General features: G+C 36.0%; 2 protein-coding genes and 1 pseudogene across 2 annotated transcripts; 1 reads left to right on the plus strand and 2 right to left on the minus strand.

Moving 5' to 3' along the window:
• Positions 1-29,664: 29,664 nt before the first annotated feature.
• Positions 29,665-47,782, minus strand: AADAC (arylacetamide deacetylase). The gene is given in 6 exon segments (XM_060638994.3): positions 29,665-29,954; positions 29,957-30,260; positions 37,501-37,672; positions 38,750-38,819; positions 41,105-41,327; positions 47,526-47,782. Coding segments are annotated over 6 exon segments (1,209 nt in total). The 5' UTR covers positions 47,676-47,782.
• Positions 47,783-68,320: 20,538 nt separating this feature from the next.
• AADACL2 (arylacetamide deacetylase like 2) lies at positions 68,321-108,456 on the minus strand. The gene is made up of 5 exons (XM_078452627.1): positions 108,319-108,456; positions 97,940-98,162; positions 84,583-84,652; positions 82,588-82,759; positions 68,321-69,023 (listed from the first exon to the last, which is right to left on the minus strand). Exons 1-5 carry the CDS (start codon positions 108,454-108,456, stop codon positions 68,421-68,423), a joined length of 1,206 nt encoding a protein of 401 aa, XP_078308753.1. The 3' UTR covers positions 68,321-68,420.
• LOC132684099 (dynamin-3 pseudogene) lies at positions 78,003-80,145 on the plus strand (annotated as a pseudogene).
• Positions 108,457-121,896: the final 13,440 nt, after the last annotated feature.

A 121,896-nucleotide genomic window follows, 5' to 3' on the forward strand; every position in this document is an offset into this window, starting at 1 on the left:
GATAAGAAAACAAGCTCCATCTGTATGCTGTTTACAAGAGACCCACTTGAGACCTAAAGACACCTTCATTGAAAATAAGGGGATGGAGAAACATCTATCATGCTAATGGTCAACAAAAGAAAGCCAAATAGCCATACTTATATCAGACAAGCTATACTTTAAAATAAGGACTGTATCAAGAGATGCAGAAGGGCATTATATTGTAATCAAGGGGTCTATCCACAAGAAGACCAAACAATTGTAAACATTTATGCACCAAATGTGAAAGAACCCATATATATGAATCAGCTAATCACAAACATATAGAAACTCATCTATAGTAATACCATAATAGTAGGAGACTTCAACACCCCACTCACAGAAATGGACAGATCATCTAATCAAAAAATCAACAAGGAAACAATGGCTTTGAATGACACACTGGACCAGATGCACTAAACAGATATATTCAGAACATTTCATCCTAAAATAGCAGAATATACATTCTTCTCCAGTGCACATGAAACATTCTCCAGAAGAGACCACACCTGGCACACAAATCAGGCCTAAGCAAGTACAAAAAGATCGAGATCATAGCATGCATATTTTAAGACCACAATGCTATGAAACTCAAAATCAACCACAAGAAAAAATTTGGAAAGGTCACAAATACTTGCAGACTGAAGAACATCCTACTAAAGAATGAATGGGCTAACCAAGCAGTTAAAGAGGAAATTAAAAAGCATATGGAAGTCAATGAAAATGATAACACCATAACCCAAAACCTCTGGGACACAGCAAAGGTGGTCAAAGAGGAAAGTATATAGCAGTCCAGGCTTTCCTCAAGAAGGAAGAAAGATCTTAGATACACAACCTAACCTTGTACCTTAAGGAGCTGGAAAAAGAACAGCAAATAAAACCCAAAACCAGCAGAAGACAGGAAATAATAAATACTGGAGCAGAAATTAATGCTATCAAAACCAAAAAAAAACAGTAGAAGAGATCAATGAAACCAGACACTGGTTCTTTGAAAGAATTAACAAAATTGATAAACCACTAGCCAGTTTGATCAAGAAGAAAAAGGAAAGGACCCAAATAAATAAAATCAAGAATGAAAGAGGAGAGATCACAACCAAGACAGCAGAAATAAAAACAATAGTAAGAGAACAGTATGAGCAATTATATGCCAATAAAGTGGGCAATCTGGAAGAAATGGACAAATTCCTAGAAACATATACACTACCAAAACTGAAACAGGAAGAAATAGAAAATTTGAACAGACCCATAACCAGTGAAGAAATCAAATTAGTAATCAAAAATCTGCCAAAAAACAAGAGTCCAGGGCCAGATGGCATTCCAGGGGAATTCTACCAAACATTTAAGGATGAGGTAACAACTATTCTCTTGAAGCTTTTCCAAAACATAGAAATGGAAGGAAAACTTCCAAACTCTTTCTATGAGGCCAGCATTGCTTTGATTCCAAAACCAGACAGAGACCCCTCTAAAATGGAGAACTATAGACCAACTGCCCTGAAGAACATGGATGCAAAATCCCTCAACAAGATATTAGCCAACTGGCTCCAACAATACATTAAAAAAATTATTCACCACGACCAAGTGGGATTTATACCTGGGATGCAGGGCTGGTTCAATGCCTGCAAAACAATTAACATAATTCATCACATCAATAAAAGAAAGGACAAGAACCATATGATCCTCTCAATAGATGCAGAGAAAGCATTTGACAAAATACAACAAACTTTCTTGATAAAAACCCTTAAGAAAGTAGGGATAGAAGGATCATACCTCGAGATAATAAAAGGCATATATGCACCACCCAACGCTAATGTCATCCTCAATGGGGAAAAACTGAGAGCTTTCCCCCAAAGGTCAGGAACAAGACAGGGATGTCCACTCTTGCCATTGTTATTCAACATAGGATTGGAAGTCCTAGCCTCTGCAATCAGACAACACAAAGAAATAAAAGGCATCCAAATAGTCCAGGAGGAGGTCAAACTTTCACTCTTCTCAGATGACATGATACTCTATATGGAAAACCCAAAAGATTCCACCAAAAAACTACTAGAACTGATTCATGTATCCAGCAAAGTTGCAGGATATAAAATCAATGCACAGAAATCGGTTGCATTCCTATTCACCAACAATGTAGCAAAAGAAAGAGAAATCAAGGACTCGATCCCATTTACAATTGCACCAACCATAAAATACCTAGGAATAAATCTAACCAAAGAGGTGAAAAATCTATACACTGAAAACTATAGAAATCTTATGAAAGAAATTGAAGAAGACAAAAAAAAAATGGGAAAAGATTCCATGCCCCTAGATAGGAAGAAAAAATATTGTTAAAATGTTGATACTACAGGACAATCTACATATTCAACGCAATCCCTATCAAAATCACACTAGCATTCTTCACAGAGGTAGAACAAATAATCCAAAAATTTGTATGGAGCCAGAAAATACCCTGAATAGCCAAAGCAATCTTGAAAAAGGAAACAAAAGCAGGAGGCATCACAATCCCGGACTTCAAGCTGTACTACAAAGCTGTAATCATAAATTAATATATATATGTAATCATCAAGAGAGTATGGTACTGGCACAAGAACAGACACTCAGATCAATGGAACAGAATAGAGAACCCAGTAATGGACCTACAAACATATAGTCAACTAATCTTTGACAAAGCAGGAAAGACTATCCAATGGAATAAAGACAGTCTCATCAGTAAGTGGTGCTGGGAAAGCTGGACAGCGACATGCAGAAGAATGAACCTGGACCACTTTCTTACACCATACACAAAAGTAAACTCAAAATGGATGAAAGACCTAAATGTAAGACAGGAAGCCATCAAAATCCTCAAGGCGAAAGCAGGCAAAAACCTCTTTGATCTTGGCCACAGCAACTTCTTACTCAACACATCTCTGGAAGCAATGGAAACAAAAGCAAAAATGAACAACTGGGACCTCATCAAAATAAAACCTTCTGCACAGCGAAGGAAACAATCAGCAAAACTAAAAGGCAACCAACAGAATGGGAGAAGATATTTGCAAACGACCTATCAGATAAAGGGTTAGTATCCAAAATCTATAAAGAACTGATCAAACTCAACACCCAAAAAGCAAATAATCCAGTGAAGAAACATATTGCCAGTTATAGTTTTTTCCTTATGTGATAAACTTACTGAAACTTCCAAAGCAAAAACCACCACCATGAATATAGATGACAGCCGGTCTTGGGATTTCTGACTTTCTCTTTGGCAAGTACAAATGTACTGGAGTACCAACAAATGCTGTATCGGTCTCTGTGACATTTTCATCTAAGAGTGGTTGTGTATAGTCCAGACTGAATATCATGGAAATTAAGTCTCCATGTCTAATAATACCTAAGTTTTCAAAACACATACACTGTAAAAGCAAAACAAAAATGAATATTTTCATCTTATATTAGACCAAATGTATATAAAGAGAAAATAAAACGTAAGTGAAATGGACAGAAATAGAATATTTGTAATATTTATTTCCAAGTAATACTGTATAGACTTTATTCAATACCTTTTTGCCCTTGAAAATCTCAAGTGTCCTGTATTTTATTAGTAACTGGGTCATTCAAAATCTGTCAATTTACTGGCAGTTATTTTATAATCGTAAATTCTTACCTGGAAAATTTCCAGGTCTTATAACACCTTTTCTTTCCTTTTTGTTTTATAGGCATGCTGTCATATTTTTCTTCTTTGTTGTTCATTTTACCTAATCCAAAATTTTAAAAGTTCTCTTATGCTCACACTAACAGTTATTTAATGCTGTGGTTATCTTTTTTTTAATGCTTTTTATTTATTTATTTTAATCCAGTTTAGTTAACATTCAGTATAGTATTGGTTTCAGGAGTCGAACCCAGTGATTCATCACTTACATATAATATCCAGCCCAACAAGTGCCCTCCTTAGTGCCCATCACCCATTTAACCCATACTCCCAATTACCTCCCCTCAAACAATGCCCAGTCTGTACTCTGTATTTAAGAGTCTTTTATGGTTTGTCTCCCTCTGTTCTTATCTTATTTTTCCTTTCCTTCCCCTATGATCATCTGTTGTGTTTGTTAAATTTCACATGAATGAAATCATATGGTATTTGTCTTTCTCTGACTTATTTTGCTTAGCAAAATATACTCTATCTCTATCCATATCATTGCAAATGCAAGATTTCATTCTTTTTCATCACTGAGTAGTATTCCATTTTGTGTGTGTGTGTGTGTGTGTGTGTGTGTGTGTGTGTGTATACACATACACATACATACACACCACATTTTCTTTATGCATTCATCAGTTGATGGACATTTGGGCCCTTCCATAATTTAGCTATTGTCACTATTGCTGCTATAAACACTAGAGTCCATATGCCCCATCAAATCAGTACTTTTGTATCCTTTGGATAAATGCCTACTAGGGCAATTGCTGGATTGTAGGGTAGCTCTATTTTTAATTTTTTGAGGAACCTCCACACTGGTTTCCATAGTAGCTGCACCAGTTTGCATTCCCACCAACAGTGCAAAAGTCTTCCTCCTTCTCCGCCTTCTTGCCAACATCTGTTGTTTCCTTAGTTGTTAGTTTTAGCCATTATGACAGGGGTGAGGTGGTATCTTGTTGTGGTTTTGATTTGTATTTCCCCGATGATGAGTGATGTTAACTATCTTTTCATGTGTCTGTAAGCCATATGGATGTCATCTTTGGAAAAGTCTTTGTTCATGTCTTCTGTCCATTTCTTCACTGGATTATTTGTTTTTTGGGTGTTGAGTTTGATACATTCTTTATAGGTATTTCATATTAACCCATTGTCTGATATGTTATTTCCAAATATCTTCTTCCATTCTGTAGGTTTGCCTTTTAGTTTTGCTGATTGTTCCTTCACTGTGCAGAAGCTTTTTATCTTGATGAGCTCCAAAAGGTTTATTTTTGTTTTTGTTTAATGCCCTGTTTTCAACTTTAAAGAGCTGTGTCCTAGCACCCAGCCCCCATCCCTCAAATCCCATATTTGATATCACTGGAAAAAACTATCTCCCTGGTATTTCTGATAACTTTTCTAGGAAATTCGTGACATGTCACTTGGAAGTTTACTCAAAAGAAAATAACTTAAAAATACATGGTCAATAGTACATTAAACACATTCCTACAATTATTTCAAAGAGTATGGTATTACAGGATCTTAGAGAATGTCTAATTCCTACACTTTAACAATGAGGAAGCATGCAGAAGCTCTAAGTTGCAGCCAGTAAAGGTCAAAGCTAAAATGCACTCATTTTTCCAGACCAACCACTTATACCATCACTTACTGAATATATGATCTGAAGCAAATTAAAATTACACTCTACTTCAATTTTTTATCTATATAATTGTAATCATAATAATAACAATAAATCCCTATGTGGGCTGTTGTATGATTTAAGTGAGTTAGGACTTCTCATGTACATAGAAGAGTGTCTACTACATGTACGTATTTAATAAATCTTGCCTTATTTAAGTATTCTTTACTACTAAAAATTCTTAAGTAATTTCATGTTAATTGAATATAATCAGGTAGAGTGTCCTTTAAGGCAAGATTTTGGGAAATGGGTCAATTAAACTAATTTTTCATAGTGAAGTGAATTTTAAAAGATATTTGACAGATTGCTTTTTTTTCCTCATTTCTCAGACATTTTCTGTTTTTGAGCAGGTAAGTGTTTTTTGAATAACGAAAGTATCACCTTAGAGATTATTTTTTGCTGTTCGACCATACATGGTCTGTAATTCTCAGAGAAATCCTGAAAAGTATTTATGATTAATATCCCCACTTTATAGGTTAAAAATGTATAATGGAGGGTTAAGGAAAGTTTAGAAGATTGGACATGCTTTCTTTTACCAAACTCAGCCTTCCAAGTTAACATATGACTCCATAGCAATACATTTTATTCATCAAGATTACTTCCTCAAAAACTTTACTTTTCACTTCCATTTCATATGATAAAGTAATCTACCTTACTGGTATCTCAACTTTGAGTTACAAAATTCAGTACTGACAAGAATAAAATTGGTTTTTTTTTGTTTTTGTTTTTTTTTTTTTGAGAACAGCCAAGGACTGTTAATTTTACTAGAATAATCTTGCATGTAAATACATGGGTGCTCTTCTTAGCATCTTTTTAAAAATAAAGAACAATCCATATACAATGTGAAATCTATAAGGTACATACTTGTGTTATAGATGGACAATGGTGAGAATAATTTGTAGCTGGAAAAGGAAAAGACTATGGAGTTGGCACTTTTTTCCCCACATCTTCTTTCATGTTACGTTAAATCAAGGAGTAGGAGCATTGGAGAAAGAGGCAGTTGTAGTGAAGGTAAGCCACTAGAAGTAGTGGATAGGTAGACTTAATATTGTTAAGATTCGTCAATACAACCCAAAGTAATGCAATTCCCATCAAAATTCCAACAACCTTTTCCACAAAAGTGGAAAAGCCAATCTTTCAATTCGTACGGAACTACAAAGGGCTCCAAATAGATAAACAATCTCAAAAAATAAAAAGTAGTTCCATATTTCCCACTGGGGGCCAGTGGAAGTTACTACTGAATCAGAAAATATCTGAAAACAAGCCACTCTAACACTTTATAAAAACTGAAGCAGGAACTCTTTGATATTAGTAAAAAAAAAATCTGAACTGTCTCTTTCTACAAGTTATAAAAAAACAAATTAAAAAAAATGGTGAAGAATCAAGGGTCAAATCTCATACAAAATATACAACATAGACAAGAAAACTAAAATAGAAGAAACAAAAAAATAAACACAACTATCCATTTATACAAAGAAAAGCAATGTGGAAAAAACAAAAATTTAAATATTAAACAGAAAAGAAGGGGGCACCTGGCTGGCTCAGTCAGTTAAGCGTCAGACTCTTGACCTCAGCTCTGATCATGATCTCAAGGTTTGTGAGATCAAGCCCTGTGTAGAGCTCTGTGCTGACAGTGTGGAGCCTGCTTGAGATTCTCTCTCCACCTCTCCCTCAATCTCTTAAGAAAAAAATAAATAAAAAACATTTTTTTTAAAAACGAAGTGATAAATGGTGTTTAAGAGAAAGTGACAAATATTAAAGATAGGCAAAGAAATGACAAATATGAACAATTGCACTCATTTAAAAAAATTAAAACAAGATAACAGAAAAAATATTACACACTATAATCAAAGAAGCTTTCCTAAAAAAAAAGAAAAAACACTTGAAAATACATAATGAGAGCCTGCTCTGTGTACCTGAGAATATTGAACCAGAATAGCTAATAGCAAGATATATTCCTGTAAGTTATTGTACTGTAAAGAACAAAGGGAAAGACATTATATGTTTAGGCAAAAAAGTCATTTGGCTTCTGAGGGAAATAATTAGACCAACAAGAGAACTTAGTGGTCATTCTTTTTGTCAAGAGAAAATATAATATTTCATTATATAATATAATAATAATTAATTTTATTATATAAATGTGAATAAATAATTTAATGTCTGGATTTTTTTCAACTCAGTGTATTGTACTAAGAGTGCATCCTAAAGAATCTAGTAGAGAATGAGCTTCATGCAATCAAAATTAATAAAGAGACAATGTAAATACTGGTTAACATTATTAATGATATTGTTACTGTAAAATCAGTGTTCATTGATGGTTGAAAGGGGGAGGGGTGTAGCAGCAGATAAGGTATTGCTATTGCTGTCTAATAGCATAGATAAAGTGCAACCAGACAGTGAAAAGAAAGAGCAAAAAGACAAAATTTACTATTTTTAGTTATCAAAAGTAGTGGTGGTGGTGTTCATATTGTTATTCAAAGACCACCACCTTTGTAAGGTGAGTAAAAACAAGATGGGGGATAGGGGATATGTGGGTGGTTCAGTTAGTTAAGCATGCAGTGTTGATTTTGGCTCCAGTCATGATCTCACGTTTTCTGAGTTCGATCCCCACATGGGACTCTGTGTTCACAACGCAGAGCCTGGTTGGGATTTTGTCTCTCCCTCTCTCTCTGCCCTTCTTCCATTCACACTATATATCTCTAAATAAATAAATAAATAAATAAACATAAAAAAAAAGAAATTGTGGGATGTTTTTATTCCCTCATTTACATGTATCCCCAAGTGTCTAGATTCTTGGATTGTCAGTGTGGAAAAAAAAAGACAAGCGATATAGAAGAGATCAAGTAAAAACCCTGTGGTCTTCTCTCTGACCTCAGCCGTAGCAATTTCTTACTTGACACATCCCCAAAGGCAAGGGAATTAAAAGCAAAAATGAACTACTGGGACCTTATAAAGATAAAATCTTCTGCACAGCAAAGGAAACAACCAACAAAACTAAAAGGCAACCAACGGATTGGGAAAAGATATTTGCAAATGACATATTGGACAAAGGGCTAGTATCCAAAATCTATAAAGAGCTCACCAAACTCCACACCCAAAAAACAAATAACCCAGTGAAGAAATGGGCAGAAAACATGAATAGACACTTCTCTAAAGAAGACATCCATATGGCCAACAGGCACATGAAAAGATGCTCAATGTCACTCCTCATCAGGGAAGTACAAATCAAAACCACACTCAGATAGCACCTCATGCCAGTCAGGGTGGCCAAAATGAACAAATCAGGAGACTATAGATGCTGGCAAGGATGTGGAGAAATGGGAACCCTCTTGCACTGTTGGTGAGAATGCAAACTGGTGCAGCCACTCTGGAAAACAGTGTGGAGGTTCCTCAAAAAATTAAAAATAGACCTATCCTATGACCCAGCAATAGCACTGCTAGGAATTTACCCAAGGGATACAGGAGTACTGACACATAGGGGCACTTGCACCCCAATGTTTATAGCAGCACTCTCAACAATAGCCAAATTGTGGAAAGAGCCTAAATGTCCATCAACTGATGAATGGATAAAGAAATTGTGGTTTATATACACAATGGAGTACTACGTGGCAATGAGAAAGAATGAAATATGGCCCTTTGTAGCAACGTGGATGGAACTGGAGAGTGTGATGCTAAGTGAAATAAGCCATACAGAGAAAGACAGATACCATATGTGTTCACTCTTATGTAGATCCTGAGAAACTTAACAGAAACCCATGGGGGAGGGGAAGGAAAAAAAAAAGAGGTTAGAGTGGGAGAGAGCCAAAGCATAAGAGACTGTTAAAAACTGAGAACAAGCTGAGGGTTGATGGGGGGTGGGAGGGAGGGGAGGGTGGGTGATAGGTATTGAGGAGGGCACCTTTTGGGATGAGCACTGGGTGTTGTATGCAAACCAAGTTGACAATAAATTTCATATATTGAAAAAAATAATAATAATAAAAAAATAAAAGCAAAAAAAACCCCTGTGGTCTTGAATTTGAGTTGGAATAACAGACTGCAATAATTATCAAGGATATCAAGAATCATTTTTTTCTTTAAAAATGGGTATTTGTAAAAAAATAAATAAAAAAAAATAAAAATGGGTATTTGTATAAAATTCCTAGTTTTTTCCACTGAAGAAACCTAATGCTCAGACTGTGGTATTGAAATATCACCACCATTAAAATAAATCAAATATTAAAGGAAAACCAGGGATCTGGGATGAATGGCTAAACCAAGATCCCTTTCAGAAAATGTGTAAGATGAGCCTGGAAAATACTGACATATCAGGTTGCAAGGAATATCATATCAAGAGCCATATCAAGAGGACTGAAAGGAGCTTCCAGTGGCCCAAAGAGGGAATACTGAACTACTTTAATAAGAAATTAATCAAAATGGGGCACCTGGATGGCTCAGTTGAGTGTCCAACTCTTGATTTTGGCTCAGGTCATAATCACATGACTTGTGGGTCAAGCCACGCATAGGGACTCTCTATCTCCTTCTCTCTGTCCCTCCCCTACTCACTCGCTCTCTCTCAAATAAAATAAACTTTAAAAAATGCTTCAAAAAAAGAGAAATTAATAAATAAAATAGGCTTTAATTCTCAAGTGTGTACTGATATGTTATTTTTTAATTAATCATTTAATTACATTCTGAAGATAACAGGGAATCAATTCATTATCTTGAAAAGAGGAAATGAATACAAGGAAATAACAAACATTTTATCTTGCTTTTCTTATGTGAAGTATGCGGTTGTTGAACTAAAAATGAAGGTAACCATCTTGTATAAAACTTTCAAGGTAATATATAAAAGAAATAATCAAATTAAAATATCACTTTGCAATCTCCATTGAATTAATAAATCTGTATCTTCAGCCTCAATGGTTTTAACCTAACATGTAGTGACAAATATGTGTTTCCTGATGAAATAAAGCCCCATCATATATATTCTTGCTAAACAGATTGAACCTAAGTCTGGTCAAACCTCTGGATTCCAACTGATAATTCCCAGGAAACACACAAGACAGAGGAACATGGTAAACTGCCAAGAAGTGTGCAGTCAGCAAAATCTAGACTGTAGGAAACCGTACAGGCTGAGATTCTTCCACAGATAAATCAGGAATAAAGTGTCCTTGTAGGAGAGGCCAGTGGCCAAAGGAAAAAAAAAACTATGAAGCATACTTGGAGAGTGAAAGAGATTTAAGAAGACTGCCATGTTTCAAGTTGTGAAAGAATAAACTAGAGTTTCTAGGGATTCATACTTGGGTGATAATATTATATAGAAATGCAGTGAAGCTATAACTAAAATTCAGGACAGCGGTTCCACTTGGAAAGAGGGGAGAGTAGTGATTTAATTGTGACACAAGGATGGGCACATGGATAACTTGGCAAAGTTGCATTTCTTAACCAGAGTGGCGGTTGATATGGGTCTTCACAGTATCCTAATTCATTAACTATATACTTGTTTAATGTGGTTTATCATATCTGTTTGATTTTACAGTAAAAAGTATTTTGAAATAAACATAGTCTAACAACATATAAAAAAAATTAACTCCATAACCTAATATAAGACCTAAAACTATTCAACTAGAAGAAAACATGGGGAAATTGGATTTGGCCATGATTTCTTGGATATAACACCATAAGCACAGTCAGTGAAAACAAAATAGACAAAAATTAACCTAAAATTTTTCAGGGAATCAAACTAAAAATTTTCAGGGAAACAAAGGAGTCAATCAACAGAGTGAAGAGTGGGGGGTGCCCTGGAGGTTCAGTCAGTTATGCATCCAACTCTTGGTTTCAGCTCAGATTGTGATGTCATGGTTCATGAATTCGAGCCCTGCGTTGGGCTCTGTGATGACAGTGCAGAACCTGCTTAAGATTCTTTCTCTCTCCTCTCTCTGCCCCTGTCCTGCTTGTACTCACTCACTCTCTCTCTCTAAGTAAATAAATAAACTTAAAAAAAAGCAGAAGGAAAAGGCAACCAGTGGAATGGGAGAAAATATTTTCAAATCATATATCTGATAAGAGGTTAATATCTGGAATATATAGACAACTTCTACCACTAAACAACAAAAACGAACAACATCCTTAAAAACTGGGCAAAAAACTTGAATAAACAGTTCTCCAAATAAGATACACAGATGGCCAAAAAGCACACAAAAACATGTTCAACATCTCTATTCATAAGACAAATGCCAATCAAAACCACAGTGCGATATCACCTTATAGCATTAGTATGGCTATTATTCAGAAAAACAAAACATAACATGTGGGTGTGAGGATATGGAGAAATGGAATACTTGTGCACTGGGTTGCATTAATGTAAATGTAAGATGGTGCAGTCATGTGGAAAACGGCATGAAGATTACTCATAAAATTAAAAGTAGAATTATCATGTGATCCAGCAATCTCACTTCTGAGTGAGATGAAAGAGAATGAAAAGCAGAATCTCAAAGAGATATTTGCACACCCATGTTCACTGCAGCATTATTCCCCATAACCAAAAGGCGGAAGCAACCCAAATGTCCAACAACAGATAAATGGATAATGAAAACATGGCATATACATATATTAGAATACTACGCAGCTTTAAAAAGAAGGAAATCATGTCATGTGCTACAACATGAATGAAACTTGAGGACGTTATGCCGAGCAAGAGTCAGCCAGTCACAAAAGAAGAAATATTGTCAGATTTTACTCATGAAGTATCCAAGACAGTCAACATGACAAACAGAAAGTAAAAAGCTATTGCCGAGGCCTCAGGGCAGGAAAGAGGGGAATTAGTGTTCAGTTGGTAAAGAATTTCAGTGATGCAAGATAAAAAAAGTTCTAGTGATCTGTTGTAAAACAACATGAAGATATTTAACACTACTACTGAACTGTACACTTAAAAATGGTTAACGTGATAAATTTAAAAAATGGGCAGTAATTCTCATGACTAGAACCATAATAAGAGTTGCTTTAATATAGCGTAAAAATAAAATAAACATAGTCTGATAGGATTCTTAAATATCCATATATTGGTCACAGAAATCAAATCTAAAATATAGTATGCAAAAATATTGGCATTCAATATATTACAAAACATATTTCAAGAAACATATGGTCTAGTTGGCAGCTGGTATAGCTACATTGCTCGAGGCAAGAATCATTTTTTGCCTATAGACAGATAAAGAAACGATAGATAGATAGATAGATAGATAGATAGATAGATAGATAGATAAAGAAACTATAGATAAAGAAACTCACCAAATAGTGACAAAAAATTTTTATGCACCTAGATGACAGATCAATTCCATACTCTAGTAAACTAGCCTCAAAATAGGGACAGAAAAAAACATAAAACTCAAAAAGAAACTGAAAAATTCACTGCATTAATGAGAGAATTTTAATACTTCTTTCCTATCATTAAGAGATCAAGTAGATAAAAGTTTTAGGAAAGATGTGGAAGATTTATACAGCACATTAATTAACAAGCTCAAACTCATGGTATAAGTAGACTGTTTCAACCAACAATTAAAGATTAATATTCTTTAGAAATGCATATGAACGTATACACAAATTGATCACATGTTATGCAATAACCCTAATCTCAAGAAGTTTTGTAGGACTGTAACATACTGACCATATTCTCAGGTCTTATCACAATTAGGTTAAAAACTAAAAAAAAAAAAATCTCTAAACAACTAAATATCAAAAAAGACTCAATTGAAATAGAAAATACTAAGAACGAAATAGACATCAACAAGTATAGAAAGCCATTTAAACAACAGGGGAAAATCTGTGCTAAATTCTAAAAATAATCCTAAAATTTATGAGTTATGCATCCATGGCAAATTCTCCATTTTTCGTAGCTCTCACCAATAAATGAAAGAACAGCTGTATAGAAACATAGTCTATGCATATGAATGTATGTACATGTGCATTTGTACACACTCTTTTCTCTTTATTTCAGTGGTGAATTCTACTGAGAAAGGGTCACAAAAACATATCATAGAGCAGTTAAATACCTCTTAAGAAGTGAATCGAAAGCTGCATATGGGCTTCTCTGGTGTTTGTTTGGGGAGGCTAAGAGGTAGCATCTTCCTGGCACAAGGAAAGCCTCAGGCATGTAGAAGATGTTGGTTTGGTGGCCTCATTATATACAGCTAAAGCCACGGAGACAGACAGACCTGGAGACAAAGACAGGCTTCGTAAGACAAATGTGGGAATTCGAGCTCTATCCTGAAGGAACTGGGGAAAAGTTCCATGCTGTAGAGGGTGATCATATGTTCCTCTCACCTAAGGTCATCACCTTCGCAATTACCTTGGTTTACACAATACATTATTTGGACATCCATCTATAAAGGTGTTTAAAGAAAACACAAGTCTGACCTGGTATAGTTAGGCTGAGAAGGGAAAGGTATTGGAAAAAAATACCCAAACACCCACAGAAGATCAGATAACTGTGAATTGTGTGTGATGCAAACACCTGAAGAGAGGACAATAATCTTCCTCCTGTTGCTTCATAAACTTGAAACCAGAAGGCAGAATTTCACAAACTAAATCCCTGGAGTCATGATCTTTAACTTGGAACTGTAACACCATGACTGGATATTTCAGCAAGGAGGAGAAACAATATAAGCTAAAGCCCAATGAGAGAAAAACTCTCTAAAGGCCTGGTCTTTAAGGGAAGCCACTTTAGATTTCTTTCCAAGTCAGCACGAGTGTACATAAACTTTGCTGAAACTGAAAGCCTGATTTATGGCCCACCAAATGCATGTTGTATACCTGGTTTGTAAATGAGCAGCCTGAAAGAAAATCATGTTGTCTTTAAGATAGCCATCAATGCTTCTACTCCCTGCATTCCTTGATGTTAAAACTCATGATTCCTGTCTATATGTTAATCTAAATCTTTTGAACTTCCACAAAATGTACAAATATTCATTCTCTGTAAAAACTGTTCATTCTCTGGAACATTTTCTTCCCTGTGAAGAGCCTGTTTCCCAGGCAGCTATCCTAACTTGGGCACAAATAAAACTTTCTTTTAGATATTCTAAATGGTCTGTCCATTTTGTGTCAATAAGCCCATCATAAAGCAAAGTGGAGGATGGCTCGTGCCAGTAGGAAAATGCCGCATCTACTGAGTTGGAAGGAGGAGGTGTGTGCTCTATACCTTTCTCTAAAATTGGCATAGGCTGCCTTGGGGGTCAGAATAGCACCCAGGGCTGAGGCACAACCTACAAAGTGGGTCAAACTCTTCAGGTGTCTTCAGTTCCACTTTCTGCAGACTCTCCCCTGTCACCTTCAAAGTGGCCACTCCCCAGTGGCCACCTGTTCTTGGATCTTCCCTTTCCTGCAGTGCATGGGTGCTACCTAAATCACCTCTAGTTCTCTCCTTCTAATCCCAACCTCCTTTCCTTTAGAGCAGCTGAACTATTATGAAAATATTAATAACAACAGCAACAACACACTATAATTGAATAAACATACACCTGTATCAGGCAAACCGGCACATTCTGATTAAAGCAAACACAATCATCACTCGGTACATCTCCCAGATTTCCAAATATCCAATTGTTAAACCTCAAAAACATGATACCCTATTTTTGAAATAACCTCACTTCTGATTGTGATTTTATTGTTGTTGCTCTAACTGTATCTCTTAAAGCTCTTCATTTAGCTCATCCAGCCACCTCTATATACCTACAGATACAATTCCCCTGGTAGTTTGAAGAGTAGAGAACTTTATCTTCACCTGGTCCTTCTTTTCACTAAAGACAAATAATGTACCTCAATAAGAAATAAATTGCCAAAAGATACTCTCTGGGTCACCTGTATACGTGTCTAGGTTATTTGAGTCTAGGCTTTGTCTTTGAAATATTTTACATCTATGCATTGCCTCCATTAAGTACACACTCTATGCTCATTGTCTCTGAGATGTTTGCATTATATTAGTCCCTTAGGTTCTCTTTTAAAGAAGTTATAATATCTGCCTGGTTTCCTAACTGAATTAATCAAAATACAGTTTTTAATATGTATTCATTTTTATATCTGCATAAGTCATAATTTTAAGATATTCGAAAAATCATATTTGATGACATAGACCTGGTTAATCACTGTATTTACACATCGGTATGGTGGCTTATAACATTTATAGCTACAATGTTTTCATGGTATTATATATCAAGCTTTGTAATGAATTCTGATGTTTAAAATTTTTTTTGATGTTCATTTATTTTTGAGAGACAGAGAGAGCACTAACAGAGGAGGGGCAGAGAGAGGGAGACACAGAATCCAAAGCAGGCTCCAGTCTCTGAGCTGTCAGCACAGATCCCGATGTGGGCCTCGAACCATGAGATCATGACCTGAGCTGAAGTCAGATACTCAACTAAGCCACCCAAGTGCCCCTGAATTCTGCTGTCTTAAAGAGGTTTATTAAATTCTTAAAATGCCACCTTCACTCTGACCCCACCAGTAGTTTCATATACAGAATATTACCTTTTATATGGATATTGTTACATTATTACCCATGATTGTATAAGCTTGAAAATGATGGACCAATGAATATATTTCCTAGGTTTTGAAACTTAGTAAGAATAGGACATGGCCAATAGCTTTGGTATCTGAACAGATTCTGACATGTGATTATGGGGGAAAAGCCTCTCTCTCTTTCCCTTTCTCTCTCTCTCTCTCTCTCTCTCTCTCTCTCTCTCTCTCTTGATCTGTCTGGTTCCAAAAAGAATAAATCTTGAATAAAATGTGATGTCATCTGCCATCTTATGTCAAAATCAAGTGATGCATTAGTTTGAAAGTTTTATCCCTAACCAAAATGAGCCAAATCAGCATGTCATATGTTCTGAAATTGTATTAGTTTCTGCAAACTCCAGCCGATGAACATGATTAGCCTGCATTTTCTTTCCCAGGCCCTGTGGCATAGGACAGGCAATTTACTATACAAAATACATCATTCATCAATGCACCACCCTCAATGGTGTAAGGAAAAAACAACAACAACGATCACATAAACCTCTATAAACAAAGTGAGGGTAGAAGATTTCACTACACCCTTCTCGGGGTAATACCAGAAATAGATAACGCTAATCCAAAAATGAGCCAGCAGGTTTTGCTTGTTCAGGGGAAATGCAGAGCCCATTATTCAGCCTCATCCCTTGACAAATTATATTGAAATAAGGAAATTTGGAAATTAAATGCATAGTGTTTTTAAGCAAAAAAAAAAAATTAACAAAGCAACAATAGTTTTCCTAGTAGGGATTGCAAACTACCCCCCACTCACACCACCACATTAAATCTAGAGGTAATGCCAATATTATATTGGCATAATTATATATTAAATATTATTAATAAATCATATAAATATTAGCATAAAGGGAAAGGAGCAGAAGGGGGATGGAATGTATAGACAGGTGGAGAGAGGCTTACAAGTACCATATCTGCTGGGTTGTTTGGGTCACTAATGTCTCTTTCTCTACCAATGCCCACTGTTCTAAAGCACTATGCTGAGATGGTGAGAATCTCTTCCGTTACCTCTATAAACTCTACAATCTCCAGCCTTTGTTACAACCGCCAGGAGGTGCTGCCTAGTGCACAAGGGTGTCCAAGTGAATCCTATGCCAACCCCTTTAGAAATGCTTGGAGGGTGATATTTATTGTGAAACGTGCTTCTTTTAATTGGGCGGTTAATAGTAGGAGGCGTCATTGCCTAAATATTGACAAGCTTAGAGAACTCATTACTTTTTTATGTAGCCCACTCCATTTTTCCAAAATAATTTTAAATATTTATTGTTTGAATAGTAATACATTCATATAGTTAAAGTAATACAACCAACATGAAAAAAGTGTATCTGCTGAGGCAACCTGCTCCCATTCCTGTCCTTACCCATCCTTTAGACATTGATAAAATGTCATTTTGCTTGATTTTGTTTTTTGAAGATAAATGATAAATTTTATCATAATACAATTTTGTTTGAGGTCCTCTTAATAGGAGTAGACTTTAGAACCAGAAAACCTCCTTTTCCCAGTTTTAATTGAATTTTTGCTCTTTTTAATTTCTTTCTATACTGAGGAGATTAGGCCTTTGTGGAAGAAAGTGCAAATTTTGTTCCCCATTTATCTTTTATCTTTAATACAATAAATTGGCCATATTGAAGTGTTTCTTTTTATTTTTCTTCATTTAAAAAAAAATTATCATTTGTCAATGTTTACATTGTGTCTTCAAAACTTTGAGAGTTAGAAAGGCCTTCACCAAGATTATAGAATTCACTCATAGTTTCAACCAGTATTTTCATGGTTTCCTTTTTATACTTATATCTTAGTTCCGAGTGGAATATGTGTTAATAAATGGTGAGAGATATAGAATGAGCTTTACTTTTTTCAGCTTCTTATCCTGGTACCATTTATTTTAAAGTTCCTAGTGATTTGAGATAATATAAAAGATCTATACAGGTCTCTAAAAAATAGCGAAAAAAAATGATTCCTACATGATCTACCAAATATATTCGATGAAGATATGCATGGTAAATAGTACAGTGCTCTCAGAAAAGGGGGAGAAAGTGCATTCAATATAAAGGGGCATATTTCCTTACATGCACAACAGATGGCCAAAAATGAGAGTGATAATGGCAGTGAGCACCACGCTCAAGAAGACTAGAAAACTGTCACAGGAGCCTACCGTGAACCCAAATCCTGGATTTTTTCTTATATTTAAAGGTTCACTTGCATCTTATTTATTTATGTATTTATTTACTGCTTATATTTATTATTGTTTATTTATTTATATGATTTATTGCCAAGTTACCTAACATACAGTGTTTACGGTATGCTCTTGGCTTTGGGAGTGGATTCCCATGTTTCATCATTTACATACAACACCCAGTGCTCATCCCAACAAGCGCACTCCTCAATGCCTATCATCCACTTTCCCTGCCCCCCCACTCCCACTCCTTTCCGTCCTTAATTTGTTCTCTGTATTTAAAAATCTCTTATGGTTTGCCTCCCTATTTGTAACTATATATATCTATAGATATAGATATATAGATATAGATATATAGATATAGATACATACACACACACATATATATATATAGTTAGTGATTCTTCACTTACACATAACACCCAGTGCTTATCACACAAACTGCCCTCCTTCATGCCCATTGCCCATTAGCCCATCCCCCAACCACCTCCCCTCCAGCAACCCTGTTTGTTCTCTGTTGTTAAGAGTCTTTTATGCTTTGCCTCCTGCTCTGTTTTTATCTTTATTTTTCCTTCCCTTCCCCTATGTTCATCTGTTTTGTTTCTTAAATTCCACATACAAGTGAAATCATATGGTATTTGCCTTTCTCTGACTTATTTCACTTACCATAATACACTCTATCTCAATCCACATTATTGCAAATGGCAAGATTTCATCCTTTCTGATGACTGAATAATATTCCACTGTGTATATGTATGTATGTGTTTGTGTATATATATGTATACATATTTATTATCACATTTTCACATTTACTCCTGAAACCAATACTTCACTATATGTTAACTAACTTGAACTTGAATAAAAACTTGGAAGAAAAAGAAGTGGAACACACTATTATATGATAAATAAAAGTAAGTTGTAAAAGCACTGAAGATATAAATCATAAGTCAAGAATAATTAAATATATTGCAAGAAATATTAGGAGTAAGCAATCTGTCTGACTTGCTCTGTGGCAAGAACCACGCAGTGTTGTCCATTGCTATTCCTAAGCTTAGAAAATGTGCACATGGAGATCAAAGATTTCTGTGTACACATGGAGGTCAGAGATCTGGCAGTTTCCAATCTCTACCACCAAACAATCTATGCTAATTAAAGTAAAAAGTTAAAAGAAAGGGAGAGAGAGAAGTTTAATTTTGTAGTGGGAGGTTTAGAGAAAATAAACTGGGTCACTTTCCCAATGAAGTAGTAGTCACAATAGAGATAACAGAGAAGCATTCTTCCACAGCCACTAACCAGGCCTCTCATTGTTTTTAAAGGCATTTTTCAGTCAAAAAATCTATACTCTATTTTCATAAGAACCTACTTGCATGTGTACACTATACACTCCAATTCCAAATTCAATGCTTAAATACCATAGTTAACTACAGGGTAGCTCAAACATATGACTTCTGAGTTTTGTATAAAATTTTTAAAAATCTTTACTTATTTGAGAGAGAGAGAGGGAGAGAGAGTTATGCATAAGCAGGTGAGAGGCAGAGAGAGAGGGAGAGAGAATCCCAAGCAGGCTCTTTACTCAGCACAGAGCTTGACATGAGGCTCAGTCTCAACAACCATGAAATCACGATCTCAGCTGAAATCAAGAATCAGATGTTTGGCCAAGTCACCCAGGCACCTGTGCATGACATTTTTAAATCACACCTAAGTAAAAAAAAAAAATAATAAAATAAAACAAAAAATTATTACTCTTTTTTTTTAAAATATTACTGCTACTTTAGAATGTATCATTTTAGAAATATAACCTGAATGCTTCCTTGATCATCTTGTTATCAAGACCTATTTTGAGGTCATTCAGAGATATAATAAAGAAGTCAGCAGAATTTGAAGTCAAAGACATATAGAACTTGAAAAACAAAATAAAACAAAACCTAGAATACTAGAAAACTTGCCTCTCTAGATTAATAAATATTTTCACATAACAAATATTATGCCATTTTTATAAGAGCATTAAGCAACATCATATTCCATGGTCCCTTGACATTATCTGGGAGGGGTTTATAATATGCTATGAGGACTTCCAAGATTAGAAAGTAAAAGGAGGGATGCCTGGGTGGCTCAGTCTGTTAAGCGTCTGACTCTTGATTTCACCTCAGGTCTTGATCTCAGGGTCTTGAGTTCAAGCCCTATATTGGGCTCCACCCTGGCACGGAGCCTACTTAAAATTTAACAAACAAATAAACAAACAGAAAGTAAAAAGATGTTGTCATCATCTTGTAACTCAGGTTCTGTTTCTTCATCAAGACAGTATTATAATTTCAATGCCTGAAATTAAATAAACATTGGGCAAGCCCTACCCAGAACTATTATCTAATTTCTGAGCCACAGTTTCCTCAGTTTGCCCAAAAGCATCCCATGTGACAAAGTCTCAAAGAGTAGTGTTGCAAAAAAGTGCTCAAGATCCAATGCACCCCGTGTAAAAGAGAATATACATGTTGTGGCAAGTCCTGTCAAATCTGCCAGCATTGTTTTATCTTCAGGTAGTCACTGCACAAATAATTATGGAACATCCACTTGGAGAAAAGTGTGTTAATTCTCGCAGATTCTGGAAAATATAGAAGCCCATCCCTTCTAGAAGAGAAGAAAAGCAAAGAGATTCATAAAAAGTGAAATAAACAATAATAACAATAACTATGTTTTGATATATTTTACTAATACATCTTATCTTTCATGAAATCCAAATTATTATATGCAAATCGAATGTATTAAGTGCTATGTAGTGATTGGAATCATTTGGAGTGAATAATGGAAACTTTGTTGCAAAGGTAACTGAGTCAAGCCTTAGACAGGTTCATTGTTTGGTATGCGGAAGAAAGATAAAGGAGCTTTTAAAATAAAAGGCACTTAAGTAGACTTTCTAAGTCTGGTTTTTAAGGTAGTTTCTCAGCTTACTATATCACTTCTTGCTCCTTCAAATTCTATCTTGATTAATATATCTCACTTGATGTATTGTTAACTAACCTCGCTGAATCATATCAGAAATGAAGACATCCTAGGTATCTCATTAAGCTAGTTCTGCTGACTTTAATGTAAGATTATTATTCTTTTCTTGGTCACCGTTCTACTTTTCAGAAAAGCAAACAAAAGAATGTGTATAACCACCTTTCTTCTATTGTCAAGAGAATTCTGTAAGGAAGGTGGGTGGTAAAAATAAATAAATAAATAAAATTTTAAAAATGTGAACTTTCAGCAGTACTTGCCCAGGAGAGAAAAACTAAATGTTGTGTTCTACTACAAATTTTCTGACCTTAATGATCTTTTTTTTTAAAGTTATTTATTTATTTTGAGAGACAACGAGTACGAGTAGGGGAGGAGCAGAGAAAGAGGGAGAGAGAGAGGCCCAAGCAGATTCTGATCTCAGCACAGAGTCCCACATGGGGCTCGAACTCACAGACCGTAAGATCATGACCTGAACTGAAATCAAGAGTCGGACATTTAACCGACTGTGCCAACAAGGTGCCTCATGACCTTAAAACTCTTAAAGAACTGTGAACTTTGGAAAACCTTGACCTGAATCTAACTGAAGATCCTTTCCTGACTAATGATCAATGGGACTTGTTTTGAACTGATTGTGCACTGATATATGAACTCATCTTTACTACATAGAGAACTGGTTCTCAGTTCTTAATCATCACAACCACTGTGTGTGTGTGTGTGTGTGTGTGTGTGTGTGTGTGTGTGTGTTTCTCTTCAAAATATTAGTTTTAAGCAGGTTGTCTTCATGATGAGTTTCACTGCCTGAGCTGGCAGCCCTAGTGAATTCTATATAACTAATCCTATGTTTTATTTACATTATAGCAAGAAGGAAGACAGGAATTCCAAAGCAGTATGAAGAAAGAAGGCTAAAGTCAGTAGACTTCAGCTGAATTCCAGCAGGGTGGACTCTTGGATTCATCACTTTGAGGCCAGTTCAATTCCAGTGTAATCAAGTTTGTCATGTGCCAACAATGAAGAAGCTGGAGTTCTGAGTAAGACGAAGGTACAGAAAGCTAAATAAACCCTCTTCTGTCCAATCGTAGTTTATGTAACCAAAGTATTTATTATTTTAAAAATATAGTAAGTTTATATTATGCTTACAGTTTTTAGATGAAATAATTGAAACATATATTTACTAGCTGTATGATCAAAAGGAAAGTTCTTAGACCACTCCTGAGGCAATCATTTCATTTATAACAATGGCATATCGATGCATACCTAATAGGGTTGTTGATTGAATTCAACTAATGCATCTAAAGAACTAAGCATAACTTGGCATCTAGGAGGTCCTCAATCAACGGTAATGTTATAATTACTATTATCTTTGTACATATTACTGTTATTAACATTACAGGGAGAGAGGAACACAATCAAGTTTCATGCTCTGATGGATCTGACTTAACCCATCCTCCACTTAAGAAAATTGATCCCTTGATGCTGTCTACATTGCTGGATTCAAATATGAAATGCAGCAATTTAATAAATGAGACCTAGGAACTGCTCAGGCAAATTGGGAGGCAACATAGAAAAGGCCAAGATTGTACAGTGCAGAAATAGCAGTAGAATAAAAGCATAATGACCAGTGAAAATTAAAACCTTATTATCCATGGGGTGCCTGGGTGGCTCAGTTGGTTGGGCGTACAACTTTGGCTCAGGTCATGATCTCATGGTTTGTGAGTTCGAGCCCTGCCTCAGGCTCTGCCCTGACAGCTAAGAGCCTGCTTCGGATTCTGTGTCTCCCTCTCTCTCTACTGCTCCCTCACTTGTGCTCTGTCTCTCCCTCTCTCTTAAAAATAAATAAACATTTAAAAAATTAACGAAAATAAAACCTTATTCTCCTCAAATGTTGATAGATTCTTAACCTGTTAAAAATGGAGAAAACGGATAATGCATTCTGATTGGAATTCTATAAATTAAGGAAGGATAGCTTCACAAAGATATGAAAAAGTTTTTGCTGATTTTTCCCCCCACTTCCTACCTGGACTACACCCTCCCTTTTAGATAACGTACACTAGGTAAGATTCAGGTCAGTCAGGCTTCCAAGAGTGAGCTGGTGGGAAAAGTCTTCCTCCTTATCCATGAGCAAATACTGAAAACAGAGAAGCATGCTGTGTGGGGCAAACAGGTTAGAAAAGAATGGTGCTGACCAGGAAGAGGGTATTTTTCCCTTACATGGATCTAGAGAACTAAAACAGGAAATCCAAATGATGACACATCAGAGCACCATTCACAATAAGACGGTACAAATACTGACATAAGAGCTTGCTGGTGAACCAAATTCTTGACTTTTTCTAATACTCAATTTCACTCACATATTCAAACAAATTTCACCCAGACAGGACAGAGGTCTGACTTCCAATCTTACAGCCAGGAATAAGTTTCCAAAATATTTATGGAAATGCTTTTTAAAACTTAAGTAATAACTACATTCTAAGATCTTATTTTCTGTGACCCAACTAAGTGTTAATATTTAACTCTGGTCCAAAAAGCAAATTAAGGCTTTTCTCGCATGGTTAGTTAATGATTGCAATTTGAGGGTTTATGATTCTCACTGAATTCCTCTCAGCTTTTCAGTAAATACTTAACCTTTCCAAGGATTCAGAACTCTGCTCAGGCACGTGAAATGTCATTGTGGATATTGTAAAAGATCTTCGAGAAAACCATTGTGAAAGTGGTTGCATTTACTCCCCTCAATCTTCTCACCCCATCTAGGAAAAATAGCTCACTCCAAGCAATCTGTTTATCAAATGGGCTCTCATTAGCTGTTGATGGACCAAAGTGATTAAATTGAACCAATGCAATTTATTGCTGCAGAAAGATACAAGGCCAACACTGACGTTAATCTTGATGCATGCACATAAACCATTCAAAATAAGGCAACCATTCATGTTGCAATGCAGTACCTCAGCTGGCAGGGCCACTGGTTGCATGATGGGAAACTGGAGAGGATTGGACTTGGAAGTGAACACACTGGTTAGTTCCTTAATGGACTGACCCACATGGCTGTAGGTCAGGGAGCACAAAACAATCTTAGCAAACTTCTATCCCACAGTCAGGATTTTCAGCTATGCCATGCTGCAACACCTACGTGCCAAGATTTTGAATGCTTGCACAAGGCTAAAGAAATAGCTGATTTTTTGTAATTTCCCTCAGTTTGGTGGCAAGTTTTGAGGCTTAGGAAACATTATAAGTGCCATAGGTTTATGATAGGAGTTAGAATCTATGCCTCAATGAAGAGAGCATCAAAACAGGCTAAACTGTGATCCATGCACCCACACATTTATAGGCATCTGTATCATCTCTAACAAGGTCTACATCCTGTCATCCCTTTATGTCATTCAGTCGTGTTCCATTGCGTACATAAATCAAAATTTATCTGTTCACCAGATGATGAATACTTGCATTGTTTCATTTTTGCCCATAACGACTAAAACTGTTTTGAACATAAATATGAGTATTAAGAAGGATATATATTTTCATATTTTTTGAAAATGGAATTTCTGGGTCATATCATAGGTTCTGTTTAGCTTTATAAGAAGTGGACAAACTGTATTTATTAATAATTAACAGTGTTCAATTTTTTTTCATGTGTTCATTGGCCATTTGTGGGAGATGGAGGAGAGAAACATCAAAAGAAAAGACTTCAAAAGGGAAGGGCTGGAGAAGGTGCAAGGCCTTAGGACATGTTTACATAGTTGAACGTGGCTGCAGCTCATAAGGAATGCCTAGAGCCATTAACATTGTCCAGGGCTGGATCCTCCTTCACACCTGACCCTTCCTAGTGTTATAGAACCAATTAACTCGAAATTCAACCTTGAAAAGCTAAACCATTGGATTGATTAACACACTTGCTTAGCTGACTTTATGCACATAGTCTTTAGCAATTATCCTAATAAAAAGAAGCTTCACTCTGGAGTTGGGGCCTCATTCCGACTGGAGTATGAGGACCTTCATTTAATTGCACTTTGTGGACTAATCTTTTGCGACTCCAGCCGTACTCCCAGCAACAGCCATTTATATAATCTTTTTCAATGAAGTAGAGCTGCTCAAATATTCCATGTATTTTTTTTAACTTGTATATTTCGCTTCTTGTTACAGAGTTGTAAAAGTCCTTTAGGTACTGTGGGCTCAGGTTTGTTATCACATATATATTTCTCAGATATTTTCTCTTAGTCTGTGGCTCGTCTTTATATAAGGTCTTTCAAGGAGTAAAAGGTTTGAATTTTGATAAAGTCCAATGTATCTATTTATTTAATATCTGTTGCCTTTTTTCTGCCTCACGTCTTGTCTAAGAAATCTTTGGCTACAAAATGTTCACAAATATTTTTTGTATTTTCTTCTAGAAGTTTTAAACTTTGAGGTTTTTATATTTAGATTCATGATTTATTTAGAGTTAATTCTTCTATTTGGTGTGAATTAAAGGTCATGGTTAAGAATTTGTTATGTGGATGTTCAAGTGTTCAAGCATCATTTAAAATATATAATTCTACTTTTGGAATTCAATTACTTTAGCAACATTGTCTCAAAAATTGACGCTGTATGCATGGGTTGATTTCTGGACTATTTTATCATCTGCTGCTTATTATTTGTTTATTGACTAAGTGTCCATCCCTATTGAAATTCCATACTATCCTGACTACAGTAGCTTTATATTGCCTAGAAATCAGGTAGTGTACATACTCCAAATGTGTTCTCTTAAAACAAAATAGTTTCTTTTTTTTTAACGTTTATTTATTTTTGAGACAGAGAGAGACAGAGCATGAACGGGAGAGGGTCAGAGAGAGGGAGACATTATGAAATTATGAAATAATGAAATTATGAAATAATGGTTCATGGAAAAAGAAATTTAAATATGACCCTACCACTCATTATGGCAATAACTGCAAATTAGTCCCATTATTTTCCATGTATTTAATCTCTTTCAAATCTTCCATATCTGTCTCTCTCCAATGTAGCCTACTTCTTTATATCTATCTTTTACGCCTAAAATTCACTTCAGCTGACTTTAATATGTTGTTAAAGCACCTTTTGTGTTTTAATTTTTAACTGTTATCGTCCAAGTAGTCAAGGATAATGGTGACTATATAAATTCAAATCTTAAGAAACATCCTCCCCCAAGCTACACAGTCCAACAAGAACAAATAAAATTTAACAATCAATCTCAAACTTCAAATTGCCTATAAAGAGAAATTAATCAGCAAATTACAGCAGCATCATTTCTCAAGCTCGTGCCTCAAATCTTTAAAGAGAATGGGAGAAAGATGTCTGGAAAAACTATGAAGAAGAGAGGAAAAAATGAAATGGGTAAGCCTGAGGAAAAATCACACCTCCTACCCCCAAAAGAGAAAGTATTGGTGAACATGGTGTACATGAGTCATAATAGATCATAGAACTTTACTCAAGTGAAGGGACTTAAAATGTGCACAGTGCTCATTGGAAGGGGATGGTAATGGGAAAAGAGCAAAGCCCTATAGAGAGACAAGGGAGGAAAGTGAAAAAGATCAGAGAAAATCTGTAAATATCTTCTAGCTTTTCTTCTAACTGGTTGGTTTTTTTTTGTTTATATGAAATATAATAATTTTCACTTATTGATTTTCTAAACTTCCACCTTTCTGAATTTCTATCTTAATGGCATCTTATAGGCTATCTTAAATTATCCAAGTAAATTGAAATAGTGATCATTTAAGTCCTTTCCAATTGTTTACATTTTAAATTTCATTTTCTTGCCTAATTGAAATGGATGGTATCTATCCGGAAAAATGAAATTCAGTAAAGGTAATAATAGATATTCATGATTTCTGAATAATTTGAATAGGGATTAGCATGGGGCAAAATTTTATATGGCAAATATTTAGCCATATAAATATCTTTCTATTATTATCACATATTGTTTAAAATTAAAAAGTGAAATTTAATTTTTAGATCTCTTTAAGATATTTAGAGACAAGAATATGATTTTTCTCATTGTTGCTAACAAAAACATTGAATAATCTTCTCACCCCTTATATCAACACTTCTTAGTCATGATATATTAGTCTTATGATCTGCTAATGTATTCTCCTTATGTTTTTAGAATTTTTCATTGCACTGCATAAGTGAAATCGATCTGTAGTTTTATCCTTTTCTGTCATTCTAGTTTTGATAAAATTATTTAATAAAATGAATACAGAAATGTTTTTTTTGCACCCTAGCATTCGATTTTTAAAGGGTTGATATATTTTCTCCTTTAGACTCTCTCAGGAACACTGTTGTTGTTGTTGTTGTGTTTGTTTTTTGTGATAGGAAAGGCAGTAGTAGCCTGATCAGTGTCAAAATTCTTTTGAAATTTTTAGTATGCTAATGTATCATTTAAGATAGAAAACATATTTTAGATTCATGTTGATTTTGCTAAAAAAAGGTTTGCCAGGTTTAAAAGTTTATTTTAATTGTTGAACAAACTAATCTACAAACTTCTTTTGTAACTTTTTTCATTTATCCTTTCTTATTTGGTGTATTTTTCTTCTCAACTAGGATGCCAGGTTGATTAGGATCATCAATATTACTGAATGTATGAAACCCAGAAATTTCATTTATTAACGATGCCAATTTATTTACTTATTTATATCTTTTTAAAATTTGGTAATTCTTTCTCCTTAACTTTCTTGGGTTTATGTAATTTCTTCCTAACATCTTGAGATCAAGTTTAAGCCTTTTTTTTCTACCATATTGTGATTGGTGTATGAGACTGAAATTTCCTTTCAATGCAACAGGATTAGCTGTGTCCTCTAGACTGTATGATATTTCATACATAGCTATATATCTATCTTCCCACATACACGTTTAAAAAGTGAGAGTTTTTGTTTTCTGATTCTTTTGCAAGTTTTGTTTTCCTATCTTATTTTTCAGAAGTTAAGAAAACTTTGAAATAGAACTCTAATGTATTTGGAAGTGTTTAAAAATTTTTTTGTAGTACCTGCATGAATCATTTTGGAGGCACACACTACTTGGACTACTGCAGAGGGAGTCTCTAATAGAACTCAAATATTGCTACCCAGTGGCATCCTTTGGGATTTGTATTAAGGTATCTTTTTATTTTCTAATACTTTGGTGTTTTGATATCTGAGGACTTGCTGACAAGGAAAGGACTGTCCCTCTCAGGGTCAGCTTATGCCTAGAGATAAGCATCCAAATGGCCTGTGAGTGTGCCATTCATATGTAAACCAACCAAGAACGCTTACCCACCCAGTCTCCTACAACTATCACCCCTTTAGTCAAATCACCTCAGGACCAGGTACCAGACAAACAGAAATAGTCCCACTACCTCAAAGTCCACTGAAATTGTTCATGCTGCCCAATCCTAACCCTGCTTACTCTGCCTTGCCTATTCCTTCCTGTGGAAGCCACAAGAGTTTTTCACTCACATTTCTCCTTGCTCTCTCTGCCTTCAGACCAACTCTGGGGCTTCCCCATGTGGTCCCCTCATGAAGTATCATACTCATGCCTCTGGCCACCTGTGAGTAACAAACTTTCCAACAAGAGTCATCTCCTGATCTGTTTGCCTCACCATACTATAATAATAATAAAATCTACACTTTAAGACAGGATTATAGATTTAAGAACTGCCTGATGAAAGAAAATTATTTGCCTATCACTGGGCGATGATGCAAATATCTCCCACCACCTCAGGCCACCTGATAGATGTAGGTGTCACTTATAATGTCAGAGATAAATCTCAGGTAGGAATCTGGGTTTGCATGTTCTTAACGTTTTTGCCCCTGAACATTCCTCTACTTTTCACTCAACCCATTCATGATTTGTAAAGATTTGTTATTTATTTCATGCAGCAGGTTGAGGTGTATGTACTTTAAGGTTTTCTTCAGACATCTTGGCTACTACACTATTGAAGACAAAACTGAATATATAAACTTATGTAAGTTTATTTTATAATTTCATAGATTAGAAAAACCCTGTATTTTTAGGATTGAAAAGAGCTCTCCTTTTTGAAATGGTATTATTTAACTGTCTTAGTGCCTACAAGGCAGCATTTCAAGGCCCTAAACCCATGTCAGTTGAAGCTCTGGCATTTCACAAGCCAGATGTGTTGAAGCTTTCTTCTCAATAGTAATACTGTCAGGCAATCAAAAAACTAGAGCTGTGGGGTACCTGGATGGCTCAGTCAGGTTAAGCATCCCACTTTGGCTCAGGTGAAGCTGTGCTGTCTCTCTCTCTCTCTCTGCTTCTCCCTTGCTCATGCTCTCTCTGCCTCTCAAAAATAAAATAAATATTAAAAACAAACAAACAAAAAAAAAAAAAAACTAGAGCTGTGAATTAGAGCTAAAGAAATGAGTAACAGCAGCAAGAAAAGAATATACAGGAAAGTAAATATTTTCTAAGGTACAGAAGTGAATAAACAACACTTAGGACAAGAAATAGAGAACTCCCTGAGTTAAAAAACAAACAACATGATGGCTATGAAGACTTTAGAAAGGTCACAGATGATAAACATCAATCCAAACATAACCTTTGATTCTAAGTTGTTTCCTATTCTGGGGCTTATATATATTTTATGGACCCCTCCTCAGATTTTTACTATGGATTTTCACTTAGCCAACTCATATACTGATTTTCTACTCTATGTGTAATTTTAAGTGCATAATTGGAAAGTGCTCCATGGAATCCATCCTAAATATGGTTATGGGTCACCTGAACTCCAGCATTCTGAAGTCAGGTGACATACATGATTCCATCATCTCTTAAGACATCATATTGACAGGTGATGACATAGGTCAAGGGTAAACTTCGCAATTTGTTGTCATCAGTCAACAAGGGGGATGCCCTCACATCGAGAAATCCTAGATATTTTTTAGCCAACTCAGACGACCATAAGTTGGACTGTTATAAAAGTGCCCTTTCTTAAACTTCTCAGGGAGCAAAGAACTCCAATTAATAAATTTGAACAGATGGCTTGATTCCACTGGTACATGTTGATTGAAGAGCATAGCTTTTGCAAGTGATTTGTCCGTGGTAAAGTATTCACTCCAGAACCTGACCATCAGTGATTTGGGCAGAGGTGGAAAGTGTGAATTTTCCCAATATGATGGTAAATCCATATCAAGAGTCTGAAGAGCAGGATAAATTAAAGACTGGGTCTTGAGTTTGATCTTGACATCCGGGTCATCTATGAGCTGAAAATAATTTAAATAAGTTGCTCAGAAAATAATTTTTATTTAAAAATATTTTTATTTACAAACAGTAGGTGGATATAGGATAAATCCAGAATCTCAAAAAGATAATCAGAAACAACAAAAAATAGATCTCAAAGAACTTTCCAATTTTCAATATTATATTGAAGACTACGTGTCTTAACTTAAATAGTGTGAATATAAACAAAATGATTTGTACAACTTTCCTCATGAGTGGGGAAAGAGATCATCTAATATGTGATTAAAAAGCAAAATATCTACCCTGACAACTAAGAATGGCAATCAGAGGGAACATTTTTTAAGTAAAACAAGTATGTACATATATTATGATATCAATAGGCCTTAACATTTAAAGCAAAGATCATCTAACTAACATTCTAATTTGGCTCTGATACAAAACACATGAATCATAGGCAAAAGTCTAATTCATTTGAATATTTATGTTTTTAAAATATTCAAATTACATTAGTGCATTAACACAAATTTATCTATAAATTAATATGCATATATTTGTGGGGGTATACTAGAGGTTTCTTTTATTAATAGGACACATGATCAAAAATATTTGGAGACCAGTAACATTGAGCACTAAAGTTTAGCAGATGTTTTTGTGTACATTTACTTGGTCCTGCAAGTTGGAATGACCCATTGTGTCTTATAGATTAGCTTCTCAAAGTGTGGTCCCTGGACCATTAGCATCTGCATCAGCTGAGGATTTATTAGAAATTCAAATCCTTGGGTCCTCACCCAGACACACTGACTCAAGTAGGGAGGAACCAGCAATTTATGTTTTAACAAGTCTTTCAGGTGATTCTGATGTATACAAAACCTTGAGATCTGTTAGCATAGGTCACAAGTAGTAATTATTGAAGCCACATGTACTCTTATGCTCCTCAGAGTAAAGTATAATGTTTAAATTTAAGTTTATTTCTAAAAGTTTAATATAGAGTTGAAAAAGGAAAGCATTCTGACATTTTTTCATTTGGTATAAATATAACATTTTACACACACACCAGACTTACATACTAGCAACAGCAAATGGCAGCACTGTTTATTTCATTGCATTTAAAGCAAGTTAGTAATTATAGTTTGTAAAATAAAATATTTATAAGCCATTACCATATTGTGTTATGTAAAAATAATTGTTTTATGTAAAAAAATATGTACTGAAGTTAAATAATCATTTCAGTGTTTTGTCTCAGATAAGTTTACATTCCATTTAGCTCACTATCTAGTATGAAGAACACTGTTTACATTAGCAGATGTGTGGTAATTATTAAATAGGTAGCTAAGAGGTAGCTGATTGAATTAAGAAAAGATACAAAACTATTTTATATTTGACCAATAAATTCAACTTTACAGGTAGGTAGCTAAAATCTTTGAACATGCATATTAAAAGCAAATTGCCTTTGTAGCTAAACATAATACATATAAAATCAAATATATAGCCTTGTAAGACAGAAATTTAAATGTAACTATGTTCAAGGAGTTTATCATATACCCTGAATTGACCACATACCCTCTTCCTCCCCAAAAGGACTGCACTGCCATTTCCTCCTCATCCCCCAGTTTATGGTATTTAGTCCTGTGTATTTCTTTAAAATTATACCATTTGTACACATTTAATCAACGTAGTTTACCTGTTTAAGGATGTTCCATCTCCTAGTGAACCAATAATTGTTACTGTGACTTTTACTAAATGCTTTTTCTGCATCTAGTATGATTCTGCTTCCTTTATTAATGTGGTAAAATTCACTTATTTTTGTAAAATGTACTTTTCCTTGCATTATTAGCAACTTGGTCATGGTAAATCTGTATGTGGTATATGTATATTTTTCTAATACTTTATTCATGATGGTAATATCTTCATTTGCTGAATGTGATTGGCCCACTGTTTTCTTTCCTTATGTCAGATATAACATAAACAATGTGCTTCTCTGAAGATAATTAAAGAATGCACACTCTTTTCCTATTCTCTTGAATATTTTGTATTTATTTGGAGTGGTTTCTTTCTGATGTTTGTGTAAATTTCCAGTGAAGTTTCTTAGCAGTACAATTTTTTAATTATTGATTTAATTTAATGATTATAAAATATCTCAGATTGTCATTTCTTCTTCTGTTTTGAAAGTTATATTTTTCTTGGAATTTGCCTATTGTATTTAAATATTATGAAATATCATTTTTACTTTAAAGTTTTTCCAAATTTCTCTTTTAAAGATTACAATGTTCATTCTGAACTCATTGATGGCTAGTTCTTTTTCATATTTTAGGGACTGCAGAATTGTCCCTTTTTCAATCCTGACATTATTATGCCTGACTTTGTTCTTTTTCATGTGTCTTTCCAGAGATTTAAATTTTTTATTAGTCCTTTCAAAGAATTAACTTTTTGCTTTTTGTTCACATTTACTGTAAACTTGATTTTGAATATAATTTCTGTTATCGTTATTATCATCTTCCTTCTATTTTTTTCTTTGATTTTTTGAGTCAAATGATTATTCTAGCCTTTCTTCTTTTCAAACATATGCTTTTAAAATACAATTCCTATAAATATTGTTCTAAATGTGGGGAAAATATATACAAGATATATATTCTATTAAGTACTGGCCCATAGGTAATTACTTGTATTTTTTAAATTTCCATAAAAAGAAGGATGTTTTCTTGTTGGTCTTTTTCTTATTGATTTCCCACATTTTTGCACTGTGGTTAAGAGTCCGAAAGGTGTGATTTAAATTCGGTGATTTTTTGAGTCTTGCTTTACGGACAAGTACTTGGTCAATTTTTAAAAATGATCACATGTACTTGCTTTCTTCCCTGTTCTTTCCAGGTCCCTTAAGTGTATTAATCATTATTCCAGTCCTCTATACACTTGTTATTTTTGACTGTTTTTCTTAATTACTGAAAGAGTTCTTTTTAAATCTCTCATTGTGGTTCCGAACATTTGTGTTTTTCACTGTAGTTCTGTTAATATTTTCTTCATATATTTAAGACCATGTTACCAAATCCATACAGATTCAGAGTTGGTATATTTTCTCGATGGTTTAACCTTTTCTGTAATGATGTGATCTTCTTAACCTGGCAGCAATGCTTTTAGATGTTATTTCCAGATATACATATTCCAACCATTTACTTTCAAATTTTCTGCTTACTTACATTTTTAATCTGACAATATTGGTCCTACAACCAGATTATTTAGACCGCTAATATTTACTGTAATTATTAAAATAATTGATTTTAATCTACCACTTTATTTTGTGAATCCTCCTTCTTTTCTATTTTTTGACTTCTTTCAGATTGGTCGACCTTTTCATTATTCTGTTTTTTTCCTGTAATAGTTTACAAGTTATACCCCATTTCTATTAATTGATTAACTGATTTTGAGACAGAGTGAACAGGGGAGAGGGGCAGATGGAGAGAGAGAACATTTTTTTTTAATTTTTTAATGTTTATTTATTTTTGAGAGAGAGAGAGACAGAGACAGACAGAGCCCGAATTGGGGAGGGGTAGAGACAGAGGGAGACAGGGAATCTGAAGCAGGCTCCAGGCTCTGAGCTATCAACACAGAGCCCAGCACGGGGCTTGAACCTGTGAACTGTGAGATCATGACCTGAGCTGAAGTCGTACACTCAGCTGACTGAGCCACCCAGGCACCCCTGAGAGAGAGAGAATGTTAAGCAGACTCCATGAGCTTGATGCAGGGCTGGATCCCACAACTCTGGGATCATGATGTGAGTTGAAATTAAGAGTCAGACACTAAGCTGACTGAGCCACCCAGGTTCCTCCCTATTTGTATTCACTAAATGATTATCCTAAGAATTATAAGGTATATTCTTAACCTCTCAAAAACAAATGAAATTATGAAAGACCTATCATTTATTTCTTCTTAGACAATCAAAAGAGCTTGGAAGACTTAAAATCTATCCTCTCCTCCACTCTTGAAATTATGATTTGTTTTTCTCATATTTTAATTTTATATATCTTATTATTTTAAACTTTCCGAGTTTAAGATTTACCTACATCTTAATAAAAAAAGATTTACCTACATCTTGCCACATTATTGCTCCTTGCTTCTTCCTGTATTATAAACTTTTATCTGCATTTTCATTCTGTCTGAAACACTTATTTAAACCACCTTTTAGTGTGTTTTATTAATAGCAGCTCTATTAGTTTTTGCTTATCTGAATATGCCTTTATTTCTCCTTTATTCTTAAGTAATATTTTTGTGCATCAAAGAATTTGGTTAACGGTAATTTTGTGTTGCACTTTGATGATATTCCACTGACTTAGAACTTACATTCTCGCTATTGAGAAGTAAGCTGTCAGTATGATTTGTACTTCTGTGAAGATACCCTTTTTTCTCTAAGATTTTCTTTCTTTCTTTTTTTTTAGGTTTAAAAAATTTTTTTAAGTAATTTTACACCCAACATACTCACAACCCTGAGATCAAGAGTTGCATGCTTTACCGAATGAGCCAGCCAGGAGCCCCTCTATTTCTTTCTGTTGTATCTTGGGTTATTGACTGTCAACACTTTTGCCTTGTTGTCTGTATATCTAAGTATACATTTATCTCTAGCTATTTATTTAATTTTAACCTCTTAAAAAAGTATGTTTAAGGTTCATGGAGCTTCTGTTATCGGTATCTTGACATCTTTCATCAGCTCTGCAAAATGCTCTAATATTGTTGTATTCTTAAATCTTCCTTTCTCTCCCATTCTTTCCCCTCTGTTTCTGGCATAACATTTAAAAGGCTAGTGGATTTTCAGGCTGTATCTGCTATATTTCTTATCTTCTCTACTGTATTTTCTGTCTCTCTGGGCTTCTATGCTTCATTGTGCATAGTCATCCATGAGTCATATGGCCCATCTTTTAGCTTATAAATGATATCTACAGCTTGTGTAAAACCACTTAAACAATTTATAAACTTTTAATTTTGTTGATTTTATTTTTTTAGTTTTGGACTTTTGTTTGTTTTTCAAAATTCTACTTTTAGGCCAAAATTTGCAATCATGGTTGTGAATTAATTGAAGAAACTTGGATAGTTACTTTATATTCTGTGGCTGATAATTGCAGTATCTGAATTTTGTAAAGTGTCTTTCTTTTGTCTGTTGATTCTGCTTGCTTCCCTTCATGGCTTCTTGTTTACTTTGCTTGGATATGTTTTATTCTGTGCTGGCTACTGATTTTGAAAAATTTTTGCAGGAATAATTTGAAGTCTATTACGATACTATATTTCTTCAGGGAGGATTTTTATACACTGTTAAGTATACTTGAATATCAATTGCTCATCAATTTAATTTAAGTTCAAGGACAGATTTCCCACAACCATTCAGGTGATACAAAGCAAGACTCTAAATGCACATGGTTTGTTTTGTATCATACTCCCCCTAACAATGAGACCATACCTCTTTAGAGCCTCACTTAAAATCAGAAGTACTTCATAAGTGTCCCTGTTTTTTTGGAGGGCCCTGGAATTTGACTGCAACTCTGTAGCTCATCTTGGTTGAATAGTTTTCTTTTGATTCACATACGCCATTAGAGCAGAGAGACATTGAGTGCTAGGTTATCTTTGCATGTGTTTTTTTTTTTTTTTTCCATACCCTTTAAAAAACTTTTTGGCCTAGGGGCACCTGGGTGGCTCAGTCAGTTAAGTGCCCAACTCTTGATTTTGGATCAGGTCATGATCTCACAATTTGTGAGTTCAAGCCCCACATAGGGCTCTGTGCTGACAGTGTGGAACCTGTCTGAGATTCTCTCTCTCTCTTCTGTCTCTGCCCCTCCCCTGCTCACTCTATTTCTCTCTGAAAATAAATAAACTTAAAATAATTAAAAACAATTTTTTTGGCCTGGAAATCTTTCATATGTTATTAGCAGTTTAATGCTCTCCAGAATATTATATTTTAATAATTATGGATCAGAATTGATTGGCTCACCACTGTAGAAGTCTGAACTACATAAGAGAAAGGGCTCATTATGTGACATGATAAAAGGAAATTATCTCCAAAAATCCATGTCTTCTGATATACCCTTTGTACTGCATCAAGATGCCTCTCAGAGTGACAATGAGTAGGCAGTAGGGAAGTAAATTTCTGGGAAGTAGCAGAAAATCTGTTCTGCAGTATTTTTTATAAAAATCCCAAAATTTGTATCTTTCCTTTGTCTACAAATCATAAGAAGGTTATTCTGGAGGTATCAATAGCCAAAACTTATATACTTTAAAATGTGTATAGAAATGAATAATCAACAAAATCAAGAGCAAGTTTTGTTTGATTGCATAATAAACTTATGAGCAATATTTATAATTAGAGTTAGTTATTGAATTGCAGATATTCATTTTTAAATCTACAAGTAATTTTTTTTTTCATATAAGAACATTTCTTCCATGCCACTGGTGCCTGGTTTAATATTTAGGTCAGATAACCAGTATGAATAACAATTTTACTCATTATTAGACTAATTATGATTATGTGTCACTTCAAATTAATAGTTAATAGATGCCCAGTTTTGGGGTACCTGGGTGGCTCAGTGGATTAAGCTTCTTACTTTTGATTTTGGCTCAGGTCATGATCTCATAGTTCTTGAGTTCCAGCCCCTGTGAGTGCGGAGCCTGGTTGGGATTCTCTCTCTCCCTTTGTATCTGCCCCTCTCCCACTCACTCACTCTGTCTCTCTCTCAAAATAAATAAATAAACTTAAAAATATTTAAAAACTAGATGTCCAGTTTGGCTAAATATCATAGAGATAGTGTAATAGTTGGCATCTGAAAATTATAATTCCTTCTGCAAGTAAGTAGTATCTATAAACCTGTTAACATTTTTTGTCTATAGGCAAGATGATTATTCTGATAACAATAGTTTTCATGTAAGTTTTAGTATATGCCATGAAGAATACTGGAATAATCTGATTTTGTAACTATAGTGACTGGTATCATTGGCTGATTGCACAAATACCAGCCCTAATATAACAAAATAGCATCGCACTTAGCCGACATATTAATGATGTTTAAACCAATGACCTGGAAAGAGTACTTTATCATTTTATTTTTTAAAAATCTGACAGAAGGTAGGAATAGAAGCACTCAGGATACAAATGTTCTCTAATGTTGATTTCTATGTATAATCTCTAATTTCTAACATATTAACATAACATAATTTGCATGGATATTTTAATGTTTGAAATAAATATTTAAGGGTAAGATATTTTTAGAAAAAAAAATCTGAGCAACATACCTGTTGAGTCACTGCTGCAGCTAAATTCCCTCCAGCACTGTCTCCAGAAATTCCAATTCTTTCAGGATCCACACCATATTTATCAAGAACATCTTGGTGTAAGAACCACTTTAATGCATTATATACGTCTTCAAATTGATTTGGAAAGTGATATTTAGGGGCTAGTCTGTAGCTGTGGGCAGAATAACAATGTTCGTTAAGCCAATTATTTTTCAAAAAATAAAATGTGTGTGTGGGGGGGCATTCTCTAACCCTTAAAATCATAAGTAAAAACATTTTCTTTAGCAAACCTGGTATTTGAGGTCATTATGAATCCAAAGACAAATGTCATTCTTATGATAATGCTTGCTATAAAAGCCTTTACAAATTTTTACATGTTTACATAAATAAAGGCTTGAATGCAAAACTTGGCTAAGACTTAGGGGAAAAAACTCAGGTGATAATTTCCCTTAAATAAATTTTTACCAGAATGGTATTTTCTTTGTAATCATTTTACTTTATTAGTGACCAATAAATAGCAAACAAACGTTAGGAATTATTCTATTCCAACTTAATCTAATAATCAAGTTGGCAAGTAGTCACTATTATCCTTTTTTTTTTTCAGTTTCTTCATTTTTCTATTTATTCCCATTTGTTTTGGTTTTTATTATTAATAATTGATGTAGAATGTTTTTTTGAGAGTAGATTGTGCCTGTATTCCAATACGTTATTTGGTTAGTAATTACATTTAATGGAGGCTTGTACCATGAAATATTCTATACTAATTGTGTTAAATTTATTTGAGCACTTAATCTTTAAAACAACTCTATGATACAGAAAATATTATATGACTCCCAGTTTACATCTGAGAAAACTGAGCTAAAATGGTATTTATCTGGTACAAAGTTATTCAATTAATTCTAGAACCAGCCTTTAAACCTGATTCTCTCACCCTGAAGCCCTCATTTTACTTTGCTAATTAAGAGTAGGCTAGAAATCCAGCAGAGGTCATTTGTCTCTAAGATGCAGTAGTTTAATTTTATTGTAACAGTTTTTTGACTTCCTGTTTTTGATCCCCGCTTGACCTAACTGTACAACTCTTTTCTCTCTGACTCTTTTCTGGTCATGTGAAGTTCATGTTCTCTATTCTCACCTTCTCCATTTTATTTGAAACACCCCTAGAATAACCAAGGAATGACTAAGACAGCTTAGAGCATCCTACTCTGTATGGTATCTGGCCCAAACTCTAACAAATCAAGAGTACTCTTACTTGACTGAAATGACAACAACATCAAATCTATCCCCTGTCTGTTTTGACAGAAAGTCATAACTAAACAAAGCTGAAATAAAAGGAAATAAAATCAGAAACTAACCAGTGTATCGATGAGTGTTTCCATCAACACAGAGGTTATAACTATAATTTGTTCCTAACTGAAATGTTCTGGGAAAACTATTTCTAGGATTTCATCATAGGTATAAAACATGAATTCTTCTGCTCAGTGATCCTATGATATACGCATTGTCAACTCTCTTGTCCTTCCCCACATTTCACCCTGGATAACTTAAGCCAAATTCACCCTCTTTAAGATCAATCTCTTCCTCCTTCGTTCAGCAAGTAGTAGGTGGTGAAAGAATAAACACAGACAATTAACCCTCTGGCTTTCAGCAAGTCACATTCTACCACAGACAGGGGCAAGGAGGGCCAGGCATATAAATAAAAAGCAACAATGCAAAAAATATTAGTTGTTTTAATGGAGGGGTACAGAAAGTGTCATGTGGAAATGGCATTAGACTTTATTAAAACTGCCAGAGAAAACTAAAGAAAAGAGGATGTAGGGAAAGCTAAAACCTGATTTATATATTTGTATGTTCTAGGCAGACAAAAAATGTGTTTTCTGGAGCTTTTTTGGTCTTGTGAGCGGAGTGGGGATGAATCACACATATTTGCTATTGGGATTGGGTAAGTGCTTCCTTTTGCAGATAAGAAAATTTCAAGAAGATAAAATAGAATTTGCCAGTAATGAGAGGAGGGAGAAATCACCAAGTGTTACAAGGGGAAGTATCAGAATATGTAGTTGTCACAAACATTAAATCATGTGGGCCATGAAAAGAAGAGATTCCAAAGTCAGGTACTGAATATTCTTAAGATATCAAATACACACTAAGTTTTAAACTTTTACTTAACATTTATATAAAAAGGTCATTCTTGGGGCACCTGGGTGGCTCAGTTAATTAGGTGACTCTTGATTTTGGCTGAGGTCATGATCTCATAGTCGTGAAACAGAGCCCTGAATCAGGCTCTGGATCCAGACTGGGCATGGATCCTGCTTGGGATTCTCTTCCTCTCTCCCTCTCTGCCCTGCCCCAACACTCTCCCTTCCTCTCCCCACCCCCTCTCTCATAGACAGATAGGTAGGTAGATATATAGATAGATAGATAGATAGATAGATAGATAGATAGATAAATGGTCATTCTTATATTTTGGATTAGAACATAGATTTTTATGTCTTTTTAATATAAAAATAAAAAACATCAAAATTTTGCTTATTGCTAAGTAAGCTTATTCTTACTTAGTTCCTTTCTCTTGGTAAGCATATTCTCATTCTTCAGTAATACTGTGATGAAAAGATTTTTAAAGAAGGGCTTTGGGTAACAGGGACTCATGGAAACAAACTGAGGCATGGCATTATCAGATTTTGTCTTAGAAACCTCACTTCATTGCCAGCTAAGGCCTTTACTGCCTGTATTTGTAGAAAATCATAGAGAGGATCACATCCTTTCCTACTTTGATTTATGTTTCCCATCTACATCACTCCATCAACACCTCTTTTCTTCTTGTCGCAGAGTGTGTTTCTCTTCCTATGTGTTGCCAATCCTTCTCCTCTGTACTAAGTCCAATTTCATCTCATATCTTCTAGATCAGGCAAACCTCATTCCATCCTCCAGCCCCCTCCCCTTTTCTGCAACATATTTCTATTAACCCCCACCTTTACCTTGAGTTTACAAACATGTTCATAGATCTCCTACAGGTAGATATAAAATAAATATAAAACATGCTTTTATACATAAAATAAAATATAAAACTTTATATTATATAAAGTAACATGATATATATTACATATTTAACATTTATGTAAATATTAAAAATACATAAAATTGAAATACACATTTTTTATATAAAATAAAGATAAAATACTCATACTCAACTCTTCTTTTCCATCTAACACCTTTCTCATTTCTTTCCATATCTACGCTGATTGAAAGACTAGAGTCACATCTCCATTTCCTCATTCCTCATTCAGTATTCAATGTACTCCATTTTGGTTTCATTGCAACATCCCATCATTTCTGCCATTAACAAGTTCAATAATAAATTTCTAAGTTCATGAAACACTTTTCTTTCTTCTGAAATTTGCTACAGCCTTGGCTATTGATTATCCCTTTAAGAAAGAGATTTAACATAATTCCTTTAAACTAACAGAGCTCAAAGAAATGAATTTCAGACAACTGAAGTGTTAGCTTATCTGGGATGTTTAACAATATATCTTCTTGATATGTTGAAATCACCATCTTAATACAATGTGTGTTGTATGATAAACTACAATTTCTAACAAGGGGCACATACCAGCACTCCCCAAACACCAACCACCACCGTGAATATAAAATAAGCCTCTTCTTAGTCTCTCCGGCTTTCATTTTGGTACATATATGCAGACAGGAACATTGTTGAAAGTTGTCTCCATCACAGTGACATTTTCATCAGATGTGGGTGGGACTTCTTGAAAGCTCATAAAGAACATTACAATGTTCATGGCATGGTTGATTCCCAATAGTTCAATAAACAGAACCTAAAAGGGTGGGGGGAACCACACCAGGTTACACATAGCAAATATCAATATTATTTATGGAATGTAGGAGTATGCTATATGCTCCCAATGGTCCTGTGTCATACTGTCACAGGTAAATCTGAATGCCATGGTTAGAAATTTCCATGACTGGAAATTCAGACTTTTTACCATAATAGTTGCTTTAGATTTAAAAAAAGATATGTAAAGAATTATTCAGGTATTACAACTTGGTGGGTTCTAGGCTTCCTACTTTGAGCACAAAGATCAACAGGGTAAGTTCCCTACTTTAAATAAGCTCAGAGTCAAGTGGGAGAAATGGATATATATAAGCAGTTATAAAGCAACATAATTGCATAACTGCATGTCTCATAGACATGTACAATGAACTTTGGCAAGGGCCAATGGAAAGGTAAACTAGCTGCCTGGATGTGAGACCTAGGGAAGAGTTGTCAAATAGTAGGTGACCTCTGATACGGAACAAAGTTTGGCTGAACAAAGGAGGAAGTCTCACTCTAGGGCAAAATTAAAGACACAGGTACACTCCTACTTCAATCAGAGAAATGCAGGTAGCTTAGTAAAGCTAGGAAGTCAGGTCCCTACAAGGATGCATAAAAGAAAAAGGACCTCAAAAGGTAATTGGGAGCCAAACCATGATCTATAATGTTGGAATTCCAAGAATCAAAAAAATTGTTTTCCAACCTTACGTTGGAAACATGTGGAGTATGGTCCTAAGTGATCGATTAAAGAGTTGGGTCAACCTCTGTCCCACTTAATGGAGATAAATGCAAAGGGAATAAACAAAATTATCTAATTTCAACACCAAATCATCCCCATGTTCCTGAAAGGTAGGTCAGGGAGATACATTTCCCAGAACTCCTTGCCAGGTTAAATTGTGTTACACAGAGGCACTCTTGTAAGACTGATAGGGTAGAAATAAAGAAAAAGCCATTATTTCCTCTGAGCCCCTATGGATATTTATGTGAACATTGACAATTATGTGGCTTTCCGTACCTCTGGTTGTCCTTTTGAGAATTACCAGTTCAGTGATGCAAGCAGCTTCAAGTACTGGTGGCTTCCCTTCACCCCACACTCTAAAGGTTGTATACCTCAAATTCTATATTCTCAAACTGTTCCTATTGGGATATTTATAACAGTATCTATATTGTAAGAAAACAATGATTGATAGAGAATATAGCCCAGAAGTTCTCAAGAAAGGAGACCATTTAAGACACGTGCTGGAATTAGATAACTGACCTGGTTAGATTTACAGCTAGTAAATTGTCTCATTGCTAATGCAAAATAGAATCTGTTCACACATGAAATGTAGTAGCAAAAACGTTATTAAATTAACAACTGTAATAGTTCTTATTAAAGGATAGTTTTGAGAGATCAAGTAGCTATTGCAAAAAAATATTATGGTGAAAATAATGAGTTCAAGCACTAAGCACTAACTGAACTTGAAACATTACTGAAAGAAAAATTACATTCTCAGTTATTTAGGTTTTCAGTTCAAGTTACAGTCAGTAAAGCAGATACTCTGTAAACTTTCCCTAGAAGAAATCTCATCTTTAACAGCTCTAAAAGCAGAACCAAAGTTTGATCTTGTAAATTGTAGAATTGCCATGCAAGGTAAAGTCACCATCCACCAGACATTTTAAAAGCTTGGTCTAAGTTATTATGTGGGTGATATTCTGAGTAGATTACATACAATTTATATGGGTTCCGAACATCCTCAACTCCCAAATCCTCCCAGACCTCCCCTAGTAGAAGCAACAGAAACCAGCTTCAGTAGTAGAAGTATTTAAGGAAAATGAGGCGCCAAATTTCCCAGCTATTGGAGGGGAAGAAATCCAAAGGCTGAGGGAAATAGTAATATCTAATATCTAATTTGGTATTGTAAATAAATATCTAATTTATTATTGTAACCCATAACCCACTGCAACACTGTGTATTCAGCAAACTCCAGAGGATATCTATACAAAGACATTGAGAAATATATTAGTGAGTGGAACCTTAGCATCTTAGCATACCAAAAGAAATGAGAAAAGATAGTATAAAATCAACTAACAGATTGATGACAGGTTGATAAATACTAACAGCTACACACACACACACACACACACACACACACACACACAAATATGCACTCACATGTATATAATGCACTATATATATATTTATATTAAGTTATAGATCTCATTAATATCTAAGTCTAGCCCATGTACAAATTTGTATTTATATGCACATCAATATCCATGTCTGTTTCTATCTCTATAAAACTTTTAGGTATTTTTCCAGAAATTTTACTTGAACATGATTTTCAATATTTATTTTATCCAGGATTGCCAAGGTTCAGCTGGGAAATTTTTTCATATGGTTTTATCTGGCTATAAAATCACAAGCATACAGTGATAACACAGGCAGTTGTATGGAGATGGATTATAAATAACAATAATATTTACTGTGTTTAGTTTTTGCCAGGTACTGTGCTTGTTCCCATTCAATTCTTACTAAGACCTGGTAAGTAGTAATATATTCCAGATTTTCAGTTGAGTACACTGAGATGGGAGAGTTTAAAATTTCTGTTCATGTCCACCTAGGCAGTAGATGCTGGATGTGGAATTAAGTCCAGGTCTGACTCTGGAGCAGATGTCACTCTTGACTGGCCAGTATGCCATCTCTTAGTGACCATCACTGCAAAAGGCCCATTGAAGAAGACAGAGCATGACAGTGGATGCAGCAGTCAAGGATCCCTCAGTATCCATAGAACTTTGACGGGTATGAGAGAAAACACAGAAACCTAACTCTTTGGCCACCTTGCGGCTGGCCCAGGGTCCAACAGAATGGTGTTATATTTTATGACCAGCTGCATTTTCCAATCTACGAATGCTACATCTGGGTGTGTGTTTAAGCATCAAACAAACACCCCCTCCTTACTGATGCCCAGCAGCTATTCCAGAGGGACTTCAGTTGTTAGACTCACAAAAAGTATACACTTTCAAGAAATGACTGCCCTCATGTTACAATTGCAGCCAGAAGTGTAGAACTTCATGCAGAGTGAACTGCAAATGCCTGACAGGCTTTGGGAGGCCAATTATTCTAGCTATGAGTGTGCTTTAGGTCTTCTCCATATTTTGGATATACTCCACATACAGATATCACCACACATGCTGACCATGCCCCCAAAACTTGGGCGTCTCCTACAATTGCTCCTGTCTACAATTACACAAGGGGTGGAGACTTGTACCTCCAGTAGACCATTTTCTGTCATTTATTTCTATGTTATTTCTACAGTGTTAAATAATGTTCTCCATTTTTCAGCTGGGTGTGACTTTTGCACAAACACTCCAACCAATTAACAAAAAATGTCTGAAGAAATCACATAAATATCAGGCCTGCTGATTTTAAATGTTAACACAGAAAAGCGATAGATTGTTTAAGCATTAATTTATTTAGTTTTAACAAATTTAAAATTTCTACAACCTACGACATAAAGTAGGTATCAACACAACATTTTCCGCATGGAGGGAATATAGTTGGCCCTCTGGCTTTAAATAAAAGCTAAGTACAGAAAATATAAGGCCCTCTTTCAAAACATAAGTCACTGGACTCAAGTATTTTATCTGCAAAATATGAGACTGTTTAGTTCAAATAAATATCTTTTTAAATGATAGAAAATGGTCTATGTTATGCAAGTTAAAGAAAAGGACTTAGTTATAGAAACAGTAATTGTCACATGTTGTATAAGACAGTACTAGGTATAAAATTTTGTAAGATGACTTTATAATCTCACAAACTTTTGGATCCTACTAGAGTGTAATAAATGTATAACAAGAGACTAGGAAGCCATCAGTATGTTAAAAATAGTGTCTGTTGTCCCTGGAGTCTGAACTGAATAAGAAGGGCTTTACAGTTTCTTTAATTGTCTTCCCTTTCATGAAGTCTGATGAGTTAGAGCATTAAGTTAATGGATATATCTTCTCAAATCATTTACTGTTTTTACACTAACTCTAAACCCTAAAAGGATTTTTAATGTAAATTTGAGATATCAAATTATAAACAAAAAAAACATTCCGACCAACTCTGGAATTTATACCCTTCAGTTTATGGACAAAATGATTTCTTGCATCTTTATCATCCAAAGATCTATCATCTAAAGGAAAAATAGTAAAACTGAATTTCTGATGATCCAAATTTAAGAAACAGTGCTATGACTTTGGCTGCACCCAAGTTACAGATCTGCATATCAATTGTAGGTATTCAGCAATTTGAAAACTAAAAAGATAATTGGGCCTCAAAGTGTTCATCCTTTATAGGCCAAAGAGTAGCAAAACGAAATAAGCAGGGCTAGAAGAATCAATGCCAAATGTAGGAAAAGAACAGAGATGATAAAACCAGTATTTTTAAAAATGGTCTCAAACCTAGGGAACTTCAAATTGTCCCGATACAATTAAGGAAAACCTTGTAATCTGGTATAATGATGGAAAACACTTTCACAAATGCTTATAACCTCAACCCCGAGATAGAGCTGACAGTGTTATGTTATTTGATTATAATGTTACTTCTTACCAAGACGAGATGCAACCTCCAAGTCCTTTCAAGGTGATGCTGAGCCATCTATCAAAGTTGGCATTTTGGTTAATTATATTTGATATTTCTATTCCAGGAGACAATGCTACATCACAGACAAGTTGACAGGTGATTATATTCAGTGACTTCCATTTTTCTTCATCATTGAATTATTAAAAGTTTGAATTACTATTCAAACAGCTTCCAACTCATGAAGAAAACAAATTAGAAAAAAAAATTGCTACAAAGTGGATGATATACTACACAGTATTGCAGAATGGATTTTAAGAATGGTATGAAGAAATATCACAAAGGAGAAATATACATATTCATAGAAGACATGGACATATTTGGTGGTGATCACTAGTCAAAACAAGGAGGTGACTAAAAACTGGTACTGGTAGAACTTAGAAGAGGAATATATAATGAAAGACAAAAGAATTTCAGAAATAAACACTAAGTTGAAAGTAACACAAGGTATTATATACGATAGAAATGAGAAAATCAAAAGGAAGAAAAAATGTAGGAAAAGATTAAAAAGTACTAGGAGGGAAAATGACACCATTTTTGAAGACATACAGAGAGGATCGTGTATGTATTTACATGTGTATATATGTATATATACACACAAAATTAATCTAAATAATAAAAGAAAACAAAACTATAGACCAAAATAAATATTTTAAATAAAATTCAAGAATAACTTATAAAAGATAAAGAGTTGAAGCTATACTCCAGTGAAACTGACCCAAATCCAACAACATACTTGCTAACAAAATTACTACAAATGATCAAATCACTAATAAAATGAAAATAAGACAAGTCTTGCACTTATTCAGAGCTACATTAATGCCAGAAGAGATATTTAAGAACACCTTTAAAAATTCAAGGAAAGAGATAATGAGCCAAGTGTTTAATACACAGGTTAACTGTTCTCAAATTATTATTATTCTAATTTTTTTTTGTTTTTTGCTCCAGAAGGCAGTTTGCTACAAGATGTTTAAAGGAGATGAAAAAAAAAAAAAAGCTTCAATTTCACATAATGAGCCTTACTAGAAAAGAACCACAAGTCTTTGAGGAGCAACTGGAGACACTGGATAGGGCAGCCAGCTGCCCTGTCACCTTAGCAGGTCATGCTTTACAACTGGAAATCATGTACATCCAGTTTCCTTTGGCTTTTTACCAGCTGACTTGTTTACAAATATTTCAGTATGAATGCATTTGCATGCTTAAATACAAGGTTATTGCACAGAATTCTGTAACTAATCACAGCGCTAGTCAATCTTACTGTTTCTGAAGTTCACATTTCAAAGTGCTTCATTTGGGCAGGATTCATGCCATGAAACTCACGATACGACTTTTTGTTGGTCTTCCTGTCTTTTAATATTTAAAAGATCACATTTGTCTTTTAATATTTAAAGTTAAAGCTACTTGACTACTTCCTTCATATTTGTTCTATTAGGGGTCTGCATTAAGGAATAGTTAAAATAAAAAAAAAGTTTTTAAAATCAGCAAGCCAGTTTTACGAACAAAATTTCCAAGACAGAAATTTTTTTTAAATAACAATAATACAAATACTTTCTCCTGATTAAACTGTTAAATACTCAATCAATAAAGCTCTATAATTACCAAATCTGTTGAAGTTTTCATATATGTGTTAACCAACATTAGTTTCCATGGCTCCTCAATGTTATCTGGGACAGGTATATAAACATAATATGCCCCAAGGACCCCCATAATCAGAAGTAAAATGGTCTTTCTTCCCATGATGGTTCTCATCTGCTCTTTTGACTTGGTGACACGGCAAATACACTTGAAATATTCAGTGGCTGAAAATTACACCCACGTTTTGGCACCCTCATAAAGTGTCATCTAACTTCCAGAACACAAATTCCACTGCTTAGTCTGTCATTTCATTGGCTGTCCTGTTACTAAGTTTACTCATTAAACTTAGTAACAAGTACAAAGAACTCTTCTGTTGCAAATTTTATCATATCCAACAGCCTTTATTATGTTGCTAGTCAAGTCAGTAAACAAACATGTATTGCACAGTTACTAGGTGTAGTAACTACTAAAGAATAGGCCATGATCAAATATAAGAAACTCAGTATATGCTTCAAATAACAAATCTCAGAGTTGGGGAGAACCAACAAATATTTTAAAAGTATTGAGAGCTTTTACAAAGTAATATAGATATGGTCATATGTATTTTGTATTACTTTTATTGTCTTGCTACAATTAAAATTACCAGTGAATAATAATCATGTTAAGATTATATAATAATCATGGAGAGAGCTAACAGTTTTTGACTACTTACTCTGATCCAAGAAAGTGTACTAAAACAATTAAAACTTATTTAAAGTTCAAAACTATTGTCACATGAGAGAGAGAGAGAGAAACTGAGACAAAGTTCAGAAACTTGTGCAAGCTCATTCAACAGTATGGAGTGAAATCAGTACAGTCCTCTAAGAGTGCACATTAAAACCTCACTTGTCCCAGTCTTCAATTAGTCTCAGATTACAGATAAATACCTGAAATTAAGAAGATTAAGTAACTTGTCAAGGTCATACAAAATCAAGTAGCAGTGTTAGAGACACTTATTGTTCACTAAATACCCCTGTAATATTTAGATCCCTTCTCTTGAGGTGAAGTGAGGTTATGGGGCTAGTGCTGGTAAAAAGGACCTGATAGAAAGTCATTTGTCATTTCCAGACAGAAGTAGTTAAGTAAGATCCAAAGACCTGGAAACCATTTGTTTTTGTTTTGCTTCCAAGATTTTATTAAAACTCAAATTAGTTAACATACAGTGTAGTACTGGTTTCAGGAGTAGAATTCAGTGATTCATCACTTACATATGACACCCAGTGCTCATCACAAGTGCCCTCCTTAATGCCCACCTCCCTCTAGCAACCCTCAGTTTGTTCTCCAGAGTTAAGATTCTCTTATAGTTTGACTCCCTCTCTCAAACCATCTTTTAAAATGGTAGGATCACAAAATGTAAGTAGTTTGGATTGCTAAGGGACCCAAGAGTTTAAGTGCTCAAACTCCAGAAGAATTTTCTTGTGGAGCAAGTAAATTTCATGCCAAGTTTAAAATATGTGACATAATCCCCATATCACTTTAAATATATTATATTACTTAGCTCTCATATCAACAGTGGAATGTAAGAACTAAGACTATGAAAAGTTTCTTTCCCAAGATCACTTCATTACATATTTCCAAAGCTTTCATTTTAGCCTAGATCCTCAGGCTCTGAGGTGTTTATTCTTAACTCTGCAAATTAACGAGAAGGGGAAATCCATAGGAGTTGGTCATGTCCATGTAGTGTCACTGTTAATTTTATTCAAAAAAATTCTTGAATTTCCAGGACTTAGATCCTTTTTTACCTACTTGTATCTGTCTTATCTAACCACACCCAGGGAAGGCACTGATATCAGCTTCTCTTTCCATACTTAGTTCATCTGGGACACAGATTTATTTTGGACATAATAAATCCTTCAAGAAAGTTGAGAGGATTTTGATATACAGGACATGTGGACTAAAGTATAATCAATACTTCAATTACTTGATAACACTTCAAGTCTGTTTACTGTCCATCTTGACAGAAAATCGTATCTATAGAGTTTAAGTAAAACAAGACAAAATCAAAATATTAATGAGAATTAATAAATCATGTGATTTGATTTTTTCTTCATAGAAAGCCTCCCATGATAATTTCGTATTTCTACAATTTATATTGAAATCCTAGGAAGAAAATCTAACAGTGATCCCAAACATCAACTAATACTGCTCAGGGATTCTTTGACTTGCCCATGATTAGCTTTCTAAGCCCCATTCTGTCCAGTCCCATTCAAATCCTATACCAGCATCCAGCATCAATGTAGCTGTCTTCATTCAATGTGACTGACATGGTGTTAGTTGCTGGGAAGGCCAAAATGAAATACGTTTTCTGATTTCAAAGAGCTCATATTGTGGGGGCACATATGTACACATGAACAGCCCCTGCCTTGAAAAGAGGAAGGTGCTAAAGGAATTCTATCAATTTTGAAATCTTTTATGAAACAAGATAAATACAAGAGCTACAAATATGCAAATTATAAAGGTTTATGGCAAAGGTTACACTGAGCCACGTGTTTGGGTAAGGGTAATGGGTTGGTAAGTTAGAGAAAGTAATACTTTCCAGCTAAAATTCTTTTCAAATAAAGAGTCCTTTATTTAGTAAAGGAGTAAAGTAATCCTTTATTTAGGATTCTTTTCAAATAAAGAGTCCTTTATTTAGTAAAGTAATGAAGGAGATTTAGTAAATACAATTTTTAAGAGAAATTTCTCAATTTAACATATAACTATTCTTTTATACAAGTTTTATCTTAATTAATATGCAATTATGGCTGACTGCATTTTGTTCAATTTGTTGTTGATTAACTGAACTGATCCATAGCAGCTAGACTTTGGGTGTATGTGTTTGTTTACCATCTAGAAGTTGGATGAGCCCCTCCTTCTGCATTACCAATGGGATTCCCACATAGAAAGAGGGGGTATAAATGAAAACTTTGGATTTGTAGCATTACTCACTAAATACTGCATTTTACATCAACTGCTCTTGCATTAGTGCTCTGAAAGAACCATGATCTTAATAAACTTGCTAAGTCAGATGAATGTAAGTAGAGATTTTTTCCAGGCCAAAGAATAATGAGACTTGGTTAACCAATAGTGTACAGACCTATGGATTCATTTCCCCTAGACTTTGAGCTCATTTTCAATCTTCAATCATTAGTTACCATTACCTCCATCAGCCATTCTTTCTTCTTTTCCTTTCTAGCACTTAAAACTTTGACTTTTTCCCCTCAGAAAACTACACAGTGCAATTTCTTTCTGTCATGTGTAGTGTTGTCTGGCAATAAAGTTATCTTCTGAAAAATGTTCTATTTATGTGCATTCACTTGGGAAGAGTAGGAGACAGAATTAAATGACTATTTGAGACCCAGCAAAAGGAAGTAATATTTGAAGAGTGCCTATCAATGTGCCAGGTTCTGTGGCATGAGTTTTAAAAAATTTCTTCATTCAATTTTTACAAATATTTTATGAGTTGTGTATTATTTTACCAATTTTTACTAATGAGAAAGTTGAGGATCAGGGAGGAATAAGGACTTTGCCCGTGGTCACAGAGTAAAGGGTTTGTTAAACAAACACAGTGATTCCTAGTTCTTGACTCTCCTACCAAGAACCAGGATCTAAAACTAGATATGTCTGACAACAAAACTTCTGCTCTTTCTTTTACTTCAGTGGTTTCCTACACTCTTCTACCCTCAAAAGAGTTAAGGAATATCATTCCATTAGTAATCATGATTCACAGTGGGGGTTATATTCAACTGAGACAGTCAAGTATCCCTTGAACAAAGCATCAAACCCTTAATGGTGCAGTGATTTGGGAAGAGAGTAACACAGAGATTCTTTTAAAAACCTCTTAAATGATTCTTTCATGGCCCTTCCTCCCAGAGCTTATATTAAGAATCACTATTTTATGGGCAGCTGGGTGGCTCAGTCAGTTAAGCGTCTGACTGCGGCTCAGGTCATGATTTCATGGTTTGTGGGCTGGAGCCCACCATCAGGCTCTGAGCTAATAGCTACTTAGGATTCTGGGTCTCCATCTCTATCTGCCCCACCCCTGCTTGTGCTCTGTCTCTGTCTCTCAAAAATGAATAAATGTTAAAAAAAAATTAAGAAGCACTATTTTATATTGTTCTACCTCTATGAAAACACTCTTAGTTAAATAGTTCTAACTTAGATTTAATAGGAGTAGGACAGTGAAAACTTAATCCAGCTGATGAAAGTGAAAATCTGGATAAGTGATTGGGAAATATGAAATTGTATATCAGTCAAATGTTTTTAACTGAGACTATGTTATTATAGAAAAAAAAAAGCTTCAAAAAATCTTCCTTAAACTTGCCAAAGTAGTTTGGACACCAAGAAAACAGAAGCTCTCTAGTTTGGACAACCTCTTTTCTACTAACCACCTAAAGTGTCATGAATATGTATTAGCCTGTTTCTAAGTGTTTTTCTCACAGGTCCCCTTGTGAAAAAAAATTGTAATATAGATTTTCAAGAAACAAATTAAGTATTACTCAAATATAAAAAATAACAGTAGAATAAAATGCAAAGCACCTTTTTCTCTGTCCTCTTTTTGACTTGTTTTAAGTATATTGTAAACAAAATTTAATTTAAAAGAGGCCAAGGAGGAGCCAAGTTAGATGAACAGCATGGAAGTTTTTTGTGTGTCTCTCATCCATGAAATACAGCCAGACCAACACTAAACCATACTACACACCTAGAAAACTGATTGGAGGATTAACACAACAATCTGCACAACCTCAACTACAGAATTCAGCAGGTACAAGGCACAGAAAAGTGAATTTGGGGAGCGAGAAGCCACGGAGGGTAGGGAACTGCTTTTGCGGGAGGAGAGAGGACACAGACTGGGAAGTGGGGGGGGGGGGGAGAATACGGGAAAAGCACCCCTCCCCAAAAGCAGCTGGAGAGAAAGTGGAAAATTGGAAACAGCCACAGGGACTAAACTAAAAAGGGAGAAAGGAGAGGGTTTAAATTCCATTAAAACTGTAAACAAGGGGAGGGCAAAGGCTGCAACTCCGCAGCTTGATACCTGGCAGTGCTCTGGTGTGAAGGGCGAATCCCCAGGAACAGAGTGGGGTCTGGGAGGTTCTCGGGCCGCATGGGGAAAAGCGGTTCCACTGCTGGAAGGATATTTGGTAGAGACTGCTGAAGCCACCTGGTCCCAGCAGACCCCAGAAAATGGCAACATTCACTGATGCTGGAACAAGGTCATTAAGGGTGAGGCCTGGTGCCAGATGTGTGTTGTGATTTTCCATAATCCCTGAGACGCTGCTGCTACACTATCTCGTGAACTTTCTCTGGGGTGGGCAGGCCGCAGTCTCGGGGCACCGGCAGCAGCAGGGTCCAGCGGGCATTCCTGGGTGCAGCTGACATTCAGCCATTGCTCATTCAGCCATTGCTCAGTGAGACCCTCCCACAGAGGGGCAGAACGGATCAAAGCCACAATCCTTCAGAAGTAAGGGGCCAGGGAAAACAGCTGCATCTGAGACAAAATTCGGGAGAGAGGTACCACCTGGGGCCTTGTCACAGACAGTGAAAAAGTGGGGAGTGAGGGCACAAAACCTGAAGACAGAGGACAGGTGCGCAATTGCTAAACCGGGAGAACAGACTGGGTAGCTGGGTGGTGCCATTTTCACTGCTCTCATGCATGCGCATATGCACCTAAAGCTCCAGAGACTCCACCTCAGTAGGGTAGCAGCGCCATCTAGTGGAGAGCGAAGCTGTTACACTGAGCCCCGCCCAACTGGGCCAACTTTGCCCTTCAAGAACAGAAGTCTCACCGCTGGCTTAGTTTATGGACTATAAAATGCTACAGAGACTGACTTCTAGGGAAAATGAAGTGATTTCAGTCCTACTTCAATCTGTTAGCAGGTTCATCTATTCAATTTTCTTTTTTTCCTCTTTTACACTTCTATTCTTTTTCTTGAATACAGAAAGAAAAAAATTTTATTTTCAATCTTTATTAAAAATATTTTTCTTTAATTTTTATACTGTATTTTTTACTTCTGTGTAAATTTTTCCAAATTCTATTTTACTTCCATTATTTTATGTTAGTCTACTTCAGTGTATTCACCTTTTCAAATTTTCAAACAAGTTCCTTTTTTTTTCTTTTTCATTTCTTTTATTTTTCTTGAATGCAGAAAGAGAAAAACTTAATTTTTACTTTCAATTTCTTTAAAAATATCTTAATTTAATTTTTTACCATATTTTTTTGATTTTATGTAAATTTTTCCAAATTCTATTTTACTTCCACCATTTTATTTTAATCTACTACAGTGTATTCACTTTTTTCAAAAATGCGAATGATTTTTTTCTTTTTTTCTTTTCTTTCTATCTTTTTTCTATTTTTCATTTCTTTTCTCTTGGATACAGAAAAAGAAAAAAATCCTATTCATTTTTAATTTTTTATTAAGAATATTTTCTTTATTTTTTTCTACAATATTCTTTACTTTTGTGTATATTTTTTTCAAATTCTATTTTACCCCATCATCTCATTTTACTCTACTTCAGTGTATTCATTTTTTCAAATTCTCAAATAGTTTCCTTTTTTTTCTTCCCCCCCTTTTTCTCTCATCTGTCAAACTACTTTCAACACCCAACCAAAACACACCTAGGATCTACCATCATCTATTTGATTTGTGTGTGTGTGTGTGTGTTTAAATTTTAATTTTAATATATTTTTTTAATTTTTTTAATTTCAATTTTTCTACCTCATTAATTACTTTTCTCACTTCAAAATGACAAAATGAAGGAATTCACCCCAAAAGAAAGAGCACAAAGAAACGACAGCCAGGGACTTAACCAACATAGATACAAGCAAGATGTCTGAACCAGAATTTAGAATCACGATAATAAGAGTACTAGCTAGAGTCAAAAATAGATTAGAACCCCTTTCTGCAGAGATAAAACAAGTAAAAAATAGCCAGAATGAAATTAAAAATGCTATCACTGAGCTGCAATCAGGGATGAAGGCAGTGGTGGCAAGGATGGATGAGGCAGAACAGAGAATCAGCGATATAGAGGACAAACTTACAGAGACAAATGAAGCACAAAAAAGAGGGAGATGAAGGCAAAAGAGTGCAATTTAAGAATTAGAGAAATCAGTGACTCATTAAAAAGGAACAACATCAGAATCATAGAGACCCCAGAAGAGGAAGAGAGAGAAATAGGGGTAGAAGGGTAATGTGAGCAAATCATAGTGGAAAACTTTCCTAACCTGGGGAAGGACACAGACATCAAAATCCAGGAAGCACAGAGGACCCCCATTAGACTCAACAAAAACCGACCGCCAACAAAGCATATCATAGTCAAATTCACAAAATACTCAGGCAAGCAGAGAATCATTAAAGCAGCAAGGGAAAAAAGTCCTTAAGCTACAAGAGAAGATAGATCAGGTTTGCAGCAGTACTATCCACAGAAACTTGGCAGGCCAGAAAGGAGTGGCAGGATATATTCAGTGTGCTGAATCAGAAAAATATGAAGCCACGAATTCTTTACCCAGCAAGGCTGTCATTCAAAATAGAAGAAGAGATAAAAAGTTTCCCAGACAAACAAAAATTAAAGGAGTTTACGACCACTAAACCAGCCCTGCAATAAGGGGGACTCTCTGAGGGCAGAAAAAGTGAATATGTATGTGTGTGTGTGTGTGTGTGTGTGTGTGTGTATACACACACATATATATATGCATATATATGTATATATATGTGTGTGTGTGTGTGTGTATATATATATATATATATATATATATATATATATATCAAAAGCAACAAAGATTAGAAAAACCAGAGACCACCAGAAACTCCAACTCTACAAGCATCATAATGGCAATAAATTCATATTTTCAGTACTCACTCTAAATGTCAATGCACTCAATGCTCCAATCAAAAGACATAGGGAAACAGAATGGATAAAGAAACAAGATCCATCTATTTGCTGTTTACAAGAGACCCACTTGAGACCTAAAGACACCTTCAATTTGAAAACAAGGGGATGGAGAACCATCTATCATGCTAATGGTCAACAAAAGAAAGCCAGAGTGGCCATACTTATATCAGACAATCTAGACTTGAAAATAAAGACTGTATCAAGAGATGCAGAAGGGCATTATATCATAATCAAGGGGTCTATTCACCAAGAAGACCTAACAATTGGAGACATTTATGCACCAAATGGGATAGCACCCAAATATATAAATCAACTAATCAGAAACATAAAGAAACTCATCGATAGTAATACCATAATAGTAGGAGACTTCAACAACCCACTCACAGAAATGGACAGATCATCTATTCAAAAAATCAACAAGGAAACAATGGCTTTGAATGACACACTGGACCAGATGGACTTAACAGGTATATTCAGAATATTTCATTCTAAAGCAGCAGAATGTACATTCTTCTCCAGTGCGCATGAAACGTTCTCCAGAATAGACCACATACTGGGACACAGATCAGCCCTAAGTAAGTACAAAAAGACCGAGATCATACCATGCATATTTTCAGACCACAATGCTGTGAAACTCAAAATCAACCACAAAAAAATTTGGAAAGGTCACAAACACTTGGAGACTGAAGAACATCCTACTAAAGAGTGAATGGGAGAACCTAACAGTTAAAGAGGAAATTAAAAAATATATGGAAGTCAATTAAAATGATAACACCACAACCCAAAACCTCTGGGATGCAGCAAAGGCGGTCATAAGAGCGAAGTATATAGCAATCCAGGCCTTACTAAAGAAGGAAGAAAGATCTCAGATACACAACCTACCCTTATGCCTTCAGGAGCTGGAAAAAGAACAGCAAATAAAACCCAAAACAGCAGAAGACACGAAATAATAAAGATTAGAGCAGAAATTAATGCTATCAAAACAAAAACAAAAACAAAAAAAACCCAGATCGATGAAACCAGAAGCTAGTTCTTTGAAAGAATTACCAAAATTGATAAATCACTAGCCAGTCTGAACAAAAAGAAAAAGGAAAGGACCCAAATAAATAAAATCAAGAATGAAAGACCAGAGATCACAATCAACACAGCAGAAATAAAAACAATAATAAGAGAATAATATGAGCAATTTTATGCCAATAAAGTGGGTAATCTCGAATAAATGGACAAAATTCATAGAAACATATACACTACCAAAACTGAAACAGGAAGAACTGGAAAATTTTAAGAGACCCATCACCAGTAAGGAAATTAAATTAGTAATCAAAAATCTGCCAAAAAACAAGAGTCCAAGGCCAGATGGCTTTCCAGGGGAATTCTACCAAACATTTAAGGAAGAGTTAACACCTATTCTCTTGAAGCTATTCCAAAAAATAGAAATGGAAGGGAAACTTCCAAACTCTTTCTATGAAGACAGCATTACCTTGAATCCAAAACCAGACAGAGACCACACTAAAAAGGAGAACTATAGACCAATTCCTCTGATGAACATGGATGCAAAAATCCTCAACAAGATATTAACCAACCGGATCCAACAAAACATTAAAAAAATTATTCACCACGACCAAGCGGATTATACCTGGGATGCAGGGCTGCTTCAATATCTGCAAAACAATTAACATGATTCATCACATCAATAAAAGAAAGGACAAGAACCATATGATCCACTCAATAGATGCAGAGAAAGCATTTGACAAAATACAGCATCCTTTCTTGATAAAAACCCTCAAGAAAGTAGGGATGGAAAGAGCATACCTCAATATCCTAAAGGCCATATATGAACGACCCAACGCTAATATCTTCCTCAGTGGGGAAAAACTGATAGCTTTCCCCCAAAGGTCAGGAATAAGACAGGGATGTCCACTCTTGCCACTGTTACTCAACATAGGATTGGAAGTCTTAGCCTCTGCAATCAGAAAACACAAAGAAATAAAAGGCATCCAAATTGACCAGAAGGAGGCCAAACTTTCACTCTTCTCAGAAGACATGACTATATGGAAAACCCAAAAGATTCCACCAAAAAACTGCTAGAACTGATTCATGAATTCAGCAAAGTTGCAGGGTATAAAATCAATGCACAGATATCGGTTGCATTACTATACACCAACAATGAAGTGACAGAAAGAGAAATCAAGGAATCGATCCCATTTACAGTTGCACAAAAAACCATAAAATACCTAGGAATAAATATAACCAACGAGGTGAAAAAATCTATACACTGAACACTATAGAAAGTTTATGAAAGAAATTGAAGAAGACACAAAAAAAATGGAAAAAGAGGGGCGCCTGGGTGGCTCAGTCAGTTGAGCGTCCGACTTCAGCTCAGGTCACGATCTCACGGTTCGTGATTTCGAGCCCCGCGTCAGGCTCTGGGCTGATGGCTCAGAGCCTGGAGCCTGCTTCCGATTCTGTGTCTCCCTCTCTCTCAGCCCCTCCCCCATTCATGCTCTGTCTCTCTCTGTCTCAAAAATAAATAAACATTAAAAAAAAATTTAAAAAAAATGGAAAAAGATTCCATGCTCCTAGATTGGAAAAACAAATATTGTTAAAATGTCAATACTACCCAAAGCAATCTACATATTCAATGCAATCCCTATCAAAGTAACAGCAGCATTCTTCACAGAGCTGGAACAAATAATCCTAAAATTTGTATGGAACCAGAAAAGACCCCGAATAGCCAAAGCAATCTTGAAAAAGAAAACCAAAGCAGGAGGCATCACAATCCCAGACTTCAAGCTATACTACAAAGTGGTAGTTATCAAGACGGTATGATACTGGCATAAGAAGAGACACTCAGATCAATGGAACAGAATAGAGAACCCAGAAATGAACCCACAAAGGTATGGCCAACTAATCTTTGACAAAGCAGGAAAGAATATCCAATGGAATAAAGACAGTCTCTTCAGCAAGTGGGACTGGGAAAACTGGACAGAGACATGCAGAAGAATGCACCTGGACCACTTTCTTACACCATATACAAAAATAAACTCAAAATGGATGAAATACCTAAATGTAAGATAGGAAGCCATCAAAATCCTTGAGGAGAAAGCAGGCAAAAACCTCTTTGATCTTGGCCACAGCAACTTCTTTCTCAACACGTCTCCAGAAACAAGGGAAACAAAAGCAAAAATGAACTATTGGGATCTCATCAAAATAAAAAGCTTCTGCACAGTGAAGGAAACAATCAGCAAAACTAAAAGGCAACCAACAGAATGGGAGAAGATATTTGCTAATGACATATCAGATAAAGGGTTAGTATCCAAAATCTATAAAGAACTGATCAAACTCAACACCCAAAAAACAAATAATCCAGTGAAGAAATGGGCAAAAGACAGGAATAGACACTTCTGCAAAGAAGACATCCAGGTGGCCAACTGACACATGAATAAATGCTCTACATCACTCATCATCAGGGAAATACAAATCAAAACCACAATGAGATACCATCTTACACCTGTCAGAATGGCTAACATTAACAACTCAGGCAACAACAGATGTTGGCAAGGATGCAGAGAAAGAGGATCTCTTTTTCATTGTTGGTGGCAATGCAAGCTGGTGCAGTCACTCTGGAAAACAGTATGGAGGTTCCTCAAAAAACTATAAATAGAACTACCCTACAACCCAGCAATTGCACTACTAGGCATTTATCCATGGGATACTGGTGTGCTGTTTTGAAGGGACACATGCACCCCTGTGTTTATAGCAGCACTATCAACAATAGCCAAAGTATGGAAAGAGCCCAAATGTCCATTGATGGATGAATGGATAAAGAATGGTATGTATACACATACACACACACACACACACACACACACACACACACACACAATGGAGTATTACTCGGCAATCAAAAAGAACGAAATCTTGCCATTTGCAACTACGTGGATGGAACTGGAGGGATTATGCTAAGTGAAATTAGAGAAAAACAAAAAATCATATGACTTCACTCATATGAGGACTTTATATAGAGACAAAGCAGATGAACGTAAGGGAAGGGAAACAAAAATAATATAAAAACAGGGAGGGGGACAAAACAGAAGAGACTCATAAATATGGAGAACAAACTGAGGGTTACTGGAGGGGTTGTGGGAGGGGGGATGTGCTAAATGGGTAAGGGGCACTAAGGAATCTACTCCTGAAATCACTGTTGCACTATATGCTAACTAATTTGGATGTAAATTTAAAAAAATAAAAAATTAAATAAATAAATAAATAAATAAATAATATATATATATATAAAATAAAAATAAATAAATAAAATATATAAAGATCAATAATAAAATATTGAATATGTTCCTATATACAATAACAAAAATGAGAAAATAAAATTAAAACATCAGGACCATTCGTAATAGCAACAAAAACCATTAAATTCCCATAATTAAATCTAACAAAATATTTTTAAGACTGTGACACTGAAAATCCTGTCAAGAGAAATTAGAAAAGACTTAATTCAATTGAGAGATACAGCATGTTCGTGGTTGAAAATGTACTAATTTTAATTTACCAATTCTCCCAAAGATTCAACAATATCTGACTGAAAAATTTCAAAAAAAATTTTTTTTGGGAAAAACCTGACAAGCAGATTGTAATTTTTTTTAATGCAAAGAGCATAGAATAGTTGAGACAATTTTTAAACAGAACCAAGTGGGAGAATTTACCAAACCAGACTTCAAATTTAGTATAAAAATCAGTGAACATGAGTAGAAATAGAAAGTATTTAAAATTAAGTACACAGGGGAGGAAACATGGAAAAATGAAGGGTTCTGTAATCTCTGGGAAAATATCAAGCAACTAAATATGTGTAATTGTGTGGGAAATGCAGGAGAGAAGCATCAAAGGAAAAGACTTCAAAAGGGAAGGACTGGAGAAGGTGCAAGGCCTTAGGACATGTTTACATAGTTGAACGTGGCTGCAGCTCATAAGGAATGCCTAGAGCCATTAACATTGTCCAGGGCTGGATCCTCCTTCACACCTGACCCTTCCTAGTGTTATAGAACCAATTAACTCGAAATTCAACCTTGAAAAGCTAAACCATTAGATTGATTAACATATTTGCTTAGCTAATTGTATGCACATAGTCTTTAGCAATTATCCTAATAAAAAGAAGCTTCATTCTGGAGTCGGGCACCTATGAGGACCTTCATTTGAATGCACTTTGTGGACTCATCTTTTGCAACTCCGGCCATACTCCCTGCAACATAATTGGGAGTTCCAGAAAGAAGTAGCAGATATATTGTTGGGGCAGGAGGAGAAGGGATAAATTATATGAAGGTAAAAGGGGCAAAATTTTTCTAAATCTAAAGAAAACTATGAATTCAAAGATCCAAGAAATTCGATAAATCCCAAGAGAATAAAAATATAAATCACAACAAGTCACATTTTTTTTTATTTGAGAGAGACAGAGACATGTGAGTGTGGGAGGGGCAGAGAGAGGGGGGTAGAGAGAGAGAATCCCAAGCAATGTGAGGCTTGAACTCAGGAAACCACAAGATCCTGACCTGAGTGGAAACCAAGAGTCAGACACTTAACTGACAGGCACCAAGGCGCCCCACAGCAAGTCATATTTTATTCAAAATGCTGAAAAGCAGTAATTAGAAACAAGTTTTCAAACTATCCAGAGATAAAAGAAATATTACATACAAAAGGATAAGATTGACCACAGACTTCTCATTATAACATTTGTAAGAAGAGATCAACATCTTTAAAGTTCTGAAGAAAAATCATACTATAATCTTACTCAAAGTTAAAATATTTTCTTAAACTCAAGCAAAATAAAATATTATTCAAGAAACAGAAGCTTGAGAGAAATCACTGCAAGCAAACATACACTACAAAAAATGATAGAAGGACCTCTTCAGAAGGAAAAAAATAAGATGATAACCCTGATTTATACAAAAGAATTAAGAGCTACAGAAAGATAATAATGTGGATCAATACAGATGTTATTTCTCATCTTAAATACGCTTAAAAAGATAATAATTTAAAAAATTATTAACATAATGTTGGGTTCATAACATAAGTAGCACTGAAATATATGGCAACAATAACCAAAAAGATGTGAGAGAAAAATGGCAGTATACCGTTGGAAAGTTCTTACCACTTCCATGAAGTAGAACGTTATTTGAAGTTAGATGTGATAACATAAACATGCATACTGTAAATTCTAAAGCAACCACTAAAAAGGATAAAACCAAGAAGTATGTCTCATAACCCAACAGAGGAGAAAACAATTAAATCATAAAAATACTGAAATAATAAAAAATAAAGAAAATAGTAAAACAAAAAAAAAGAGCAAATGTAACAAAGAGGAAACAAATAGCAAGATGATTTAATCCCATACATTGAAGTCTCCAAATATGTCCTATATGTATAATATCCATGTTATCAAAAAGAAATCTCTCTGACACTACATATTACACAAATGGTATCTCAGCTCTTATCTACTGACCTTCTGCAATGGTAGATGTTTGCACCAGGGCTCTATAAGAGACTAGCAATTGTCCCAAAAAGTGATACTTTGCTCCTACAGCAAGGAGATTTTGAATCCAGAACCCAAAAGACACCACCAGATGGCAGTAATTGACTTTATCTGCAAGTGTCTAGTGAACACCTCCAAAATCATGTGTGCGTGCCAGTTGATGTTCTAGACCCTGGCCAAATTCAATACTATTTCAGTGTATAAAGTTAGTAAGTTACTTATGTTGGTTAATACATTTAGCAATATCTAAATACATCTAACAATATTCAAATAGCCTGCAAGGACCAAGTTTATTTCTTAGTGTTCATCCAGCAGAGACTATTTTATTCCATATATCCATGGAATGTATCCCGAGATCCTGGATCAAGTTATTCTTAGAAAATTTATTGATTAGCTTAGTTCCTGTATTTTATCTAGTTGGATTAACCATCTTCAGCTACTCATGTACACCAACATAGTGTTTGGTTTTTTCCCCAGAGTGAAATTATCCTGCTATACAACCAGAATGAACACAGAAAACAAACAAACAAAAACCTGGGGAAAAACTAGATACCCCAAAACAAGAAAATGGTTAAATAAATTGTGGTATATTCTGGTAATAAAACATTTTATACCTTGGTGAAAATGAATAAGCTTACATTCCCTGCACTATCTATGGCGAGTATATATATGATTGAGTGAAAGTCATATCTCAAAAGACTACATAACATATAATTCCATATTTGGCCCCTAAAGCAAGCAAAACTAAGCATATTGTTTAGGCCTGCTTACATATATCTAAAAAATATTTTTAATTAAAAAAAAAGAGAATTGCACACCTCCAAATCAGAATTTTAGCTGCTTCTCAGGGGAAACAGAGACTGGATAGGAAAAACATATAGGTAGATAAAACATATTGGTGATATTCAGTTGAAGTGAACACAATAGCAAATTTATGGTGTTTGTTATATTAAGACTTTCAAAAGAGAGAGAAGATAAAGAAGGAAATGAATTCACTATTGAATGGCAGAGGGAATCTGTTAATAAGTGTAAGTCACAAAGAGAGTCCATTTAAGACCTTCCATCCTTTTATAAGCTCTCCCTCACCCCAAGACCCCTGTGCTGCTCAACCAAACTATTCCCCCAGGTTCCAAGGAAAAAGAAAAAGTATTTTTAAAAACGGAGCTTCTTAAATGAGATTCTCTACATAATTAAAGTGTTACAGCTGCTAATAGAGGTCTACAGAGCAAAAATGGAGACTAGACAAAAGTGGTGGCCAGGAAGGTCTTGTAAGTAGAGGAGTTTGTATGAGCACAAGTCCATAGGTATGACAGTCTGATGTGACTATGGGACTTTATGGTATTTTGAGGACTAGACTGTGAAAGGCAGAAGGGATTCTGCAAAATACAAGCTGAAGACTTCATCAGATGGATCATTTAGCTAAATGGCAATTGACCTTGCTTCTATTCTAATGTATGCATTAGAAATTATCATGTATGTTATAAATTCCCTTCTAAGACCAGCTTTACCTGCATCCCACAAGTCATGTGTTTTCATTATCATTCAATTCAAAACATGTTCTAATTTGTATAATGAGTTAGTTTTTAACTCTGAGTTATTTAGTAATACATTTATTACTTTCAAACAGATGGGGATTTTTAAATTATCATGTTGTTATTCTAGCCTAATTTCACTAGAGTCTGAGAATATGCTTTACCTGGTTTCTATCATTTTAAATTTGACAATAATTGCTTAATGGCCAAGAATATTTTTAATGTTCAAAGTATACTTGAAAAGAATGTATTATGACATTATTTGCTATTGAGTTCAATATTTGTAAATTAAATCATTTTTATTAATTATGTTGTTGAAATCTTGTATACTTATCAATTTGGGTCTGTTTTTTTTTTTTTTTCTAATAGTTACTCAAAAAAAAAAGAATTCAAATATTCCACTATGGGTCCTTAATTTTTGAAAATCCCCAAATCTCCCCCAGGAGAATCCACACAGAAATTTGGGTAAGAAAACCAAAAATCTATGGACAGCATTATATGAAGTAAAACATGAGCCAGAATATAAAGTATCCTACAAACCTCTAAGTATGAATGGTAAGAACAATTCACCAACACCTACAAGGCCTGTGCAGCATCAGTGCCTGTACAAGAGATAGCACAGGGGAGCAACAAAGCATTTGATACACTAAGATTTTAACATGTATTCACCAGAAATCTTAGTAAAATTTAGAAAACAGTTGAAACTCTCAGGGATTTGTGCACCCTATTAGTTGGTGAATACAAGCCATTTGCAATTACATCTGAAGGGGCTGGGATAGTGTAGACCCTACCATCCCTCAACATAAACCAATTAAAGCCTCTTCCGGCACAGAGCTCCACACTGACTAAGCTGCTGGGAATAGAATCCAAAGTAACCAGGACAGGGGAAAAGACAATACAGATTAAATGGCCAGAACAAAATGTAGTATTTCACAATAATAACAAAAGAGGGAACTCAAGAGTCATAAAGTGAGAAAATCTGTAAAACCATGCCTTCCCCATACCTTCTAGAAGTTAAGATAATTAGTTTCATGTAAAAATGAGCATCAGAAAATGATTGTAGTTATATATCACTCAGAATTAATAAGAGCAATTTGTAAGAGCAAACATAATAAGAAGCAGAATAAACTCTATACAGACAATGAGAACATAAACAGAAAAACTTGCCCACAAAGCAAAGGAAAACTATATCCTAATGTTTTATAATTATCTGAAGTTATTAACACAATGATCTATAATGTGAAAGAGAAACATAATCCAGAATTATCAAAACTCAAAAATTAATTAATAACACCCAAGAAATAATTCAGAAAACAAAACAAAACACTGTTTCAAAAATGAAGATTAGACCAGAATCAACACAAAGGAAAATAAATACAGAAAATGTCAGAGGGAAAAACAGCCTTAAATTAGGAAAAAGTTTAAAGTAAAAAGGAATTTAATGGCTCCCATATGATTCCATTTATATGATAATCCAGGAAAGGTAAACTCACAGAGACAGAAAACAGAACAGTAGTTGGCAGGGGCTATGGGAAACAGGAGGAAACACAGAACAGAGCTGTTCCGTGTCTTTGCTGTAGAAAAATTTACATGATACTATGCCTTTGTCAAAACATATAGGCCTATACCTCAAATGTAAAAAAAAGTGAGTGCAAAGTAGAGATTAAGAACAAGATTAAAATGATTTTAAAATCTACAAATAATGAACAGAGGGAAAGAATATCTAACATAGATATGATAAAATTTCCCAGAGAAGAAAAACCAAAACAAGGAAATGGAACAATTACTAAAAATTATTATTCAAGATGTCACTGAAAGTTTTTAAAGAATTACTTGAACTTAGATATTAATGAGGTAAATGGCATACCTGGGGAAAAAATCAAACCAGAAATATCAACACTGATTCATAATTTAGTAAAAATTATTTGTCTTTAAAGAAAAACAAAAAAGAATTTTTTACACATTAATGAAAACAGGACCAAATAACTTCTAGAGGAAAGGTCTTCAGATAATGTGTAACTATTTTCATACCAAAAGGAAATACTTATTTATGTATATGTGTGTGTATGTACATATGTACATGAAATGCTCTGAATATATCTTGTCAAGTCCATCTGGTCCAGGGTATCATTCAAAGCCCTTGTTTCCTTGTTGATCATCTGCTTAGATGATTGTCCATTGCTGTAAGTTTGTTATTAATTGATGTACACGCTTGGCTGCTCTCAAGTTAGGGGCATAAATATTTACAATTGTTATATCTTCTTGCTGGATAGATCCCCTAATTATATATTGTAGCCTTCTTCATCTCATATTATAGTCTTTGGTTTAAAATCTCATTTGATATTAGTATGGCTACTGCAGCTGTCTTTTGATGTCCATTAGCCTGATAAATGGTGTTCCACCCTGACCTTCAATCTGGAGGTGTCTTTGGGTCTAAAATGAGTCTCTTGTAAGTAGCATAACTGTGGGTCATGATTTTTTATCCATTCTGATGCCCTATGTCTTTTAAATGGAGGATTTAGTCCATTTACATTCAGAGTAATTATTGATAGATATGAATTTAGTGCCCTTGTACCACCTGTAAAGTCACTGTTCCTGTAGATGGTCTCTGTTTCTTTCTTGTTTCTTTTGGTATCTTTCCCACTCAACGGTCCCCTTTAATAATTCTTGCAGAGCTGGTTTAGTGTTCATAAAGTCCTTTAGTTTTTGCTTGTCTTGGAAACTCTCTCTCTCCTTCTATTCTGAATAACAGCCTTGCTGGGTGGAATTCTTGGCTGCATATTTTTCCCATTGAGCACATTATATGTATCATGCTACTCCCTTATGGCCTGCCAGGTTTCTGTGGACAGGTCTGCTGCTAACCTTATGTGCCTACTCTTGTAGCTTAAGGACATTTTGTCCCCAGCTGCTTTCAGAATTCTTTTCTGAAATTCTTTTCTGTCAGACCTGTGCTAGTACAGATGCACCTGTAGGGAACAGCAGGGTGAGGTTTGTTGTAAGTAGTTCCAGCCTCCACTGGCGGCACTGTTTTGGTTGGTGAAGTCCCACCAGGTACTGGGTGGGGGAAGATGGCATCACCCCATTCTCCTTTCCTGGCTAGGGGAGCTGCTGCCCACCTCTGTTCAGTTAGACTTCACAGACAAGCAAACCATCTCCCTTCCTATGTCCTACACTTCAATCAGATCCCTGCCTTCAACCCATTTGTGCCTAGGTTGTCAACATGCCCAGTGTCACAGCTCTCCTGTGTTTTATCTCTGGTGCATGGCTCGTATTCAAAATTACAATCTTAAAGGACAAGGTGAGCCAGAGGCCTGTACACCCCTCCAGAGGAGATCCTCACAGTGCTGTGCCTGGTCCTGTTATGTCCATGAAAATAGGCTGCACAGATGTACAGGTGCCTGGAGTTTATGGTGAGGCATAGCCAAAAGCTGGAACCAGGTTATCTGCCCTATGCACACACTTCTGTCCCCTGCTGTTGAATGGTTGCTCAAAGGCACCAGCCAGGTCTTTTGTCTGTGGAGAGGAAATATACCATCTTCCAAATGCACAGCAGGGAAGAGAAACTTTCTCTCCCACTGTGACCCAGGGGCTCCCCACAACCCACTATCCGCTGTCCACTGCTGACCTTCCACCCTCCTTTCCCCAGGAGTACTGCTGCCCTCCCAGATTGACTCCCACGAATGGTAGAGAATTCCAAAACCTCGGAATTTCAGCTCCACTGTTTGCAAATATTGCAATAATCATTTCCTCCCAATTCCCCAATGATTCTCAGAAAATCCTTTTCTTGTGCAAACCCAGTGCCATGCTCTCTCACCCTGTTTCCCTCTCCTTTCTGTAAAAAGGTCTTCCTACTCCTGTGGCACTGCAGCTTTTCTCTCCTCTAATGCACGTCTCCACACCTCTTAACCTGCCACATTCTCTCCTTCAAATTATGAAGATTGTTCTCTTAATCCTCAGATCAATTTCCTAGGTATTCAGAATGATTTGATGTGATCTAGCTATGTTTGAGGAAGGACGCAAGCCCAGGGTACCCCTACTACTCCACCATCTTAACTCTTCCCCTCGTTGAGTGCATATTTAGATGTGATTGAACTTTAACAAATTATAATGTTGATCTGTTGCCTTTTTAAAACATTTGACTGAAAATGTGAAAAAAAAAAAAAGGCCTTCTAGAAAAAAATCTAAATCCTACTCCGTGGGAATGTCACCTTACATGGGGAAAAAAAGGCAGGTGTTTGCAAATGCAATTAAGGATTTTGAGATGGGGAGAGGATCTTGGATCACTTCGGTGGAAACACATGTACCTTTCTAAAAGGGAGGCACAGATGAAGGCCAGTGAAGATGGAGCCGAGAAAAATTTGAAGATGCTAACCTTGAAGATAATGTGATCTGGCTACCCCAAGGAATAATGACAACCATCGGATGAAGGAGGCAAAGAGCTCCATCTAGAGCCTCCAGAGGGAGTGTGGCTCTTGCCAGCACCCTGATTTGGTGACCCTCTGAGAGAAAATATTTCTGCTGTTTTAAGCCACCAAATTTGTAGTAAAACATTACAGCAGTCATAGGAAACTAATCCAATTACCTTGTAACTTTTTCCCTTTATTTTTCCTTTGCCCACTCACTATTATAATTTCTCTGCCATCTTCTCTAACGTGTCAGTAACCATTCTTATTCTCAACTTGAATAGGTGTTGGTTTGTATTAGGACCAACATAATTATCATAAACTATAAATAAAAGGATTATATACATTTTACACATGCAGTTCTAGGAATAAGAAAAATTAACTAGCTCAAGGACATACAGTCACTTTTATAACTGATTTTAATCTCCATTCAGATAACACAAATGACATTGCTCTTTGTACCACACCTGTGATAATTTGTATATCACAAATTACAACCCATTAACTGGTGGCCCTATATATTTTATATATATTACATTTATAAATTCTTATCCAGCCAACTAATATACATGTCTTTTATCCTGAGACCTAGACGTAAGTACACTGGTGACACCATCAACGATAAAGCTCCATGGAACCCATTCTCAATATGGTCATGAGTAACTTGAACTCCAATATTTTGAAGTCTTGTGACATACATAAGTCCATCATCCCTTACACAATCATACTGACAGGTAAGAATATAGGTTGATGGCAAATTCTGTAACTGAGAATCACTGGCTAACAAGGGAGATGCTCTGATATCCATAAGTGCTGGCAATGAATAATTATGTCTTCCAAGAACTGGTTTGGTATAAACATGGTTTTTTCTATATTTCTTGGGTAAAAGAGTACTCCAGTTAACAAACTTAAACAGGTGTCTTGATTCCAGAGGCATATGTTGGTTTCTTCTGATTGCTTGGGCAAGTGTTTCATCAGTGGTTAAATATGAGCTAATGAGTTTTATGCCCAAGTCCTTTGTTAGAATTATACCACACTCATGTTCTTGGTGAGATGGCAAACAAGAATCTATTATCTGTAAGACAGGGTAAATTAAAGCTTGAAGCTTGATTTTATGCTTTATTTCAAGATCAATCTGCACCTGAAAAAAAAAAATAATGATGTCCTATAAGCAAAAATTTCAAAACTTCAGGAGGGAGAGATTTAATTTTTAAAACGTAAGCAATCATGAGATAAACAAATCTACATAAATTGATGTGATAATATATTATTTTCACAATATTTATAATGACCTTCAGTGGCATAAAAACTTGTCAAGCTCATTTCAACAGTAAAGTTTTAAAAATGTTGGTTGTGTGTGAAAAAGGGAGAGAGATAGAGACGCCCAGGTATAAAACAAATAAGTCCCAGGGATGTCATGTATAGTGTGGTTACTAGGTTAATAATCCTGTGTTGTATATTTGAATGCTATTAAAATAGTAAATCTCAAATGTTCATATCACAAGAAAAACAGTTTGTAGTTATGTGTGGTGATAAATGTTAACTTGACATATTACTATGTTGATCAAGCTGCAATATGTACATCTATCGATTATGCTGTGTACCTGAAACTAACATGATGTTGTATGTCAATTGTATATTGATTAAAAACAAATTTAAAACAGACAATGTCAGGAAGTGAGGCACTACTGGGCTGTACCCAAGAGCAATTTGAGAGACTGGGAGCAGCAGCCACAGGAATCTCAATCCCAGGTGGTGACAGAAGTAGCAGCAACCTGGCTTTGTAACCACTAATAGTACATACCTTGCTAGATTTGCTTTAGCAATTTGATGCCTTATTGTCAACTGGGTTGGCGCATCAAATGAGTTCATTACATTGGGTAAATGGGAAGAGAGAGAGAGAGAGAGAGAGAGAGAGAGACATGCATACATACATACATAGAATGAGGTTTTTGTCAAAAATCACCAATGCAAATAATCTAAATAGGATAACCCTGGAGGAAACTGACACTATAAATAAATCTGCAAGAATTATTGACTGCATGAAACCAAAGTGAATGGAAAAAATAAATATAGCTATTGAAATAATATTTTATCATAAATTTGAAAATTAAAATTAAAAATTAGCATTACAATTAAAATATTTTAAAACAGTTTAAAGTTTAAAATAATAGTATTTGGCTGTTAAGCAAGTTCCCAGCAACATACTGTAAATTTTAAGAAACATTATTTAAATGCAGAAGTACAGAGACAGAAAAGAGAAAAAAAGCCAATGGATAGGTAGCTTACCTTCTGAAAGAATGGTGATATTTGGAAAACAAAGGGATGAAATTATTTTTAAAAACCTTGTTGATATTCCATTTGACATACAAGGAGAGAATGTGGAATATGTAACATGGAGCCCTTTTTTCTTTCCAGAGGTGAAGGGGGGTGTCCTGAGGTTCACCTATGACCCTGAGAACCCTAAAGGAGAACCTGAAAATAATTTCCAAAAAGCAAGTGTCTAGGCTAGAGTGTGGCATCTGAGACAATGATATCTGGACAAATGAAAACGCCTGCTGTGACTAGAAGATGTACCTATAAGTCAACCTCTCACCAGAGTGGCTGGCTGAACTCAAAGGAGGGAATCAACTGAAATCCAAGATGTACCTCAGAAAGGGAAATAGTATCCCACCACCTCTATGATGCTCTCTGAGGGCATTAGAGGCTTCACAAGTTTAGAATGAAAATGAGCCAAGACAATGTTTCCTGACGGAAACTCTCAAATCTCTCCCAAGTGCCCTCATGTAGATAGATGATTTACTGAGCCAAAGTCTACCATCAACATCCCACTGCCAACGTCCCAAGCCTAGACAAGGAAACAAACAGCCCACATCCACAGGGAGAGGGCAAACAGAAACACACCAACCAACACCTTATCTGGCCCTAACTGTCCTTTCTGGAATGTCATATGAAATAAATTGTTTTCCCGCAAATGTGTCACTACTTACTATGTCTACGTCCTTACTATATCATTTGTTGCTTTGCCAGTCAATACCTCTTCCTATCTCTCTGTCATCCTTTGAAGCTCATTTTAAAGTTATCTCTTTGAAAATACTGGAAGGGCACCTGCTGGTCAGATCCACCAAGTTTGGCAATTTTACCCTAGTTTTAGCAACCATGTTATCAGTCTAGTATGAATCTTCTTAGATGTTTTCTATATATTTACATATATTTCTAACCAAAAATGTATGATTATGCATGTAAGTAGCTGATCAAAGTTCACTTCTCTATCTTCAAACTCTTCTAAACTTCCAAAACTCTCTAGCTCTTTCAGGTCAATGATCAATTTCCCTTTACCTTTTAAAAATGTATATAATGGATCTCTCTCCTCGATTTTGAATTCCACAAGCACTGATAATATCTAAGTTGTCATTGTATGTCTTACCAGTTCTAAGATAATAAAAGGCTAAGTATAATATTTTTTAAAAGCAGACAAATAACTAAATCAAAATTGCTGCTCAGTTTCTAATTCTAAGAGGACATTGTGTTCTCTTAGAACCAGAAACCAGAGGACATATGAAGCAATAAGAGACTTATAATGAGTAGGTCCCAACAATAACACTTAATTATTGAATTATCTATAGCATTGTTCTTTCCTTCTAGATCCACATGGACTCAAAGACAAATGGCCAGAGTGCAAGAATGCAAATAAGCATTAATACTGAACCATAAACGTTACTACTGAAAAGCCCTGAATGAACCTTCCTGTAACATAAATGTGAATATCACATTAATGGATACATATTTCTCATTCTGTGAGCAATCCATATGTACCTGGCTGCAAAAAGTGTGTAAGACATTTATCTCAGGATATTATCACTTCAAAAAGAACAAGAATGAAAATACAAAAGCAAAAAAAAAAAAAATTGAGAGAACACATCTTGCTTGTTGTGGTATCCTTGAGGTTTAAACACTGGTAACTGTTCTTAAATTGTCCACTTAAATTTTTATTATTGTTTTCAGTATAACAAAGACCTCTGGGTAACTCAGTAGAAGGTTACAGAATACATTCAAAAAAGCCCATTCTTATTTTTAATCCCTTCCAATAATTAACATTATTTCAATGAGAACACAATGGATGTGATATATTTCAACTTTTCTTTTGTACTTAAATACCATTAATTTTAAACTCATGAAATCTAAAATACAATTCTCCCATATAAACTATTCCCTCTGCTCCTCTTTTATTAAACCATGCAATTTAAATTTCTAACTGGTTTCTCAAGTTACAGGTCATGCCACTGATAGTATTGTTACCATGAGAGTAGTTTATTAACACCATGGTAAAGACTGATCTCCTCAATCTAGAAAGTTGGCAACAAAATTCGAAACCAGTTCATAAAAGGCTTCTGTATCATACTAAAAAGCTTAGAATGACATGTAGGTCAGAAGGATTTTCACTCCTGCGTTAATTTCTTTATTCACAACTAGCCCCCATTAGTTGGGAATGGTGACTGAGGGGTAGCTGATAGGAAAGACAGAGAAAAACCACTCATGACTTTATGCCCTGCCCAGAGAGCCCTATATCAGTTTACTGACTCAACTGCTTTGAAGCCCATGTATTTGCCTGTCATGAATACTTGTGCCTGACATAAAGCCTGCTGCAGACAGTCTGAAGCATTACTGAATCCTCTCCCATTCCCCAAATGCCCCAAGGCCATCTATTAGGGCAATGGTGCTTTCCTAGAGAATGGCCGGTTCTTCTTGCCTAGCGCATACATTACTGTTCCTGCATTGAGTCCCTCGTTATCCACAGCCCAGCTCAAACCAGTCACTGGTTTGCAAAGGTCCTTACCATCTAGCCCCCTGGTTTAGATGTGTATTATTTAAAGTTCTGCACATCCACAGCAACTTATCCTGTGCTTGTCATCCATAGAAAGATAGATGTATGTAAAATATTAGTTATATATGGAGTTCCCACATCACTACTGATAATCCTGTTCATCAAACTTAGCAGATCTACTATTTTTTAATCCGGTGCACCCAGCTTCATAGCAATTGTGATTGCTTCCCTCACTACTCTTCCTTTTCATTGATCACCCCCACCTCGTACCACATCCAACTTCACCAACACACAGATAGCCAGTGAGTATTTGGGTGACTACGAGCCACCATGAAGGAACTCCAACACAAGAGGACTTTTGGCATCACCCTGGAGCACATGTTCCAACTTTTGTAGGAGCTGGAGAACTCCCACATGGAGCCTACTGTAGTCTGAATGTTTATATTCCTCCAAATTCATACGTTGAAAAGCTAATGTCCAAGATGGTGGTATTAGCCCATGGGGTGGTTGGGACTCCTTAACGTCCAACACTTATTTCACCAATTCCCCCACCCACCACCCCTCTGGTATCATCAGTTTGTCCTCTATGGTTAAGAGTCTATTTCTTGGTTTGCCGCTCTCTCTTTTTCCCCATGATCATTTGTTTTGATATTTAAATTCCACATGAGTGAAATCATATATACAATGGAATGTTCCTCAGCCATAGAAAAGAATGAGATCTTGCCATTTGCCACAAAGTGCCTAGAGCTAGAGAGTATTATGCTAAGATAAATACAACAAGCAACAGTATTTTTTAAAATACAAATGTGATTAAAATTTTTCTATGACTTCACGATGCCCTTGGAGAAAAAAAAAATCAAAAGAGGCATGATTTGCCCCTGCCATCCTTTCTAACATCACTATTCACCGTACTTCCACTGATGTAGTATCTATGCACTTAGTTTTTTGTTTTTGTTTTTGTTTTTTTTTTTGAACCAGGATTCCAAAAGAGACAAACAGTAACTGCATAAATAGGGAGGGGACAGAATGAATCCGTTCAACTCTTCTCAGCAAGTCGCAAAAACAACTTGATTCCAAGGTGAATAATCAGTTATGGTTCAATTCAGCAGCATGTAGGACCAGTGTCTTTATTTAATCTCTAAATCTTTCCCACAAAGATGTGTTGAGGATAATCTGTAACATCGTGCTGTGTTACACAAGGGGACTGATAAAGAGGCTGCCCTCAGGTAAAACAGGCAGAAGAGAGGCCAAGGTCCAACTCTGGAGTATTCTGAAGGGTGGAGGAAGAAGACAGCAAGAGTACAGGTATGATGGCAGGGTTTGGATATATAAAGATTAAAAAAAAATGATTGTCCCAGATTCCAAAATACTTAGAGTCCAGTTGGGATTGTGCACATGCAACAAATAATAGGATAATCACTGGAGTGTAACTGCTTTGAGTAGTATAGAGGAGGTTCGCCTGTAAGGGTTTCTAGTGCTTATGGAATATCCAGGTGGGGAAAACCATTTGGATACATGGGTTTTGAGCTCATGACAGTGGCATTAGTGGGAGGCATAACTTTAAGAGCCTTTAGCAGATCATTCAGAGCTGAAGTCATGAGACCAAGCAGAGAATGGGATAAAAGCCAGAAGGACCAAACGTTGAGTCCTAAGGAAAATCAGACTCAAAGGAGTGTATAGACCAAGAGTTCATCTCCCATAAAGCTGAATGGAAGAGAAGATAAGAACAGGGAGAGTGAGTATTTTAAGACAAAAGTTGGCAAGAGTTTCAAGTGATGAAAAGAAGTTAAAGAACAACAACAAAAATGCCCTTAGATATAGAAATAATGAGATCCCGGACCTACTTAGCCACAGCAAGTTGAACAAATGGCCAGGAGAGAATACAAAGTGATTAAATGAGGAAGGTATACATTAGGAGTATGTAGAAAAAGAGCTTAAAATGATGAGAGTTGAATATCTGATGTTAGGCTGTAGCAAAACAACTTTCTTACTTACCAAAGTGACCTCCACCTGTAACTCCAGAGTAAGGCAACTTTGTTGTTACTGTGTGTCAGGTAAACAGCTTTCATATGTTGAAAGGTAATAATTTCAAAGCCAGATGAATTTCAGGCTTAACTTGCACTGTTAATAAAGGTCTTTTAGTTTTACAGAACTGAGCAACCTAGCCAATCTTTTATTTAATCTAGCAAACTTACTAAGTCATTTTTTCCCTGAGATGAAGATGTAAATCCCAAGACAAGATGCTTTTCCTAGACACGTCTTCCGCTTGGCCAACACAGGGAGAGAAAGACCTACTGCTAATCGACCCATGAAAGAAGAATGGAAGAATTTCTCTTAGTCTTAATAGAGGGATAATCGGTCCAAGATCTAACAAACGATGACAAAGACCTCCTGAGACTACACAGTGGCTTCAGAAAACCATCTTGATTGTGCTGGCACAGATGGATAGAGGTTTCCAGAGAGCAATGGTGATGCAAGATTGAAATTAACGGAGGACTGGTATTTCTACGTTCAGTGGATTTCATGTAGTCCATGTGACACTGCTATGTTGCGATTACATGGAGATTAATAAACAAATAAATAGTATACCTAGTATACTTAGTATATAAACAAAGAATATAGTATACCTGCTACTGAAAATATCCCAGGTTGAAGGGTGTGTAGTGTCACTTTTTTTTTAAGGCATCATCATTAATTAGTCTCTGATTTATATTTACTCTTAAGACTGGTAAAGAAAACATTAAAAATATTTTTAGAGAAGTGTCAAACATATAAGATCATATGTGGCCATAGAAATATGATGTAGAGATGTCACAGAAATATTGTTATAAATCGATCACAAGGCTACGTTGACACCTTATGACAAATGATACAAATTAGTAGGAACAATATATTTAGAAAGGTTAACCCTATAAACAAATAGAGATATCTTATATTACCACTACCTTTTCAAATTTCCTACATAGAATCACATAGTTTTTAACAACTGAGAAGGGTGGAACTTAATAATTACTTCAGAGTATTGAATCAATTCATATTATTTTCTAAAATTAAGAAGATGTTTATGCCATAAATAAATAAAAATAATGCATAAATTACTCTAAAATATAATTAGATGAGATGGCCAGGAAATTGAATTTAAATGCTATTAAATTTAAAAAAATTGCTCCTTAAAGTAAAGATTAAGGAACTTTGTTGAGAGAAAGTTTTTCGACTATAGTGATTATTCAGATCATTGTAATTGGTAAGCAACATTAGTAATTTTAGGACGCATTATGTGATTTTGCCAGAAAATCTCAGAATTGTAGGGAAAAGATACTCATTTCTCTTTCAGTAAGTAGAAGAGAATTGAAAAATGGACAAAGTCCAAAACAGAAAATTACAGAATACAGAAGAATCTATTTAACTTCTTAATCCACGAGAACATCTTTTTACACTATGAATTACATATATATATACACGAGAACATCTTTTTACACTATGAATTATATATATATATATATATTTGGTATCCATTAGGAAGGATATATCTAATATGTCGCCTGAAGTCTTCTCAGAGTACACAAAAATACCGATCTCTAAATGAGGTATTCTTACTGAAACTGAGCTTTTCAGGCTGTAAATGTGTAACATACTATTAAACGCTTTGTTGAAACATGAGACTTTGAAAAAAGGGAGGGGTGGTATAATACTTACAAAGTAAAAGGTGATTTTAATTAGCCAGATAAAGAATAAACCTAGCATGGGGAATAAAACTTTTTGATTAAAATACAACTCATGTAGAAAGTTTAGCTGACCATGAAGAATAAGCAACTTAAAGTATGATCATAAAAAACAGGAGGGGCACCTGGGTGGCTCAGTCCGATGAGCGTCCAACTTTAGCTCAGGTCATGATCTCGTGGTTCATGGGTTTGAGACCCACATCGGGCTCTGTGCTGACAGCTCAGAGCCTGGAGCCTTCTTAGGATTCTGTATCTCCCTCTCTCTGCCCTTTTCCCTCTCTCTGTCCCTCTCCCTCAAGAATAAATAAACATTAAAATGTTTTTAAAAAAATAAACAAGAAATGCTAAAGGAAATCACTTTTTTGTTATACTATGTAACCATGTTGAGTTCTGATACAGTATTTTCAGCTGTAAAACAATTTCTTTGATCAGATATATCAGAAAGTTAATTAGATATTATGTTCTTCTACAAGTAGCCAATTCAAAGAATACGATAATGTCAAATTTTAATTCACTTCAAGACAACAACTTGTACTGTCCTACAAATTGTACTGAGAATCGCATCTGTTTTTGGTAGCTGTGTTAATATTCAGGATTGCCCTGCTGGAAAGGTCTTCACATCTTGATGGATCTTTATGGCTAGATCTCATAATCATTTCAAAAGCTTTCTTCATTTACAAAGACTGGCAAATATTACAAAATGCAAACAGACATTACAGGTGTTAAAGGTGCTTCTTGATCATTATTGGGTAATTATTGGACAGTTTCCAGAATTTCTATATCCATAAAACCAGTTTTCGATAAAATTCAAGATTTGATTGCTGTATGATTTGGTGTAGCGATTCGTATGTAAAACAGGGGACAGTCTCCAATATTCATTCTCTACCACACTTCCCACCCCATCCCAGCAAGATTTTTCAAATAAGTGATGTATTAATTCAAATACATAGCAAATTAGTTTAGGTTGGAAGAGGCCTCGGGAATCAACAAGTCTAATGGCTTACAAATTTTTTTTTGGTAATGAAATTCTGCAGAGCCAAAGGTGAAACTTTGCTAACTACTGCCATTCTGGCTCCACAATAGGGTTTTGTATGTGTATGTGGTGTTACAGATTAGTATACATGCATCTGTATATGTACACTTTCATATTATGAATGTGTGTATCTCTCTTTGCAATGTGCATATGTATATATAAAATATAAATATATGTGTCTGTATATAATTTTCTTCTGAGTGGTCTGAGTATTTTATTTTCATTCCTAATTTTTTTTTTAATGAGCAAGATTCTGGGTTTGTGAAGAGGTGGAAATTTGGGAAGAGTGGAACACCTGGAGATGGTTTCAAAGCCCTGTGCACTTGGCTCATACCTTGCCCTATCCATGTCTTCCCTATCCTTTTATAATTACCTGCTAATCTAGGACATTCTCCTTTGGGGGTTGGGCATTGCAACAAGATGGTCTCTTGTGCTGCACTATGAGCAGAATATGCTGGATTTATTAACTACACAGGAAAACAGATTTTGATGGTGTGTGCCATGAAATTGAAGCAGAAAAAGATCAGGTGACCAGAAGGAATGCAGACATTTCCTCCAATCCAATTTATTTATGACTCTATTCCCTACACGTGTGAAATCCAATCCTTATCGTCCTACCTGGATAAAGTGTCCACAGGAAATCAGTCACCATATCAGTCACCAATCAGAGAAATGATTTCACAGTTCATCATGCAGGAGAACTGATACTGGCTGTTACCCCAGCCAATACCAATCTTACAAACTAAGATCATGGAAGATAACTAAATAAGTTGATTCTCAGGGTGCCTGGTTGGCTCGGTCAGTTAAGCGTCAGACCCTTGGTTTGGGCTCAGGTCATGATCTCACATGCTGACAGCACGGAGCCTGCTTGGGATTCTCTCCCTCTCCCTTTGCCCCTCCTCCACTCATGCTGTGTCTGTCAGAAAAGAAAGAAAGAAAGAAAGAAAGAAAGAAAGAAAGAAAGAAAGAAAAGAGAGAGAAAGGAAGGAAGGAAGGAAGGAAGGAAGGAAGGAGGAAAGGAGAGGAAAGGAAAGGAAAGGAAAGGAAAGGAAAGGAAAGGAAAGGAGAGGAAAAGAAAGGAAAGGAAAGGAAAGGAAAGGAAAGGAAAGGAAAGGAAAGGAAAGGAAAGGAAAGAATTTGATTCTCAAGGTCTGAAAACTACTGGAGTCATCACCAAACTAGACTTTATAGACGAAGAAACAGATGCCAGAGATGTCCTAGAGAACAAGATGCTGCCTCTTCACAGGGATTATGTGATGGTGGCAAACAGAAGCTGGAAGAATATATATGGGAAGGAGGAAAGGAAATTGTTTCTCTCACATTCAGCTTACAAACATATTGCCAGTCAGATGGGGACCCCATACTTGCAGAAGTTCCTTAATCAGCAACTTACCAACCACATTTGACATAATCTGCCAAACTTCAGGAACAAATTAGAAGGACAGTTGTCCTCCACAGAATGACAGAATGTGAAGTAGGAGCCTACAAACACTTCAAGCCAGAAGAGCCCACCAGGAAGACCAAAGCATTGCTGTAGGTAGGTCAACAATTTGCTGTGGACTTTGAGAAGAGAATCACAGTGTGAGGGGATCAAGTAGTTACCCTGGAATTCTCAAAGGGCTTTAAATCCATTGTATTTTCTATGAAGGCTTTCCTTCTGAGACAGTAAAGATGGGGTTCAGTGAGAAAGAACTGTGAAGAGAAATAACCTATGCAATCAAAAACATACACTGTATCAGGACAGGGTTGTTTACTCAAGACATGGCATTTTGAGCAATAGTCAAGAAACAAATTGCAAACCCTTCCTTAAGGTGTGTGGATCTGGGAAAACAAATATTTATCAACAGTGTCAAAAAGTACACCAAACAAAAAAAGACTGGCAAACTTCCCCAGACTCTTCAAGTAAATGGAAAGGATGATTGGTGACCACATTTGACAGCAGAAGGGAAGACAAAGTACTAGGTCCTGATATTGATTGACATCCAGTCTCCTACACCAACACTAGTCATAAAGATTTCATAACTTTGCAAATGTTCAGCAGAGAATCAGTCAGGTTCACAAGAAAAATAGATTTGGAAATTAAGTAATTTGAAAGATGCAGCTAACCATCAGCATCAGTGGCATCATGAAAGGAGGCTCTAAAGGATACTGGTTTATATTTACCCCTGAAAGTTTGTCCTGGTACAAAGATGACAAGGCAAAAGCAAAGAAGTATGTATTTCCCTGGGACAACCTGAAAGTCTGGGATGTGGACAAGAGCTTTATGCCTAGCGAACACATACGTATATTCTTTAATAAAGAACAAAGGGCTGTATACAAAGACTGTTGCTTCCTTGAGCTGGCATGTGATTCACAGGAGGATGTAGGCAGCTGGAAGACATCTCTACTAAGAACTGGGGTTTCTCCTGATGAATCTTTTACTGCAAATAATGAGAATAGCCAAGGAGAAAACTTTTCCATGGACCCACAAGTGGAGAGACAAGCAAATATCACTCATAACCTGATAGATTCCTACATGTCTACCACCCACAAATGTGCCAACATCAAATTCCCAAAATGATAATGCACTTGCTAATCAAAAATGTTAAAGATTTTTATAACTTCAGAGCTCTTCGCACAGCTTGGTTCTTTACAGGACCAAAATACTCTGATGAAGGAATCTGCTGAGCAGCCTCAGCACTGAGATGAGATATAACAAACCCTTAAAAAAGCCCTTGTGATCATTGGTGATATTAACACTGGCACTACCTTCATCCTAGGGATTTCTGTGGATGGCTCCTGGAAACAGCACTCCTGTAGGTCACCACCTCCAAGTCCCACAACCTACAACAGACATTGAGTGCTCCCCTCATATGGCCCACATGGCCCACATCTCTCCCAAGGTCTGCCCCTGCCAATCCTCTCCTGCACCCCACTTGGGAGCTACCCCAGTTCCGTTCCGGCTGACCCCTTACTTCTTTTTCCCAACAGCAACAGTTCACTTGGAGTACCTCTGCAAGTTTCCTCTCAACCCACAAGAGTCCCTCCCAATGTTCTAAGTCATTCCCCCAAATTTTGAGTGAGGGCAAACCCATGACTCTTTTGAGTGTCTCTTTGAGTCTCTCTTTGCATATGTAACATCAAACTTTGGTGCCGCCAATGATGAAGCTAGTAAGCCTTGATGACTTGGGCTCAGGAAACACAGACAACTAATTGACTTGTGTGACTGGCCTGTGTCTGATTTCCCCACAATCACATGGTGGAAATTACCTAACTTAGTCCCTCTTCAACATCCCTCTATAAGTTTGACTTTTAGGAGCTGAGTGTCATTTGGACAAATGAATTCATCTTGTGACTTCTGATTTCAGCTGTGAGCTTTCTATTTTCCTCACCATTCTTCTCCTTTAAAGAACAAATAAATATATTTATGATTAGGTTTTCTGAAAAAAAATTGGAGGAGGAGTTGGGATGCTTCCCAAATGATTGAATGAGGCCAGTATAACTTTATGTCAAAACCTGACAAGGGGTGCCTGGGTGGGTCAGTCAGTTGAGTGTCCAACTCTTGATTACAGCTCAGGTAATGATCCTGGGACATGGGATTGAGCCCTGTGTAGGGCTCCACATTCAGTGTGGGGTAAAATTCTCTCTCTCTCTCTCTCTCTCTCTCTCTCTCTCTCTCTCTCTCTGTCTCTTGGGGCAACTAGGTGGTTCAGTTGGATAAGAATCCAACTTTATCTCAGGTAATGACCTCATAGTTCATGGGTACGAGCCCCATGCTGGACCCTGCAATGGACTCCACATTGGTATCTGCACTGACAGCTCTGAGCCTAGAGCCTGCTTCAGATTCTCTGTCTCCTTCTCTCTCTGCTCCTCTGCTGCTTACACTCTCTCTCAAATTAAATAAACATTTTTTAAAAAAGGACTCTCTTTCTCTACCCCCACACCTTCTTGCCTGTGCTCACTCATTTGCTCTCTCTCTCTCAAAAAAAAAAAAAAAAAAAAAACTTTGACAAAGAACTTTTAAAAGATAGACATCAATCCCTCAAATCTTTAATTTCAGCAAAAAGAAACCAGCAAAATATAATAGCTTTAAGTCATCATGACCAGGGAGGCTCGTAATTTTACATCTGAAAGTCAACTGACATAATTTACTACATCAAAAGAATAAAGGAGAAAAATCACACTGTAATATCAATAGATCCATTAAAAACATTTAGCAAACTTAATACCTATTTATGCAAACACTATCATCAAATCAGGAATAGTAAAGACTTTCTCAGCCTGACAAAAGCCAACTATAAAACGCTTTTAGTTAACATCATATTTATTGGTGAAATATTGAATGATTTCCTTCTAAAATTCAGAGAATGACAATTGTATTCAATATAGTCCTGGAAGCCCTAGCTAGTGCACTAATTAATAAAAGAAAAGCATAAAGATTAAAAAGGAAGAATTAAAATGGTCTCTAGTGGCAGGAGATAGGACTATGTAGAATATCCTAGGAAACATTAAAAAAAAACCCTAGAATTTATAAGTGAAAATTTTAAGGATGTGATTGTAAAAGGTCAGTGTAAAACGCAAATGATTTCTGAATACTTTCAAAGAGGCACTTGAAAAATATTATTTTACATGAAAATTTTCCCAAATAATTCAGGAATAAATTTAAGAAAAGATTTGTAAGATTTCTACACTGAAAAAGGAAAATACTGAGGAAAGTGAAGAGGACTTAAATAAAAAATGACATAAACCATGCACTTTAATTGGAAGTACCAGGATTATTAACCTATAGATTCAACACAATACCATACAAAATCCAAATTAGCTTTTTTGTTTTTAGAAATTGACAAGATATCCCAGTATTTTTATGGAAAAGATTTAGAGTATTAGAAACAATTTTGAAGAAAGACCAAAGCTGGAGTCAGAATAGTATCAGGCATAAGAACAGACAAACAGGTCAATGGAACAAAAGAGAGGATTCAGAAATAGTCATATTGATAGTTAAATGATCTTAGACTCCAGTATCACTGTAATCCAATGAGAAAGTATGGTCTTTTCAACAAATGATGCTGAAAGAACTGGTTATGTGTATAGGAAAAAAAATAATTTGTGACCTCTACCTCTCAGAATAAAAATAAATGCAACATACCTGTTGAGTCACAGCTGCTGCCAAATTGCCCCCAGAACTGTCTCCTGAAACACAGATTCGGGTGGGATCCACTCCATATTTTCTAAGAATTTTATCTTGAAGAAAAAATTTGACTGCAGTGAAACTGTCTTCAAACTGAGCAGGAAAATGATGTTGAGGAGCTAGTCTATAGCTTTAAAAAAGAATGATTTATTTAAACAATTTTTTTATAACATACCATTTATGGTTGTATCTTTCCATGTAGTTTTTCAATACCAAATAGATGCAATTTAACACCAGTTTCTATTTTTAATCTGTCAAAAAAATCACACTTGAGTTTTCCACTAACTCCTTAGTATATGGAAAAAAAAAAGAAAAGAAAATTCATATAAAGGTTTTCAACCTTGTATCTACATTCCACGGATAGCATTGTGTGTGAGGGGTAAGGAGATATTAGGAACTCCCGACAATTGTAAGCATAGTTTTTAGTCCACATGCATTTTAGATTGGAGATACTCTATAGTTTATACCATATTCTCAATGTAACTGGAGGTCCAAACATTAAAAAAAATTATTGAAAGAGCACCATGGATGTTTGAGGACAGCAGATCTGAGAGATTATTATAGGGAAAGTGTTACATTTTTCAAGATCATGTGGATAAAAATCCTACATGCTTGCAATGTATATATCTCACCAAGGATAATGTCAAGGGGTTGATTTTAGATAAAAATTTTGAAATATAAATAACCTTTTAGTATACTGGGAAGATTGTTTGTTTCTGATGAATTCATTTCTGAGGCAAACTATCACACTATTCTTTTAATGGATACAAATGGATTTTTTCCCCCACTATGTACATGGACCAGTAAACATAGGAGAATGGTTCTATCAGCCTGTTATCTATCAGGGCTAACTTTTTTTCTCATGCTCTTTAGAAAAACAAAATTTGTAAATATCTGTACTTAACATTAAATGTTAGTGTGATGATCCTTAAAATTTTATCATAAACTATCTTTAGAAAATCCTAAACAAAGTATGTTGGTATCTATTACTTTAAATGCAGTATATTTAGACATTAGGGCAAAGAACACAAATCATAAGGATATGATAAAATATATAAGCCAGAAACAGACATATCACTATATTAAAATAGATTTAAAATGATAAGTTTTAGATTACTTCAAAAGTTATGGAGGTATAAAGGATATATCCTAATGTTATAAATGAGAAGTATCCCTGAAAATAGGAAGTTCTAGCCACTGCGAGTAATCAAAACAAACAGCATTGGCAATCACTCTTTAGATGACCAAATTGTCACTTTAGTTTTCTCTCTAAACTTTCATAGCTTCCTAGCTAAAAATCAAAACAAAACAACAACAAAAAAAACCCAAATCTATGTCACTATTACAGATTAGAAGTCTGTAAGTATGTTTTTGTTACTACGGACTAGGGAAGAGAGGTACGAAAAAATCCCTCCTGGGGATGTGGGCTTCAGAAATACAGACTGCATAAGTATGAGAAAATATTGAACTGTCCTGACACATTCTGATATTTTCTAGCAAAATCCAGAAGGTAAAATTCACTTTTCCTGAGAATGACTTAAAATTCTTAGCTGATCCCAACCTTTACCTCCTACATTACTCCAAACAAGAATTATTATAAAACATTTTATTACCAACCCAAATATAATCTACCATCCCAAATTTGTAGGATTTATTTATATCTTCTTATCTAGCTATGTTACTTGGGGCTTGAGTTGGGACCTGAGTTTTAAGTGTCTAGAGCAAAAGTGTATCCAAAAATGCTCACTCAGGGATGTTACTCAGAGATTTCCAAAATCACAGAAGAATATGAGATAGTGGACTCTTCAGGAATGGTTTACATTGCAATGGTGATAAATAAATAGAATAATTTTTTTAAATTGATATTTCAGGCATAGCTAACTTGATTTAGAAATCAAACCTCTACCTGGTGAAGGCAGAAATCATAGTAGCCAAAGAAAAACATTCTCTTACTCCAATCCTACAACAACAGCATTGAGTTTGTTTGCAGTCCATCTATTCAGGGAGTCATAAGCACTCTGCTCTGGAATGAAGAAAGAAATGTGAGAGTACTTTTGGTAAAAAAAAACAAAAACAAAAACAAAAACAAAAAACCACAGCAACAGAAATGCTTGTAGCTATGAACTTGGAAAGAAATGTGAGTGTTATATAGAAACCTAAATTTCCCACTCCATTTCTATTCAGAGGGACCAGAATCAGCCTGACACAGTCTGGAGGAGTGTCTCCTCTGTCACTGTCTCCAGTGATGAAAAGATGACTTTGCAGATTGGTGTTTTGAGGAAGGGAAAGTAGCCTTGGGCCATTCTATTTTTTCTATTTGCATCCGCTGCCTGTACACAATGATTCTCCCAAGAAATTTTTGTGGCTTGTTGCGTTTTACTCTGCTTGCTTTTTCAGGCAGCAAGTTCCATAGGGAGGAACTGCGTGGCTGGTTAGCAGGGCCAGCCACGACAGATGAGTCAATCTAACTCAGTACCTAAATACACTTTCTCCCAAAGCCTTCTTTAGAAATAATGGTTATGTTTTGACTGTTGTTTATTTGAATTTTGTATATAATCTTCAGTTGGTTCAGAATTTGGGGGGAAAGAAAATAATAGATACACTGACTCTGTAAAACCACAGCACTCAATAATACGGTTCCTTGAATCTCCATATTCTTTGCATGTCACATTAGGAAATGGTGTAATAACCTTGGTATTGAAGACAGAGTCTAAAGAAAAGTAACTTAATTTTGAGAGAGCCTCTGGCGAGTGATAGATTTCCAAAATCACAGAAGAATATGAGATAGTGGACTCCTGAGGAATGGTTTACATTGCAATGGTGACAAATAAAGAGAATTATTTTTTTAATTGATATTTCAGGCATAGCTAACTTGATTTGGTAATCAAACCTCTGCTTGGTGAAGCCAAAGAAAATTATTCTCTTACTCCAATCCCACAACAACAGCATTGATTTTGTTTGCAGTCCATCTATTCAAGGAGTCATAAACCTTCTGCTCTTACATGTTCATTTTAGCACACAAGGCATCCCCTCTCTCCCTAGTACACATGTGTCTCTAACCCCAGGTACCTCCAAACCCAATTTACCAGTAACCTGGCCACATAACTTTGGCAACTCTGTGACATCTGCTACTACTTTATTTACCACAACATCCTAGAAATTCAGAGAAGCTGTTCCAAGATGTCTCCTGCACATTAAGAAAACTTCAAATTAAAAACTAATTAAATACTGGGTATGTGAATACCATGAAAACAGAAAAGTAAATCAACTAGCCTTTTAGGTAGATAAATGTTTTCATTCAAGACTGAGTTGATAATATGCAAGAAAAGGCAATGGGTGGATGAACACCAAAATGTACAAGACATAAGAAGTCACTGATATCCACAATGAAAGACCCTCAGTGATATATTTCAAACCTGTCTTCATGTTATCTCCTAATACTTTTTATTTATCATAAAGCAAAAGTCATTTTAAGTTTTTTGTTTCCTATTCTTTATCTCCAGCTGTCCGAAGTCACACCATATTTCTGATAAAACTTGTTGGCTCATGTTTTTCCGTCTTCAATGTCCAATTACTGAATTTATATCACTTGTAGAACTCAGGTAGAAACAGGAAGGTATTAGTATTGAGGATTAAAAATAACAACCACTGTTTTATGTAAATAAATTGACTAGAGAAAGATATTCTTATATTTCTTAGTTCTCAAAACAACTTCAAGTTATAAAGAAGAAAAAATAGGAAGCCTAGGAAACAAAAAAGGAAAAGTGAAATTTATAAATAAATAGTTACATTATCTATGTCCTGATCTGTCAAAAAATAGAAGCTATCTAAGTCCTTTCTAGTTTATAAATATAAGTTCTCACTATCTATAAACAATACACAAATATAAAGCCAAGACACAGAATAAAGACACAACAGGAATTTGGCTGAACAAAATGTTGGAACATGCGTCCTGAATGATAATTTGCACATTTTTTAGGAACTACTGATCACAATCATTGCATTTGTCAATAAAGGGGAAATCAACATGATAATCAGGAGAACTTCCAAATATTTTCCAAAGTGATATTTTCCTATCTGTGAGCATTTGTCTTGTGCTAACTGAAGACCCAGGTAATGTGTATATAGATACTTGGATATTTCATAGACCTTATAAGAACTTTAAGGGTATTAATACATCTCTTTAGAGAAGCATCTGGGCGGCTCAGTCAGTTAAGCATTAGATTTTTGATTTCTGCTCATGTCATGATCTCACGGTTGGTGGTATAGAGCTCCATGTTGGGCTCTGTGCTGAGAACATAGAGTCTGCTTGAGATTCTCTCCTCTCCATCTCTGCTGCTCCCCTGCTTACACACTGTCTCTCAAAATAAATAAATTTTAAAAATGCATCTCTTTTGAGACAAATGAGGCCAAATTGGCCTCATTAATTTATCTTTTTATATATCTTAGAATATCTTAAAATGTATTTTATAAAGGAAGCATAATATTCCAACTACAAATGCCTAGTATAAATTAAATTATATGTGAACTCTAATTTACAGAAAACATTAAGGAGATAAAAAAGATATAGAAATACTGGGAAAGCGAGGAGCCAAGATGGCAGACAGCATGGAAGTTTTCTGTGTGTCGTGTGTCCATGAAATACAGCCAGACCAACACTAAATCTGATCTGAGGATTAACACAACAATCTGCACAACTTGAATGACAGAATTCAGCAGGTATGTGGCATGGAGAGGTGAACATGGGGAGACAGAAACCACAGAGGGCAGGGAGCTGCTTTTCATGCGGAGAGAGGATGGAGACGGTGGGCGGGGGGGAAGAATATGTGAAAAGCACTGCTCCCCAAAAGCAGCTGAAGAGAAAGTGGAAAATTGGAAACAGCCACAGGGACTGAACTAAAAAGGGAGAAAGGAGAAAGGAGAAAGGAGAAAGGAGAGGGTTTAAATTCCATTAAGACTGTAAACAGGAGGAGTGCAGAGTCTGAAACTCCACAGCTCGATACTAGCAATGCTCTGGTGGGAAGGGTGAATCCCCAGGAGCAGAGTTGGGTCCAGAAGGTTCTCAGGCCACACGGGGAGAACAGTTCCACTGCTGGAAGGACATTTGCTGGAGGCTGTGAGGCCACCTGGTCCCAGAAGACCCCAGAGAATGGCCCCATTCTCTGGCACTAGAACAAGATCATTTGGGGTGAAGCCTGGTGCCAGATGTCTGTTGTGATTTTCCAAAATCCCTGAAATGCTGCTGCTACACTATCTCACGAACTTTTTCCGGGGCAGGCTGGCACCTGGCCACATTCTCGGGGCACCGGCAGCAGCAGGGTCCAGCAAGTGTTCCTACATGCTGCCAGCACCCAGCCATTGTTCAATAAGACCCTTCACAGAGGGATAGAGACAAAGCCACAGTCCCTCAGAAGGGGGGGCTGGGGAAGGCAGCTGCATCTGAAACAAAACTCGGAAAGGAGGTGCTGCCTGGGGCTTGTTCATGGACAGTGTGAAAGTGGGGAGTGGATGGAAACCGAAGATGAAGGATGGGTGCGCGATTGCTGATCAAGGAGAACAGAGTTCCGATACTAGAGACTGGGTAGCTGGGTGTCACCATTTTCATCACTCCCACATATGCAAATATGCACCTACAAGCGCCACAACAATCCACTCCAGTAGGCTAGCAGTGCCATCTAGTGGAGGATGGAGAATGCCAACTAGCAGAGCTGTGACACTAAGCCCCGCCCAACTGGGTCACCCTCACTCTTCAAGAACACAAGTCTCATCACCTACTTAGTTTATGGTCTGTCAAGTGCTTCATACTTTGACTTATAGGGGAAAACGAAGTAATTTCAGTCGTATTTCAGTCTGTTAGCCAGTCCACCTATCCGATTTTCTTTTTTTTCTCTTTTTCTTTTCTTTTTATTGAATACAGAAAGAGAAAAAAATCATTTTATTATCATTTTTTATTAAAAATACTTTTTCTTTAAATTTTTTCTACTATATTTTTTATTTTTTTGTAATTTTTTCCAAACTCTATTTTACTACCGTCATTTCATTTTAGTCTACTTCAGTGTATTCATTTTTTAAAATTTTCAAATGATTTCCTTTTTTCTTTTTCCCTTTTCTCTAATCTATCAAGCACTTTCAACACCCAGACCAAAACACACCTAGGATCTAGCATGATTTATTCCATTTTGTGTGTGTGTTTGTTTTTAATTTTTTAATTTTAATATTTTTTTAATTTTAATTTTTTTTATTTTAATTTTTCTACCTCATTAATTCCTTTTTTCCCATCAAAATGACGAAACAGAGGAATTAACCCCAGAAGAAAGAGCAGAAAGAAACGACAGCCAGGGTCTTAACCAACACAGATACAGGCAAGATGTCTGAACCAGAATTAAGAATCACCATAATAAGAATACGAGCTGGTGTCGAAAATAGATAAGAATCCCTTTCTGCAGAGATAAAAGAAGTAAAAGCTAGTCAATGAAATTAAAAAATGCTAAAACTGAGCTGCAATCTCAAACAGATGCAGCGGTGGCAAGGATGGATTAGGCAGAACAGAGAATCAGCGATATAGAGCACAAACATATGGAGAATAATGAAGCAGAAAAAAAGAGGGAGACTAAGGAAAAAGAGCACGATTTAAGAATTAGAGAAATCAGTGACTCACTAAAAGGAACAACATCAGATTATAGGGGTCCCAGAAGAGGATGAGAGAGAAATAGGGGTAGAAGTGTTATGTGAGCAAATCATAGTGCAAAACTTTCCTAACCTGGGGAAAAACACAGACATCAAAATCCAGGAAGCACAGAGGACCCCCATTAGACTCAACAAAAACTGACCATCAGTAAGGCATATCAGAGTCAAATTCACAAAAGACTCAGGCAAGGGGAGAATCATGAGAGCAGCAAGGTAAAAAAAAAAAAGTCCCTAAGCTACAAGGGAAGACAGATCAGGTTTGCAGCAGACCTATGCACAGAAACTTGGCAGGCCAGAAAGGAGTGGCAGGATATATTCAGTGTGCTGAATCAGAAAAATATGAAGCCATGAATTCTTTATCCAGCAAGGTTGTCATTCAAAATATAAGGAGAGATAAAAAGTTTCCCAGACAAACAAAAATTAAAGGAGTTTGTGACCACTAAACCAGCCCTGCAAGAAATTTTAAGGGGGTCTCTCTGATGGGAGAAAAGATGAAAAAATAAACAAACGAATAAATAAAGACCAAAAGCAACAAAGACTAGAAAGGACCAGCGAACTCCAACTCTACAAGCAACATACTGGTAATAAGTTCATATCTTACAGTACTCACTCTAAACGTCAATGGACTAAATGCTCCAATCAAAAGACAAAGGGTAACAGAATGGATTAGAAACCAAGATCCATCTATATGCTGTTTACAAGAGATCCACTTGAGACGTAAAGACACCTTCAGATTGAAAATAATGGGATGGAGAAGCATCTATCATGCTAGTGGTCAACAAAAGAAAGCCAGATTAGCCATACTTATATCAGACAATCTAGACTTGAAAATAAACACTGTATTGAGACGTAGAAGGGCATTATATCATAATCAAGGGGTCTATCCACAAGAAGACCTAACAATTGTAAACATTTATGCACCAAATGGGATAGCACCCAAATATATAAATCAACTAATCAGAAACAGAAAGAAACTCATCGATAGTAATACCATAATAGTAGGAGACTTCAACACCCCACTCACAGAAATGGACAGACCATCTATTCAAAAAATCAACAAGGAAACAATGGCTTTGAATGACACACTGGACCAGATGGACTTAACAGATATATTCAGAATATTTCATTCTAAAGCAGCAGAATGTACATTCTTCTCCAGTGCACATGAAATGTTCTCCAGAATAGACCACATACTGGGACACAAATCAGCCCTAAGTAAGTACAAAAAGATCGAGATCATACTGTGCATATTTTCAGACCACAATGCTATGAAACTCAAAATCAACTACAAGAAAAAAATTGGAAAGGTCTCAAATACATGGAGACTGAAAAACATCCTACTAAAGAATGAATGGGGGAACCAAGCAGTTAAAGAGGAAATTAAAAAATATATGGAAGTCAATTAAAATGATAACGCCATAACCCAAAACCTCTGGGATGCAGCAAAGGCGGTCATAAGAGGAAGTATATAGCAATCCAGGCCTTACTAAAGAAGGAAGAAAGATCTCAGATAAACAACCTAACCTTATGCCTTCAGGAGCTGGAAAAAGAACAGCAAATAAAACCCAAAACCAGCAGAAGACAGCAAATAATAAAAATTAGAGCAGAAATTAACGCTATCAAAACCAAAAAAAACCAGATGAAACCAGAAGCTAGTTCTTTGAAAGAATTACCAAATTGATAAATCACTGGCCAGTCTGAACAAAAAGAAAAAGGAAATGACCCAAATAAATAAAATCAAGAATGAAGGACGAGAGATCACAAACCAACACAGCAGAAATAAAAACAATAATAAGAGAATAGTATGAGCAATTTTATGCCAATAAAATGGGTAATCTGGAAGAAATGGACAAATTCCTAGAAACATATACACTACCAAAACTGAAACAGGAAGAAATGGAAAATTTGAACAGAGCCATTACCAGTAAGGAAATCGAATTAGTAATCAAAAATCTGCCAAAAAACAAGAGTCCAGGGCCAGATGGTTTTCCAGGGGAATTTTACCAAACATTTAAGGAAGAGTTAACACCTATTCTCTTGAAGCTGTTACAAAAAATAGAAATGGAAGGAAAACTTCCAAACTCTTTCTATGAAGACAGCATTACCTTGAATCCAAAACCCGACAGAGACCACACTAAAAAGGAGAACTATAGACCAATTCCCCTGATTAACAGTCCTCAAAAAGATTTTAGCCTACCAGATCCAACAATACATTAAAAAAGTTATTAAGCACGACTAAGTTGGATTTATACCTGGGATGCAGGGCTGGTTCTGAAAAACAGTTAACATGATTTATCACACCAATAAAAGAAAGGAAAGAACCATATGATCCTCTCAATAGATGCAGAGAAAGCATTTGACAAAATACACAAAGCTTTCTTGATAAAAACCCTCAAGAAAGTAGGGATGGAAGGAACATACCTCGAGATCATACAAGCCATATATGAACAACCCAACGATAATATCATCCTTAATGGGGAAAAACTGACAGCTTTCCCCCTAAGGTCAGGTACAAGACAGGGATGTCGACTCTCGCCACTGTTATTCAACATAGTATTCGAAGTCTTAGCCTCTGAAATTAGACAACACAAAAAAATAAAAGGCATCCAAATCGGCCAGGAGGAGGTCAAACTTTCACTCTTCTAATATGACATGATACTCTATATGGAAACCCAAAAGATTCCACCAAAAAACTGCTAGAACTGATTCATGAATTCAGCAAAGTTGCAGGATATAAAATCAACGCACAGAAATTGGTGCGTTGACTGGGTTGCACAGAAATCGGTTGCATTCCTATTCACCAACAATGTAGCAACAGAAAGAGAAATCAAGGACTCGATCCCATTTACAATTGCACGCAAAAAAAATAAAATACCTGGAAATAAATCTAACCAAAGAGGTGAAAAATCTATACACTGAAAACTATAGAAAGCTTATGAAATAAATTGAAGAAGACACAAAAAAATGGAAAAAGATTCCATGCTCCTGGATAGGAAGAACAAATATTGTTAAAATGTCAATACTACCCAAGGCAATCTATATATCCAATGCAACACCAGCATTCTTCAGAGAGCTAGAACAAATAATCCTAAAATTTGTATGAAGCCAGAAAATACCCTGAATAGCCAAAGCAATCTTGAAAAAAGAAACCAAAGCAGGAGGCATCACAATCCCAGACTTCAAGCTGTACTACAAAGCTGTAACCATCAATTAATATATATATATGTAATCATCAAGACAGTATGGTACTGGCACAAGAACAGACACTTAGATCAATGGAACAGAATAGAGAGCCCACTAATGGACCTACAAACGTATGGCCAACTAATCTTTGACAAAGCAGGAAAGAATATCCAATGGAATAAAAGACAGTCTCTTCAGTAAATGGTGCTGGGAAAACTGGACAGAGACATGCAGACGAATTAACCTGGACCACCTTCTTCCATCATACACAAAAGTAAACTCAAAATGGATGAAAGACCTAAATGTAAGACAGGAAGCCATCAAAATCCTCAAGGTGAAAGCAGGCAAAAACCTCTTTGATCTTGGCCACAGCAACTTCTTACTCAACACGTCTCCGGAGGGAAGGGAAACAAAAGAGAAAATGAACTACTGGGACCTCATGAAAATAAAAACTTCTGCACAGTGAAGGAAACTTTTGGCAAAACTAAAAGGCTACCAATAGAATGTGAGAAGATTTTTACAAACAATATATCAGATAAAGGGTTAGTATCCAAAATCTATAAGGAACTGATCAAACTCAACACCCAAAAAACAAATAATCCAGTGAAGAAATGGGCAAAAGACATGTACAGACACTTTTCAAAAGAAGACATCCAGTTCTGGGGTGCTTGGGTGGCTCAGTCAGTTAAAGCATCCAACTTGGCTCAGGTCAAGATCTCAGAGTCTGTGAGTTCAGGTCCCGCATCAGGCTCTGTGCTGACAGCTCAGAGTCTGGAGGCTGCTTCGGATTCTGTGTCTCCTTCTCTCTCTGCCCCTCCCCCATTTGCACTCTGTCTCTCTCTGTCTCTCAAAAATAAACATTAAAAAAATTAAAAAAAAAAAGACATCCAGATGGTTAACAGACACATGAGAAGATGCTCCACATCACTCATAATCAAGGAAATACAGATCAAAACCACAATGAGATACCACCTCACACCTGTCAGAATGACTAACATTAACAACTCAGGCAACAACAGCTGTTGGCGAGGATGCGAAGAAAAAGGATCTCTTATGCACTGCTGGTGGGAATGCAACCTGGTGCAGCCACTCTGGAAAACAGTATGGAGGTTTCTCAAAAGATTAAAAATAGAACTACCCTACAACCCAGTAATTGCACTGCTAGGTATTTATCCAAGGGATACAGGTGTGCTGTTTTGAATGGATACATGCACCCCAATGTTTATAGCAGTACTATCAACAAGAACCAAAGTATGGAAAGAGCCCAAATGACCGTCGATGAAGGAATGGATAAAGAAGATGTGGTATATATATATATATATATATATATATATATATATATATATACACACACACACACACACACACACATACATACATACATACAATGGAGTATTACTTAGCAATCAAAAAGAATGAAGTCTTGCCATTTGCAACAACGTGGATGGAACTGGAAGGTATTATGCTAAGCAAAATTAGTCAGAGAAAGGCAAATATCATACGACTTCACTCATATGAGGACTTTAAGAATCAAAACAGATGAACATAAGGGAAGGGAAACAAAAATAATATAAAAATAGGGAGGGGGACAGGGGCACCCGGGTGGCTCAGTTGGTTAAGCATCCAAATTCGGCCAGATCATGATTTCACAGTTTGTGAGTTCGAGTCTCATGTCTGTCTCTGTGCTGACAGCTTGGAGCCTGGAGCCTGCCTCAGATTCTGTGTCTCCTTCTCTTTCTGCCCCTCCCCAACATGTGCTCTGTCTCTATCAAAAATAATAAATGTAAAAAAAAATTAAAAAACAGGAAGGGGGACAAAACATAAGAGACTCTTAAATATGGAGAACAAATAGAGGGTTACTAGAGGGGTTGTGGGAGGGGGATGGCCTAAATGGGTAAGGGGCATTAAGGAATCTACTCATGAAATCACTGTTGCACTATATGCTAACTCATTTGAATATAAAGTAAAAAAATGAAATTAAAAATTAAAAAAAAAGAAATACTGTGAAAGCATTTCGACTAAGTTGGCAAGTTAAAATGTAAGAACCTGGAAATCTGAACACTATGCTAATGGATTTAAATTTATTAAGTGATAAAAGTGAAGAGTTTAGACAAAGAAATCATATAATCAGACTTGCATGATAGAAAGATCCAGTATACTAAGTGTAGAAGATGAAATAAGGTTGAGCAGGGAAGAGGCAGAGACATCACAAAAGATTATCTGTAAAAGATGACGAAGTACTAAATTGTGTTAATGAAGTAAAAATGTTCAGAAGTACAATGAATGGGATATGGTAATTAGATGTAAGTGCTAAGGAACTATAATTAATTGATCATAAGTGCTATTTACTGAGAGCATTCAATGTTGCTTTAGATCGATAGTGGTTCTTTTGTTTGTTTCTTCTGAGGCCATTCGGACACAAGACAATAAATTATACTCGGCCATGTGGAGCTTGAGATGTCTGTGATTTGTCCAGTTGTAATGTCTAAGTGATAGGTGTATATGTGGAATCAGGACTCAGGAACAGTGTCAGAGAAGCAGATTCAGGACTGGATGTCAGCAGCATGTGGGTATTTCGAGAAGATCAGGGATTGGAAAAGAGAGTATGTACAGTCAAATCCCAAAGATAGGGAGAGAATTCTGGGGGACAAGAATATTCATGAAGAGTAAGTATGGGAAACCTGTTATTTTGTTTGCTTGGTTTGTTTTTAAATGAGAGAGGGAGGGAGATGAGAAAACAATGAATAACAGAGGAAATCTAGGAGATACTTTGTCATAGAAAGAAAAAGGAGCAGCAGTGAGAATGTCAAAGAGGAGAAGAGACTAGTATTCATCAAATGCATTAGAGTAGAGAGATCGAGGAATTAATTAAAGTGGGTAAAGAAGGAAATAGGGAAGGCCTAGAACCTACAGTGTATACAAATTGGTCTGAGAAGGAAAGGGAAATCAAAGGGACTAATGAGACAGAGGAATTCATGGCCAAGTGGAAAAATATTTTTTCAAGATAAAAATGAGCATAACATGTTTTTCAAAGTTAAAAAGCAAAAAAACAGAGTATTGATGGAGATACACTGATGAAGCCAAATAAGAGGGAAAGAGGTATATGATATGGAGCAAAAGGAGAAAGAGTGATTTTGTCAACAGATTTTGTCTGATATTCCTGTGAGAATATTAGAAAGAAGTGAGCCAAGGATGGATATGGTGGATAACAAACTTACAGAAGGGGGGATTGAGCCAAGGACACAGCGTTCGAAATGTGAGGGCATACAATCCTTCATACCCTCTTTCCTCTGAAATAGCAACAAGCTTGCTCTCTAGCTGAGTGGGAGGCACTGGGAGGCCTAGAGTCAAACAGGCCGTAAGTGACACACGAATGAGAGACAGAACTCAGATACATGGGACAGGATTTCTGAGCCACCGCAGGGCACAGGTCATTGATCTCCACAAGCAGTCAAGCATAGTGTAGTGCCCGGATCAGTATCATCAACAGCAACTGGAAATTAATTTGAAATGCAAATCATCGGTCCCCACCATTACTTGTTGAATCACAAATTCTGTAGGCCAGGCCCAAGAGTTTTTAACAAGTCTACTAGGTCATGCTGAGACACTAAAATTTGAGAAGCACTGTCTTAGGGCTTCATACATTACTAGAAGTACGCCATGACTGTCCTTCCCTTCCTTGTCACAGTGTGTGCTTTAGAATTCACTTTCCAGAATCTTTTAAAATCTTTGAGAAAGAAAGCAATCTTTATGAGGACTTCCTGAAGGACATTCAGAATACCGGCTTCCCTGGATGTTATAAAATTCACCTATGAATCACATCTTTCCAAGAGTCTTGATCTTTACCGCATCCTATTACCTGACCTAGAATTGCTTTGACTGGGCTGCCCGGGTGGCTCAGTCAGTTAAGTGTCCCACTCTTGATTTCAGCTCAGGTCATGATCTCATGGATCATGACTTTGAGCCTTATGTTGGCCTCTGTGCTCACAACTCAGAGCCTACCTGGGATTCTCTCTCTCCCTTACCCCTACTGCATTCTCTCTCTTTCTCAAAATACATAAATTAAAAAAAAAAAAAGCAGAATTGTTCTCACTAATTATTGTCTTGGAGGCAAGCTATCATCCTATACTTGTAAGGATGATCGTAAATTCAATAGTGACTATTGGGATGGTTTTCAGGAATCTACCAACCAACCAACCAACCAACCAAGGGACATGAACACAGGGACCAAGCCCCACCCACGAGTTTTGGTTAAAGTTGAATATTGCCTCCTGAGCTGGAATTACAAGGACTCAATTTTTCCCAGCTTATCCTACCCAAAACCCAAACCCAAATCCCATCATCCTTCTTCAAATGAGGACCTGTGGGGTCATCAAATGATTTTCAAGTGAGCCTGGCCAACTAAACTCTCTAACCTCTGTTTAAATCACGTAAATAATTTTCTTTTGACAAGTCACTATGAAATTTTACTGACTATATATTATTTCTAATTTGTTAGTTGTCAGAAAGCTAGGAAGGAGAAATCTGGAAAGCCAAAATTTCAGTCTGTTTTGGCCTTTTGTATATTCATCTGAGTGTTTGTGCCTCATCAATTTTCCATGCCAATTTTCTCTGTGACTAATCCTCACAACTTTTGTTTGGTGAAGTGTAGCTTCCTATATGCACATATTTTTATAAGGTTCTCACTATTTAGAACCCAATGAGGCTTAGAGAAAGGCAAAAGGTTAAAAAAAGTAACTTCTTATCTGTTTATCTTTCCTCCATTCTCTTCATTTGTTTAATTAAATAGAATGGTGCCTCCACCTGATATACCAGCACCATTCTATCAAAGAGTTTTCCAAAGCTTTCATGAAGGAAAATTTATTCATGTTTTTGGCTTGAATCTTCTACCTATTCCTCTTAAATCATAGCCAGAAATGAACGGGGAAATTAGACTTCATAAGAAGGAGTTTAATGTAACCTATGTCTATTTTGTGTTTTCCTTTAAAAGAATTGAGACTAGCTATCATTCTAAGCTTTACTAACTGTTAGCATTATTGTTATTGGTATTTACAAACTTGATCTTGTAGCAACCAACATGTGATTCCAATTTACTGTTTATAACATCCATATCACTTCAACGTTTCTGCTCCTGAATATATTCTAATGTCACAGAAAAGAAGTTGTACTAATTGACTCCTTCATGTCTTATTTTCGTTTGTTATGAGCTGATTCAATATGGAAGCTGAGAAGAAAGAGCTTATCAAAACCAAGCAAAACAAAAACAGAAATAATGGTCTGCCTATTTTTCTCCAAACATATGTCTATGTCTGTTCAATATCTAATATTTATAGCTATACTTATCCCTATTATACATATAAGTATGTATATTTATATTAAATATTTCTTATACCAAAAACATATTGCCAGTTATAGTTTTTTCCTTATGTGATAAACTTACTGAAACTTCCAAAGCAAAAACCACCACCATGAATATAGATGACAGCTGGTCTTCGGATTTCTGACTTTCTCTTTGGCAGGTACAAACGGACTGGAGTATCAACAAATGTTGTGTCGGTCACTGTGACATTTTCATCTGAGAGTGGCTGTGTATGGTCCAGACTGACTATCATGGAAATTAAGTCCCCATGTTTCATAATACCTAAGTTTTCAAAACACATATCCTGTAAAAGCAAAACAAAATTGAACATTTTCATCTTATATTACACCAAATGCATATAAAGAGAAAATAAAACATAAGGAAAATGGACAGAAATAGAATATTTGTAATATTTATTTCCAAGTAATACTGTATACACTTTATTCCATACTTTTTTGCCTTTGAAAATCTCAAGTATCCTGTATTTTATTAGTAACTGGGTCATTCAAAAGCTGTCAATTAACTGGCAGTTATTTTATAATTGTAAATTCTTACCTGGAAAATTTCCAGGTCTTATAACATCTTTTCTTTTCTTTTTGTTTTATAGGAATGTTGTCATATTTTTCTTCTTTATTGTTCATTTTATCTAATCCAAAATTTTAAAAGTTCTCTTATGCTCACACTAACAGTTATTTAATGCCCTGGTTATCTTTTTTTTTAAATGCTTTTTATTTATTTATTTTAATCCAATTTAGTTAACATTCAGTGTAGTATTGGTTTCAGGAGTTGAGCCCAGTGATTCATCACTTACATATAACACCCAGTGCTCAGCCCAACAAGTGCCCTCCTTAGTGCTCATCACCCATTTAACCCATACTCCCAATTACCTCCCCTCAAACAATGCCCAGTCTATTCTCTGTATTTAAGAGTCTCTTATGGTTTGTCTCCCTCTGTTCTTATCTTATTTTTCCTTTCCTTCCCCTATGTTCATCTGTTGCATTTGTTAAATTTCACATGAATGAAATCATATGGTATTTGTCTTTCTCTGCCTGACTTATTTTGCTTAGCAAAATATATCTATCTCTATCCATATCGTTGCAAATGCAAGATTTCATTCTTTTTCATCACTGAGTAGTATTCCAATTTGTGTGTGTGTGTGTGTGTGTGTGTGTGTGTGTGTGTGTGTATGGGTGTGGGTATATGTATATATACACACACACATACCCATACACACATACATACACACCATATTTTCTTTATGCATTCATCAGTTGATGGACATTTGGGCCCTTTCATAATTTGGCTATTGTCACTATTGCTGCTATGAACACTGGAGTCCATATGCCCCATCAAATCAGTACTTTTGTATCCTTTGGATAAATGCCTACTAGGGCAATTGCTGGATTGTAGGGTAGCTCTATTTTTAATTTTTTGAGGAACCTCCACACTGGTTTCCATAGTAGCTGCACCAGTTTGCATTCCCACCAGCAGTGCAAAAGTCTTCCTCCTTCTCCACCTTCTTGCCAACATCTGTTGTTTCCTTAGTTGTTAGTTTTAGCCATTCTGACAGGGGTGAGGTGGTATCTTGTTGTGGTTTTGATTTGTATTTCCCTGATGATGAGTGATGTTAACCATCTTTTCATGTGTCTGTAAGCCATATGGATGTCATCTTTGGAAAAGTCTTTGTTCATGTCTTCTGTCCATTTCTTCACTGGATTATTTGTTTTTTGGGTGTTGAGTTTGACACATTCTTTATAGGTATTTCATATTAACCCATTGTCTGATATGTTATTTCCAAATATCTTCTTCCATTCTGTAGTTTGCCTTTTAGTTTTGCTGATTGTTTCCTTCATTGAGCAGAAGCTTTTTATCTTGATGAGGTCCCAATAGTTTATTTTTGTTTTTGTTCAATGCCCTGTTTTCAACTTTAAATAGCTGTGTCCTAGCACCCAACCCCCATCTCTCAAATCCCATATTTGATAGCACTGAAAAAAAAATATCTCCCTGTTATTTCTGATAACTTTTCTAGGAAATTCGTGACATGTCACTGGGCAGTTTACTCAAAAGAAAAAAACTTAAAAATACATGGTCAATAGTACATCACACACATTCCTACAATTATTTCAGAGTATGGTATTACAGGGTCTTAGAGAATGTCTAATTCCTATACTTTAACAATGAGGAAGCATGCAGAAGCCCTAAGTTGCAGCCAGTAAAGGTCAAAGCCAAATCTGCACTCATTTTTCCAGACCAACCACTTATACCATCACTTACTGAGTATATGATCTGAAGCAAATTACGCTCTACCTCAATTTTTTATCTATACAATTGTAATCATAATAATAACAACAAATCCCTCAGTGGGCTGTTGTATGATCTAAGTGAGTTAGGACTTCTAATGTACATAGAGGAGTGCCTACTACATGTATGTATTTAATGAATCTTGCCTTATTTAAGTATTCTTTTTTTTTTTTAACTTTTTTTTTTTTTTTTTTTTTAATATATGAAATTTACTGTCAAATTGGTTTCCATACAACACCCAGTGCTCATCCCAAAAGGTGCCCTCCTCAATTCCCATCACCCACCCTGCCCTCCCTCCCACCCCCCCATCAACCCTCAGTTGGTTCTCAGTTTTTAACAGTCTCTTATGCTTTGGCTCTCTCCCACTCTAACCTCTTTTTTTTTTTTTTTTTTTTTTTTTTTTTCCTTCCCCTCCCCCATGGGTTTCTGTTATGTTTCTCAGGATCCACATAAGAGTGAAACCATATGGTATCTGTCTTTCTCTGTATGGCTTATTTCACTTAGCATCACACTCTCCAGTTCCATCCATGTTGCTACAAAAGGCCATATTTCATTTTTTCTCATTGCCACGTAGTATTCCATTGTGTATATAAACCACAATTTCTTTATCCATTCATCAGTTGATGGACATTTAGGCTCTTTCCATAATTTGGCTATTGTTGAGAGTGCCGCTATAAACATTGGGGTACAGGTGCCCCTATGCATCAGTACTCCTGTATCCCTTGGATAAATTCCTAGCAGTGCTATTGCTGGGTCATAGGGTAGGTCTATTTTTAATTTTCTGAGGAACCTCCACACTGCTTTCCAGAGCGGCTGCACCAATTTGCATTCCCACCAACAGTGCAAGAGGGTTCCTGTTTCTCCACATCCTCTCCAGCATCTATAGTCTCCTGATTTCTTCATTTTGGCCACTCTGACTGGCGTGAGGTGGTATCTGAGTGTGGTTTTGATTTGTATTTCCCTGATAAGGAGCGACGTTGAACATCTTTTCATGTGCCTGTTGGCCATCCGGATGTCTTCTTTAGAGAAGTGTCTATTCATGTTTTCTGCCCATTTCTTCACTGGGTTATTTGTTTTTCGGGTGTGGAGTTTGATGAGCTCTTTATAGATTTTGGATACTAGCCCTTTGTCCGATGTGTCATTTGCAAATATCTTTTCCCATTCCGTTGGTTGTCTTTTAGTTTTGTTGGTTGTTTCCTTTGCTGTGCAGAAGCTTTTTATCTTCATAAGGTCCCAGTAATTCACTTTTGCTTTTAATTCCCTTGCCTTTGGGGATGTGCCGAGTAAGAGATTGCTACGGCTGAGGTCAGAGAGGTCTTTTCCTGCTTTCTCCTCTAAGGTTTTGATGGTTTCCTGTCTCACATTCAGGTCCTTTATCCATTTTGAGTTTATTTTTGTGAATGGTGTGAGAAAGTGGTCTAGTTTCAACCTTCTGCATGTTGCTGTCCAGTTCTCCCAGCACCATTTGTTAAAGAGACTGTCTTTTTTCCATTGGATGTTCTTTCCTGCTTTGTCAAAGATGAGTTGGCCATACGTTTGTGGGTCTAGTTCTGGGGTTTCTATTCTATTCCATTGGTCTATGTGTCTGTTTTTATGCCAATACCATGCTGTCTTGATGATGACAGCTTTGTAGTAGAGGCTAAAGTCTGGGATTGTGATGCCTCCTGCTTTGGTCTTCTTCTTCAAAATTACTTTGGCTATTCGGGGCCTTTTGTGGTTCCATATGAATTTTAGGATTGCTTGTTCTAGTTTCGAGAAGAATGCTGGTGCAATTTTGATTGGGATTGCATTGAATGTGTAGATAGCTTTGGGTAGTATTGACATTTTGACAATATTTATTCTTCCAATCCATGAGCAGGGAATGTCTTTCCATTTCTTTATATCTTCTTCAATTACCTGCATAAGCTTTCTATAGTTTTCAGCATACAGATCTTTTACATCTTTGGTTAGATTTATTCCTAGGTATTTTATGCTTCTTGGTGCAATTGTGAATGGGATCAGTTTCTTCATTTGTCTTTCTGTTGCTTCATTGTTAGTGTATAAGAATGCAACTGATTTCTGCACATTGATTTTGTATCCTGCAACTTTGCTGAATTCATGTATCAGTTCTAGCAGACTTTTGGTGGAGTCTATCGGATTTTCCATGTATAATATCATGTCATCTGCAAAAAGCGAAAGCTTGACTTCATCTTTGCCAATTTGGATGCCTTTGATTTCCTTTTGTTGTCTGATTGCTGATGCTAGAACTTCCAGCACTATATTAAACAACAGCGGTGACAGTGGGCATCCCTGTCGTGTTCCTGATCTCAGGGAAAAAGCTCTCAGTTTTTCCCCATTGAGGATGATGTTAGCTGTGGGCTTTTCATAAATGGCCTTTATGATGTTTAAGTATGTTCCTTCTATCCCGACTTTCTCAAGGGTTTTTATTAAGAAAGGGTGCTGGATTTTGTCAAAGGCCTTTTCTGCATCGATTGACAGGATCATATGGTTCTTCTCTTTTTTTTTGTTAATGTGATGTATCACGTTGATCGATTTGCGAATGTTGAACCAGCCCTGCATCCCAGGAATGAATCCCACTTGATCATGGTGAATAATTCTTTTTATATGCTGTTGAATTCGATTTGCTAGTATCTTATTAAGAATTTTTGCATCCATATTCATCAGGGATATTGGCCTGTAGTTCTCTTTTTTTACTGGGTCTCTGTCTGGTTTAGGAATCAAAGTAATACTGGCTTCATAGAATGAGTCTGGAAGTTTTCCTTCCCTTTCTATTTCTTGGAATAGCTTGAGAAGGATAGGTATTATCTCTGCTTTAAACATCTGGTAGAACTCCCCTGGGAAGCCATCTGGTCCTGGACTCTTATTTGTTGGGAGATTTTTGATAACCGATTCAATTTCTTCGCTGGTTATGGGTCTGTTCAAGCTTTCTATTTCCTCCTGATTGAGTTTTGGAAGAGTGTGGGTGTTTAGAAATTTGTCCATTTCTTCCAGGTTGTCCAATTTGCTGGCATATAATTTTTCATAGTATTCCCTGATAATTGTTTGTATCTCTGAGGGATTGGTTGTAATCATTCCATTTTCATTCATGATTTTATCTATTTGGGTCATCTCCCTTTTCTTTTTGAGAAGCCTGGCTAGAGGTTTGTCAATTTTGTTTATTTTTTCAAAAAACCAACTCTTGGTTTCGTTGATCTGCTCTACAGTTTTTTTAGATTCTATATTGTTTATTTCTGCTCTGATCTTTATGATTTCTCTTCTTCTGCTGGGTTTAGGCTGCCTTTGCTGTTCTGCTTCTATTTCCTTTAGGTGTGCTGTTAGATTTTGTATTTGGGATGTTTCTTGTTTCTTGAGATAGGCCTGGATTGCAATGTATTTTCCTCTCAGGACTGCCTTCGCTGCATCCCAAAGCGTTTGGATTGTTGTATTTTCATTTTCGTTTGTTTCCATATATATTTTAATTTCTTCTCTAATTGCCTGGTTGACCCACTCATTCGTTAGTAGGGTGTTCTTTAACCTCCATGCTTTTGGAGGTTTTCCAGACTTTTTCCTGTGGTTGATTTCAAGCTTCATAGCATTGTGGTCTGAAAGTATGCATGGTATAATTTCAATTCTTGTAAACTTATGAAGGGCTGTTTTGTGACCCAGTATATGATCTATCTTGGAGAATGTTCCATGTGCACTCGAGAAGAAAGTATATTCTGTTGCTTTGGGATGCAGAGTTCTAAATATATCTGTCAAGTCCATCTGATCCAATGTATCATTCAGGGCCCTTGTTTCTTTATTGACTGTGTGTCTAGATGATCTATCCATTTCTGTAAGTGGGGTGTTAAAGTCCCCTGCAATGACCACATTCTTATCAATAAGGTTGCTTATGTTTATGAGTAATTGTTTTATATATCTGGGGGCTCGGGTATTTGGCGCATAGACATTTATAATAGTTAGCTCTTCCTGGTGGATAGACCCTGTGATTATTATATAATGCCCTTCTTCATCTCTTGTTACAGCCTTTAATTTAAAGTCTAGTTTGTCTGATATAAGTATGGCTACTCCAGCTTTCTTTTGGCTTCCAGGAGCATGATAAATAGTTCTCCATCCCCTCACTCTCAATCTAAAGGTGTCCTCAGATCTAAAATGAGTCTCTTGTAGACAGCAAATAGATGGGTCTTGCTTTTTTATCCATTCTGATACCCTATGTCTTTTAGTTGGCGCATTTAATCCATTTACATTCAGTGTTATTATAGAAAGATATGGGTTTAGAGTCATTGTGATGTCTGTATGTTTTATGCTTGTAGTGATGTCTCTGGTACTTTGTCTCACAGGATCCCCCTTAGGATCTCTTGTAGGGCTGGTTTCGTGGTGACAAATTCCTTCAGTTTTTGTTTGTTTGGGAAGACTTTTATCTCTCCTTCTATTCTAAATGACAGACTTGCTGGATAAAGGATTCTCGGCTGCATATTTTTTCTGTTTAGCACACTGTAGATATCGTGCCAAGCCTTTCTGGCCTGCCAAGTTTCAAAGGAGAGATCAGTCACGAGTCTTATAGGTCTCCCTTTATATGTGAGGGCACGTTTATCCCTTGTTGCTTTCAGAATTTTCTCTTTATCCTTGTATTTTGCCAGTTTCACTATGATATGTCGTGCAGAAGATCGATTCAAGTTACGTCTGAAGGGAGTTCTCTGTGCCTCTTGGATTTCAATGCCTTTTTCCTTCCCCAGTTCAGGGAAGATCTCAGCTATAATTTGTTCAAGTACCTTCAGCACCTTTCCCTCTCTCTTCCTCCTCTGGGATACCAATTATGCGTATATTATTTTTTTTTAGTGTATCACTTAGTTCTCTAATTTTCCCCTCATACTCCTGGATTTTTTTATCTCTCTTTCTTTCAGCTTCCTCTTTCTCCATAACTTCATCTTCTAGTTCACCTATTCTCTCCTCTGCCTCTTCAAGCCGAGCCATCGTGGTTTCCATTTTGTTTTGCATTTCGTTTAAAGCGTTTTTCAGCTCCTCGTGACTGTTCCTTAGTCCCTCGATCTTTGTGGCAAGAGATTCTCTGCTGTCCTGTATACTGTTTTCAAGCCCAGCGATTAATTTTATGACTATTATTCTAAATTCACTTTCTGTTATATTATTTAAATCCTTTTTGATCAGTTCATTAGCTGTTGTTATTTCCTGGAGATTCTTCTGAGGGGAATTCTTCCGTTTGGTCATTTTGGAGAGTCCCTGGCGTGGTGAGGACCTGCAGTGCACTTCCCCTGTGCTGTGGTGTATAACTGGAGTTAGTGGGCGGGGCCGCAGTCCGACCCGATGTCTGCCCCCAGCCCACTGCTGGGGCCACAGTCAGACTGGTGTGTGCCTTCTCTTCCCCTCTCCTAGGGGCGGGATTCACTGTGGGGTGGCGTGTCCCGTCTGGGCTATTTGCACACTGCCAGGCTTGTGTTGCTGGGGATCTGGTGTATTAGCTGGGGTGGGTAGGCAAGGTGCACGGGGGCTGGAGGGGCAGGCTTAGCTCGCTTCTCCTTAGGTGATCCACTTCAGGAGGAGCCCTGTGGCAGCGGGAGGGAGTCAGATCCACTGCCGGAGGTTTGGCTCCGCAGAAGCACAGAGTTGGGTGTTTGCGCGGAGCGAGCAAGTTCCCTGGCAGGAACTGGTTCCCTTTGGGATTTTGGCTGGGGGATGGGCGGGGGAGATGGCGCTGGCGAGCGCCTTTGTTCCCCGCCAAGCTGAGCTCTGCCGTCCGGGGGCTCAGCAGCTCTCCCTCCCTTTGTCCTCCAGCCTTCCCGCTTTCCGAGCAGAGCTGTTAACTTATGACCTCCCAGACGCTAAGTCGCGCTTGCTGTCGGAACACAGTCTGTCCGGCCCCTCCGCTTTTGCCAGCCAGACTCGGGGGCTCTGCTTGGCCGGCGAGCCGCCCCTCCGCCCCGGCTCCCTCCCGCCAGTCCGTGGAGCGCGCACCGCCTCGCCGCCCTTCCTACCCTCTTCCGTGGGCCTCTAGTCTGCGCTTGACTCCGGAGACTCCCTTCTGCTAATCCTCTGGCGGTTTTCTGGGTTCTTTAGGCAGGTGTAGGTGGAATCTAAGTGATCGGCAGGACGCGCTGTGAGCCCCGCGTCCTCCTACGCCGCCATCTTCCGGAACCCATCTTAAGTATTCTTTACTACTAAAAATTCTTAAGTAATTTCATGCTAATTGAATATAATCAGGTAGAGTGTCCTTTAAGGCAAGATTTTGGGAAATGGGTAATTAAGCTAATTTTTCATTTAGTGAAGTGAATTTTAAAAAGTGAATTGCTTTTTTTTTTCTCATTTCTCAGACATTTTATGTTTTTGAGCTGGTAAGTATTTTTGAATAACAAAAGTATCACCTTAGAGATTATTTTGTGCTGTTCTACCATACATTATCTGTAATTCTCAGAGCAATCCTCTAAAGTATTTATGATTAATATCCCCATTTTATAGGTTAAAAATGTACAATGGAGGATTAAGGAAAGTTTAGAAGATTGGACATGCTTTCTTTTACCAAACTCAGCCTTCCAAGTTAACATATGACTCCATAGCAATGCATTTTATTTATCAAGATTACTTACTCAAAAACTTTACTTTTCACTTCCATTTCCTATGATACAGTAATCTATCTTCTGGTATCTCAACTTTGAGTTACAAAATTCAGTACTGACAAGAATAATTTTTTTTGAGAACAGCCAAGGACTGTTAATTTTACTAGAATAATCTTGCAAGTAAATACATGGGTGCTCTTCTTAGTATCTTTGTAAAAATAAAGAGCAATCCATATACAATGTGAAATCTATAAAGTGTATAATTGTGTTATAGATGGACAATGGTGGGAATAATTTGTAGCTGAAAAAGGAAAAGACTATGGAGTCGGCACTTGTTTCCCCACATCTTCTTTCATGTTACGTTAAATCAAGGAGTAGGAACATTGGAGAAAGAGGCAGTTATGCTTAAGGTCAGCCGCTAGAAGTGATCAGGGAGAGAAATAGCAGGACTCGGCAGATGCAGAGAGGAGATAGTTGTGTTTTCACAGAACCACTGTCTGCTGTGCAAAGTACCACGGGACAGCCTCTCCTTATATCATAGATTGTTCTCTCTTCTCTAATCATTTGCTGCTGCTTTGTCTTCTCCTTTCAGCTTCTTACTGTTTCCGTCATCAAACGACATTTCTGGGAGCCACTTGATTTGGCAGAAAGAGTACAAGTTTTGGAATGAGGCATTTGTGGCTTCAAATTTTGAAGTGGTCACTTTCTAGCTGCATGAGCTCCTCTGAACTTCTTTTCCTCCTCTGTAAACTGGTCCAAATAGTCAGAAGGTAGTGGGGATTCAGAGAAGTATACATTACTGAAAACCTGTGTATTCTAAGAGCTGAAAAATGCTATTCTAACCATATCTCTCCCTTACCAAGAGCTGTTTTTGCTTGAATTCATAATCGACCCTGCATATTTCAAGTCAGACAATCTCTGAAATCTAGAAATTTTGATTAAAGATAAGCAATGGAGTGGCACCTGGGTGGCTCAGTTGGTTCAGTGTACGACTTTAGCTCAGGTCATGATCTCACAGTTCGTGGGTTCAAGCCCTGCATCGGGCTCTGTGCTGACAGCTCAGAGTCTGGAGCCTGCTTTGGATTCTGTGTCTCCCTCTCTCTCTCCCCCTCCCCCACTCATGCTCTGTCTCTGTCTCTAAAACATGAATAAACCTTAAAAAATTTAAAAAAAGATAAGCAGTGGAAACCAATGAAATACTGAGAGCCCTAAATTAACACCAAATAGGCACAAGTCTCAATAATGTTGATAAGTATCACTTATATATAAGTAAAATATAACTGGAAACTCAAATACGTTAAATATAACTCAAATGTAAGGTATCAAGTAAGCTTCAAAGCTTTCCTGTCAAGAATACCACTTATGCATATCACAGTATACACAAACTTTACATCTGGATACAAACTCCTTAGAAGCAAGAATTCTGTCCCACTCTGTTTGCACAGATGTAGATATAGCTAGTTTTATAACTTTAGTTAATTTTGTGTAATTAATTTTTTCTAACAAAGAAGCAATGGTTATTTCAAAACAGTAATTTCTAAAAAGTTCATAAGCACTGATTTTTAGTCAACAAGGCATTCCAATATCCAGAATAAAAAATGTTAATCTTACCATAAATGTGCAGGTTTTAGCAACTGTAAATAAGGCTATTACTTTCCAGTATTCTTCAATGTTGCCTGGAATGGTGATATAAATGTAAGAAGCACAGAGAGCACAAAGCAGACCCAAACAGAGAGCTTTGAACCCCATAATATCCCTTTCTCCAGTCTCTTCACAGTGCTGAGAAAAAGAGATTCTGAGACAGATACTGCAAAACATTAGTTCAAGCCTTAATTATTATTAAGCAACTCCCACAGTGTTTCTTCACCCTGTGACGCTGTCATCTTCCTAAAGCACCATAGGTGTGAGTCAGAGCCTAGATGAGAATTCTTAATAAGCCACAAAATCCAATTTTGTGATTGGTTGGTTGCAGCATTTTGTAAGAAGAGGTTTTAAAAAAAACCTAGCTAATATTTCATCAAGATCCTGGCTCATGAAATTAGCATGGATTACTAACTCTGTTGCTTGTTGTGCTGGACCAAAATTTGAGCTAAAAGATAAGGGGTGTGGCGACTTTTCCACATGACATTATTCATCAAGTTGGAACTTCAATAGTCTGAAGTACAACAAGGCTCGGTATAAGTATCTCAGGAAACACTTTTTTAAGTGATTGTATACTGACTTTATTCTAATGGTTAACTGGTAAATCTTTAAAATCAATCTACACCAAGTAGCCTAGTGTGGCAGGCAACCACGAGCGCAAATATTGGACTTACGCTTGCTGCAACCTAAGATAGCCTGAGAAGCTCCTGTCCATAAAGCTGATCATTTCAATGTTCTTTAGAGATGTAAGGCACTGGAGATTTTCTGTCTGATCTGCTAGGCCCTAGGAATTAAAAGAACAGTCATAAATCAATAAATCCACAATTCTCAAGCTCATTCCCAGAGATTGGGACTTAAAGAAAGTAAATTTTAGTGATAGAATTAAATTCAATCAGGAGTCTAATTTAAGTATATACTGGACCTCTTGAAAGCATAAGTATTAACTTCAAAGTCTCTCCTAAACTTTATTACTACAATTTTTATTTTTGTTCATTTACATTGCAGTTTCCCTGAATCCCCCAGTCGTAATTTAGGAATATTATTTGTTTTTCAAACTACAACACTTTAAAAAGTGCTTTCACTATTAATAATGCATTTAAACTGGAACTTTCCTGGAGAAACTGGTACTAACAGACCTACCCTAATTATGTAACTCTTTGATCACATTCAATTGCTAAATACATATTTTTCATAAATTAATGTGATTAATTAATGCTTGCGAATATTGGGAAGGGGGAAATCTCAAGTTCACCGACAACAATGAAGTTTGAAAACTAAAATCAGGAGTGTTCATTGATGACAAAGACTGAGAGGAGAATAGAGTTAAAGTTAAGATAAAGTTTCTGCCTTCACATCACATGTCTCTCCTACTCCACCCCCACCCCATGCACATATGCATGCACACACACACACTCACAGAAGGGGACTGGGAAGAAACAGAAATAATGTTATCAGGCTAAATATTTGCTGTACCTGTGTGAACATGAAGGCCCTAATCAGAAGCAGTTAGGAGATATAATCAAAGTAACATATGCCAAGAAGTATGCAGAAGGTGTTGGAATTTTTCAAAAGCCAGATATCATGTAGCTGATGTGGTTTTTTCTCATATTTTGAAAAATGAGCAGAGGCATCTGATGTAATGACTGAATTACTTTGATCATGGCAGTTTGCCTAACACATAGTGAGCAATCAAGAAATATTACCTGTTATTGTCATGACATGGTTTTTTCTCATATTTGGAAAGATGAACAGAGGTATCTGATGTAATGACTGAATTACTTTGATCACACAGTTTGCCTAACACATAGTAAGCAGTCAAGAAATATTACCTGTGTAATATTACTAGTATTATTTTATTACTGCTGACATCAAAGAAAAGAGGCAACTTAAGAGTATGGGATCCTCCAAGAAGACCCAGATCTATGTAGTGAGGTTATAGGGGGACTTTAGATCTCTGACTGTAGTCAAATGTTAAAAGCATCTGAAGAGCTAGAGAGAGGGGTGAAGACAAGAAGAAAATGCCCCCCAAATTTATTTCACTTTGCAGTTCCTTAGATTCAGCCCTAGGTTTCTAAAGATCTCTAACTTTCGCAATTTTGCAAGTCCCTTGGGTCACCATTGTTCAGTATGGAAGGAGAACCTATCAGATGCACAACATGAAGAAGGAATAAAACTAATACCATCTCCTCCAAGATTCAATGGCTGTGGGTCTTTTCCTACTTTAAAGAGCTGTCAACAGCATCGTACTAGGTCTGTCTTTAATCTTCATTTTATTTTACTCACTAAATGAAAGAAAGGTAATGTTTTTTGCATACAATAGTTTCGTTTGGCATTTTTTGGCCTTTGGCTTGTGAGATTACAAAAACACCATGCACTCAGTTGACAGCAAAGTGTGCTTAGTTTCCCCACAGGTTTCCACCACACAATATTATAATTAGTCAACTAACATCTGTGGAGTATCATCTCAATTCTATGCAGATTGGACAATCTAAAACATCTTTATATTTTTCCCATTTCCTCCAAGATAAAATCCAAATTTTTCCGTATCACATTGTATGTTCTAGTCATCTTCACAGAGTCTCTCCTTTGATCCCACAATCCAGGTCAACTTCAACTACTGAAAGTTATCCTAGAGCAACAAGCCATATAAGCCCTCTGGAGCTTTTGTCGTATCTCTTTTCCTAGAAAAAGCTTCTCAAGTTCTCTCTGCTCATACCTGCTTATCAAACACTTTTCCTGCTTTGAATATTCAAGGCAGCCACTTATATGATGCTTTTTGTGATCCCTGACAGATAGGATTGATCAATTTCCCTTTCTTTATTTATTAATCAATTTTTATTTATCAATTTTCCCTCCTAAAGAAGTGTAGACTTTTGCCATAGTCCCAGTAACACCAAACTGAATTTACATAGTAGGCATGAATCTCTCTTAATGGTATGTACAAATATTTCTTTAAACCCTGTTATAGACTGAATGTTTCTGTTCCCCCAAAATTTATATGCTGAAAATTTAATGATCAAAGTGATTGTATTAGGAAGTGACCTCTGGGAAGCTGATTATGTCATGAAAGTAGATCCCTCATGAGTGGGATGGTGCCCTTATAAAAGAGACTTCAGACAGCTCCTTTGCCCCTTTTGCCAGTGAGGACACAACAAGGAGATGGCTGTCTGTGAACCAGGAAGCAGTCTCTCACCAAACAGCAAATCTGCTGAACCTTGATCTTGGGCTTTTCTGACTCCAGAATACTGAGAAATACATGTTTGTCTTTTAGCTACTCAGTCTACAGTTTGGTTTTGTTTTTTGTTTTTTTATAGCAGACTAAGACAAACCACAAACAACATTAACATCAATGTATTATGCCAGTTAGGCATTGCAAATAAAACATAAATAGGTCAGGGACAAGACAAGAATCCTGCTTCACCTCTGTTACTTAACACTATACTGGAAGTTCTAGGTAGAGCTACCAGATAAGAAAAGAAAAGCCCATCCAAATTGGAAAGGAAGAGACAAAGCTACCTTGATTTGCAATTTACATGGTCTTTTTAAAAATGTTTATTTTGAGACTGAGAGAGAGCAAGCAATGGAGAGAAAGAAAGAGAGAGACAGAGGGAGAGAACCCAAAGCAGGACCCACACTGTCAGTGCAGAGCCTGATGTGAGGCTCAAACTCACAAACCGTGAGATCATGACCTTAGCTGAAATCAAGAGTCAGACACTCAACTGACTAAGCCACCCAGGCACCCCTGCAATTGACATGATCAGAGGTATAGAAAACCCAGTAAACCCACAAGAAAGATACCAGAGTTAATAAAATAATTCAGCAAAGTTGCAGAGTACTAGACCAACATATAGCTGTTCACTAGCAATTACAAAGGAAATTAGGAAAGTAATTCTGTTTACAATAGCAATGAAAAGACTTACATACTTAAGAATAAATTTATCCAAGGAGGTGAGAAGCTTGCATGTTGAAAACTATAAAACAGTGCTGAAAGAAACTTTAAAATACATTAAAAAAATAGAAAGACATAACATGCTCATGGATAGGTAGACTTAACATTGTTAAGATGTCAATACAACCCAAAGTAATCTATAGATTTAATGCAATTCCCATCAAAATTCCAACAGTCTTTTCCACATAAGTGGAAAAGCCAATCTTTCAATTTGTATGGAATTGCATGGGGCTCCAAATAGGCAAAACAATCTTGAAAAATAATAAAAGAGTTCCATACTTCCCATTTGGGGCCAGTGGAAGTTACTACTGAATCAGAAAATATCTGAAAGCAAGACACTCTACTTTTTAACACTTCATAAAAACTGAAGCAGGAACTCTTGATATTAGAAGAAAATATCTGAACTGTCTCTTTTTACAAGTTCAAAAAACCAAATTAAAAAAAAATGGTGAAGAAGAAAAGTATCAAAGTCCAAGTCTCATACAAAACATACAACATAGACAAGAAAACTAAAATAGAAGAAACAGAAAGAAAAAAACACAACTAACAACCATTTAGATCAAGAAATGCAATGTGGAAAAGAAAAAAATTAAATATTAAAAAGAACAGAAGGGGTAGCCTGGGTGGCTCAGTTAGTTAAGCATCCGACTCTTGATTTCAGCTCAGTTCATGATCTCAGGGTTTGTGAGATCAAGCTCCGTGTTGAGCTCTGTGCTGACAGTGTGGAGCTTGCTTGAGATTCTCTCTCTGCCTCTGTCTCTCGCACTCTCTCCCGCTCTCTCACTCTCTCTCAAGAAAAAAATAAAACATTCTTTAAAAATAAAAGAGATAAATGATATTGAAGGGAAAGTGACAAATTTAAAGATAGGCAAAGAAATGACAAGTTGGACAATTGCAGTTATTAAAAAAATTAAAACAAGAGAAAAAATATTAAAAACTGTAATTGAAGAAACTTTCCTAAAATTAAAACAAAACCTTGAAAATACATAATTAGAGACTGCTTTTGTGTACCTGAGAATATTGAACCAGAATAGCCAACAACAAGATATATTCTTGTAAGTTACTATACTGAAAAGAACAAAGGAAAGAAATTATATGTTCAGGCAAAAAGTCATTTGGCTTATGAAGGAAATAATTAGACTATCATGAGAACTTAATTATCATTATTCATGTCGGGAGAAAATATAATACATATATAACATACTTAAGAAATAATGTGACTAAATAATTTAATATCTGGAATTATTCAACATATAATAAATCAGTGTATTGTACCAAGAGTGTTTCGTAAGAAATCTAGTAGAGTGTTTCGTAAGAAATCATGTAATCAAAATTAATATTGAGACAACCTAAATACTGCTTAACATTATTAAATATATTGTTATTGTAGAGTCAGTGTTCAATTATGGTTAAAAAGGGGCGGGTGTAGTAGTAAGGGCATTGTAGTCTAATAGCACCAAAAGGTGAAAGCAGATCAAGTAAGGAAGAAAAGAAAGAGCAGAGAGAAAAAAAAATTTAACTGTTTTTAGTCATCAAAATTAGTGGTGGTGACGTTCATATTGTTATTCTAAGACCACTAAATTTGTAAGGTGAGTAAAAACAAGTAAGAAATTGTGGGACAGGGGTGTCTGGATGGCTCAGTTGGTTAGGCACCAGACTCCTGATTTCCATTCAGGTCATGATATCACAGTTCGAGAGTTCAAGCCCTATGTGGGGGTTTGTGCTGACAGTGCTGAGCTTGCTTGGGATTCTCTCTCTCCCTCTCACTTTGCCACTCCTCCACTAAAACTACTTTTCTCTCTCTCTCTCAAAATAAACATTAAAAAAAATTGTGGGATGTCTTTATTCTCTCATATATATGTTTCCCCAAGTGCCTAGATTCTTAGGTTGTCAGTGGGGAAAAAAAGGGAAGTGATACTAAAGAGATCAAGTAAAAACCCTATGGTCTTGAATTTGAGATGGAAATAACAAACTGCAATTATTATCAAGGATATCAAGAATTATTTTTTCTTTTAAAATAGGTATTTGTAAAAATTCCTAGTTTTGCCCGCTGAATAACCCTAGTGCTCAGATTGTGGTATTGAAATATCACCACCATTAAAATAAATCAAATATTAAAGGAAAACCAGGGATCTGGGATTAATGGCTAATCCAAGATCCCTTTCATAAAATGTGTAAAATGAGCCTGGAAAATACAGGTTGCAAAGAATATCATACCAAGAGTCCTATCAAGAGGACTGAAAGGAGCTTCCACTGGCCCAAAGAGGGAATACTGAACTTCTTTAATACGAAATTAATCAACATGGGGCACCTGGATGGCTCAGTCAGTTGAGTGTCCAACTCTTGATTTTGGCTCAGGTCATAATCACATCACTTGTGGGGTCAAGCCCCGCATAGGGATTCTCTCTCTCCTTGTCTCTCTGCCCCTCCCCTGCTCCCTTGCACTCTCTCAAATAAAATAAATAAACAAAAAATGCCTCAAAAAAAGAGAAATCAATCAATAAAATAGGCTTTAATTCTCAAGTGTGTACTGATATGTTATTTTTTAATTAATCGGTTGATTACATTCTGAAGATAACAGAGAATCAATTCGTTATCTTGAAAAGAGGAAATGAATACAAGGAAATAAATACTAAAAATGAAGGTAACCATCTTGTATAATACTTTCAAGGTAATGTATAAAAGAAATAATCAAATTAAAATATCATTTTGCAATCTCCACTGAATTAATAAATCTGTATTTTCAGCCTCGATGGCTTTTAACCTAACATGTAGTGACAAATATGTGTTTCCTGATGAAATAAAGCCCCATCATATATATTCTTGCTAAACAGATTGAACCTAAGTCTGGTCAAACCTCTGGATTCCAACTGATAATTCCCAGGAAACACACAAGACAGAGGAACATGGTAAACTGCCAAGAAGTGTGCAGTCAGCAAAATCTAGACTGTAGGAAACCGTACAGGCTGAGATTCTTCCACAGATAAATCAGGAATAAAGTGTCCTTGTAGGAGAGGCCAGTGGCCAAAGGAAAAAAAAAACTATGAAGCATACTTGGAGAGTGAAAGAGATTTAAGAAGACTGCCATGTTTCAAGTTGTGAAAGAATAAACTAGAGTTTCTAGGGATTCATACTTGGGTGATAATATTATATAGAAATGCAGTGAAGCTATAACTAAAATTCAGGACAGCGGTTCCACTTGGAAAGAGGGGAGAGTAGTGATTTAATTGTGACACAAGGATGGGCACATGGGTAACTTGGCAAAGTTGCATTTCTTAACCAGAGTGGCGGTTGATATGGGTCTTCACAGTATCCTAATTCATTAACTATATACTTGTTTAATGTGGTTTATCATATCTGTGTTTGATTTTACAGTAAAAAGTATTTTGAAATAAACATAGTCTAACAACATATAAAAAAAATTAACTCCATAACCTAATATAAGACCTAAAACTATTCAACTAGAAGAAAACATGGGGAAATTGGATTTGGCCATGATTTCTTGGATATAACACCATAAGCACAGTCAGTGAAAGCAAAATAGACAAAAATTAAACTAAAATTTTTCAGGGAATCAAACTAAAAATTTTCAGGGAAACAAAGGAGTCAATCAACAGAGTGAAGAGTGGGGGGTGCCCTGGAGGTTCAGTCAGTTATGCATCCAACTCTTGGTTTCAGCTCAGATTGTGATGTCATGGTTCATGAATTCGAGCCCTGCGTTGGGCTCTGTGATGACAGTGCAGAACCTGCTTAAGATTCTTTCTCTCTCCTCTCTCTGCCCCTGTCCTGCTTGTACTCACTCACTCTCTCTCTCTAAGTAAATAAATAAACTTAAAAAAAAGCAGAAGGAAAAGGCAACCAGTGGAATGGGAGAAAATATTTTCAAATCATATATCTGATAAGAGGTTAATATCTGGAATATATAGACAACTTCTACCACTAAACAACAAAAACGAACAACATCCTTAAAAACTGGGCAAAAAACTTGAATAAACAGTTCTCCAAATAAGATACACAGATGGCCAAAAAGCACACAAAAACATGTTCAACATCTCTATTCATAAGACAAATGCCAATCAAAACCACAGTGCGATATCACCTTATAGCATTAGTATGGCTATTATTCAGAAAAACAAAACATAACATGTGGGTGTGAGGATATGGAGAAATGGAATACTTGTGCACTGGGTTGCATTAATGTAAATGTAAGATGGTGCAGTCATGTGGAAAACGGCATGATTACTCATAAAATTAAAAGTAGAATTATCATGTGATCCAGCAATCTCACTTCTGAGTGAGATGAAAGAGAATGAAAAGCAGAATCTCAAAGAGATATTTGCACACCCATGTTCACTGCAGCATTATTCCCCATAACCAAAAGGCAGAAGCAACCCAAATGTCCAACAACAGATAACTGGATAATGAAAACATGGCATATACATATATTAGAATACTATGCAGCTTTTAAAAAGAAGGAAATCATGTCATGTGCTACAACATGAATGAAACTTGAGGACGTTATGCCGAGCAAGAGTCAGCCAGTCACAAAAGAAGAAATATTGTCAGATTTTACTCATATGAAGTATCCAAGACAGTCAACATGACAAACAGAAAGTAAAAAGCTATTGCCGAGGCCTCAGGGCAGGAAAGAGGGGAATTAGTGTTCAGTTGGTAAAGAATTTCAGTGATGCAAGATAAAAAAAGTTCTAGTGATCTGTTGTAAAACAACATGAAGATATTTAACACTACTACTGAACTGTACACTTAAAAATGGTTAACGTGATAAATTTAAAAAATGGGCAGTAATTCTCATGACTAGAACCATAATAAGAGTTGCTTTAATATAGCGTAAAAATAAAATAAACATAGTCTGATAGGATTCTTAAATATCCATATATTGGTCACAGAAATCAAATCTAAAATATAGTATGCAAAAATATTGGCATTCAATATATTACAAAACATATTTCAAGAAACATATGGTCTAGTTGGCAGCTGGTATAGCTACATTGCTCGAGGCAAGAATCATTTTTTGCCTATAGACAGATAAAGAAACGATAGATAGATAGATAGATAGATAGATAGATAGATAAAGAAACTATAGATAAAGAAACTCACCAAATAGTGACAAAAAATTTTTATGCACCTAGATGACAGATCAATTCCATACTCTAGTAAACTAGCCTCAAAATAGGGACAGAAAAAAACATAAAACTCAAAAAGAAACTGAAAAATTCACTGCATTAATGAGAGAATTTTAATACTTCTTTCCTATCATTAAGAGATCAAGTAGATAAAAGTTTTAGGAAAGATGTGGAAGATTTATACAGCACATTAATTAACAAGCTCAAACTCATGGTATAAGTAGACTGTTTCAACCAACAATTAAAGATTAATATTCTTTAGAAATGCATATGAACGTATACACAAATTGATCACATGTTATGCAATAACCCTAATCTCAAGAAGTTTTGTAGGACTGTAACATACTGACCATATTCTCAGGTCTTATCACAATTAGGTTAAAAACTAAAAAAAAAAAAATCTCTAAACAACTAAATATCAAAAAAGACTCAATTGAAATAGAAAATACTAAGAACGAAATAGACATCAACAAGTATAGAAAGCCATTTAAACAACAGGGGAAAATCTATGCTAAATTCTAAAAAAAAATCCTAAAATTTATGAGTTATGCATCCATGGCAAATTCTCCATTTTTCCTAGCTCTCACCAATAAATGAAAGAACAGCTGTATAGAAACATAGTCTATGCATATGAATGTATGTACATGTGCATTTGTACACTCTTTTCTCTTTATTTCAGTGGTGAATTCTACTGAGAAAGGGTCCCAAAAATGTATCATAGAGCAGTTAAATACCTCTGAAGAAGTGAATCGAAAGCTGCATATGGGCTTCTCTGGTGTTTGTTTGGGGAGGCTAAGAGGTAGCATCTTCCTGGCACAAGGAAAGCCTCAGGCATGTAGAAGATGTTGGTTTGGTGGCCTCATCATATACAGCTAAAGCCACGGAGACAGACAGACCTGGAGACAAAGACAGGCTTCGTAAGACAAATGTGGGAATTCGAGCTCTATCCTGAAGGAACTGGGGAAACGTTCCATGCTGTAGAGGGTGATCATATGTTCCTCTCACCTGAGGTCATCACCTTCACAATTACCTTGGTTTACACAATACATTATTTGGACATCCATCTATAAAGGTGTTTAAAGAAAACACAAGTCTGACCTGGTATAGTTAGGCTGAGAGGGGAAAGGTATTGGAAAAAACACCCAAACACCCACAGAAGATTAGGTAACTCCGAATTGTGTGTGATGCAAACACCTGCAGAGAGGACAACAATCTTCCTCCTGTTGCTTCATAAGGCAGAAATTCACAAACTAAATCCCTGGAGTCATGACCTTTAACTTGAAACTGTAACACCATGCCTGGATATTTCAGCAAGGAGGAGAAACAAAACAAGCTAAAGCCCGATGAGAGAAAAACTCTCTAAAGGCCTGGTCTTTAAAGGAAGCCGCTTTAGATTTCTTTCCAAGTCAGCACGAGTGTACATAAACTTTGCTGAAACTGAAAGCCTGATTTATGGCCCACCAAATGCATGCTGTATACCTGGTTTGTAAATGAGCAGCCTGAAAGAAAATCATGTTTTCTTTAAGATAGTCATCAATGCTTCTACTCCCTGCATTCCTTGATGTTAAAACTCATGATTCCTGTCTATATGTTAATCTAAATCTTTTGAACTTCCACAAAATGTACAAATATTCACTCTCTGTAAAAACCGTTCATTCTCTGGAACACTTTCTTCCCTGTGAGAGCCTGTTTAACAGGTAGCAATGGAAAATACTACCTGGTTCTTGTCACAGGACAAGTGAGACATATTGCTTACTCCAAAAATTTTTTAATATTTTTAATTATTCTTGAATTATTATTCATATCTTTAGTTTTTTTACAACTTATTTTTATTTATCATATAATATGGTGTTCCACTTTATTTTCCTCAAGTTTTTATTTGAATTCAAGTTAGTTAACATATACCTGTAGTATTGGTTTCAGGAGTAGAATTTAGTGGCTCATCACCTACATATAGTACCCAGTGCTCACCACAACTGCCCTCCTTAAAGCCCATCACACATTTACCCCATTCCCTCACCCACTTCCCCTAAGGCAACCCTCAGTTTGTTCTCTATAGTTAAGAGTCTCTTTTGGTTTGCCTCCCCATTTTTATCTTGTTTAATTTTCCTTCCCTTCCCCTGTGTTCATCTGTTTTGTTTCTTAAACTCCACATGAGTGAAATCATAGGCTGTTTTTCTTTCTCTGACTGATTTATTTTGCTCAGCATAATACATTCCCACTCTATCCACATCATTGCAAATTGCAATATTTCAATCTTTCTGATAGCTGAATAATATTTCATTGTATATGTATATACCACATTTTCTTTATTCATTCATCAGTCGATGGACATTTGGGCTCTTTCCATAATTTGGCTATTGTTGATAGTGCTGCTATAAACATTGGGGTACATGTGCTACCTTGAATTTTTGTATCCTTTGGATAAATACCTACTAGTGTAATTGCTGGGTCATTGGATAGTTCTGTTTTTTAACTTTTTGAGGAACCTCCATACTGTTTTCCACCAGTTTGCATTCCCACCAGCAGTGTAAGACGATTCCCTTATTTACCCTCACCAATATCTGCTTTTTCCTGAGTTGTTAATTTTCACCATTCTGACAGGTGTGAGGTGATATCTCATTTTGGTTCTGATTTGTATTTCCCTGATGATGAATGATGTGAGCATTTCTTATTTGAGCATTTTTTCATGTATATGTTAGCCATTTATATGTCTTCTTTGAAGAAATATCTGTTCATGTCTTCTGCCCATTTCTTAACTCGATTATTATATATATTTTTTGGATGTTGAGTTTGATAAGTTCTTTATAGATTTTGGACACTAGACCTTTATCTGATATGTCACTTGTAAATATCTTCTCTCATTCCATAGGTTGCCTTGTAGTTTTGTGGATTGTTTCTTTCATTGTGCAGAAGCTTTTTATCTCAATGAAGTCCCAATAGCTCAATTTTGCTTTTGTGTCCCTTGCCTTCAGTGATGTATCTAGTAAGAAGTTGCTCTGGCTGAGGTCAAAGTTTGTTGCTTGTGTTCTCCTCTAAGATTTTGATGGTTTCCTGTCTCACATTCAGGCCTTTTATCCATTTTGAATTTATTTTTGTGTATGGTATAAGAAAGTTGTCCAGGTTCATTCTTCTGTATGTGGCTGTCCAGTTTTCCCAACACCATTTGTTGAAGAGACTGTCTTTTTTACATTGGATATTCTTTCCTTGTTTGTCAAAGATTTGTTGATGATAAAGTTGTGGATCCATTTCTGGGTTCTCTATTCTGTTCCACTGATCTATTTGTTTTGTGCCAGTACCATACCCTCTTGATGATTACAGTTTTGTAATACAGTTTGAAATCTAGAATTGTGATGCCTCCACTTTGCTTTTCTTGTTCAACATTACTTTGGATATTTGGGGTATTTTTTGGTTACAAACAAGTTTTAGAATGTTTCTTCTAGCTCTGCAAAAGATGCCAATGTTATTCTGATAACATGAAATATGTAGATTGTTTTGGGTAGAACAGACATTTTAACAGTACTTGCTCTTCCAATCCATGAACATGGAAGGTTTTCCATTTGTGTCTACAATTTATTTCATTAGTGTTGTATAGTTTTCAGAGTACAGATCTTTTACTTCTTTGGTTAGGTTGATTCCTAGGTATCTTATGGTTTTTGGTGCAATTGTAAATGGGATCGATTCCTTGATTTCTCTTTTTGCTGCTTCTTTGTTGGTGTATAGAAATGCAACCAATTTCTGTACATTGATATTATATTCTGTGACTTTGTTGAATTCACGTATCAGTTCTAGAAATTCTATGGTGAAGTCTCTCAGGTTTTCTACATAAAGTATAGTATCATCCATGAAGTGTGAAAGTTTGACTTCCTCCTTGCCAAGTTGGATGCCTTTTATTTCTTTTTATTATCTGATATCTGAGGCTAGGACTTCTAGTACCAAGCTGAACAACAGTGGTCAGAGTGGACAACCCTGTTGTGTTCTTGACCTTAGGGGAAAATCTCTCAGTTTTTCTCCATTGAGGATGATATTAGCTATGGGTCTTTTGCATATGGCCTTTATGATATTGAGGTAAGTTCCATTTATCCCTACTTTCTTGAGGGTTTTTATTAAAAAAGGATACTGTGTTTTGTCAAATGCTTTTTCTGCAACTACTGAGAAGATCACATGGTTCTTATACTTTCTTTTATTAATGTGGTGTATCACATTCTCCATTAGCATGATAAATGGCTATTTCCTCATTTCCAATATGAAGGTGTCTAAAATGAGTCTCTTGTAAGAAGTATATCAATAAGTCTTGTTTTTTATCCATTATGATACCCTATGTGTATCATGTGTATTGGAGGATTTAGTCCATTTACATTCAGAGTAATTATTGATATGAATTTAGTACCATCGTGCTACCCAGAAAGTCAATATTCCTGTACATTGTCTCTGTTGCTACTAGTCTTTGTTGCC

Source organism: Panthera onca, chromosome C2 (genome assembly GCF_046562875.1).
Source record: "Panthera onca isolate mPanOnc1 chromosome C2, mPanOnc1 haplotype 2, whole genome shotgun sequence".
NCBI lineage: Eukaryota > Metazoa > Chordata > Mammalia > Carnivora > Felidae > Panthera > Panthera onca.

Coding starts and splice junctions, on each gene's coding strand:
- AADACL2 (XM_078452627.1), bottom strand. CDS start 108,456: ATGGGGTTCAAAGCTCTCTGTTTGGGTCTGCTTTGTGCTCTCTGTGCT. Junction 82,760..84,582: donor GCTGTTGTTGTAGGATTGGA/GTAAGAGAATGT, acceptor TCTTTTTTAAAG/CTATAGACTAGCTCCTCAAC. Junction 69,024..82,587: donor CAGCAGCTGTGACTCAACAG/GTATGTTGCATT, acceptor TTTTTTTTTCAG/GTGCAGATTGATCTTGAAAT.